Source organism: Magallana gigas, chromosome 6 (genome assembly GCF_963853765.1).
Source record: "Magallana gigas chromosome 6, xbMagGiga1.1, whole genome shotgun sequence".
Classification (NCBI taxonomy): Eukaryota; Metazoa; Mollusca; class Bivalvia; order Ostreida; family Ostreidae; genus Magallana; species Magallana gigas.
This window is the reverse complement of record NC_088858.1, coordinates 52,068,840-52,178,846: the sequence shown is the minus strand read 5'-3', so window position 1 is coordinate 52,178,846 and position 110,007 is coordinate 52,068,840. Positions and strand designations below refer to the sequence as shown.

The window sequence follows — 110,007 nt, the reverse complement described above, 5'->3', positions numbered from 1 at the left end:
GTATAGTAAAAAAGCCGGGGCCGGGAGGGGACGATAAACAGCAATTTGCTTTTTATCTGTATTATAAGCAAACAAAAATTTTTACTTTGACATTTTTAAGACAATCTCGACACATTTTTGATATAGAGTTAGTGAGAGTATTCGAAAAAGAAATTGAATCAAACTTTATATATAAATACGAAATTTAAGAATGTTGCGAATATTAAGAATGGATTAATTTCGTCATTCGCACTATATTTTTGAAGATGCAAAAAGGAAAGGTCTAGTACATGTACTATATATAGTATATATACATTTTTTATCGTTATCCCCCCCCCCCCAAAAAAAAATGGAACGACGGACCACTCTACGAGAAACTTGATATATTTTTGAAAATCACATTTTGGGGATCTAATTACTTTTTGGGGATCGTGGCAAATGTTTGCTTATAGTTCTATATACTAGTACTCTAAAAATGATGAAATATATAATCATTTGTACTTATGTAGGCATATGTGTAGGTTAACCCCCCCCCCCCCCCCCCACACACACACACACACACACTCACATTCAGATACACATGTAGAGTATTCATATTTAAAAAATAATAATCACTTTATGTGTATTTTGTTTTTTTCTTCATTCATTTTTCTTAATCCATTTGTTTTGCTCATTTTTTGGTAAATGAGTACGCTTTGCGGATCGACTGACATATCGGAGTTCGACACGAAAAAATTCAAAGTAAACTGTAAATTTCTGTTTATAAAACCAATCTGAAATAAAAAATCTTTTTTTTTTTTAATTAAACAACCTTTCAGAAAAAAGATTTGATCTTTTTTTTTGAATGATAAGAAGACGTTTTACAATGTGTAAGCTCAATACCATTTAGACCCTGAAAGAAAAATTTCCAATAGATTTTTTTTGTCTATACGGTTGTGGGTATTTATTAATTAAGCTACACGATAATTTATAATGAATCAAGCATTCAATAGCTACTGACTCTACATTTTAATTTACAAAACAGACGACCCCACTTGTCAATCAAGTGCGTAGGTCTTATTATCGCACGCGCACCTGTTGCTCCCTTATTCCGGAATCTATTCAGCCTCCTCTCAATATTTTATGTTTTCCCACTTCCGGATGCTTTTGGTTGGGAGAAAATCAGAATGGCGTTTACGTTTGCTGCATTTTGCTATATACTTGCACTAATTTTGACTGCAGTTTTGATATTCTTTGCAATATTTCACGTAAGATATTTTTTACATCTCATTAAAACTATTCATATCGCATTCATCGAAAGTGTGGCTTCCGAATTTCCTCATCACAGTCAACAACGCCTATTTTTTCATATAGGATATTATATGTTGTAAAAATTACGCAAGGGGCTAAATTTAATGGGAAATGTTACATTTGCTTCCATAAGGAAACCTTTCTGAGCGATAATTTTATCATTTTATTGTTTTATTGAAATAATAGATACTTTAGAAATAATTATTTGGTTGAAATTTATACATGGAATGTTCGAGTCTGCGCTAAATGTTTCCAGTAAAAAATACTGTCTGAAATTGTGAAATAATATGCAAAAATGTTAAAATGATGGGAAACGTTAACTTTATCATGTTTATGATGTATTTCTATATATCTGTAGCTCTACTTTGAAATTCAAAAATTCGATGGTACTACTGATCCCTTTGCTTTACTTGCCTCTGGAATTATTTTGAACATTATCAACAGCCCTGTATTCTAAATTGAGGACTTATAGAATAGAGGGAGTTGAAACCCATTAATAATCTTGAGTCTTCGTATGCATACCTGTGCAAAGTAAACCTACATGTGTATGCTTAAAGTAAAACTACAGTATTGATTTTATGGCCCATATACCAAGAGTCCTTTAGTTGTAAGAAATAACTGAAACACTCATTTATATTTTCAATAAAAAAAATACATAAAGCATACTTTTGAATGAATATAAATGTAAAGTAGAACTCAAACTGATGTTTTTTGTTCTCTCTTATAGATAATAGCTTTCGATGAACTCAAAACAGACTACAAGAATCCAATAGACCAATGTGGAAGCCTCAATCCAGTAAGTTGTTTTAGGGTGTTATTTTTCCTTTTTTTTTTTATTTAAAGTGTGTTATAACACACAACTATAATCCAAACCTTCTAAATATAGCAGTAATCATAATGATTCTTTTGAGCCCTTTTTGATGGTTGCATGGCTCAAAACAGGTTATTGATCTTATCTGTTAGTGGTATGGGCCAGAGATTTTTAACTGCTCAACGCCCCTCAGACTAAGTCATTTTCAGGAACAATTTCAAGCCAAGAATTTATGATAATGTCAATAAATTAATGAGGAATATTCTGCTTAGTTGTTCTTGCACTTAACTATATATATATTTACATTGAAAAAAGCTAGGAAAGTTACATCTAATTCAATCTGTTTGAAAAAACTTTGATTTTAGTAATTCAGGTTTATTTTTATATTACAAATACACGTGTACAATAACATGTATAATATGAACCTGTTAATTTATTACCTCAACTTCTCTATATTTTGCTATATAAGTTTTTAAAATGAATTACGGGAATTGCATTAAATGCAGATTTTCATGATAATACATGTACGGTACATGTATTGATGCATGCCAAATGAATATTAGAAAGTCCTGTGTGATTGATGTGTTTTTGTGTCCATTTGACAGCTGGTTCTGCCGGAATACTTCATCCACATTCTGTTTACATTCCTCTTCATCACGGCCATGGAGTGGTTCACAGTGCTCCTCAATATCCCTCTCATTATTTACCATATACGAAGGTACGTTACCACGTTTTACCCAAACTGCTTTGCATTGGGACAAGTGCAAACTTTTGTATGCATCAAAAAAGTCGTTCTAAGATAAAAGAGTCACATGCATTCTGTTGACTCTGTACTGTACCTTCTAATTGTCTTTGTTGCCACTGTTTTACTTGTACTCATTATGCATGTAATTAGTTAATAACTTAAAATTTAGGAATGTTAATATGTTCTAGATGATAAAAGTTAAATTATATTGAACCTATCATCAGTATTTGCATGCCTGGACATAAAACATTGTAGAATTCTGGGAAAAGTATGTGTAGATACATACATGTATGTTTGGGAAAGGGGCCCAATTTTAATGTTGAATTTGTAACTTTTGTAGGTACATAAATCGCCCGGTCATGAGTGGGCCGGGGCTGTATGACCCCACCACGATAATGAACGCTGACGAACTTAATCGAGCACAGAAGGAGGGATGGATCAAGCTGGCTTTCTATCTTATCTCATTTTTCTACTACTTATACTGGTAAGAACAGTTTTTCAGTGTTAATTTGAAATGTTAAGAGGGTGAAATGAGTTTTAGATTGCTAGAAATTTGAAGGTTAATTAAAAGAAGCAGTACTGCGTTTTACAAAGAACTTACAACAAAGTCGTAAATATTGTCAGTCTCATGGAACGGTCTTTGTGGAACAAAATTTATATCAAACCATTTATTTACACCTATTTTGATTTCCATAATTATATTTTACAACTATTACAATAAAATATAGATTAGTTTGTGATTAATAAACATTCATTAATTTGGTCGTAAGTCGTAAGTTCTTTTGTAAAACGCAGCCAAGGTTCTTAATTCTTGAAAATTAAAACTCTAATAAACGTAATATGTTGAACCACAATGATATACTGTGGAATCATTAGAATTCATGGTGGCTCAATTTTCGTGGTATTCGTTGGTAGCTCTCCCCCACGAATTTACATCTTTGAGGAAAACAAATTTAGAAAGAAATATCTTTCCTACTGAAACTGAAAACCAACTCGTCCACGAATTTACGTCCCCACGAATAAGCAAATACCCCACAATCCAAGAAAATTGGCCCCCTTGAATTTAAATGATTCCACAGTAGTCCTATAATGCATACTTATGTAAACTTGTAAACTTGCATCTATCTACACTGTGTGTCTATTTTTAGTTGATTTACACCCGTGTGTCTCTCTACACTACTTCGTCTATTTTCGATATGATCTATTTTATTGTGTCTATTTTCAGTATGATCTAAACACTTGTGTCTTCTTACACCGTTCATGTGTCTATTTTCAGTATGATCTACACACTTGTGTCTATCTACACTGTTGTGTCTATTTTCAGTATGATCTACATACTTTCGTCTATCTACACTGTCGCATCTATTTTCGATATAATCTACACTATTGTGTCTATTTACAGTATGATCTACACACTTGTGTGTATCTACACTGTTGCGTCTATTTTCAGTATGATCTACATACTTTCGTCTATCTACACTGTTTCGTCTATTTTCAGTATGATCTACATACTTTCGTCTATCTACACTATTGTGTCTATTTACAGTATGATCTACACACTTGTGTCTATCTACACTATTGTGTCTATTTACAGTATGATCTACATACTTTCGTCTATCTACACTATTGTGTCTATTTACAGTATGATCTACACACTTGTGTCTGGATAAAGAACAGCTGTGGATGATGGAGAAGTTCTTGTTGATGCGTGGAGCCATGTGAGACTGAGTGACACCAAACTGTAGAGGAGGCAAAACACAAAGCTTAGCTATTGCCATATTTTTTGTAAATCAAGATATTGTCCTAAGATTTTTATTCTCCAGTGTTTGGTGCAATATATTTTGAGTATTTTTTTGTGTAAATGTGTATTTGTTTTATTCTGTGTATGACATTACATGATGTCCCTGTGAACCTAGTCTTTAGGTACAATAAGCAGGTTTCTAAACCCTATTTTATTGATGTATTATTGTACACTAGACAGTGTCAGATTGAATAACAGCTGAACACAACAAACATTAGCAGTATTTCTCTATTATTTTGATCTTTATTAGTGCAAAATCTTCTGGAAATGGCTGGAATATTAAATCCCACAATAGGTAATCATTCAAAACATCTGGTATCAAACCAGGTTGAATGATCAATTTTTTTGTGATCTTCAGTAGACATAAGGCAGAGAATTAAGAAAATATTATGAAAAAAAACCCTTCCAATTTACCTAAAACACTTGCTGCAAGCCTGTGTTGTTTACTGACAGGTACCGGTAAATCATTAAAAAAAAAATATCAACAATATTTTGATGGGGATTTTTACAATTTTACCAACGATTCAGAATTTTTTTCATGTTATATGCATTTCTGTATGATATTGTACGAGGTAATTCACTTTTTTGGGAGAAATGACTATGTGAAAAAAAGTATGTTGTTAAATTTACTTGGATTCTGTAATATCCGATAATGAGCAGCATAGATCAATAGTCGAGGTCCACAGTCGGTCTTGTTTGAGGAAGGAAGTGGCGACAGCCTTTACCTCAACATTCATCGAGTCCCAGTCCAACTATATTAAGGATTTAAGCCCTGTCTTCAACACAGATACAAAACATCTGGTTATGGAATTCAGGCATCGCTTTGTACCATTCTGGCTTTTTGTCTTGCTTTATTATCAGTACTTAAAGAAATGCTATTTTGTTGTGTATGTGGCATTTGAATAAATTATTGTATATTTTGTTCACTTTGTAGTACAAATTAGTTCATATTGTATATGAACAAGTTTTAAATAAATACATTTTATAATTACTCTATTTCATTTTTTCTTGAACAAAACCTTGTGCAAACTCTTCACTTTAAACAATACTCAACCCAAATGTTCATTATATTTATCGTGGCCGAAATTGCAATAACTTCGTAAAATGCATGGATACCACCAAAAGTATCTTTTATTTTATTTCATTTAAAAAGTTTTAAGGATGAATAACATTTTTTATTATAAAAGAATATTTTAAGGCTGAGGATAGGAGAAGCTTTATAAACTTTTGGTGCTAAGCCAATCCCTGAAACTGACTGGTTAGTTCCTGCAAGGGAAAAGAACCTGGGATGTTGATCATTAAGGACAAAGATCATTAATGATGTGGGTTTTGTGCTTTTGTTGATTTGCGCTTCTTTAGGATCTGCTCCTCTCCAATCCATTTGTGGATTTAGTATGAATTTACTGTCATTTTGTGTGCATGGCCCTAAAGTATACATCACAGTCTACACAAAGTACACGGATAAACAACACAGTCTGTGGATGGAAAATACCACGATGACTACCGGTAGGCATTTTGGTTTAGTTTATTTATTTTTATATGTATATGTAATAGGGTGCATTTTATGATAATTACATTCATGCATATTATTCATATTTCATCATCATCATCATCATCATCATCCTATATTCCATATTTTACATGTACATATTTAGAAACAGACTACTATCCCTATAACTCCCTGTCTTTTATGCATCTGTCAAGTAATCATTACTTAATTACCTTTTCTAGTGGTTTCTAATATTTTATAGCCCTAAGTCATTTCACCTGTATGGTCACTTACATACATGTGGACAGGATCAGGTGGTTTACTTAGCCAATAGTATGTTTTTATGATTTTTTCCCGCTTTAACTGAGTAGCCTTTGTGACAGACCAAGGCTAGGATTCTTATCAGTAAGACCTAATTTCTTTAAGAGACGATTTAACTTATTTATTTATTTCATCAACATATTTGAAGCAGTCATTTATAGTAAGTGTTCTATTTTTTGGTATTCTTGAACTTTAATAAATAATTTAATAGATAATAATGATATTTTCTGTTAATTGGTACATTTGGCTAATTCTACTTTTTGAGGTTATAATACCTTATTTATGAAAGAATGTATTTTATAAATTATCCCAGTAATTCATAGTTTTGATATCTAACCTATAGTATCTCATTTCTAATATATGTGAAAGGTTAGTTATTGTTACCATATTTAATACTTGTAGTTAAAGAGTACCATTGTCAGAGTAATCTGCAGGATTGTGCATGAAACCTTAATTGTTCCATAAACAGGTGATCGTTGCAAAGTTATATTTTTATATTTATTTTATGCATCTTGATAAAATGTAATCTACAAAGGAGTTACATTGAAAGTATATGTTTTTATTTAATTAAATATTGATATTGATAAAGATGTAGAGCATATTTCTATATTTTTGTAAATTGTGTTCAAGGGCAGTAACTCTTCTTGACACTGAATTTATGATGCATTTTAATCAGAGTTATCCTTCTTTACAAATAGTTTGATTAGTGAACTCTGAGCATTAATGTATTTCATGAATATATTTGAATATGATTGTATATTTTTATGCTGAAACTTATTGAAAATATTGATCCTTTTTATGCTGATATCTAGTATGAATTATATTACAGGGTTTAAATCCTTTAATCCTATCCATGTATCCGAATAAATGATCGAAGAACCCTCAAGTGGACTTGTTTAATTCTTGGGACAACCCACTATCACATTTGGCGCCCACGTTGCATTCGGATACCAAGGAGATGGGGACCACACATGAAGCTGACTGATGTCTACAGATTCTTATGGTGGAAAGCCGAGGTCTATACAGATTGAACACTGGACTCGTGTTTTGTGACTCTTGAATCCTGACCTGTTCCAGATTCCAGACTCCGGAGCCATTCAACACCTTGAGTTAACAGACAGCAGACAGTGCAGCCTTTTTGATCATGGTTTAAATCCTTTAATCCTATCCATGTATCCGAATAAATGATCGAAGAACCCTTAAGTGGACTTGTTTAATTCTTGGGACAACCCACTATCACATATACATGTATACCTATAAACAACAAACATTCAATTTTTCATTTTCCAATCTCTCAAACTTACAAGTAGCCTAGGACAGAGTTCTGCATGTTGCCTGAGACAGCTTCCTGCTCTTACAAACTTGTATTCATTTGATTAAATTAGCTTTTGCAATTGGCAAAGTCGAGTCCAGCTCATCAAAAACTCTAGTCATTGAACATCATCCCAGTACACTGACATTCCAAAAGATCCACATAAAGAAGGACTTGCTGTACAGTGTCTAATTTTGTCAATGTTTGAAGGCATTCTGATCATGAACATCACACTGGAGTAATCATTCACATGATTTCTATCAGTCTTCCTCACTTTTTGGCGAGTCTTTACTCCTGTATCCAGAATTCCATTGGTTGCCTTCACCATTATCTGACTCGGGTGTTGATGGTCTTTTCTTTACCTTGAAGAAATCGGTCAGCAGAGATTCATTCTTTCTTTTTGTACCTGAATATAAAAGAGAATTTTATTAAATTTTAGATAGCAGGAGAAGATTAATGTCACTGTTTCCAGGGAGTCAGTTTCCATTGGGGAGAGCTTTAAGTGTACACCAAATATAGCTGATTTATAAAATTTGGAGAAAGCAGGTTGTCTGAATCCTATCCCCACTTATTTTGAGATTAAGATTGGGTGATGAATAAATAACAGGATACTGATTTACATTTTCAAGTACCTGTAGGTCATATTTTGATAGTTTGTTAAAGCTGACATGAATTCATAAATACGCATTACTTCCCTTTTATCTCCGACTACCGCCATATTAGTTGTCGATTTCTATTGTTTTGCTCATCGCTACACACCCCCTATATAAGGCCGAGAGCCCTCGTCATGCTTCACAGCATTCAGGAATTTCATACACCCGAACACGTTACCTTGGACGAAAAGACTTGTAAAAACGCGTTTTGAACAAAAATAATATGACAACCACTTCACTGGCAAGATATGAGCACTATGGTGTGAGAGGACAGACCCTGGAGTGGATCAGTAGCTTCTTATCTGACAGAAGCCAACAAGTGGTTGTTGATGGAGAGATGTCATCAGCTGCTCCTGTAACATCTGGAGTACCCCAGGGCACAGTGCTTGGTCCACTACTGTTCCTGGTATACATCAATGACCTACCATCCCGAGTCAAATCAACAGCAAGGCTCTTTGCTGATGACTGCTTGCTGTACCGCAGGATAGTTAATGAGGAGGACACAATCACTCTTCAAGAAGACTTAAACCAACTACAAGTATGGGAGTCTGAGTGGCTGATGAGCTTCAACACAGAGAAATGTGAAGTAATACGCATCACCAACAAAAGGCGTATAATCGAGGCCAATTATTCCATCCATGGCCAAACTTTGCAGTTCACCACCAAAGCAAAGTACCTGGGTGTTACCATCGACAACAAGCTCAACTGGGGACCACATATTAACAACATAACCAGGAAAGCCAACAACACCACTGCTTTCCTGAGTCGTAACCTATCTGGTTGCCCACGGTCCATCAAGGCAACCAGCTATAAGACCCTAGTGAGACCTCAGGTGGAATATGCCTCTACAGTATGGGATCATACCAACAAGACCCACATCAATAAGATAGAGGCGGTACAACGAAGAGCTGCACGATACATCATGGGCGACTATAGCAGGGAGAGCAGCGTAACATCCATGGTCAATCATCTCCATCTTGATACCCTACAGTCCAGGCGGATAACATCACGAGCCACCATGATGTACAGGATTGTGAATGGATACATCGACATACCATCTAGTCATTTACATCCTGTAAACAGCTGTAATACTAGAGGACATTCTATGAGGTTCCTACAACCATTTTGCCACTTAAAATGTTATCAGGACTCCTTCTTTCCAGCCGGAGTAGTAATCTGGAACTCACTTTCACCAGCCATAGTGACAGCTGATTCACTCGAGGTCTTCAAAGCCCGAATCAGCCCCAGATCCTACCCATTGTAATAATTGAAGATTTTAACCAGATTTTAACGAGGCCTTCCTCAGCATGATTTTAACCTTTTAATCATGTGCGATAATGCCCAACCTTGGTGCCAGGCACATTACTGGAAGAAGAAGAAGAAGAAGATATATCCAATAAACGACGAAACAAGACAGACTGAAATCCAGGCACAGATACTTCAGAAATTCCCCGTAGACCGTTTTCCTGTGTATGTTATAACATCGCACATGCGCAAACCACACACTGTGGCAGATTGAGCAATGTCTTATGTCAATTATCGCATGGATTTTATTAACCGGGAGTTTTTGTAGGAACGGATAGAAACGTTGTTACTTTCTTGGATTTACTATCATTTAGCTACTGTGTTTGATGTAGTGTCGCCAGGGTTTTCAAGAAGATGTAGACGTTATGCACTCTGTATGAACGACACACGTGTTTGATGTGCATGCGAAGTAAGGCAGCACTGTCTGTGCAAAATAATACAGATACCTTGGACATCCTTTCAAAGAATAAATATATCTTGTATTTCATTGATTGTTGTTTTCTTTATTCTTTATTACTACATTTTACTACATGTACAGTGTGTAGTTCATGCATTTAGAAGTCCGTGCAACGTGAATGCCTCAATCGGAAAGCAACCGACCGTAACTTTCTCAACCGGTATATATATACCCCAGTGGCAGTAGAGGAGCGTTCGAAACTAATATGGCGACCAAATGCTTTTATTAATTCATGTCAGCTTTAAAGGCTCGATAATAAGAACAAGATGGGTTGATATCTACAACCAAATCACTGAAATTTTTGTATTTACTACCAGTAATTGCATCTCACAGCTGATCTAACTTTGAATTGATTGATATTTATACATGAACTGGTGTACTGTACATGTAATACTATTAAGTTTATATCTGGAATTCTTACTCATTTTTTTTTTCTCAATACTAAATATACTGTAAACCAACTTTCATTCGTTTGCGAGAAACTTTCGCAAGGTTCACAATATTATGTGAATATATCTCACTGCAAACAAGTTGTTGTAGTATGGTTAGTTGTAATAACAGCATGGGTCTGGATATGGCTTGATCGGGAAAAATATTCATCGCAAACCAGTTTATCCAGAGTAGATCGCAAAATAAAGTCATTGCAAATAAAAGTCAGTTTACAGTTTAGGCACCACTGCCATCAATATTAGAGTGGTTCAGTCATTCTTTCTTTGATATATCTGATGTTTATGTACCTTTCTTGGTTTCTTTCTGGTGCTCCTTTTTCTTCCTGGCCAGCTCTACTTCCGCCCGGTACTCCTGTGTTTTCTCACCGTACAGTCTGGAGAACGCCGCCTGTTCCACTGTCACTGTATAGCAGCTATCTTGTGTTGTACGGTCTGAGGCTGCCAGAAAAATCATTTGTTTAGCTATTCATACTTCCGTGTATGCATAATATATTGACAGTTAACTTGTATGTTTGTTCTTTGTCATAGCTGAGTAAACTTGTATGTTTGTATTTTGTTATAGCTGAGTCAACTGAGTAAACTGGTATGTTTGTTCTTTGTTATAGCTGAGTAAACTTGTATGTTTGTTCTTTGTTATAGCTGAGTAAACTTGTATGTTTGTTCTTTGTTATAGCTGAGTAAACTTGTATGTTTGTTCTTTGTTATAGCTAGGCAAACTTGTATGTTTGTTCTTTGTCATAGCTGAGTAAACTTGTATGTTTGTTCTTTGTCATAGCTGAGTAAACTGAGTAAACTTGTATGTTTGTTATTTGTTTTAGCTACCGGTAGGTAAACTTAATGTTTGTTCTTTGTTATAGCTAAGTAAACTTGTATGTTTGTTCTTTGTTATAGCTAAGTAATTTGTATGTTTGTTCTTTGTTATAGCTGAGTAAACTCATTTGTTTGTCTTTGTTATGGCTAAGTAAACTCGTATGTTTGTTCTTTGTTATAGCTAGGTAAACTTGATGTTTGTTCTTTGTTATAGCTAAGTAAACTTATATGTTTGTTCTTTGTTATAGCTGAGTAAACTTGTATGTTTGTTCTTTGTTATAGCTAGGTAAACTTGATGTTTGTTCTTTGTTATAGCTAAGTAAACTTGTATGTTTGTTCTTTGTTATAGCTAAGTAATTTGTATGTTTGTTCTTTGATATAGCTGAGTAAACTCATTTGTTTGTTCTTAGTTATAGCTGATTTATGCATGTTTTTTATTGTACCATATCAGTCTCGTCTTGTTTGCAGTTCTTCTTGTTCTTTGCTGAAGGAGTTATCAGACCTAATTTTGTGTCACTATTCATATAAAACCAGAAAGTTGATAAAAGATGAGATTAGAGGATATTTAATTCATAGAAGTGCATGTATTACAAATAAGTATGTTACTTTGCTTTGACAACAATATACCAGAATACCCCAGGAATGCCAAAGGCTGTTTCAGGGCATATGATTTATATCATCATTGTGATGTTACCAAGTAATAAATAAGCATTTAGTTTGAAAACCCATTTATTTGTCATTTTTGCATTAAGAAGCCATGCAGAATATACAAATAATTATTTCAACTTTTACCTAGTCACTCTCTATGACTAATATAAACATGTACACTCACCTAACTTGGACCACTGGACTTGAAAACATTTCACAAAATTCTCTTTACACTCCTTTAGTATTCTACAAATAAGGAAACATGCTGTTGTAATGTGAGTACACTCTTACTTTTGTGTTCACGTGCAATTACCCAGGGGTATATTCTTAAGTTGTCATAGGATATTGCAGATACATTAAAATACTGTATGCTTTCTTTAGCTCATTGTAAGCAAGATATGGAATAAAATCCATTATTGTCATTCATTCTAAATAAAAAAAATATAAACAATAGGCAAATGAATAGTGTGTTCTATCATTGGAAATTAATTAAAATAAAAGTTCCAGAGTACATATAATTTGTAATTAAAAGAGTTCTGATAAATATTTTTAGCGAGAAGGCTGAGTGACATAGGCCCAGTGCTTATTATCCAATTTCCGTAGATGAGAGTCATTGGCTCCCCCTGAATTATGGCTGGATGGGACACTTGTATATTGCTGATAAACCGTTAGCATAAGCCAGTACCCAATGCAGCTAGATGACCTTAGACAATGTAGGTGAAGTGTCTCGTCTAAGAACACATCAACTAGTAACTACAGCAGGGGCTCCAACCAGCAACCTTTTGGTTACTGGTCTAATGCCTACGACCACTGAGCCATGTGCTCCACATTTTTGTAGAGTTTGAATCTTTGTCTGGTCCATAATACATATTTTTTATGTACACAAGACAAAGGACTTACTTGATTGGATTGAGGGTTGTGTCCTTACACAGGAGGAAGGACTTACTTGATTGGATTGAGGGTTGTGTCCTTACTCAGATGGAAGGACTGGCCAGACATTTGAAGCTGAACTACAAGTTCTGCCATCTTCAATTTCTCAAAGGAAGCTGATAGAAGTTTTTTTAAACTAGTAATGTTGATGGGCTTCCAATTCAGGTTGGGTTGTACTAAATCATCATTAGCATGAAGGTACTCATCTACCAACTGAAAAACAGCATAGTATAGGTTAGAATTACATGAAATTAGGGCTTTATGATAGATTTGATCATGCTCTGACCGAAATTATCACCTAATAATATTCAAAGAATGATTCCTTATTACTTATATTCAAATAATTTTAAGCCGTTGACTGTACGATTACAGGTACATATTAAAATATAAATAAGCAAATCCCGCTGGCGCTCCAAATATATGTCATTTGAAGTTATGAGTTATATAGTACAAAATTGATACATAGAGTTATCACAGGCAAAGACACTGGAAAATGTAAATATATGTAGTTAAAATGGTGTAGGGCAACAATGGTTTCATGTAAATAAAATGAAACAAGTTAAATAATATTTTAGTCATGGATCAGTTAACAGCAGTTTGACTTCTCTAACTGGGTAATGTAATCCAATGGTTACAGACATAGGAACTGTAGGAACAATCAAATGTTCACTCAGTTACTATTAAATGGGAGAAATGAATACAACGTCATGTACTGGGTTCATATATTTTTTTTATTCATCATAATTATCATACCATTTTATTTGGGAATGCTGAGTTTCGCAATGCTTTCTCATAATATCTCAGCTCTAGAGTATGTTTCTCCTTCTGGTGATGAACACTGCCACAGGTACATGTGACCTTTGAACTTTGATCACATGATTTAACGGAACTGCAATCATGACAACCCTCTTTATCATGAAGAGTTTTAGTTCCTACCAAAAAAAATACATTTACAATGTAACTGTTCTTTTTTCTGCTAGAACTAAATGTTAAATATACCTAATGATAAACAGTTGATTAAGACAACCAAGAATAACACACATAAATCATATAAATTAAGGAAAGATACTCCTCATCATAGATATTTATATATTTCAGCCTGACCACAAAAATAACTCTAACCTTTGTGTTGGCAAAGTTTGCAATGTGCCACCTTTTTTTCCTCAGAATTTGTGAGTTTCTTTAACTCCTGATTTTCTCTCCAACTCATTATTCTACAAAAGATTATTAAAACCATCTTTAAAAAGAATCTCATATGCTCATCAATTACATTAGTTGATATCCACTAATATAAAAAATGTCCAGATTAATTCTTTTGAAATACCCCCTCTACTGTTTAGGTTTCAATACACAATCCAAAATAGAAAGTCTACAGAGATTTTGCATTGCATCATGCAGCCATGAAAAAGCCCGCATGATAATGTTGAAACATTGTGCGAGGTATTCCGAGTGAGTTCAGAATGGTGAAAAGATGTAAACAATTTCCATTATAGATCTCTGTAAGAAATTTGTTTTCGTTGCTGTGAACTTTTATGATTTAAAAATTGATAATGTTTTAAAGAAGATATCTTGGATATTTTCCCTTTTATCATTTTCAACTGTATTTTTTTCCTAGATATGTGTATTTGTATAAAAAACAAAAAAATGTGATGGAAGCAATAACTTGGGACATACATGTACTATAACAGTTTCCCCCTGATAGTGGTACATCATGGCTAGTCATAGAAAGGATTTTCTATACAATGAAACAGAAATATTAAAACTCTGCACTCTCTGAAGACCTGTGTTATGGGGATCAGTGAAGTAATAACTTTCCACAATTTTTCCTTACCTTGTGAATGGGTCCTTGTGATTACTTCTTAGTTCTCTAAAGAGCTCCTGTGCTTTTTCAATCCCAATGTCCCTTATTCCTTCGTCATAATCACAGCCAACTAGCATCGCCATAGCAACTAATGTCTCCCTTGTCATCCCCAATCGTTCTTCTATGACCGACATCTCATAAAGATCAACAGCATAGTCAAACTGAATTTTAAAAAAATGAAAATTCATTTCAGGATTTAGCCATGTTCTCTTCTCCTTCAAGTGTTACTCCTAAAACATATTCAGTAATTATTTCAATAGTCTTTACTGTATGTATCTGGATAAGGACTAAGTTTTCTTTAAGTAAAAATAAGTGAATTTTGCAGTAGTTGTGTCATGAATACTAGTACAATGGAGCTCTAAGTAGACCTTGCCTTGTTCTGTGCTTCTAGATTCCTATAGACTGTTCTAGCTCCATACAACAAAGCATCCGAGTCCGAGGTCAGGACCCCATCCACTAACTGTACAATCAGAAAACAGAAAAAAAATTAAACCTGTTAATAATAACTCAATCAAATTACCAAGCAAGTACATTATAAAACAAAACTAGCTTGTTATTTACAGTCCAAACATTTCTATAAAGTCTGATATACATATATATTGCTTTAACATTTTTTGCATTTTTGCTGCATGTTTTGTTATATTATGCAACTAAAAAGACATTTGTTTTTGATATGGCTGAAAATCTCCATGGGGTTAATGCATTCCATCAAATGTCCATATGGAAGTCTTACATGTCTGATTACTTACCCCATTTTCGTCTAGCCAAGCACAATACGCCTCTGCTTCTCCTGGTGCCTTGATACAAGGCAATCCAAGACATTTCAACACTTCAAAACACTGCAAATTTATAACAATTAATCTGATTAAATACTGTATATATACATTATATATTAAGTACTGAGGAAGCATGTTTTTTTTTATATACCAGGTATATGCCGAAAACAACAAGATATCTACAGACACTAGCTGTATATTTTCAGTTGGTAATAGGAAACACATGATTTAATTTGGCCTTATGTTATGACCACACCTTCGTAAGCTGAATGTCCAATATCTATGTACATGTCAATTTTCTCAGAGCAGAAGACTTTGAAAAGAAAATTTCAGTTGATAACTTTTTAACATTCAATATTGAGTCAGTCTCCAAAAGTTGGGGGACAAAGATACCTTTTCCACAATAGATTTGAACCACGGTCTATCGACACTGTTGGTCACGCCTCCTTCTTTACTGCGCAGTGCCATCGCATCACGCTTACACTCTGGAGCTATCCCATCAGCCACCATTACTAATCGGACTCCCTGCTTCATCAGACGACTGGCTCTTTGATACAGAGTTCTTGACAAAAAGAACAAGTCCTTCATTAACTGACACTACATCCAGCCTTATACTTTTTATATACTATGTCACAAGATGGTGACCTTTAAAAAAATTTATTCACCTTAATAATCACTGAGTTAGAACTCAGAATAATCTCAAATGCACAATAGCCCAACTAATAAGCATTGTTGATAATCGCTGCTGCATATTTTGTTTTTTGCTATACCTTATTTCAGATACAAGAAAGAATTATTGTGGCTTGATTTATATAACTAACTTGAGATACAGACGGGGTTCATTCTGGTTTGTTCTGAACTCAACAATCCATCCACTTAGATCCACTGCCAGAGTTTTACCAGCCAGGGATTTGACAGGTACTGACTTCTTGGCAACAGGGGACAAGACTTTCCACAGATCCTTCACCCCCATTGAACACAGTTTATCCAAAAACCGAACTGGAATAAAAGACAATTTACTGCATACAACACACAAAATCAAAACTAATGTTACTTAAGGTACAAATGAACTGGTGTTACAGTCTGCTAGGATGAATAACTTTATGTTTTAGTACATGTTTTAGTACAGTGTAGAGGGGTATGTTTCAAAAAGGAGGTGATACTTACATGTACCTCGATCCCAATATCAAATCTGATATGTAAGTGCAACTACCATTATGGTCACTATATATAGATATAGGAGATCAAGCAGTTAACAATTCTGTAAAAAAAAAAATTCAAGATCTGTAGAATTGTATACAGCTGGTAAATACATATGTAGCATATGAACACATTAGTATGTGAACATCTCCCTCGATTAGATATACGTATAGTGTATTTGTATATTTGATATATACAATCAAAGACTTGCATACACATCAAAACAAGCAGTCTTGCTGTAACTTGATTATTTGCAAGAGGGATGGTCAGTGACATGTACAAACCTAATCACCATGATCACAGTTAACCAGTTAACTAGACTGATGATCGCTTTATCTTCCATCCACATTGTCTATATATCATATTAACTATCATATGATATCATCGTATCATTTCATATTAAAAACCATCTTACTTACTTGACTGGTAAAACTATTCTTCCGGGAAAATTTTTGTTTATACGCTTCGGAACACTATGCTTTTATTTGAAATGAAAGGAAATCCAAGATGCAATCCGAATAACCATTAAAATGGCGGATAACAGACTAGACACGCAAATCGAAAAGCTAACTCAGGCGATAAAATTAACGCAAAAACTTCGAGCCAGTGTTACAAAAGTGTTCACAGATCTTTCAGATGGTTTTCAGGCACCAAAGGGAGATGAAAAAGCTCTCCTTAACAAGTTACAGAAGTCTCTCACGGCCGTAAATGACAATTTAGGGTTTGTGTTCATATTTCGAATTTTCTCGACAATCTTTCAACTTATGGAATAAATATGATTCAAATCATATTTAGACATTAAACAATTTATTGTTAAGTTTATTGGAAAGGCTTGCCTTATCTTTCAGCGAAGGTTGAAAACCGCAAACAACTTTGAAAATCCGTGTAGCCTGATTTATATATCTGCCTTCAAGGGCCTCTGATTGGAAAGGAAGATTATGAATAGGCCTCCTATATTATACATGCATTACCGTATATTATAATTTCTATTGCAGAGATTTAGAAAAACTGGCCCCCAACATTCACAGCACGACAAACATTCCTCCCCTCCTACTGAATAGCGTGGGGCTTCTAGGACTCGACCCAGCCACAGACAAATCAGGAATCACAACCCAGCTACACCACACCCATAAATGGACCAACAAGGTGATTCTTTTTGTTGCATATAGCAATTGAGGAAGGAGCAAAGAGGAGAATTATAATCATAGTTCAAAAGTTAATATATGTGTTCCTGTCAAAAAAGCATTATTCAACAGAAGCAATAAAATGCACATTTGCTTTCCATCTAAAATATATGTTTTTTATACTGCAAGATAAATTGTAATTTAGAGTGATTTGAGTATTTTCACAGAACTATTTCTGAATTATAGAGCATATCAATCTCTTTGGAGTCAGGCTGTCTGAAGAAAAATATTTACAGTCATTGATGAACACTAGCCTGTATTCACTTAGATGTCATAAAAAACAAGATTTAGCATTTTTAACCGATTTTCCAACGGAAAAATCCGGTTATTAAAATGGTGAAAATGGCGGGCGGGCTGATGGGCGGGCGGCTGCCAAAAGGGTACCCTCATTGTACGGATAACTCCTCCTACAGTTTTCAAGATAGGAAGTTGTTCTTTTGCAGATCAATTGTACATATATCAGAGGTGTTCATATTGCTAGGATTTTGATTTCCGATAATTTATCGAAAAAATACCAGCTTTTGAACTTAGTAATTTTTTGGCAAAATATTGCATATAGGGTACCCTCATTGTACGGATAACTCCTCCTACAGTTTTCAAGATAGGAAGTTGTTCTTTTGCAGATCAATTGTACATATATCAGAGGTGTGCATATTGCTAGGATTTTGATTTCCGATAATTTATCGAAAAAATACCAGCTTTTGAACTTGGTCATTTTTTGGCAAAATATTGCATATAGGATACCCTCATTGTACGGATAACTCCTCCTACAGTTCTCAAGATAGGAAGTTGTTCATTTGCAGATCAATTGTACATATATCAGAGGTGTGCAAGTTGCTAGGATTTTGATTTCCGATAATTTATGAAAAAATTACTAGCTTTTGAACTTAGTCATTTTTTGGCAAAATGTTGCATATACATGTAGGGTACTCCATTTCACTGGATAAGGGTTGACATGGATTATGGATACAGTTTACATAAAAGAAAACCCGGTTTGCTGTCACATTGACAGCTTTTCACTTGTTGTTAATTGACCCTAACCATTGGTTTATCTATTTCCTCTATATTAGGTACATAAGCTTGGTGATTACACAGCCCAGTTTTTAGGCACCAATCAGCTAAAGAGGACCAACCAGGGCCCCGCAGGACAGGCTAAACGCCTGAGGCGGCCGGAACCAACCATCCACAGAATACCAGAAAACATGTGAGTAACGGATACTAATGTCAGGTACCAATACTGGTAATTGCTCCATGTCTCCACTTATTGATAACCAAACTCGAACATACCGGGTCCTCAACATAAGTACATCTTAGTCAAGCTTGTCACAAATGCCATCTGAATGTTTCCAGGGTTTTAGCTTTAATTGAATACATAATTATTGATTTATCCACTACACTGGTAGATTCAGAAGTTTATATTTAATTGTGTTACTTTGTTGTAGAAACATCCAACAGCTGGTAGCGTCAGTAGATAGAGCCTATGCAGACATGTCGGTGTCACTTATAAGGCCGATGGGAAACAGCACAGTTCTACAGGTAAGCTACACAGAATGTGTGTGTGAACAGTCCTGGGCTGTGTTTTACAGAAGAACTTAAGACCAAAGTAAGGTAGCTGAAATACTGTCTGAGGAAAGTATGGGAACACAATGGTTAAGTTACCAAATATATGGGATCAATTCAGGCTCAGTGGTACATTTTCTACCCATTCTGGTAAACCCTTTGGATACAGTAAACTATATAATGTGTAGGTGAGTCACATACACATTATCACCTAGCAGTAGCTACTTTAAAAAGTCAAACAATGGAATCAACTTGATTTGTTGGTCACTTCCCTTTCATTACCGGTAATTGAGTGTATGTGTGTATGAATTTTTTGTAGATAACCTTGGCTAAGACCCTGAAGGCGGTGATTGTGTTGCGGGGACTGCTGATAGAGTATGTGTCAATCAAAGCCTACAGCGAGGACTTCCTGACAGATGATGGGCGGGTGTGTAACTCTTTACCTCTGATCATAAATTAGTGTAGTTTGCCTATTTTTGGTGTCTAAAATACTGTAAATTAATTACTAGTTATGTAAGTGTGCAATAAATGTTTTGCCAGATTGGCTAGCTAGTTAGTTCTTATCAGGCCATTCACAAATTACTGGGCAGTTAATAAAACTGCTTTAAATAATGCAATAACAGTTACTGGAAATCAGAAGATTTGAAAATGCTGGAGGGGGAGTTGCTGATGACCAGTATTTTAAAAAATATTTAATTACCATATATCAGGTTTTTTCCGCGTATACAATTTCCGCTTTGTTCGCGACAATTTCCGAATCGCGGAAAATATATCAACGTAAATTTGATACAAAGTGTTGTTCTTATAATATAGTAGTTGTAGTTTATTGGCGTATACATTACATACATTGCCATAGCATACAATTTAACAGTACTTTACAATATAGTTCTCTCTTTCCTTATGAAGTAAACAGGTATGTGAAAGTACAATGAACTGTGTTCAGTAAGTTTAGAGTAGAAATTGCGGGATCGGAAGCAAGCGCAAGATAATAGGTATGTAAGCCTCATAGTTTATTTAATAATCCATTGACAAGCTAATTAAAACGGTCGCTTTTCTTGCGTAAACCGATGTCTAATTATACCTGAGCTACTTGTATATGTAACGGTACATGATCTATTTATCTATGACTGTTTGCGTCTCTGAAAATAATTATTGGTAATTATTTAACATTAAGAAAATCGTGTGAATGGTTTGTCCGAATTTTTTATTATAATGAGCTGCAATTGAGATACTTTTACCCTCTTACTTCACAGGGTTAAACAATCTTGAATTATATTTTCAGTATGACTTTGAAATTGTGAAAATCGATTCGCGTAAATTTTATATACTTACTGTTCTAGGTTCTGAATCGCGGAAAAAACATGACGTGGAAAAAACTTGATATACGGTATACAGAAAAGTATTCTTTGCATTCCAGGCCTAACTGCCTTATCTTTAATGTTTACATTGATTTAAATTCTTTACCGATACTAAATGTGAAGTGTATTTTAATACTGATGTACTGATCTCTTTCAACCTCTGCAACCAGACATTTGAGATGTAGTTTGTACAATGTACTGATTTTATTTTACAGCCAGACATTTGGTCCAAGTCCAAATACCAAGTATTCAATAAGGTAAGTACACACATATTCTACTATACAATTGTTTATATCAACGTTTCATTTCAGCTAAAACATAAAGTGTAATTTTTTTATCACCAGGTGACAGATTTAGTTACTGCCGGCACCATCCATTTCTACCATCCTCAGCTACCTGATGCTAGTCTAAAATCCTTCCTGGTAAGTTTACAGTTGGATGTTTACTTGCTCACTTATCTCAGTAAATGCTGGGGTTATGTGTTCTATGGGAATATAGTGTAATTTGCTGGGGTTATGTAGTCTATGCCCTACCATGAAATGGCTGGGAATGAAGTGTTACCCCTTTCCACCTCCCTAACTGTCTACATTGAGCTGATTCTTGGTATGTAGCTTTGTATTGATGACTTTCAGCACAGGTATAGAATTTGAATAAGTATTAGACTAAGCAGATCTTTTAAGGGTAAAAAACTTATATTCAACTGGATCGACACTTAGGTTTTCAACTTTGAAATAGAGAATTTTCACAATCTGTATCAACCAGTATTGAAAAATGTTTAAAAAAAATTTGAATAAAGATTGTCCTAAATGGCAGATGTTCTACTCAAAGGTCTAGTTTAAATCAATCATTTAGTGATCAATTGTTTCAAGCTCTGCCTGTCAGCAAAATATAGGTATTAGACTTAGAAATTTAAGAAACTTTACTGTTTTACAAATAATTAAATAATTAAATCAGTATCAGACTTGGAGCTTATCTTCTGTGTTGTGGCTTTATAGATGATTTACAGATCAATATTAAGGTTCTGTAGTGGTCTACTTTTAGCAAAGTTATGGCCCTTGAATTATTTTGAGATCATGATAATTTATGGGCTTTCTTACAATTTGTGCACTTTCTTACATTGTTATCTGGTATCTGGTAATTATGTCATTGACTTTCCTTTGTTACGTTTTCATTGTGGAAAACATAAATACAGTCAAACTTTGTAATCTCAATATATATCCCAGTAATCGATATATCGAGGGTACAATACTTTAAAAATAAGTGGTTGGGATTTACAAATCACTTCGACAAATCCATTGTATTCTATATATATTCAAGATATCGGGGTTCAACATACATTCATTGATATGTTGAATGATATAAAGCAATGAATTAAGATTGTTCCTCATTGGTTCTTCTTCTTTTTCAGATTTGGTTAAACAATTACAAGACTCTGTTCTCTGCCCCTTGTTCTAAGTGTGGCAAGTACCTGCAGGGATTCCTACCCCCTATTTGGAGGGACACTCGCTCCTCCCAGCCTCTACACGATGGCTGTCGGCAGTGACCGGGGAGCGGCACCTGAAGCAGGGTCTAGTGTTATACAGCTTCACCCTCCTCATTTATTCTGAGGTCTCAACAGAAATACAATGATGTGTACAGATCCTGGAATGTGCAGGTGCCACACATTTTGAGCTCAATTCCCAACTGACTGAAATGCGATGGATTTCGAATTGCTGTGTGTAAGACAAGGTTGTGCTAAATACAAGATTGGCTGAAAGACAAATGCTGTGTAAATTACAAGGTAGTGCCAGAGTTATAGACCTTTAGGTGAGAGCCAGACCATGGTGCCAGAGAATATTCAACACTGAATGCTCCTACTCCACACTGACAGGTGTGAGAGAGTAGCTCAGTTCAAGATTTACACGACTTGGTCAATGTTGTTACGTGTGCTTGTTAATGTGCAATATAACGGGAAAATAAAGAATGAAATAAATCTGGAAGGACTTTTTATTTTGTACATTTTTGAGTTATCTCTCTTTGGGTGTACCGTAAAATGAAAGGTCAAGTTTTGGTATATTTAACAGGTCCTGTTCAATAATAAAAGCCTTTAAATAAAGAATTTTAATTAGACTGACATTATATTGATATTGGACTGAAGTACATGTATATTCATGCAAATGTCATCAATGGGTGATATAGTTAATAGTTATGTATTAACTCTCCATTGGTGTCTATTGACCAGTTATGTACATGATGAAATATGTTTTATAGCAAAATTTTAACGGGACAAAGATAAATGGTGACCAATTCCCCCTGATTTGCTTTAGATGAATAAACTAATGAAACAACCAATGAAACTGTGTTAAAATCCGAGTTTAATTGAGTACTGGTGCAATGTTTTACTATTTGAGGAAAGTGATATTTTTTCACATTAGACAAAATTAATTTAGATATTAAAAAAATATAGAAATACGTTCCGTTTGTATTCCATCTTTACAAAATAATAGAAGTATGTCACGTGTACAAATTGTTTTAGAAAATTATGCAATAAATGGTATTCCGTAATATCTGGAAAAAAACTAATCCGCGTCTATAAATATCCCGCTATTTGTTCCGATGTTGGGAACAATCCTTTGACTATTATTTAAAATCCATCTCATGTCATAAAGTGAAATTGTCAGAAATAAGCGCCGAGGTCGTGGTGTTTTTGTTTGAGCTTACTGCAGGTCCGTTCGTGACGGTGAATTAACACGGGAGGGGGTCCGGCACACTAGTATATCTCGCCTTCCTTCTGAAACTTGCCACTTTTTACCTTTAAAAAATAATTACACTATCTCTAGCCGCTCTTCAGTTGTTGCAATTTAAACGCGCATAGATAATTGGAGTTTGAATTTTAAACCTCTGATTAAAAACACGGAACTTGAGAAGGAAAACCATAAATCGACCGAGTTTCAATCACAGAGGGATTGTTTAAGATTAATTTTTTTCTTATCGAGATATTGATCTTCTGTACACACAATAAATAGGGCTATGTTTAACTTTAGAGGGGGTACACCATATTAGTAAGAATCTCTGCTCTTGTGTCCCATGCCGGGAAGAATTTGATGTCTTCTTGTTGCCAGGAAACATAATTGCTTCCAAATTGTTCAAGACCGCGCGAGAAGTGGAAACATTAAAAACTTTTCAATATACCGAGACTAGTGAGTGACACCGGCACCGTTTATCGTTTCTTCGACACAAAGAAAGAGATACACATATGAATACAATTTTTTATTTTTGATATTTGAGTTTATCTCCAAATATATGCGTCCTCACGGTCAAGTGTCTCGTTTTAAAACAAGAGGGCCCGTTACCTGGTTTCACGTAATACCTGCGGGTGGGTCGGCTACCCAGTGCTATTTGTCAAGGTGTAAAACCCAGTAAGCTTTTGTGTCAACAGGGATATGGAGGAATAGAGGGGATCTTTCGCCGGTCGGCTCACAATACGGTAGCCACAACACTCAATTAGTCCGGAGATCTATCTGTCGTCCCGGGAATTAACGGCAAAAGATGTAGGATTTACGGACTGACCAAAACAAATTGTCAGGTAAACTAGAGTCGTTTTTCTTCTCTTATATTACAATTTAAAACAATATCAAAGAAAACGCATAAGTTGGTTTTCAATATTAACCTACATGTAAATGTGACGACATGTCTTACCATGTAGTTCTTTGGAGAGGCTTGTTAATTGATGTTGATTCTCGTGACAGCACATTACGTACAGTCCTCAGCCGAACTAAATACGCCATGATGGCTAGAATAAGACAAAATGAACGGTTTCTAGTCTGGATATACTGGCTAAGGGAGTCTGGTTACACTTAGAAACATATTATATTTAACGTTCGTGCATCAGCTTCCAACATGAAGTCTTTGTTGTCCATCTGTCCACTTGTTCTTTCTCGAACCTGTTATATGCCTGTCTATTGTTATTTGTGAAGTATCCACAGAAATATTGGTTACTTCATTTTCCCTTGTTGATTTCATTTTGCACAGGGTTCACCAATTGTTGTCGACATCTGTTGTGTATGTTACCTTATGGTCTATAAGTTGTCTAAAACAGTCTGTTGTGTACGTTACCTAATAGTCTAGTAGTTGTCTACAACAATCTGTTGTGTATGTTACCTTATGGTCTAGTAGTTGTCTACAACATTCTGTTTTGTACGTCACCTTATGGTTTAGTAGATGTCTACAACAGTCTTTTATGTACGTAACCTAATGGTCTAGTAGTTGTCTACAACAGTCTGTTGTGTACGTTATATTACTTTATGGTTTGTAGTTGTCTACAACAGTCTGCTGTGTACGCTACCTTATGGCTTAATAGTTGTCTACAACCGTCTCTTGTGTACGTTACTTTATGATCTAGTAGTTGTCTACAACAGTCGGTTGTGTACGTTACCTTATAGCTTAATAGTTGTCTACAACCGTCTCTTGTGTACGTTACTTTATGATCTAGTAGTTGTCTACAACAGTCGGTTGTGTACGTTACCTTATGGTCTAGTAGTTGTCTACAACAGTCTGCTGTGTACGCTACCTTATGGTCATATAGTTGTCTACAACCGTCTGTTGTGTACGTTACCTAAAGGTCTAGTAGTTGTCTACAACAGTCTGTTGTGTACGTTACCTAATGGTCTAGTAGTTGTCTACAACAGTCTAATGAGTTGTTTCTTATTATTTATGCTGCTATTACATTCGTTTTTTGTTGCTTTCGTTCTATCTGTATACGTGAAGTTGGTTCCTTGTCCCTTTATTTTTTTATCTAATGTCAGACGCTTTGATCTTCACACTGAGAGTTCAATGTGATATTGTGGTGGTTTATGGTTTTCGTTGACAGAGCGTTAGGTTTCCGTGAAAGTTTAACGTAATTCACCAAAGGTTTTACTATACTCTCTAGTGTGAGTAAGCTACGAGCGTTAGTGTACGCGGAATTTGAAATGAGATACCCTGGTCGAAAACTGTTTACCTAGATGTATGTTAGTACATGTTGATGGAATCATAAGTGTTCGTTAAATTTGAATAAAAGACCATTGGGTTTTTATCTGTAAAGAATGAGTTAAAATCATTTATTAAGTGTCCGTGGGAGTTAAGTTATATACCTCGAAATAAATTGTTTGAGTTGAAAGCACCTGTGATGATGAAGAAGATAAAACCCTCGTGTGTGTGATTTGTTTTCCTATAATGTGGATTGTGACAACTAGTTGAATGTAATACTTAAAGTACAATGACAGTTTATTGTTCCCCTATTTTGAGGGCCCAAAAAGTTGGATGTAATATATCCTGGTGATGTATCATAGTTACCTACATTTGAGTGAATCATAATTACCTACATGTATACATTTGAGTATGTCATAGTTACCTACATTTGAGTGTATCATAATTACCTACATGTATACATTTAAGTATGTCATAGTTACCTACATTTGAGTGTATCATAGTTGCCTACATTTGACTGTATCATAATTACCTACATGTATATATTTGAGTGTATCATAGTTGCCTACATTTGAGTGTATCATAATTACCTACATTTGAGTGTATCATAATTACCCACATGTATATATTTGAGTATATCATAGTTGCCTACATTTGAGTGTATCATAATTACCTATATACATTTGAGTGTATCATAATTACCTACATGTATATATTTGAGTATATCATAGTTGCCTACATTTGAGTGTATCATAGTTACCTACATTTGAGTGTATCATAATTACCTACATGTATATATCTGAGTGTATCATAGTTACCTACATTTGAGTGTATCATAGTTACCTACATTTGAGTGTATCATAATTATCTACATTTGAGTGTATCATAGTTACCTACATTTGAGTGTATCATAATTATCTACATTTGAGTGTATCATAGTTACCTACATTTGAGTGTATCATAATTACCTACATTTGAGTGTATCATAGTTACCCACATCTGTGTGTATCATTGTTACCTTCGTTTATATATTTGAGTGTATCATAGTTACCTATATTTGAGTGTATCATAGTTACCTTTATTTGAGTGTATCATAGTTACCTACATTTGAGTGTATTATAGTTACCTACATTTGAGTGTATCATAGTTACCTATATTTGAGTGTATCATAGTTACCTACATTTGAGTGTATCATAGTTACCTACATTTGAGTGTATTATAGTTACCTACATTTGAGTGTATCATAGTTACCTACATTTGAGTGTATCATAGTTACCTATATTTGAGTGTATCATAGTTACCTACATTTGAGTGTATCATAGTTACCTATATTTGAGTGTATCATAGTTACCTACATTTGAGTGTATTATAGTTACCTACATTTGAGTGTATCATAGTTACCTATATTTGAGTGTATCATAGTTACCTACATTTGAGTGTATTATAGTTACCTACATTTGAGTGCATCATAATTATCTACATTTGAGTGTATCATAGTTACCTACATGTATATTTGAGTTGAGATCTTGTGTCCGTGAGATATGAATATAATTCTCTGGTTGTCTATTGGTACCTTAACTTTAAGTTGGGAGCTAGTTTCTGTGGGATTTGAAGGTAACACTCTGGTGGTTTATTGGTACCTTTACTTTGAGTTGAGAACTTGTGTCCGTGGGACGCTTTTTGCCGTACAGCACCGGGGTGTTCGTCCTGATTTAAAACTTGTAAACTATTACGATTTATCTTTGATTCTTATGACATTCACACTTATCAACAAACACATGTGATTAATTGATGCATTGGTATCGTAAGAATCGATAAATGGTGTCATACACGTATAAATATCAGTGTCGAGCTTCAAAAGATATCCCACAGGACTAAGCAACGTCAATATTTCGTATTTCTTAGGGATTTGCCGGAGATTCAGGGGGTATCCCAATAATCTTAGAGTCGTTAGAGACAAATTTTTATATCGATTCCTAAAAAGCTGTCTTTCTAAGCAATATCAGAGTACACGTTTTACGGTTTTTTTTTACTTCCCATTTGGAGGACACACTGCGATTTGAACATAAATTGAAATGTAGCATTTGAAAAATTCCCAGTACATGAATATAATGTTTGTTACACGAGTGTGTCTTCTGAAATAACTCATAAATAAAATTGCACCTTATCTAACCTTATAGTGTCACTGGCGAGAGTAAACCTTTCCCGTAACTAAGTATTTGTTTAGGTTAATTGCGCAACTTTTCGCTTTTTAATAAACTTTAAAAAACAAACATCATGCTTGATGGTTTGGGACTACATGGTTTTTGTAAAAACAGCATCAAGCTTCAGTAGACTTTTAAACTGGTTTCTGTACATGTTTATTAGTTACGCTTGTTACATAGACATTAAACATGTATCTACAAGAACAAACCCTGATTCTTAACCTTGGTGAAGCAGATATACACTGCGATATCTTCACATCAGAACAACATTTCATCAATTTTAAAATGGCTTTTGAACAACATATTAAATAGCTTCATTAATGACATATCACGTTTTAAATTGCAAATAAATGGCTTTACCGATCATTGCAAGGCAAAGTGCGTATCATTTAATGACGCTTATTAAAATACATGTACATATATCTATTTTCATTTGTGTGTAAGGAGGCTTTGAACACTTAAAAAGCCATCTGATATTGTTATCGAACTAAGGAGTAAAGCCGACATCCAAGGCCTGTAGGATCTGCAGTAAATCAGAAAACCTATTCATTTGCAAGATACCAAAAGTTAACCCCTGATATATGGCCGCTTATATCATACTGGGAGTTGTGACATTGGCATATAGATCAACGGTGAGAAAAGAAGCCCACTTTTTGACAGAACAATCAAATGACCTTCCAACATATCAATAACTGAAGTAGCATATCTACCGTTGTTTGCGTGTGGGGGCTCCTTTAGTCTGATTTACAATGGGTGAAAACATTTATACTACTCCACAGCAAAATACTAAAAACACACAAAGTCCTCCAGAAAAACAGGCAGCGCACCTTTACGGCGTATTCGAATGTTGTCGTTACATTTACGAGTGAATTGAATCGAGTATTTGTTTTGAAAGTAGGAATAATATTGTTTCAATCGGATTGGGTTTTACGTGAGAGTGTCAACTAACGTCAAATCTGAATTGAAGCGGGCTGGGAGAGAGGTCAATATATCAGTTATAGGCTTTCAGCAGACGACCCGCTATTGTAAGAAGATGACCCGCGATGTCCAATCAGAGACCAACTTGTAAATGACGTCATTCTTAAAGTTTGACACATATAAATAAAAGTTCTCATTGTCCTAAATGAAAATTAATTGTGTATTGAAGCTTTCAGTTGGTAAGTGACTCTAAATATTGTTTGATTGGTTTTGACATTCAGCAGAAAATTCATAGATTTTAAGTAGAGTATGTTATTTTATTTTAAAAATCTTGTGGACAATAATTCATTTTTTTTTCAGCATCACTAATTGTGGTTAGGAAAAATGATTTACCTGTGTAATTAAATATAGTGACCTTTTTCCAGTCATTGATATTTGGTTTTCAATTTCATGATTTGAGCACAAATTGTAATGCTATGTGTACAGTCTCCAATTAAAGTAATTTAATCATCCGAACATACAAGAGGTTTTTGCATGGACCTTTTTGGAATAATTTAGGCCGATAATTCACATCCCTCTAAATAGAAAATTATAATTTGGTGTAATTGTTGAGACCCAACACAAACATTGTGAGTATGAAGAGCTATAAATACCAATGAAACGTTGCCAAAGATGGACTTTAATTATATATATTTACATCCACTGAAAAGATTTATAGTTCTATTGAAACTGACAGGGCTCAAATCTACACAATTCAGTTCCAACCTTCAACAACCTTAGAAAAATCACGGACTGCACGAAATAATCATGTTGTTGTCAAACTCAATATGAAAAATTTGCTATTTCTTCTAAATAACGTACTGATGTACATTAACCATGATTTATTTACTTTTTATGATAAATTTGTCAATTTTCTAAAAGATGTATAAATATAAACAATAAAATATTTTCTTTGATGATTCCTGCGGTTTATGAAGGTAACTGTCATTGCAGAAAAAATAACATTACGCGGGATGTGTATTTTTTCTGCAATGTCGCATACCTTCATACCCGCATGAATCACAAAAGATAGTATTTCTATATTGTCTAAAACACTGTTTCACATTGAGATGTCGTACAGGGCACATTTAATTTACCAACACTATAATTTCCACGGCGGGTTATCACTGTGAAGTAACCGGGAATTCCTGGACAGTATTTATTGATATTCCGTACCTGGAAGAGTCCCAGAAACTTAGCGCCATACACATCTACAATAAGTGTTCCATTCCCTGGAACTAATTGCCTCTCTTTACTTTTTTATCTCGACAAGTGGCCCATAAATGGAGACACTGCATATAAGATAGTATCCGGGAACAATGAGTTTCTACGACTCGATTCCGATACTAACAAAGGCCAAGTTGGCACATGTGACTTCTATGCTCGGCCATAGACCCGTTCCTGATATATATATATTGCCTGTAAATAAAGGGTTGGAGTACTTTAAGTGGACTATACTACGTTCTCATTGTTTTGAAAGTAAATAAACCTGATGATGAGTTTCCATTGCCACTTTCTCTCTTGAACATTTTTAAAAAGGTTTACTTTTATGGATAACAAAGCACGTTCTAAAAATAAAAGGGAGCTCTATTTAACCTTTTTAGCTCTCGAGAAAATCTCGATTACGAATAACATAAAGATCGGTCCATTGTCGCTTTTGTTCTCTGAAGCTGTTAGTTTTAGAAAAAATGTTTATTAGTGTATCGAATTTGAAAAGGGTTTTTCCAAAAACAAATAACGTTTTCAACTCTTCTGAATAGCAAATAAACTTCGAACATACCTTTATTAAAAATGCGAAACAACAAAACGGAAATAGAATGCAATCCCCTGTCATTTGATTGCTTCTATTTATGAACACAGCGGGTGTTTTGTGTTTAGTATTTTTGGCGTGGAGGGGAAAAGGTACATGTTTTAATCGTGACAACAAAAATAATAAACTCCAAATTGATTTTTCAGACTGATTTAATTTCCGTTAAATAATCTCAGAAAATTCTATGTCACTTTTAAACCATTGATCCTTGAGCGGGCCGTTGTGTGGGGGTATTGTTTTTGTAGGAGATCGGGTTACCACGGTGAGGTATTGTTCGGGGTCTAATCGCAGGAATAATTCTAGCTAAGTGACAGCTCCACTGTAAATAGAATAACTCTCCAATCTACGACCCTACACTTGTTTGTCACAACTGTCTCTAAATTTAAAATTTTGATTTCGAAGGTTTAAATGTGCAAATGAGAAATTTGATAGCTTCACTACTACATAATATTAATGCAGCGAAATTTTGAGACAAGGTTTTCGATCCTGCCTCTGTGGAAGTTTATCTGCTCTATGGATTAACTGATTCATTTCACGCGTAACTCGGACATGACAGCGTTAGTATCATCAAATTAAGGTAAGGGTTGGACGAGGTTTTTTTTTTGGGGGGGGGTGTGGGTGGTGGATTCAGTTGTATTTTTTTTTTTAAATTTTTAAGTGAATTAAACTTTAAATAGTTTTCGCATTTCTTCTATATTGCTTAGACAGTTTGTTTGTCTTTCTTTTTTTAACCAAGTTATCTTGTTTGATCGCGTTAAAGAGTTTGTTATGGCACCCGCACACTAGATAAGTTTACGGGTTAATTATATTTTTAGGCAAACATTAGTCAAATATAGCTAGAGACAAAACGAAATATCGTTGTTTGCTGTAAAAAGAACTGTGATTGCCTTCCATTCTGGTGGGCCCTCTTGATCAGGCGCCGTTGTTTGCTTTCTTACGTATTACTGGGTACATATGCATGTCGTATCCCTGGGTTCTGAATTCCGAGAGGTCTATTTGAGGACTCTTCTGCGCCGAGTGCATTGGGAATGTGTAGAAATGTCTTTTAAGTCATGAAATCTTCAAACAAGCCGGGACTCTATCATTGACATAGTGCAGGTGACGGGTAATCCCTTAATCTGCTTGAATCAGAAACGCGGATTTAATCAGGTGCAGAATCGCGCCCTGCCCAACCCCAGAAACAAATATCTTATTATTAGCTTTACAATTTAGTATATGTCACCTGGTCGTGTTACCTCAAAAAAAAAGAAAAAAAGAAAAAAGAATTCAATATCAGGTTTCACTAAATTACAATTGATTTTTTTTATCGCGAAATCAATAAAGGGGAGGATTAAATCAAAATGTTGAGACCAGCAATCTAAAGACTGGCCGTAAATCGGTCGCCGTCGTATCAGTTCGATCTAGCGGTCGACTTTCTCCATCATCCAGTGCGCTCATTGGTCGATACGAGCCAGGTCTACGTCAAACCCTGGTGTGATTTAAACATTTTATTTAATTTCTAAAAGTCCTAATTTACATTCTGGTGTTCTAAAAGCTGTAAAATATCACTTCTTTTGTTGCACTGACTTCATCTTCAGTGAGCCAGAAACACGTTTTGTAATCGCCGAGTTCTGGGGTGGGAGCGGCGTGAAGCATCGACTACACCAGACCGTGAAGTAGAGGGACAAAAAAAAGCGAAATCTTTAAATCCTGGTTTTCCATTAAAGGGATTTGTACTGAGGAAATGCAATTTCAATATAAAGGCAATCGCTCGTTAATTGAGTCATATTGACCAATTCTTCGGGAGCCGTTAATGGGGTGAATTGTTCCAAGGTGTGGGATTAGTAGGGACCGCAGAGAGGCGTTCTCTGGGTGTCCTCTATACTGACTTTGCTCACACTATTCAGTCGTCACTTGTGATGGAACCTTTATGTTGTCCAATTTCATGCTTGAAATTATACATTTACAATTAAAAATCGGTAAGTTTTAACCAAAACTTTATTTTTCATTAAGTGAAAAACTAATTAATTGGGACTTCAAGCAATGCTATTTCCTGACTATGAGTAATTAAACAACTATTTAATGAAATTCACCCAATCATAATATTATCTTGATTTCACGCGATCAATTTGGTAATAACGTGTTTTATGTGAAATGCTTGAAGTCCTTAGGTACTTTAGTCTTGTGGTTTATTTTAACATTAAGTAAAACTGAAATTTTCCCTTACCTATTATTAGATGTACACGTCCTTGTTAATGTATGATAACAAATTTTTGAATCGAGAAATTCGTCTCCAAACTTAAGAACTGCATGTCTAACCTGAGTGTCTTATAATTTTTTTGAGTTTCGCAGATTTCTTTCCTTCTCGTGTTTCTATTCAGTTTCACAACCAAATCGGGGGAGACCATTTGGTCGCCGATGTGAATGACGAAGTATATGTAGGATACTGTGTTCTGTGTGGCATCAAGTCCCCAATATTTACTTAAGATGAAATGACATCTATAATGCAGGGAATCATTGCTGAGTTTCTAATTTCCAATGGTTTAAAAATCGAATTCTACAAGAATTAAAAGTACAAGTCAATATATTTCTGTAGACGGTCATATCGATAGGACCTTACATCGATCTCAAAGTTTTAAAATTGCTCTTATCTTTGTTCTTCGATACATTTACATAAATGCTCTTCAGCTTACAGCTCGAAAAAAAAAATATTTCCTCCGAAAACATCCACCCACAACCGACAAAGTTTTTTTTCTCATCTAAAGCTGTTCATTAACGGTGTTTTAATTGATTTCTAAAAGCGTTATTTCTGGGACCAAACAGAGCACAATCGAAGGCTGGCTGGACGCGTTCAGTGTTAAGAGCCGGGTTCTAGATCCATCTCTGATTTGTTATTGGGCTATTGACTGCAATACCTGGACAGGTTTTATGAATGTCTTGAGAAGTTTGCTGGTTAACTTCTCAGATTAATAATCAATTCACACCCTCAAGACCATTTTATTGCAAAACATTGATAAAGAGAGAGAAAGAGGAAGAGAAAAAACAAATTTAAATGTTTGTTGAGTTTCTTCCATGAAAGAACAATAATTTCGTCTCAAGTTGTTGGTTTATATTCAATATTAGAAATATATTTAACTTCATCCACTTTATTGTATTCTAGTATTTTTTTCCTGCTCTTTTCTAGAACCGGAAGCTCAATTTCATTGTAAAGCATGCCGGGAGGAACGCGGAAGATGAGGCGTGACAAGGAGATGGCGGCGGTGACGTACAACATGAAAGAGGACCGCTGTCTGGAGAAGAGCATGCAGACGTTAAACCTGGAGCGTTCGTACTCCTTGAAGCTTCTACAGCTCGACCACAGAATCGTCAAAGTCAACTACAAACGTCTCAAGGACAAAGTTTCTAGAATCCGCTCCTACTTATCTGTGGAGGAGATAAATGAAATGAAGCAACTGGAGGCGGAAGGCAAGATCAAACCTCTGAATACGGTGAATCTCGGTAGTGCAATAAAAATCGCCGGTGCCGCGAAAAGACTCAAAATTCAGGGACCCACCAGGGCCAATACTTCCCTCACTCTGTCCTCTCACAAAGGCAGCGACGAGACCATCAACAGACCATTTACTGCTATCACAAACCTCAGACGCAGTAACTCTGTGACCGGGGCCTTCATTGATGCGCCCGAACCAAATACCGCCAAGAGGAGGAATTCTACTGACATTGGGACGACCACCATTCGACCTCTAAGTGCTTTTGTGGAAAGTTCAACTAATAATAAACTTCCGAAAGCGACCCGTCCGGCCACTTCACAGTTAGTGTTAGGGCAGCACCCGCATACTCCGCGAATAAATCCAAATGCCACTCACTCCCCTTACTCATCTCACACTGCCGTTGAAAAAGAGTTCCCTCAGACATCTCGCACACAGGAGCGGACTTCCGGTCTAACAGACGACATAGATAGCAATCTAGGAGAAGACCTAATGGAGGAGCGACGGCAGGAAATGATTATGGAGGAACAAGAAAGATTCAATGAACTAGAGGAGAGGAAAAAAGACTTCATGAAGAAGCTGGATGATTACTTTAAGGAAAACCCCGTTCCTGATTGGACAAATCCTCCTCCAATCGTCAAACTTCCTCCCCCCACCGAAGAGGAAGCGGATGACGCCGCGAGTACGACCGGAAGTGTAAACAAAGGAATGAAATACAGACTTTTACCTAACAGACTCACCCTGGAAAAGACATTCAAGAGTGAGGAGGAATACAAGGCCAAGATCTGGGAGCTGTGGAAGGACTTGAACAAGTGTCGATACCTGAGGATCCCTGACGAGATGCTGGATCTATCCGGCGTCAACACACTGGCTAAAGACCAGATGAAACTATTCCAAATGTTCAGGCGCCAGGACACGAGAACCAAACTCATAAACACGTGATTTACTGACACGTGACTTTATTCTATCCGAGGAGGTGTGTGTAACTTATGAATATATAGAGGGAGATGTGTGTAACTTATGTATATATAGAGGGAGGTGTGTGTAACTTATATATACAGAGGAAGGTGTCGGGATGTGGGACTTAATGCGATATCGGGGGCAATACTAATGATTTACCAATTAATGGAATATATTTATTGCAATAAATAATGTGGCAATAATGAATGTACATTGACTTTGTAAATACTGATGAATATTAAAGTTATGCATTGCATTTATCAAAATTTGGTTTTTCATCCTGTATGATTTACTGAGTGTCATTTTATTATTATGAATGTACGTATGTTTTCTTCTAATTTTAAACAGGGAATAACTAATTTTTAATTGATTTGTGGGATGATTAAAATACGCGGATGTGAAACTCAATTTATGAGTCAAATCAAAAGTAAAGATGTTTTTAGGATAACAGGTTCGGAATCGGATATAAATCACAAAATGTCAGATCTGTAAGTAAAGGTAATGTTTAGTTATAATGACCCCCAAAGCGTTAAGCGTCATCAAATTACATCTATCAATACCAGTTTTCAAAGTGAGAAACCTCAAATGACGAATGATCGAAGCACGCCTTCAAATGACATCTCACCGTAACCTGCTTTTGAATGGGGAAGAAGCTTTAAATGTCTATGACACAAGCAGCGTTCCAGTAAAGGGAACATGTCTTTCTTCTCATTCTGTCTTGTCATCCACGTTTAAAGTCTCTGAAATTGTTCATTTCTTGTTTTTATAAATTTCTCCCCTTTTCCCTTTCTTCTTTGTATGTCTTTGGTTGTTTAATGGTATCTATTCCTGTCGAACGTCGATAATTAAATTCTGTTTAGAAACAATAAATCCTCAATCATACACACACCATTTAAGTCAAAAGTCAACATAAAGTATCAGTGAATTGTTCCTTATATTGGCCATGTGCTCGAGAAATTCAATTAAATTACCACCCAAAACAATTTGTAATGCCGACCAGTTAATATCAGTGTTTGTCGAACACTCCCGAGGGATCCTGCTTCCACAAGGTGATTACTTTTCCTGCTGTTCCATTGTTTTCACCATAAAATCGGCAAGATTGCTTCATAAATCATCTATGATGTAACAGTTGCAGCAAAACGAAATACCTTTAAATCATCAATGAAATAAAACTACTTCCTGGCATGTTCACCTGCACTCGGAACCCTTTTTAACATTTTTTGGCCTAAAATTCCTAAAAACCAAGCAATTCAATTTATAATACGGACGAAGACTCGCGGACATTCAAATGATCATTATTTTTAAAAAATGGCACAAAAATTATCCCACTTAGACACATCAAGTGGAAATACTCTAATGCTCTAATACTCTAGTATTGAACGAGTTCACCTAAAGTTTTTAAAGCACATTTTATGTTTAAAAAGTAGTACTCCAAACTATATGGTTTACGGAGAAACAGGTCGTTTTCCTTTATCTGTAATTGTATTTAATGGAATGGTATCATAATGGTGTAAATTAATTTCTAGTACTAATACTAGCATTATAAATATATTATACCGGTACTTGTTGAATCAGACTGAAAATACAACCAGTACTAACCCTTGGATTGATTGTATTCGTCATGTTTTTAACTCATGTGGTTTATCAAATGTTTGGCATAGTCAGTTTTTAAATATTGTTAACCAAAAATGGGATGGGTTTCAACGGCAGTTAAACAGATATTACAAGATCAATTTATTCAAAAGTGGCATGCTGATATAAATAATTCATCAAAAGGAGTAATATATAAAAATTTTAAAACAAATTTTGGATATGAAAAATATTTAGATATTTTACCCCTGAAATTCAGAAAAATTCTTGGTAAATTTCGTACTTCAAATCACCATCTACCAGTTGAACTGGGAAGATGGGACGGTATCCCATTAAATGAAAGATTTTGTCCTCTCTGTAATACAAAACGTATAGCCGATGGATTTCATAATATTTTAGAATGTGATGCAATATCACTAAGTCCGGAACAAGTTTATAGACAAAAAATTTTCAGCTAGACCTAATGTGTTAAAATTTTCGTATCTTATGACAACATGTAACATGAAATTGCTGAGAAAATTGTGTATTTTTATAACAAAAATATACGAGGTAGTTTGTCCTCCATGAGTTTCACTTAATGTTATTTTTGTCCTCATGTACCATATGTTTGAAATGGTTTTGAGCGAATAAATGAACTTGAACTTGAACTTGTTTTAGTGAAATTATTAAACTGTTTGGGATAATGTTTAACTGACAATTACATGTATAGTTATTATAAATAAACAATAATCGCTATTGTGCTTTTGACACTTAAAATCATATAGATAAATACCATTTCTTTAGAGGAGAAAGGAACAAGACTGATAGAGTGTAGAGAAAGAAAGAAAAGGGTGCACCTACTAGTATATTGAAAGAAGAAAAGGGTGCAAAATGGAAACCTGGAGCAATACCGATGTAAAAGATCGAGAATGCATTTTGCTTTCTTATCATTAAACCAAAAATAAAGAAGGCAAAAATTCATTATAATAAGTAAAAAATCTAAATTCTTGTCAGTGTGTCAAAAATTAAAATGATGATTGTGTATGGCCGCCATGGGATCCAACCCTTTCTTACATTCTGGATATCTTGCAGGTATTGAATCCACATCAACTTTATATAAATAGTGCCTGTTTGGGAGGGTAACAGTTGAAATTGACACCCCGAGAAAAGCATTGTCAACCGACGCGAAGCGGAGGTTGACAATGCTTTTCTCGGGGTGTCAATTTCAACTGTTATCCTCCCAAACAGGCACTATTTATTTTGTTATACTGAATGTCTTAATTTTTAAGAAAATTTTACTGCTTTTATATAGGAATAACGTTAATGCTACAGCGAACCGTACGCGCATTATTTTTGCGCATGTAACAATTTGTATTGTTATACTTTCATGTTAAATACTGAAATCTGATTGGTTAAGACGCAGTTAATAATATTTACTATTACCCTCAGCGTTAGCAACGCACTTGGCAACGGGTAACATTAAAAAATGTTACATGCGCGAAAATTATGCGCGTACGGTTCGCTGTAGAATTCACGTTATTCCTATATAAAAGCAGTAAAATTTTCTTAAAAATTTTAAAAAAGACATTCAGTAAAACAAAATAAATAGTGCCTGTTTGGGAGGATAACAGTTGAAATTGACACCCCTCGAAAACCATTGTCAACCTCCGCTTCGCGACGGTTGACAATGGTTTTCTCGGGGTGTCAATTTCAACTGTTACCCTCCCAAACAGGCACTATTTATATAATGTAACCCGTTTCTAAGTGCGGTGCTAACGCTGAGGGTAATAGAACGGATTATGAACTGCGTCTTAACCAATCAGATTTCAGTATTTAACATGAAAGTATAACAAAATGTTTTATTGCATTTTGGGGCAACATTTCTAACCAATATTTAATTACATGTAGTTACTTTAATAATCAGTTAATATGTCGTTTGCAATTGAACTATTTGGAAACCTTTATCTCGACATCCATTATTAAGCAGTCAAAAACACACATTCACAAAAAAACCTAACAAATAATAAATGTAGGAAATTAATGTTCTGCATGTACTAGTAATTTCCTAGGAATATCACACAAAATATCAGATGTTACGTATACTAACTGCCTTGTTTAAAGTCCAATCACAAGTACTCAGTCTGGTAACAAAAGCAATCACAGACGTAGAGTTATTTTGTCTTTCTATCATCAAAACGATGGAAGTTTAACCATTTAAAGCTGCTTGGTCCGATTTTTTTGTAATTACAGTATCAAAATGTTTTCCATACAAATCATTTATCTTAGAAAGTTATGGACTTTCTCCTATTTACACCAGCAGAATCAGTCTCCTTTCAAAGTTAGAAATATTCAAAGTAAATAAAAATAATTTCTCTTTGGGCAAACGAAAAAACAAACCAAATTGCATCACGGGAATGTTTAGAAAAGGAAACCGCTTGGTTTCGTCCCCCGAATGATTGGGGTTCTTCAACCCGCATGCTATGCATCGATTGTAAAGAAAGCAGACTTTGGAAATATTAGCGAACAAAACGTACAAATGTTTATTTGTAATTTGTCTGATCATTTCGACCTTTATTTAAAGCGATGTCAAAGTCGTAATACAACCATACCCGTCTCGTCGTCAGGGGTGAAATTTAACATGAGGCGAAATAACGCGGTACCTTTTAATGTCGTTTGTTTTGTTAGCAAATTTTGTACGTATTTTTCTTCATTGAATTTTGGCATAATTGACGGGTAGAACTACTGCAATGTCTATTATTATACATATACTAAGCATAGCCATCGTTTAAAAGCGTGCATAAAATTTGATATAAAATCGGACCAAGCAGCTTTAATGAACGCCGTCGTCAAGTTTTATCTTACTTGTCACAAATTTTGAATCAATTATTCAGCTTCACTCTCAGATATATATTTTCATATATTTCATATATCCTTGTGGTAGTATCTTCTCGGTTTTAATAAAAAAAAATGCAAGCATCATGAAATTAATGGTTGTTACTCGTAGAGTAGTACTCTACATCGCTTTTATATATTAGATACAACATGTATATGTAAAAAGCGTTTTAATAAAACTCGTTTCAAATCCAAGGTTGCAATAATTGGTGTACATGTACACTTTAGCAGTTCGGCAACAGAATAACCAAGTCCTTTAAAAACGTATTAGTTGTGCTTCACTTTGCAGTTCCATGAATTGAATTTCTTCAGTAACTTTTTAGCACATTTTCTTAAAAAAAAACGATATATCTAAAAACCATTGTATTCCTGTAAAAGACAACACGATATTTGAACTTGGTCTAGTTCTAAGTAAGGGAAAGGACGATAACCGCAAATTGTCAAGAATCTATATACATATATAGAATCGAAGGAAGTTTTAAGAATATCAAGGCGATGTTCAATTTACATGACTTAGTATGTTTCTTGCAATCGCAAAACGCCAGTGAATAATGGCACAGTTGAAATTCATTTTGCGAAAGAAATAGAAATAAAAAAATTTCGATCTTCGAATTGTTCCATTGACGTTAAGAATTATTTTTTGTCCAAGAATTGCCCGAGTCGATGTAGATAATTGGACACTTTCTTATCCATAATACTCCGGACCTCGCTCTCCTTTTCCAGCAGATCCTGTCGGATTTCCGCCTGTAGGTTGTTCCCGAGATCGTCGCCTATTCCGTTGGAGAGGAAAGTCGTGTGTTTGCCGTCTTTTCGCCGGCGACTCGTGCCATCTGTCGGCGCGTGCGAGGAAAACATGGCCTTGGATTGACCCTTGGCGGTACTCAGTGACGACTTTGACCTTTGCACCGTGGGTTTCGGTGAGTTCATCATAAGACTTCTCGTTCTAGACACTTTTGCCGTTTGTGAACGTGGGGTGGCATTCGTGAATTTTCCCGCTTCAGTTCGTGGTGAAGCAGACGTGAGTGGTCGGGCCTGTCTTCGCGGTGAATTCAGGCTGTTTTCCCACATCTGATTGGTGGGTGTTGACGACTGAGAGCCGGCTGAGTATTTCTGTCCTGTAGATGTACTGTTGTCATAACAACTAGACATGGACACGTCAGTATGCGACCGTCTCTTGTTAAGCTCCTTCACTTCTTCTGCGGTAAATGTGCGTGTCGCCATCAGCTTCATCTTGCCCTTTGTTGGTTCGACCATATCTAGATCCAACACAGACCCACTGTCCAGGCTAAGAATGGAGGGGGTCGTGCTGTCAATCAAATTATCACGTACAACGTCCATTCTAGATTCCGGGCGAGTGATTGGCCGCACTTTGTCACATGTCTGGGTGTTTGGTCCAGTTGGTTCCAGGGAGGAAACCGCCTGATCATCCTGTTTGGGCTCTCCAAAAGAGTCTTGTCCATTCTCGGTCGGATTTAGATCTTCATTCACTATACTTAGTCTATGATCGTCCAAAAACTTTTTTCGCACATGCGCAGTAGCACTTATTGTCTTCCGTTCTGAAGAGTGTCTTTTAAGAGTGCTCCTTAAGGTAGGGTAGTCCCCTCTCGGGGGGAGCTTTTTGGTCTTCTGTTTATCTGTCTGATTTGAACTCGGAACATGATTTATTTGCACCTTGGACGGAACAACACTTGAGTCTGCGTTCTCTGTAGCACCTTTTGAGCCTTCCATCCCTTCTTTCTCGAATTTCGATAAATCCGACAGACCATTCTTCATGGACTCCCTTCGGGGGAGTTGACGTTTTTCCGAAGATGGCCGCGGTGGTTGCCGAGGGGTATTTGTAGAAGACGACCTCTTCAGGGGCACGGCTGTCCTTGGCCTAACAGGGAGGTCAAGGTTTAATCTTTTGGCCTCTGCTGTTATACGTCCTTGGAGATTTGGAGTCACCGACGGGAATATCCCTTTTAATTTTCCCGCTTCATCAAGTTTTTGAAATTCTGTGATTTCTGTGGGAGTCAAGTTGCTCTTTATTTTAGCGACTTTGTCTTTGAGTTTTTGTTGATACAACTTGACCCCTCTATTGTCAAGGTTAATCAAGGTCAAGGAATAATCCTCCTCGACGTCCAAAAGCTGAAGATTTTTCTTAAGACATCTTTCTTCTTTCAGGTTGAATTTCATTGCAGATACTTCTGCATACGTAGTTTTGCCCTCTCGGTCTGTTTTGATGGAAGGCATATTGAATTGATGGTGGATATTCACAATTGTTTACTGAAAACGAAGGTGAAAAATATCAAATAAGTAATTCAAATACAATTAAATGACAAAATGGAATTTATAATTTTTCCCCCATACATACTTTCTTCGGCTTCAGTATTTGAATATATAAAAAAAAATGTATCATAGAAACAGATTTGGGGGGGGGGGGGGGCTAATATTCTCGGAGGGTGAGTAGGGCAATAGCCAGTTAGTCACTGAATCAGTCGTCTCAGTTGTTTGTAGTCTCTACAAAAGGGGAATTCCAGCGGTTCGCGTCTCGTCTCAACGCAGACCTTGATCCAGTTAAGTCAATCCGTTCTTAATTCCTCTGCATTCACTGGGATTGATCATAACCTTAAGAGGATAATAAGAACCGCCATTTTATCACAATGTGCAGTTACAAGACCTTGCCAAAAGTTTGCAACATGTTTGACTCAGAGGGATACATCTTCATTTATGTTATTGTTTCCGATAGCAATTGATATTCCTAAACTTCTCCTAAGGGGAGAGAGAGAGAGAGAGAGAGAGAGAGAGAGAGAGAGAGAGAGAGAGAGAGAGAGAGAGAGAGAGAGAGAGAGAGAGAGAGAATTTCAGGGTCAAGCAGAAATTGTGGGGGGTGGGGTGGGGGGATGTGAATCAATGAAATGAATTAAGATTAGGAGATTAGGTACCAGTATGTTAAAGACACTTCGGAACTACATGTATATACAAATCAGTATCACTTCCTTCGAAAATAATTTGAACATAAATAATTTCATTATTAGTAACTAGTAGTGCTTATCACATAATTTTGATTCTGAGTGGAGAGAGAGAAGTTAAGGGAAACTGGAGAGAGAGAGAGAGAAGAGAGGGAGAAAAGAGAGAGAGAGAAAATCATAAACGTGATTTAAATGTACACTAAGTGTAATTGGTAATCTTGGCCATAAAAGGATATATCATAAGGATATAGATTGACAGGATTTTTTAAATAAAATTAAGAAAAATTGCTCTAGAATTCTTTTTTCTTCCTATTCATAATACAAAAACTGAATACCTTAGATCAGGCCCGCTTCTCTATGTCCATATGTAGAATGTGGTTCCAAGCACCTCTAACTCCATTTTCACCCTCAGTCTTGGCGATATACATTTCATATGAAGATTAATATCACATTGGTCGCTAGATTAGTGAGGATTAAGAGTTTCGATATGATATGTATATACACAGTCCTGTTGCGCCGGCGGATTAGCGGGCCACTCAATACAAGTCTACTGGTGTGCCATAATCTCGCTTAATGAAGATTTACATTTTTAACGAGTAGTGTTTTCAGTAGAACACGTGTAGATATGTAAGTACGTGAGTTAGTGCCTAATACACAGTCATCGCCCTCGAGATCTGGTAGTTTCATGGGCAGTAGTGAGCCTAACACATGTTTCCCGGGAACGTGGTCCATTTCCTTCAATTGCACCCCTCCCCCTTCACCCCTCCTACTTTATGATACCCCTTTGACAAGATGCTAGTGTCTTGAGAGCCACACGTTTCTCAAACCCACAAGCTGGCCCTGTCTTATAGATGACACATCCAGTTGTGAGGTCAAAGGTCAATCTTCCCCAACACTTAACCAAATGATCTGTGATGGATCACATGGGTATTTTATTTACAAATATTTCTTCTTTGTATCAAAGGGATCCCAAAACAATGGTTCCTTAATGGATACACTACTCTAAAATAGTTTAAGCAAATGGTCTCAGCAAATTTCATGGAACCCTGGGCTGTTGTTGAAATGAATGCCTTTAATCTATATGCCACTACCTGATGTTTGTACGAAAGCATACACAGCTGCACTCAAATACAAGCTTAAATCACTAGACAGGGATCAGTCTGACAGACTGACGGACCTTGACCTTGACCAATGACCCTGATGACCTGCCCTGACATTTGGTGATCCGATTTGACATCTGTGTATGTTCCACAGACACTTGAGTGGTACTGGACAAATTTAAAACTCTAAATAAAGATGTATGTTAAAGGCTTTGGTGTTAATTTAATTTTTTTTATTTTTCTCAACATAATACAAAACAGTACAGCCTACAATTCCCTGACACAAATACTTCATCATACACAAAATGCATAAAACAGCATTTCCTTTAAATTGCACATATGCATAATGTGCATATAAAAGAAAATTGAACAATGATGCTGTTATAAGTGAAAACAGGTAATAAAACATGACTAACTCAATAAATATCCAAATTTGACTCATCACATTCACAAATACATCTTTACAACTCAATCAGTCAGTCATCACTTCGTAATCTGAAGAAACAATTTCAGTTGTTATTCAAAGCAGAGCCCTCAGTAACTCCTTCAGTGCCCTTAAGTAACTGAACCACTTATTTAACCACTAAGTTGTCTAGTCAGTTATAAGGTTATCCAGACAGATATTTAGTTACTTAGTTAACATATCAGTTTTTCAGTTACTTAGTTATCCCATCAGTTTTTCAGTGACTTAGTTATCCCATCAGTTTTTCAGTCACTTAGTTATCCCATCAGTTTTTCAGTCACTTAGTTATCCCATCAGTTATTCAGCTACTTAGTTATCCCATCAGTTATTCTGTTTCAGTTACTTAGTTATACTACAAGTTTTTCAATTACTTAGTTATCCCATCAGTTATTCAGCTACTTAGTTATCACATCATTTAATCAGCTACTTAGTTATCCCATCATTTAATCAGCTACTTAGTCATCCCACCAGTTTTTCAATTACTTAGTTATCCCACCAGTTATTCAGTTACTTAGTTATCCCACATGTTTTTCAGTTAGTTATTCAGTGAATCAGTTATTCAGTTAGTTATTCAGTGAATCAGCTGTGACTCGTCATACACCACTTCCTTCTCCACCACTGGTGTCTTGTCCTTGAACTCTATCCAATTGTCCACCTTCACCCTGTCCAGTGAATCGCCGGGGATCGTCGGCTTCATGTCGTACCCTCGGTCCTCGGGCTGACACAGGAGGAAGGTGATTAAGTGTTCCAGGACATTCAGATCAAAGTTCACTAATTTCTTGTCTTCAACAGCTTCATACAGTGCCATTTCTGGAGTGTACCAGCACAAGTTGTGGATTGGGTTGGCTTCGTTGTTCTTCCATAACTCCAAAGTGTTTAGCTGGTTTGCAAAGAACTGGAATTTTCTTCCGTCCGTTAGAATTCCAAAATTCGTGAAAGGATAGGTAATGTCCACGTAGCTGTTGAATCCTACAAAACAAAAATCAGTGAGTGAAACCATCAAGGGGAATTGATAAGAAACAATATGAAGTAAACATTTGCATTATCTCATGAACTTGAAATGATAAATTCATATTGATGCATTACATCTGTTTCTTGTACTTGTAACAAACAGAAAATTCTTAACATACACACAACTTTACTTATTTACCAGTATTAGAAACACTCACCTTGGTAATGAGCCATGGCCACATTCCAAGCGAAACCTGTGCTCATCCCCCAGCCAATCTTAGCTTGACTGGCGTACTCTTCTCCGTAGTCTTGTTCCATCTTCAGCAATTTGTTCTTGTTAGTATTTTGAATAAACATGTAGCTAAACTGGGCTGGGTCTCCCAAATTGTATCCTGGGTTAAAAAAAATCAAATATGTATCACTGATATTTTTTTCACAAAAACATTTAAAATTGTGAGGCAAGTATGAGATTACCCTGATTATTATCAAATAAAAATATCATACCTGGATTTGTTGTGATGAGTTCATCGCTAAATGAAGCGCCGTAGATCTTGGGGTACAGGAATGGGCTGGGTCCCTTATCCAGCTTTAATGGGTTCCCTAGCTTCTCCACCTTGGCTTTCTCCTCTGCAACCTTCTGTTCCCAAGCAAGCAGTCTATCTTCTTTCAGCTCCTTCTCTTCGAAGTGAGCTTCTTGGACATCCTTACTAAACTACAAATGTTCAATATAAATTCATGAGTTGCTGTTTTTGACCAATTTTATACACCTTGGTGACTTCACTGAAGACTACTTTAATATTTATTCATATTTTTTATTAACTGAAATTCAAATATCAACAATCATAGTATAGTATTGAATTCTGTGTAAAACAAGTGCAGTTTTACAAGATTACACAAAAGATACCCTCAGAGTTTTCCAAACTATTTAAACATGCTAAAACTGGATCAGTGATTCATAGATTTTTAGAGTCTCAAAGTATAGATTAAGAAATTTTAAATTTAGGACATTTGACTTTATTTTGTAGTAAACAATTTATTTAAAAAAATGGAGAAAATATTACATGTATTTCTACTCATACAGTAAATCAGAGTATTATTTAAATTTTGAATTATTCTGATTCATGGAATTTTGGGCTTTTAAGAAAATTGCCGTTATTTAGACTATAAGGACAATTCATGTTAGTTGACTAAGTTAGTTAAAACTAACACATCAAAAATAAAAATTAATGTTACCTGTCTGAGTTAGTCTAACTAAGGGCAATTTTCTTAAAAGCCATAAATTCCAAGAATCAAAATAATTCAAAATAATACTCTGTTGCAGGATTGTGTTTTTGGTAACTGGACCACCTTGAAAGTCAAAACAACCTTTATCATTGTTAATTGTGACTCAAAATATAATTGTTTATGGCTGTCACTTTATACAACTTACTTCAGGGAGTGGACTTTCACTTCTAACCAAGAAGCTAACTTTCCCACTGGCATGCACTCTTGAATTTAATTGCAATTCAAAAGGTGTTCGTTTTCTATGAAGCGTCTTCATTTCATACATGTTATGCATAGGATGGCGCTTTCTTACAACATTTGGCAAGTTCAACCTCTTGATTCCATACTTCTCCCAATGAGCTGATAATTCTACATTTTCTGTGATCTGCATGTCAAAGAGATGAGGGTACTTGTTCCCAAGAGTAGTAGATATAACATATAGAAGACGTTTTAAAATAATATCTGTATGTTTATCTTCTGTCACTCTTTCGTCATTGTAACCCAACAAGGGCTTTGCATGTCTGCGATCAAGCTGTGTCAGTTCTTCGGTGAGCACATCCTGCACAGTTGGTCCGAGGAAGTTTTTCACGTCGACCACTTCGTCGTTTTTAATTTTATCAAAACATGGAATTCCATTTAAATTTTGGACTTCTTTTAACACAGTCTTTGTCATGATTTGTTGGTACTTTAAGTTTCCTGGTGTTCGGTTCAATAAAGGAAAGTTCCAGTATTTGTGACATCTTTTATCTTGACAGAACTCTGTGTCCATGAGATGTATTCTTTCTGCTACAGTCGGTAGGTTCAGGAACCTCTGTCTGCAATCGTACCAATCCCAGGCAACTATAGGCTCCATGTCGCCCCATTTCCCTGGGGGTAACCGTGGTTTGATGGGAGGATAAATTGATTTTCTTTCTTGTGCATCGTCTACTGTGACTGCAGAGACACTACTTTGGAGTCTTCGAAAGCAATTCTGAGACTGTAACCTTGATGGTAGCTTTCTGGTCCACATGGCGGCCATGATGCCTGTTGTACATCGAACCCGATTAAAAATACACGAAATTAACACTTTAATTAACTAGTTAATTCATTAGAGGGATTTCACATTACATATACCGCCTATTTTGTAAATTGGTTTATCTAATGAAGTTTTAAAACATCTTAAGATAATTACATTGGGCTCGTCCTTTTTCTAGTCATTTCGGCACCATGGCTTTTCGACCCTCTAACTTTTTAATAAAAATAGTACTTTCGCTGGCTATTTTTTTTTTTTTGGCAAAGGCATTGATTACAGCATTACAACATCGTCCATTTATTCGCGAATTTTTTTTCTTCTTTTTAGCAATGGAAAATTGAGCTCAACGAACTGTCGTAACTTTTGAATAGTGAAAAAATATTTTAAAATGTATCAAATAAATTATATCAGTCTTTGTGATTCATTTAGCATAAACCATGCCACATTGGAAAGCCCCGTTGACTATGGTGCTTGAAATTGATTCGTATCTTTGACGCAGCTCCATCGAACACGAAGAAAGGACGACATGAGCTGTCAAGTTCCTATATATAGCTCCAGATGCGTTATTGGTGAAATTACCCCCCCCCCCCCCAAGTTGCGATGTGTACCGCGGAGGAGCTACTGATGAAATACCCCCTAATTACCCCCCAAGTTGAGATGTTTACCGCAGAGGAGCTACTGGTGAATTATTCCCCAAGTTGAGATGTTTACCGCGGAGGAGTTACTGATGAATTACCCCCCAAGTTGATATGTTTACTGCGGAGGAGCTACTGATGAAATTACCCCCTAAGTTGAGATGTTTACCGCGGAGGAGCTACTGATGAAATTACCCCCTAATTTGAGATTTTTACCGCGGAGGAGCTACTGATGACATTACCCCCCCTAAGTTGAGATGTTTACCACGGAGGAGCTACTGATGAAATTACCCATTAATTTGAGATTTTTACCGCGGAGGAGCTACTGATGAAATTACCCCCTAATTTGAGATTTTTACGCGGAGGAGCTACTGATGAAATTACCCCCCTAAGTTGAGATGTTTACCGCGGAGGAGTTACTGATGAATTACCCCCCCAAGTTGATATGTTTACTGCGGAGGAGCTACTGATGAAATTACCCCCTAAGTTGAGATGTTTACCGCGGAGGAGCTACTGATGAAATTACCCCCTAATTTGAGATTTTTACCGCGGAGGAGCTACTGATGACATTACCCCCCCTAAGTTGAGATGTTTACCACGGAGGAGCTACTGATGAAATTACCCATTAATTTGAGATTTTTACCGCGGAGGAGCTACTGATGAAATTACCCCCTAATTTGAGATTTTTACGCGGAGGAGCTACTGATGAAATTACCCCCCTAAGTTGAGATGTTTACCGCGGAGGAGTTACTGATGAATTACCCCCCCAAGTTGATATGTTTACTGCGGAGGAGCTACTGATGAAATTACCCCCTAAGTTGAGATGTTTACCGCGGAGGAGCTACTGATGAAATTACCCCCTAATTTGAGATTTTTACCGCGGAGGAGCTACTGATGAAATTACCCCCCTAAGTTGAGATGTTTTCCACGGAGGAGCTACTGATGAAATTACCCCCTAATGTGAGATTTTTACCGCGGAGGAGCTACTGATGAAATTACCCCCTAAGTTGAGATGTTTACCGCGGAGGAGCTACTGATGAAATTACCCCCCCCCTAAGTTGTAATGTTTACCGCGGAAGAGCTACCCCCTAACCAAGTTGCGATGTTTACCGCCGAGGAGGCGCCTGCGTCTCTTATTTAGAAAAGTACAGAAACCGGCAGAATGTGATGTAGTGACACGTGCAATTCCTGTATCATTGTATGCGAGGAAAACATGTCCGAATTTGGTGAAATTTTCTCAAACCCCACGGTTTCTGGATCAGTTTTAATAGATTAAATTTAATTAACTGTCATACCAGTTGCAGCTAGTGGCTTTCCAGACGGAGTGGACTATTTACCACTAAAATATTCCCATTTAATTTTATGTTCATTACTTACGGAAGCGTATTAGGGCCGCAGCAGTATTTTTTATTAATTTGTTATAACAGATTAGCAATTTGTTATAACAAATTAGTAATTTGATATAACAGATTAGTAATTTGTTATAACAAATTATTAATTTGTTATAACAGATTATTAATTTGTTATAACAGATTAGTAATTTGTTATAACAGATTATGAATTTGTTATATCAAATTATTAATTTGTTATAACAGATTAGTAATTTGATATAACAAATTAGTAATTTGTTATAACAGATTATCAATTTGTTATAACAAATTAGTAATTTGATATAACAGATTAGTATTTTGTTATAACAAATTATCAATTTGTTATAACAAATTATTGATTTGTTATAACAGATTAATAATTTGTTATAACAGATTATCAATTTGTTATTACAAATTAATAGTTTGTTATAACAGATTATCAATTTGTTATAACAAATTTGTAATTTGTTATAACAAATTATCAATTTGTTATAACAAATTATCAATTTGTTTTAACAGATTATCAATTTTTTATAACAGATTATCAATTTGTTATAACATATTATTAATTTGTTATAACAAATTATTAATTTGTTATAACAAATTATTAATTTGTTATAACAAATTATTAATTTGTTATAACAAATTATTAATTTGTTATAACAAATTAGTATTTTGTTATAACAAATTAGTAATTTGATGTAACAAATTAGTAATTTGATATAACAAATTAATAATTTGTTATAACAAAATACTAATTTGTTATAACAAATTAATAATTTGTTTTAACAAATTAATAATAGCAGAGAGATATCATAGCATTGCATAGAAATCGCATAGCATTGCATTTTTATACTATTTTTTGGTATGCTATGATATTTTCAATGTTTTGTAATGAGATTCCATTGCTATGCTATATGATATTTGACCATCATTTTATGCATATTTATTACAATCTCATGCTATGCTGTGCTATGAGATTCGAGTAATGTTTCGAGATTCATAAGCAATGATATGAGATTCCTATGGAATTCTGTAAGATTTTTATGCTATGCTATATTAAATTGAAACGAAATGCTTAATGATATGGTAAGCAATGCTATGATCAGTGAGAATCATATGAAATGCTATAGGATTCAAATGCTTTATAATGTATATCGATGCTATGCTATGAAATTTAAATAACATAGCATTAAAATCGTATGACATAACATTAGAATCTTATAGCATATCACTTGATTCTCATTCATCATAGCATAACAAAACCTAGCACAGCATACCATATCATGTAATATCATATATCTTCATAAAGCATTTTATTTAAATTTACTAAAACAAAAGCATATAATGATATGCTATGATATTTCGATACTATTCAATGTTATGGATATAAAAGGTTAAATGATGCTATGCTTTGATGAATGAAAATCAAATTATATGCTATAAGATTCCAATGGTATATAATGTAATTCCAATGCTATGCTATGGAATTAGATAACTGTAGACATATCATTGGATTACATTGCGTAGGATTGGATCTTAAAGCATATCATTTGATTCTCATTCATCATAGCATAACAAAACCTAGCACTGCATACCATATCATGTAATATCATACACGGTGGCGGACCACGTGATACGCGTATGATCAATTCCACGAAAAAATGGCGATTTTGAGTTGCACCTGAGGGAAAATTGGAACGGTAAGTAACACTTTCCTGTATGTTTTTAATCGTTTTACCTTCACCAAAGTGTAATAATTTCAGCAATGGACACTTTGTTATTCTCAGAATATCGTAGTTTTGCGCGTACTGCTAGAACATTCGTGCACAATCTCCGGCTCGATCAACATTTCACGGGATAGTATCCACGATCATAACATGAATGACAATTTATTTCCAATTCAATCAAATTCAAGGTGTTTAATAACGTGAAAAGGACACATACTTTACCCTCTTTGGAGTGGAGATGCTCAATATACTTAGAATTTGAATGCATGATATGAAAAACACGTACAAAGTTAGTTTGTTTAATATGATCTGTAACCACGATACGAAATAGTAAAGATTAGTTCCACGGTCGATTTAAAAAAAATGAACGTTTTTCTTTTTCAGACCCCGAAATGAGAAAGAAGTCAAACCTATCATTTCATATACCTAAAAAGGGCAGTGGCGGACATACGCATGTTAGTTGTGGGAAGCAATTATAGTTTCCAGTATAGATGCAAAAGCATGGCTGTATTCTTTTTGTCATGGAGGTACTTTCAATGTTAGAGCATTTTTGCAGTATGGTTGGGGACATATTTTTCTCTGAGCTGACCATGAATGATATGAGAGGACAGGGAACAGTTTCTTGTCAAGAGTTTGGCCATCGGAAATACAATAGTACAAGTTCAGATACCATTAGATCCAGAAAGGTAAGCTTGAAATATCAATATCGATTATCCTAAGAGTAACATTTTATTTTTCGGTGACACAATACGCACTTGTGTTTTATCTTTTTGAATAATTTATCTAGCATACCTTTCAGGAAATGTTCTTATCGTACTAAGAGGGCTACAGTCTACAATTTCGTTGACGATACTGACTCTGTAGATCAGATGGAAAGCATTCAAGACCCCAGCAGAAACAATTCGCATGAAATGCCAACAGATATTATATTCAGGTAGGTATCTCAGTTATCACAGATTCTAAAAGTCATAGTTTTTTGCGATAATCAATTTGATATTGAGACCATTTTCTTCAAGATTCACCGTATTTTTTAAATGATAAAAACCGTTGTTACTTTATTTCTTTTATAATAACAGTCTAATAGTGTCATATCTTAAATTAAACTTCAGTTTTCTTTTTTTTTTTTTTTTTTTTTTTTATAAATAGTTTCACTTTGATTTCAGAGATCATCATTTTGATACACAACTTTGGAAACGCGTTTGAGGAAAGAGTAAGGTGGGATCAGTTATGAGAACGAAATTCGTTACAGAAGGGATCTCTGGGTGTTCGCTGTGAAAAAGCACGTTGTGATAAACCAAAAATCTTACCGACTGTCAAAATGGGATTATTGTAATTTCATGTTGCATGTATAAAATTGCACAAATTCATCTATTGTAAAATATGAGTCTATAATAAATTTCTACAAACTTTATTGTAGAATACCATTGAAAATTTCAAACAGAACAAAAATCTGTATGTAAATACTGTAGTTTCCTTATTTTACGCGAGTACTTAATTCCGCAATTCTACGGTTTAGCATCAAATCGCGAGTATGTAAAATCGCAAATGCGGAATTTTTTCATATTCCAAGTAGTTTACATTTGTACACAAATTTAAAGAGAGATTTTAAAATCCGCAAGATGTGCTTATCGCGATTTTACGCGGATATTATTTTCTCGCGTTTAAAAATCTAAATGCAAGTTATAACGAAAGTTTACATCTCCATTTATTTTAATGAAGAGCTTATATCCCGATCAATAAAAGAACAAAATGTCAAATTCAGACTGATTTGCACATTCTTTTATGTCGATATAAGTTTGTTTGATGCCTAAACGATCTACCACAAGGGCATCTGTGAATTTTTTCGCCAGTATGGGTTGTCATGTGATCCCTTTGCTCCTGTTTTTTTTTCTTGGCCACAGCCAACAAATTTCACATGTAAACTGGGGGTCTCCATGGCTTTTCATGTGTCGATTCAAATTTGCTTTTATTGCAAACTTTTTCCACAGTAATCACTTGCAAATGTTTTTTCTTCATCATGCACTGCACATCTGTGAAGTTTAAAAGAAAACCAATGAAAATGATCGTTGTTAAGGCAAAATCTTATCTTGCTATAACTAGGATTAACGTACCTATGATTTACGAACAAAACTCTAGCTAACTATAGATTCAATCGTAAACTATAGTTTAAAAGTTTAATAGAAAACACATATTATTATAGAATGAATGATAGACATAAACGTTTAATATTTATCCATAAATTAGTATGAAATGTCCCAAACGACATTCAGTAGGATAGCAACGCCAGCGCTGTGCCCACACCCAACCTCTCTCGCTAGAACTAAATTCTCTCTCTCTCTCTCTCTCTCTCTCTCTCTCTCTCTCATTAATAAGAGAACAAACTGACGACTCTGTAAAAAAAACACACTTACTTCATAATAAAAATTAGATTTACATAGTTGTACACATTATTTCAAAGTTTTAAGTCAAATATCGGCACAAAATATTCTAATCTTGGTCTTTTAAGATTAGCTTTGCTGTAAAACCTCTTGGAGCAACACATGTGTGGTGCCTTCCCTACGTGTCCCTTTTCATGATCATATTTTAAAAGCAGATCTACTCTTGAATTCTTTTCCAAAAAACTTGCAGAGTCTATTATCCATTGTAACCTTCAAAATATATAAACAAACACAATTCTGACATATATTTTAAATCGATCGTGGAACTGATCTTTACCATTTCGTATCGTGGTTACAGATCATATTAAACAAACTAACTTTGTACGTGTTTTTCATATCATGCATTCAAATTCTAAGTATATTGAGCATCTCCACTCCAAAGAGGGTAAAGTATGTGTCCTTTTCACGTTATTAAACACCTTGAATTTGATTGAATTGGAAATAAATTGTCATTCATGTTATGATCGTGGATACTATCCCGTGAAATGTTGATCGAGCCGGAGATTGTGCACGAATGTTCTAGCAGTACGCGCAAAACTACGATATTCTGAGAATAACAAAGTGTCCATTGCTGAAATTATTACACTTTGGTGAAGGTAAAACGATTAAAAACATACAGGAAAGTGTTACTTACCGTTCCAATTTTCCCTCAGGTGCAACTCAAAATCGCCATTTTTTCGTGGAATTGATCATACGCGTATCACGTGCTTCGCCACCGTGTCATATATCGTCAGACAGCATTTTAATTTATCAAAAAATAGTATAAAAATGTAATGCTATGAGATTTCTATGCAATGCTATGATATCTGTATGCTATTATTAATCTGTTAAAACAAATTATTAATTTGTTATATCAAATTACTAATTTGTTATAACAAATTGATAATCTGTTATAACAAATTATTAATCTGTTATAACAAAATACTAATGTGTTATAACAAATTATTAATCTGTTATAACAAATTGATAATTTGTTAAAACAAATTGATAATCTGTTATAACAAATTATTAATCTGTTATAACAAATTACTAATCTGTTATAACAAATTAATAAAAAATACTGCTGCGACCCTAATACGCTTCCGTAATTACTACTACTACTACTACCTGTAGACCTAAAAAAAAAAAAAATGAGAGAAGGTTTATTAATACCGATTTAACCACAAGTGCATTCAACATAGGAGCAATGCATTCATATAGGAGTCGGAATCTAATTCAAAGTTGGGGAGGGGGTCAGCTTTCCAAAATCTTGACGATCATTGGGATAGGGGAGGGGTTCGGTTAACTGTGGTGCATGGTTAAATTTAGTAAAGGCTGATTTAGAACAGAATTGTTAAGGTTAATTTTAGCGGGGTCGAAAGCGCCCGATACCGAAAGGACACAATCTTAGGTCACATGACAAGAAAATGGCCGACAAAGTACCTGTTGTTGGATTTCCACCAGCACAAACAAATGCCAGTTTTGACAGGTAAAGATACATTAAATTTGATGCATAGAAATCTCAGCAGATATATTTATCATTAATGTGCAGACTAATTTTATTTATAGTTGACTTTTTTTAACTCATAGCTATAAAACCTGTTGTTTTATAGTTTAACTATTTTTAAACATAACATGTATCTTTGTATGCCAATATTTCGACGGGTATTCTTTAAAAAGTAATGGAGTTACAAATTTTAAATCAAAAAAGCATTATGGATAATATGCTCTGCAATTTGACTGTTTGGACATGTTGGAGGGTGAAGCAAATAACTAAAATAGCATTTTTACTGTCAATAGATACATACTGGGAACTATAGGCGTATAGCACAGTTAAATCAAACTAGCACAGTTAGAGCCGACTATCTATTTATTAAATATGCTAAAGGTCGTGTGCTCAGTCTACTTTATTGATGCTTTCCATTTAACCGTCATTGCCGTTGTTGCCTTTGTCGCTGATTGCTGAAACACATGTTGCGGGCGAGCGATTGTGGCAACACATTTTTACCATTGCCGATTAGGAAACAATATGGTGTTTAGGTTATCATATTCTACAAAACCAGAATTTCTGTAACTGCAATTTGTCCTATTTCTATAAAATACATCAAAACTGTGCATAGCCAAAAAAAAACTGGACCAAATTTGAAAATAAGTATCATTTTTAAGCTGCAGTCATCCTTGTTTGAGCTTTGTGACTTTGCCACTGGTTCTATAAATGTCACCATTTCCTGATGAAGTTGTTGGTGAGGCAACATTAAAGGAAAAGCATCCTATGATGTCGAAATAGTACACATACATGGCTCTACAACATTGTCAAAGTGGCAGAGCTTCAAAGAACAGTACAAGTTCAAAAGAAGATAAAAACAACCAGGTGCAGAGGAATAACATCTTATTATCTTTGAAACATAATTTTCATGAATTTTCTGAATTTGAGACGCTTAGTCATTATTCTCACATAATTATACCATTTTATCTTTAGCATGTGTAGGGAGAGCTAATTTTGCTCTCTAGAGCCTTTCAGGCTTTGTTCTTGATCAGTCTTAGCTTGCTTTAATACATTTAGCTGCCAGTGGTTAAAGTTTATACATTTCATAAAGTCCATTTACAAGTGAATAAATTTAATGACAAAAAAGTGTGTGTTCCAGAACAAGTGAAATGAACACAAGAGAAGAAATTTGGACCGAGTCAATTCTAGGACCTTTGACCATAGGAATAATAAGAAATTCCTTATAAGTTATGCTGTGTATGCATGTTCTTCTGCTTTTTTTGATAGACTGCAGAATTTAGTGGAAGCTTTTAAGAAAAAGTTTGGTTGTGAACCCGAATTCTTTGGCCGTGCTCCAGGAAGAGTTAATTTGATTGGTAAGGCTCTGTTTGTTTGACATGCTAAGAAAAGAACTAATACTAAGATGTTGGTAAGCTCTGTACTACTTAATACTTACATGCATATATATGCATAACAACCTTTAATTTTATATAGTAATATAAGTTTATTTCAACAGCCATCTAGGGACCTATGATAAACTTTTCTGATATTTCAATGCATATATTCTGAATATCTTGTAAATAATTATTTAAATTGTAATCATATATTTTGTTGGGAGCAAAATTCTTCCGACAACATCTTACCATGGTGAATGTCCTTTTAAGTCCTTCAAGTACTCTAGTGGGAAGAGTCAACAATCCATATGTACTTATTTACGAGCTGGTGTGATGAACTCAAGTCACAAGAGGTCAAATTAAAGGAGCCTAACATTCTTTCTCCTGATGAGAAAAATATATCTATTGAAATAGAAAAACTGTTAATAATGCAAAAAACATTGAGAAAGAATTTTACTTTTATTTAAGATACATGACTATACTGTATAGCTCAAAACATCTATGTACCGGTAAATACACCAGAAATATACGGTTATAATTATGCACATGCCTTTCAGTGCTGTATAATTGTTTTGTTGATGAAATCAGTATTTGAGATCAATGTATCACCTGACTGCTGTCTATTTTTAGGTGAGCACATTGATTACTGTGGCTACTCTGTGTTGCCAATGGCAATAGAACAGGATGTTGTTATTGCCGTAGCACCCACAGAATCTCAAGACATTTTACTGTCCAATGTTAAATCGGATGTGTACAGGTAGATATTGAAAAATGTTTTTCTGCATTGCATTACCTATATAAATGCAAGATAATTCAACATGTAATATATGAACATGCATATAAATTTGGAAAAAATTGTAAGAAAAAATCAAAATGGAATAATTAAAAAATATAAACATAATAAATACCTTGATGAATTAAGATTTTGGGTTCATTTCTCCTGGAAACATCAATCAAAACAACAATTATTAAATCCATTTCTTAAATCAGTACATATTTGACAATCCTATTTGAGGATGTTGATTTGTGTATTTCAGTGATTTTGTATTCAATGCAAACAATGTGGATATAAATAATGACACACCCCAGTGGCAGAACTACTTCCAGTGTGGGTTTCTGGGATTGGTGGAACACCTCAAGATTCAGTCGGCTGCGCGCGGGATGAAATGTATGGTGGACGGGACTGTCCCGGGGAGTTCTGGCCTCTCTAGTTCCAGTGCTCTGGTGTGCTGTGCTGCTCTTGTTACCATGCATGCAAATGGCAAAAGTCTGCCAAAGGTAACCAATATCATAGAGAATCAATGAAAATTAATAGTCAATGAAATCACTGACAGTCTACATATAACGGCTTCTACTGGATAAAATACTGCTGCATAGTCCTGTATGGAAGCACAGAGGTTCTGAACTTCTGGTACTATAGGAATGGTACCAGTACTTCCACTTTTGAGGATTTTTTCATTTAGCAAACCTATCCTAGCTCAGTATTGTTTACAGTTTTCTGTTGTTTACTTTGTGACCCTCTTTTCTTGAAGGATGAGTTGGCGGATATGTGTGCTAGGTGTGAGCGGTACATTGGAACACAGGGGGGTGGAATGGACCAGGCCATCTCTCTGATGGCTAAAAAAGGAACAGTAAGTCACTCAGTTATTCTAGACAATACCACACATTGCATTCATCACTGTAGATTAATTGCAAGGGGTTATATTTGTGTAAATCAGTGTCATTTTCCTTACACTTATGGAATATGTAAAATAGATTAAAGTTTTCTATTTGCAATATATTTTCTTGTGATTGATAAACAAATGGCAGAGTTAAGTACATATTTGTACTTAAGACAAAGAATCTATCATATGTAGGAACTGAAGGAACAGTAAGTATGCTATATACTGATATCTTAATCTCAAACCGAGCCTTCTCTCTACAGGCCAAACTGATTGAGTTCAACCCGCTAAAGGCGACCGATGTTTACCTGCCAGATGGGATTTCGTTTGTGATTTCCAACAGCTGTGTTGAGATGAACAAAGCAGCAACATCAGAGTTCAACACACGAGTGTTGGAGTGTAGAATCGCCACCCAGGTACTCAGGAAGAAAAGTCCCCTGCCATTATTTCCTTGTTTAGTTTCATGATTTACTTGATTATAAAATGACAAGAGCTTGATGAAATCAATCAGGTTATCACCAAATGTTCAGAATTCATGTACAGCTTGAGCCAATGTCTTTAACATTGACAGATACGGTACTTGCCAAGAAGAAAGGTATACCAATAATTTAAACTTTCTGTTTGGTGGATACTGCCAAGAAAGGCCTACTGTAAACTTCTATTTGACAGATACTTGCCAAGAAGAAGGGCCTTGAGTGGGCAAGCTTCCAGCGCCTGGGGGAGGTACAGAAAGCCCTCAACCTCAGCCTGCCCCAGGCAGTGGACCTGGTCAGTCACACCCTTCACAAGGAGCCGTATACGCGGGCCGAAGTCTGTCAGATTCTGGAGATGAAGGAGGAAGACTTTGTAAACAAAGTCCTTAGTGCTAAAACTGCACAGGGTAAGGGGGTTATGTTTCAAATTCCTGATTTAAGTCAAGAAATTAATTAGTTATTAACTTACTTTTGTAGCATTATCAAACATTGAAGACTGTGAGTTCTGTATCACTTGGAGGTTTATGAAAACAGAAGTTGTGTTTTGCAATTACAGTGCAGACTTTCAAGTTATTTCAACGAGCCACCCATGTTTTCTCGGAGGCAGGGAGAGTCTTATCTTTCAAACGTATCTGTGATGAGGCCGATTCTGAAGCTCCGCAAAAACTGGGGACACTGATGAACGAGAGCCATAGGAGCTGTAGGGATATGTATGAGTGCAGCTGCACCGAGCTAGACAACCTTGTCAACATATGTTTGTAAGTACATGTATTGTCCTTACAAATACTTTGTCAAAAATAGTTCTTGTTGATTTAATTTACTTGAAGATTACTCTAAAGTATTAAATGATACCAAGAGGCATAAGTCCATTTTATTATTGACCATTCAGTGTTTGAATAATACAACAAAACAAATTAATAAAAGGAATTACCCAGTATTAAATTTTTGAAAGCAATTTGCCATTAAAATTGTTTGACATGTTCTCTCTGGACATCATATCCACTCAGTGTTGGTTTTCTCTAAAATACAATCATAATCATGTCCTCAAACTCTGACAATTAACGAAAAAGCACCAATTGCCTAAAGAAATATTGTCGTGCGGCCCCCTTGTGTCACTTTCAATGTCAAGTTTTGTTGACTTGCAAAAGCTTTAAAAGTTTTGGCACAAGTCCCTAAGAGTAACATAAGAATGTGTTCAGCCCTGAATGATGCCAACTTCACACTGTGTTTGACAGGGAGTCAGGAGCCCTGGGGTCACGCCTGACTGGTGCGGGGTGGGGAGGATGTGCTGTTTCCATGGTACCAACAAAAGAGGTGATGAACTTTCTGGTCAAGGTCAAAAAGAACTTTTATGAGAAGGAGCCCAGTCGAGCGGGGAAGGTCGGGACGGCCCTGTTTGCTACACAGCCTGGGAGTGGGGCTCTAATTTACATACCCACAACAGCCTCAGGGTGAGGACCTTGCAGGCCGGCGAATAATATGGTGCCATAGAGTGATAGATGGGTATATGTATCTGGTAAAGAGAAACAATGTGCATCCAATGTGATACTAGTGCTTAAAATGATGCTGTATATCTACTGACTGTTTAAACTTAGTTTATAAGTCTGGTATCTGTCTTATAAAAATATTTCTTCTTATAAAATTATCATATTAAATGTTTTAAACATTCCATTTATTCAAAATTGTAGATCATTAATGCACTGTACATATATATCAATATCATATACATCCACTAAATATCGTTACATGTCAATCTGTGTGTCTACTGAATAATTTACTCAGGGGCTGGACCTTCTCACCCTCACTGTGATACTGTAAACACACTGTAATACTGTAAACACACTGATCTCTGATATTGTTTCATTTTTCATAATTATTGATTTAAAAGAGAATGGAATAATTATTTCCATGACATGAATATTAGGAAAAAGATAGAAGAATTTTTATACAGTATTGCAAATATAAAATATCATATTGTTTTAAAATACTTAGTAAACTAATCTTCAAACCTAAGCATCTGTTTTATGTTATTATTACAAAAAACAATTACTTCTGAAAGTCGAGTTCAACTATATTTTAAATTCACGGGGTAGTTGGTTGCAGTTGAGCTAAGTTGACACAATTCTCTGGACTGTATAGGCACTGGTCGCCAAAAATACTTACAATGCAATATGAATACAATGCAACTGAAGAGCTGAATTACTTTTAGTAACCTTGTATTGGTCTTGACAGTTCGTCCGATGCCGGGGAGTAGAGAAAAGAATTGTAAAGATTGAATCAGTTTTCACCAAACTTTTTATTTATTTATTGGTTTGGTTTTTATTTTGTTAAGGGGTTCTTTTTTGTGTTTTTTTTTTGTTCTTGTTTTTGTATTTGTTTTTCGCTGTAAAACAAGGAAATAATGTTACAATGATTAATGATAAAAAATAATCAATACGGGAACAGTTTCAAATAAGTTATTCTACTTCTTAAAAATATCCCCGCGAACCCAATTACAAAATTTACTTCGCAATATATTGACATTTTCCAGTGTTCTTGTCTGTGATAAAAACCAAATTTGTTTCATATAGTCCAATACATTTCATCAATGGCACAAATACCGTATTGCGGGGCGCAGGCGGGGTTAACATAATTATACGAAATGAAAATAAAACGTAGTAAGTTATCATTTAATAATTATACTTGGTAGATGTAAATATTTTTATATATTTACATCTACCAAGTAGTATTCCCTCTGTTAATTTCTTACGGAAACTTATAGTTAATTCATAGCTCTATAAAAACAGCCAGACTGAAATGTACACGCCCCATTTATCGATTGGTCGAAATCTACAGCGGCTGAAACTGACAGGACTGAAATTGACACGCCCTCTTTATCGATTGGTCTATAAAAACAGCCAGACTGAAATGTACACGCCCCATTTATCGATTGGTCGAAATCTACAGCGGCTGAAACTGACAGGACTGAAATTGACACGCCCTCTTTATCGATTGGTCGATACCTACAACGACCCAAGTCACGGACTGCTCGAAATATTCATGGTGATATCAGCCTCAAAGTCTCACAGGAGGCGATTTGGCTGTTTCTCTACTTACTTTTTATAATCAATTTATTAATGAACTAAAATATATTAATATAAACAATAAAATGCTTTCTTTGATAATTCATGCGGGTTATGAAGGTAGCGATCATTGCAGAAAAAAATTACATAACCCGCCAACGGGGGTTACTATTATTTAAGGTCAGACGACACGTTCCTCGAGAATCTTTTTTGTATCTCCTCGTAGTAGAGAGTTCCAATAAAAAATATTAATTTTATAATTATTTTAAAAATGATTAAAATTTAATTAGATGTGGTTATGTGTCTAGATGGCCGAGTGGTTAGAACCGTGGCCGCTCACTGCCAGAAGCGTCTTATTGAGGTCGTGAGTTCAAATCCCCGCTCCGGCCGAGGTAGAATTCCTTTATAGTGAATTTTGCTGTGCTGGATATGTATTTATTTTTATATCAGCAATTCAAGTGTATTTCCAAAAAGATTATATAGGAAATTACATACTCTAGTATTTTGCAGAAATTCCTGGTAAGGTACCCTAATTTTTTGCACGAAAGCTTGTCAAAATAGTAGTAAACCATCAACAAATTCCTGGAAAAAGTTATATAATATTGAGGAACGTGTCGTCTGACCTTAAGAATGTGTCAAAAAATAACAGAATTTTAACCTTGTTCATTTTATGCACCATTAATTGTGTGAAATCAGCTAAACCTTTTTCACGGGTGCACTAAAAAATCGATATTTCTGACATGCGGGCGCATTCGACCATTTACGGTGGTCAGCCATTTTTAGAGAGGTCAAGATGAAGCATTTCACATGTAATACATTTTTGATTAAGGTAATTAATACATTTTTTTTCAGTCCGCAATAGCCTTTATGCACTACTCTTGATGATAACGTCAAATCGCTCATGCCGATACTTTGCCTTATACAGGGTATAGATATCTCCGGTATATCGCTATTTAGAAAATGCTACATTTCTAAAATTGTAATAAATAAATGATATAATAAGTAATATATTAATTAATGATATAAATATTTTAAATATGTAAGGACATAAATCAAACGGCATCCATATATTCTGAAAAGGCCATTGTGATTGTTGTTACATGGACCACAGGGGCATCGTATCCGCTCTACACTCTATGACATATATATAATTATTATATATATATATATATATGTCATAGAGTGTAGAGCGGATACGATGCCCCTGTGCATGGACCCATTTTTTATTCTGGCGATCATTTCATTTCGATGAAATTAAATACAATTTAAATTGTATGCACCATTTTTACTTATTATAACTTGGCCTAGACACAAATGGAGTTTTAACTAAATTGTTTTAATGTGTCTTCATTCCCCTGCCATATCATAGAGCATGTGGGTGACGGAGTTAGGTTCATAAGATAAATAATAAGCACGCGTGATAAACGTCGTATTCAGAGAGCTATTTGAATAAATATAAAAATATTTTTGTTGATAATTTTATAAATTATATTGTTTCAGATTATATTTAGTGATTGCAAATGATAAAAACCACAAAAAATAATTTACAGAGAAACGCGGGAGGTTTTCTGCTTATGGTGACGGAGTTTGGGTATTCGGGGATACGTACGGTTGTTGATTTTGTTTATATACTTGCAGAAAGTGGTTATATAGTTTGATTATTTTGGAATGAATAGACTGAGAATAGGAAAATAGATATTTTAAATTTACATAATGTTCCCTAAAAGCATACTGCTCTGAGAAGTAGTAATTTTCTGGAGGGGGGGGGGGGCTAAACCCCCTCCCACACATACCCCCTTCCGCGCTACGCGCGTCAATGAAGCCTTCGGCTTGCCTATGTATAGGCATTGGGCAATGCTACGCCACTGACTACTATTCTATATGGTTCACTTGGTTGTACATTGATATAACTCTACAGAATTTACAAAAAATATGCTTCTACATTAAAAAAATGACTCATTTGCCTTCAATGTTCTAATGTTTTAACATTGTGGATCTTTAAAATTTTACTATATATAGTAACCCCCGTTATACTTATCTTTGAAGTGTTGAAAAATATATTTTAAATCTAGCAGGCTGTTCTATACAATTCAGACTTATCATAAATTCACAGTAGCATTGCAGATCATTATTTCTGAAAGTAGGTTTTGGAAGCCACACTCCCTCTGCTGCAGAGGAGCTTTGCTAGTGTACAGATTATTTGTACATCTGCTCCATGCGCGGATCTAGAGGGAGCGGGGGGCTAGGGGGGTCTGGGTCTGAACCCCCCCCCCCCTCCTGTAAAATTCAAATTTCTTTAAATTACATTATGAAATTACCAAAAATACGCCTCGGAACCCCCCTCCGGCAAACTCAAATAACCGTTGGACCCCCCCCCCCCCCTTGGAAAAAAAATCTGGATCCGCGCATGTGCTTTACTTAGAAAAATTCGGGTGAGATACAATGAGGCGCCGTTTTAGTATTTGTCATTTAGTGATGTATATAGGTAGTAACACCTTTTCGAACAGAGATATTGCTAAATGACATTATAAATACTAAACGGCAAATCATACTTAAAAACTTTTTGTACATCCCTGACATGAAGATTTATAGTAGAAAGTTTCACTTTCGGTTTATCACCTATTCGAATAGTGAATGCTAAATGACATTAAATACTTAAACGGCACCTCAAACTCAAAACTTTTTTTAACATGCCTGACCACAGGGGCTCGTCACGAAGTTTTTTCAACCTTTTATATATACCACCTCTATACTATAAAATACTGTATTTTATAGTATAGAGGTGGTATATATAAAAGGTTGAAAAAACTTCGTGACGAGCCCCTGTGGCCTGACAGGTATTAAAGAAAGTGAAAGAAGATTTTGTGGAATGTTTCGCTTTCGGTTTAATACCTTATTCCAGCGATGGCAAGTCGTTACATAGGGTACGCATTGATTGTAAATGTGAAATATTTCGAAGATCCGGAGGATAATCGAGAAGACACCGTATCAGACCAAGTGAACGTAAAAGCGGCATTTGAAAAACTGGGTTTCGATACCAAACTGGTAACGGAATCAACGGACACAGAGAGACAAGGCGGAGTATCAGACCCCAATACCACAGACTCGGCCGAGGTTAATGTCACCATAGATTACTTTAAACGGGAGTTTGAGGAAGGTAATGTCAGCAGTGGTTAATTAATCTATTTATTACCTAATCAAAAGGATTTTGTTGCTTTGGCAAGTTTGTTACAGATTAATATTTTCGCGTATAGGCAACGTATTTCGGAAAAACAGGTGCTTCTAATTTATGGTACGCCAAATGCACAAAAATGAGCTAAACATAGTTTCACAGTCGATAAACTAGGTTTATCAGCTGTTAACTATAGTTTACGGATCCTAAACTATAGTTAACGATTCATTAACTATAGTTTACATCATTCTGTGAAACTATATTTCACGAATGTAAACTATCGTTTACGAATGATAATCATAGTTTATCTATCTGTAAAAAACGTTAACAATAGATTTTGCTGATAAATATAGATTCACATTTGTTAATTATAATTTACAATCGTAAACTATAGTTAAGAGTTGTAAATTATAGTTTCAAAAATCGTGAAACTACATTTATCAGACAAATTCACAAAAATGAGCAAAACATAGTTTCACAGTCGATAAACTAGGTTTATCGACTGTAAACTATAGTTAATAGTCGATAAACCTAGTTTATCGACTGTGAAACTATGTTTAGCTCATTTTTATGAATTTGGCGTGCCATACTAATTTCATTTGAATGCATAATGGTATGAAAACTGTCTGTAGTTCACAATTATGAGCATGAAATTCTAAAAATTGAATTATAGTTAAAACAACTTTTTAATGCCTTAAAGCAGTCAGTAGACCAGAAAATTTTCCCTTGGTGCAATTCAGGATCAGTGTGTTCTATTGCCCTCGACCAGAGACACAAATAACATGTTATATGTCTCTGCCTCGACTGTTGGCCTCGGACAATTAGATCTATTCTGGTCCATTGAGTTCTCAGGCATAATATTATACATTAAAAATAGTTGGGTAGAAACGCATCTAAAATTAATTTCATTCATATCTGTATATTAATAAGAGGAATAGGAAGAGTCCTGATTAAATCAATAAATTGGGACAAAGATCGACTGGTTTTTTTTGGCATGACTTTATGTTTTCAAATGAAAAAATGAAAAATTACTAATTTCCAATTATTAATGTTCTAAATTTTAGCTCGAAAACATGTGAAAGAACAAGGTTATAATCATTTTGCTGTGTTTATTTCTACTCATGGAGAGGAAGTTCGAGAGAAGGACCATTACATTCACAAGCTGTGTTTCTACGATGGAGATGAATCCACAGAAGAAATACTGTTCAAACCACTAGATAAGCAGCTTAGAAAAGTGAAGAAACTTGTAATTATTCAGGTATATTAACCAGTAAATTAATTAATTATACTCCCCGCAAACAAAGTTTGGGGGGTATATAGAAATCACCTTGTCCATCCGTCTGTCTGTCTATCTGTCTGTGCAATCGTGTCCGGTCCATATCTTTCTTATGGAGAAACATTGGAAGTTCTTACTTCACACAAAGATTGCTTATGACCTAAGGGTGTGTCATGACCTTGACTCAAGGTCATTCGGGCAAGGTCAAGGTCACTGGCAGGAAAAGTGCAAAATTCGCGTCAGGTCCATATCTTTCTTATGGAGAAACATTGGATGTTCTAACTTCACACAAAGATTGCTTATGACCTAAGGATGTGTCATGACCTTGACTCAAGGTCATTTGAGGCAAGGTCAAGGTCATTGGCAGAAAAAATGCAAAATTCGTGTCCAGTCCATATCTTTCTTATGGAGAAACATTGGAAGTTTTTAGTTTACATAAAGATAGCTTATGACCTAAAGGTGTGTCATGACCTTGACCCAAGGTCATTTGAGCAAGGTCAAGGTCACTGGCAGAAAAAATGAAAAATTCTTGTCTGGTCCATATCTTGCTTATGGAGAAACATTGGAAGTTCTTACTTCACACAAAGATTGCTTATGACCTTAGGGTGTGTCATGACCTTGACCCAAGGTTACTCGGGCAAGGTCAAGGTCACTGGCAGAAAAAGTGCAAAAGTCATGTCCATATCTTTCTTATTGAGAAGCATTGAATGTTCTTACTTCACACAAATATTGCTTATGATCAAAGGGTGTGTCATGATCTTGACCCAAGGTCAAATGAGGAAGTTCAAGGTCATTATTTCAAAAATGCTAAATTCTGTCTGTGTCATGTCTTGTATTAATGGAAATATCAGAAGCTAAAATTTGACACAAAGCTTGCTTGTCTCAGGCCACATAAAATTATTTTTAGATTCTCATCCCCGTCTCTCTGAAAATGGCCTGCCCCGATGAAATTTTTTTTGGGGAATAAAAATGTGTGGAAAAAAAATTTCGGAAAAAATCTGGCTCAGTATACCAATAATTCAAAATGTTTAGATATTAAATGACTGCTTGACATGTGGATTTCCTTTGTTTCGAGTCATGGTTGTTAACGGAAGGATGCAAATGTCCTCATGCATTAACAGTTAACTTAAAAAAAAATGGAATTAAAGGATAGAAATTGATTTGTTAACTCCTATGAACATTTACAGTTTTAAAAAATAGAGCAGTTGTTATTTACAGAAAATGGACAGTGAAATAGATTCATCCAATATTTTCTATAATAGCAAATATACACGCGATATGATTTTTTTCTTAGCGGGGGGTATCAATTGTGAGCTTGCTCACAGTACCTCTAGTTTGCAATTGTTGTATATGTATTTGTATGTTTATTTATCTAGAAAAATTTGATTTCTATGTTTTAATCATACAACGTAACTTGGGGCTGTTTATGCTTTATAAACATTTCTAATAGAGACTGTATAGTGCTTATATACATGTACAGCTACTGAAAGTTTCAATCAATTTGTATGCAAATAAATATACACATTACTTAAACTTTTGAAAACTGTTTAAATGCATTTAAAGGGGTATGGTCACGATTTTGGTAAAAAATTATTTTTCCTATTTTAATGTTTACAATGCTTCAGTAAGGCATTTTTAATAGGCAACCAAAATTTGAGCGTCATTTGTTGAGTTATTAATTAGCGAGTTACAGAGCTTACAATTTTTGGCTATGTAAACAAAGCTTTTGTGTACATTTTGAATGTTGATGGGACAATTTCAGTTTCATTGCTAAAATGAATAGGTAAAATGTTAGGAACTGTTTATTTATGGTTATTATGAATTAGAAGATATACAAATTAGCTTGAAAAAAGATTTTTTACTGCTATATTGAACCTTTGTGAACAAAAACGAAGCATGATCGAGCCTTGTTTACACGACAAAGGATTGTGATCCCTGTATCTTGCTTTATATAACTCTACCACTGACTCTCAAATTTCATTTGATCATTATAGATGCTTTCCTAAAGCATTGTATTAAATAATAAAAACAGAAAAATACAATTTGACCAAAATCGTGACCATGCCCCTTTAAGGTCAGAGGACACATTCCTCAATTTTATATAACTTTTTCCAGGAATTTGTTTATGGTCTACGACTACTTTGACAAGCTTTCTTGCAAAAAATTAAGGTACCTTACCAGTCATTTCTGCAAAATACTAGAGTATGCAATTTCCTATATAATCTTCTTGAAAATACACTTGAATTGCTGATATAAAAATAAATAGATATACAGAAAAGCAAAATTCACTATATTGGAACTCTATCTCGGCCGGGGCAGGGCTTTGAACTTACGACCTCTAGAACCTATACGCTTCTGGCAGTGAACGGCCACGGTTCTAACCACTCGGCCATCTAGACATATAGCCACATACAAGTAAATTTTAATCATTTTAAAAATAATTATAAAATAAATATTTTTTATTGGAACTCTTTATTACGAAGAGATCGATACATAAAAAATGCTCTAGGAACGTGTCGTCTGACCTTAGCAGTGTTCAGATGTTTTATGAATATCATCATGACAATGTCTAATCACACACTTAAATAGATAACATATACAGACTATAAGGGCCAAAAAGTATATGGCAATATTTTTTCACCTACGATGTATATGTATTCATGATACATGTATTTCATTCAAAACCAACAATTTTTTTAAAGATTTGTTAAAAATGTCAGCTCTTAAAAATTGACCAATATTTAAAAGATTTACATGGAGATAAATATATTTAGAATTTCTTGTGCTTGGCTTATTATTAAAATATTTTAAAAACCTCTATCTTACTGTTTTTGATATTGAATGTTACAAGTATATATGTAACAATCCAAAGTCATATTTTGGGATTGCATATTGCAAATGATATGTTGCTGTGCTTTAAAAATTTATCCTAATGTTGTGTTTTAAATACCAAAATTTTCAAGTGCATTGTACAAAAATTATTTCAATGTATATCAAATTATGCAAAGTGAATCTACATAAATAAATCTAAATTTCTTAAAAATCTGATAAAAACCATAAAAACCTTTCAAATATGAGTCTTGCTAATTAAAATGAAATATAAAGGGGAAAAAGGAGAATGAATTGACAGACTTTTTGCACATGGATTAATGACCACTGTCTATTATTTATAGAAATGTACTTTTTATTTTTATTTAATATTTATTTTTCTGATATTATTCCATATAATCATTTAAAACTTGATTACATTGAGAACACAGACTGAATGGAGTTCACACTTTCAAAAAACTTTTGATACATGTATAAGATCCATATAGGTAATAATTAACTGTTTCTTTTTATTATAAGCGAAAACAATAATATATAAATTCTTTTACTGATCAATAAATACGAATACTGCGGTATTTGTTTCAGAGCGAGAGAGAGATGTGAAAACAAACATAATTATGCATTCTTTAGTAGTTCATAGCTGTATGAATGTTGCAGTCACTGCAGAAAAGCAGTGGCAAAGCTTAATAAAAGATAAAATAGCTGTAGGCAGCAACCCCTTTTCCCAGAAGCAGATCATAATTTTTTATTTACATTCGCAATTAAATATCTTTTACTCTGATTCAATGTTGTTTATTTTTACATGTATTGTTAAAATTAGAACTTCTACTCAACATGTTAAAACTGGGGAGTGGATAGATGTCCTGATTTTTATTTGATTGAATCATAAACCAATATGTATTATAACATTAGGCCTGCAGGGGTCGTAATGATGAGCCTGATGGTGAAGATGAGGACCTAGGTGTTCCTATTTGTATTGTTGAGGACCCGGCTGAGGAATATCAATCTAGTGAGGGCAGTTCTCCACCAATGACAGGTCAGGAAGAAATGATTGAGACTTTAATATTTTTTTTTCTCAGGAACCAATTTAATGGTCATGTAAGCATCGACCCTATCAATAAGTATAGGTGGGTGGGTGGCTGTGCTCATTGTGTTTAGGTGTGTGTATCGAGGGAATTTTTCCCGATGGCCACTTTTCAAATAAATATATTTTTCAGAATGACATTTGAAGGAATTGATATTTAAGAATATCTATATTTAATTTATCTTTATTCAAACAGAAGCTGAAACTGTTCATTGTGTTCCACTGTGTATTCCAAATTGCATCACAATGTTTGCGTCCCCTTCTGGTATGTAAAAAATATGTATCAGAATTGATTTAAAATTTGAAAAATATAATTTAATACTTACCTAAACAACCCCACCAACATATTAATTTTTACCAATGTTTTATTAATAACAGGAAAGGCAGCATATCAAGGACATCTGTCCGACCTCTTGTTGAAGACTGTAAAAAACCTAAAATGTGGAGAAGATGTGAAAGTCTTGGAATTGTTGCGGGAAATTAACAGGCAGTTTGCAGAAAGGGATATTGACTGGGGCACTTATGATAACGAAAATGAAATACTAGTATACCTTAGTTATGATGTAAAGAATATAGGAAGCATCGTTCATTGTTTGACAGAACATATTGTGTACAGTATTAACTGAAAGTAGTTTATTGTGCACTCTTAGTCTCAATACATAAACATCCATGATCTGTGCACACTGTGGTGTATGATGCACACTTTGATCACGCAGACTTAAAGTGAAAACAGTATAATGTTGAGGACAACAATGTTAATTACGTCCACAGATGCTGAACAAATTTTGAAAAAAAAAAGATCCCTTCAACCTCCAGCTCACTCAGGTGAGGTATCCCCTACTTCCACTCAATATTTTCACTGTGTACAACAGAGTAATTATACTCCCAAGATTTGCATTCCAAACTAACCAAATATCTTTACACCCATGGACTTATTCTAATTTTAATTAATTAAATAATGTACATTACAGTTTGAATAAAAATGATTAACAGTGATTTAATGTATGTCTATATGTATACCTTTACAGGGTTGTATTTTACTCAGGTGGCTGTCTATTTAGCCGTATATGCTTCATGAATGGGTGAATGCATAACAGGCTCACTGTATAGGTGCAGCATGCACTTGTTCAATTATTAATGTATTGAATGTGCTTCATTTTTAAGTTCACAATTTATTTGATTTTATTTTATATTTTGATAAAAATATCACCTATAGTAACACAGATTGGTTTTGAATATATATGTATTTTGTCGATGTGTCTTAAATTGTTACCCTCTTAGTTTTTATTCAAATTTTCTTCATTGCACAATGTCCATAAAAATATGATACAATTATGTATAGGCCTTTAAATAGTCAGAAAGTAGACACTGAGGCTGACCATTTTTAGGACATTCATCACATGCGCGGATCTAGAAAATTTTTCCCGGGGGGGGGAGGGGTCCGACGGGTATTTGAGTTTGCCGGTTGGGGGGGGGGGGGGGTCCGTGGCATATTTTTGGTAATTTTATAATGTAATTTAAAGAAATTTGAATTTTACAGGGGGGTCCGGACCCCCCTAAACCCCCCCCCCCCCCCCGATCCGTGCATGCATCATGCCATATCGTGATATGTACAATGATCAATTTCAATTTCAATTTCAATTTCTTTATTAACCAATTAAGGGCCCTCAAGGGGCAACATGAAGACTGTACATCCAATGAACATAAAACATTCAATAAACATATACAAGAAGGAAAGAGCTGGATGATATAAAGAGCTAGGACAGACATGAACAATTAAATAGGTATATGATAATATACCATACAGATGATCCATTTAATGGTGATTTATTGAAATTCCTCAGTTTGAGTGTATTATATAACGTTACTGTACTCGGAGACTTAAGTAACATGTTATTTACCGTATGTCTGACAGTCTCTGCTGTACTGAACAAAAAAGAGAAAAAAGAGGACTATAATATACAGTATATATTCTTCCATTTTAAGAATGATAAAGTCCACTTTAAATAAAAATTGAAAAAAAAAAACATTGGCAGACAAAAGAGTTTGTCAGAAGTGGGATTCGAACCCACGCCCACATTCGTGGACCAGAACACTCGCACTCTCGTGGTGAGAATGAAGAGTTATCGCTCTTGAGTCTGGCGCCTTAGACCGCTCGGCCATCCTGACATGTACAGAATATCTTTTAAATGCAGACAAAATTGGTATTTAAATCCCTCTAGCTAACAGCCCACTTTCTGTATATAAAACAGGTGAGGGGGAAGTAGTTCATCGTTCAACAAACGGTAGAAAACTTGCACTCTAAAAATTTATACGAGGATTAAAGAGCTTATGTTTATGAATAAGAATAATTTTCTCTCCCACAAGTCTCTGTGGCGCAATCGGTTAGCGCGTTCGGCTGTTAACCGAAAGGTTGGTGGTTCGAGCCCACCCAGGGACGATTATTTTTGTTTTCTCCTAAGATGAATTATTCCAAGAAAATGTAATGGCAGTACATGTATATCCTTGTTTTTACCCCGAAGAAAGATGTAATAAACGTCAATCCCCTGTCGCGTAGTACAATGTACATATTCGCATATAAATATATGTACAAGTAGGGCAGTTATGGAGCCGACAGACTAGTTTATTTACATTCACAGTATGTTGTATGTGATGCAAAAAAAAAAAAAAACAAGAAAAAAAAGCTTTGGGAACCCTATACATGTCGTAACAGGATGTCAACGATTTTAGCCGAGACAAATATACATGTAGGTGACCCAGATAAGAAAAGTTCAAAATTTAGGATTTTTCTCACTTTAGAAAATTAAATGGATATTCACTGGTCAAGTGCGATACTCTGTGGAATATAGCTAGTACATTTGGTAAGAAAATTAATCTACTTGTAATTTTGTTTGTAATTAATTTTGAAAAAAAATTCACGTACAAAGAGAACTAAAACACGAAAGACTTCGTAAATGACCACACCTTGTATGTATCCATGATTTACTCTACATGTAGGTGACGCTGCATCCTCAATCAAAGTAATTTGAGTACTAGTACTGGACCCCACATGCATTTTTGGTGATAACTTTATCACAATGGAAAACCATGCCCCTTATTTTTTATGTCTATACCCCCCCCCCCCCCCCACACACACACCGATCGACGTCTCTGATTATGATTGTTTAACCACTGCAATTTAGTACAGAACGATTTAGCCCCTGTAGTGGAGTTCCAGTGACTATTGAGACAGTTTTAGCTTTCAAAAAGTCTCGTTTTTTCACCAGATCGAGAAATGTAAAAGATATATATCGTGTGCCCAGTGCTTATTAAAGTACGATCATTTTATATCACAAACAAGTGTATAACGAAGTATGACAATCAACAAGTAATATGTAATCTGTTATTGAGCGTCTTTTGATATATTTCTGTAGAGAATACCCGGCTACGAAAGCTACTAATTGGAATAAAGCATGCCAGGCGGGGGAGCTGTGTTAGCGGCAGTGGCCGGCGGTCTAGGAACGGGGGCCTTTGTTTGGAGGGGACTCTACCCCACCCTAATGGACGACATCAAGACGATCTACACCACCAGAAAACCGCAGGCCGTCACCGCCAGGGATGTGGCGTCTTGGCGCTTTGTAATCGACATGTTCGAGGAGACTTCTCGGCTCCACCCTGAGCGGGTCTTCATCGTGTTTGAGGACAAGAACTATACATACGCCATGGTGGACGCCATGGCCAACAGAGTGGCGAATGTGGTGGCGGCCTGGAACCTTACAGTCGGCGAAACTGTCGCCATCATGGCGTATAACTCTCCCGAATTTCTATGGACGTTTTTGGGTTTGTTGCTTTACGCATTAAAAGACGCAAAAAGAGTACTTCTAAGAAAACAGTAAAATTCTAACTGGTATATTTGAAATCTCTCGTTTCTTATTCTATCAATTGCGCGTGTCTCAGTTATTCTTCACACTCCATGATACCCCCGGTCTTATTCTATCAATTGCACGTGTCTCAGTTATTCTTCACACCCCATGAAATCCTCGGGTCTTATATTCTATCAATTGCACTTGTCTCAGTTATTCGTCACACTCCATGAACAACTCTGGTCTTATCATATTAGTTGTTTAGGAAGCTGTACATTATATTTATAAAGGTGTATAATTTATGATTATCGTGCATATCTGTGCCGTGACTGAGAATAATTACGAAAGATATCAACAAATCAAAACTCTCTCTCTCTCTCTTTCTCTCTCTCTCTTCTAATTTGTTGAAAACGTTATACATCCAACAACTAATGTGGAAGTGTTTTTAAGTAATTTTTTTAATTTAAGTTTTAATTTGTAAATCTAAGAGATTCTTTTATCAAGGATCAGTTTTGATGCAAAAGTTATAATTCCACCCCCTCTTGCGTGCCTTTAAATTCAAATAAAAACAAGTTTTACCTATATACATATATTTTCTGATAAGCGATTCTGTATTTTTTTTTAAAATAAACTCTTTTACCGACGTACATATAAATACATATTCTCTTTTGAGAAGTGGACAGGCATAGCCTACATCCACTTCAAGTTGACAGGCATAGCCTACATCCACTTCAAGTTGACAGGCATAGCCTACATCCACTTCAAGTTGACAGGCATAGACAGGCATAGCCTACATCCACTTCAAGTTGACAGGCATAGCCTACATCCACTTCGTGGATGTAGGCTATGCCTGTCCACTTCTCAAAAGAGAATAATAAATACAGGCAGTGAAGCATGCTATGAGAGTTGCCTCTCTTTTATAGGTGTGCTGAAGCTGGGGTTAGCGGGCACCTTCATCAACTATCACCTGCAGGAGGAGCCATTGATCCACTCGCTCACTGCCAGCCGCTCCAGACACCTCATCGTGGGTAGAGGTACTGTACATACCGAAATAAACTAAAACACCAAGCCCACACCCATAACACGAACCTTAACATTGACACCTCTTCTCAAACTAACATTTTCTTATGACCACTTTAAGATCTTATTTTACAAATTAATTTACGTAAATGAACCCACATCGTAAAATGGTTTTGCCACGTTATAAAAAGAACGTTGACCTCTGACAAGGGAAGTCTATTTTCCTCTGATTATTTCTTTTTTTAAAAGAATATTGTTGAGTTTAATTTTTTAAGTGTAAATTTTGTTAGATAAATTCTAATCACAAAAGAAAATATCTATGTGGCTGTGCAAAGAGACTTTAAGATCGATTTGGATTTGGAAAAGATTTTCACTAAAAGTTTGGCGTTTTTATCTTGTCAAATATACAGCATAAGAAATTTCAATCTTCCTCTTGCTAGGCGCCGAACTTGTGGACACCATTCTGGGTGTTTATGACAAACTCCCAGAAGACTTCACAGTGTTTGTTTCTGGAACGACGAGAAAATCTCTTCCGGATCGAATAATGTCTTTTGACTTTCTGATGACACGGTCACTTCCTGTACCCGTATGTAAAGTAGCACGTGAGAAGGTGACCTTGCTGAGTCCGCTTTGTTACATCTATACATCCGGAACGACAGGTTACTTACATGTGAAGACCTCTAATTAAATTTGTTTACATGAAATGTTAATGTTGCATTATTTATTCTGCTCATTAAGAATTTTAAAACGGGCTTTGCTGATGACTGATTTCATAATGAAGATGGTTCAGTATTTAGTACACAAACTTCTAGAACTGATTCTGTATGTTCATTTTTCATTTCGACTGTTCTTTATCTTCATTATGAGATTTATACTTTGAAGGTTTACCTAAACCAGCAATAATAAGCCAAGGCAAAGGGATCAGACAAACACACGGCTACCGCGCAATCGACTTCAGTCACCAGGATGTGACGTATGTCGTGACGCCATTGTATCACAGCGCCGCCACATGTGTCGGTGTTTTCAACACTATAGGAGAGGGTAGTATCTACGTCATATCTATATATCCTTAAGTTTTGTGTTTGGATTATTGGTTTTTACTGCAAAACATTTTGAAATACCAGTATTATTTGTGTGATTCCTTTTTGAAAAGGTGCTACCATCGTGTTGCGCCGGAAGTTTTCAGCGAGTCACTACTGGGAGGACGTCCGGAAGTACAAAGTGACCGTCATTCAGTACATAGGGGAACTCTGTCGCTACTTACTGCGTGTACCGAAGGTAATTATTATTACAATATTCTGTATAATAGTTACAGTGTGTACATGTAACAGTAATATTACCATTCACTGTACAATAGTAAGAATAGTACATTGTATAACTTTATTACCTATACTCTGTCCCAAGATATTTATGCAGCACATTTGGACGATTTTTAATAAAAATACACACACCTGTGAAAGAAGAAATTGATATTGTTGAAAGGGACAATTTCCAAGATAATTCTATTGACACATTTCCATCTTTCACTCGGAAAAATTCACATAAACAAAAACAGATTCCTTACGGAGATTTATAATGGGGAATGTTTACATCTTTTCTTCATTCGGAATGCACTCGGAAAACATCGCGCAATTTTTCTACGTTATCATCCGGGCTTGCTGCAATAAAAAATCCCCGTAGGCATTATATAAATAGTGCCTGTTTGGGAGGGTAACAGTTGCAATTGACACCCCGAGGAAACCATTGTCAACCGACGCAAAGCGGAGGTTGACAATGGTTTTCGAGGGGTGTCAATTTCAACTGTTATCCTCCCAAACAGGCACTATTTATTTTATTATACTGAATGTCTTAATTTTAGAGACTTTTTTTACTACTTTTATATAGAAATGACGTGAATTCTACGGCGAACCGTACGCGCATGATTTACGCGCATGTAACAATTCGTTGTATTACCCGTTGCTAAGTGTGTTGCTAACGTTGAGGGTAATAGTATATAAATAGTGCCTGTTTGGGAGGGTAACAGTTGAAATTGACACCCCGAGAAAACCATTGTCAACCGACGCGAAGCGGAGGTTGCCAATGGTTTTCGAGGGGTGTCAATTTCAACTGTTATCCTCCTAAACAGGCACTATTTATTTTGTTATACTGAATGTCTTGATTTTTAAGAAAGTTTTACTGCTTTTATATAGGAATAACGTGAATTCTACAGCGAACCGTACGCGCATAATTTTCGCGCATGTAACATTTTTTAATGTTACCCGTTGCTAAGTGGGTTGCTAACGCTGAGGGTAATAGAATGGATTATGAACTGTGTCTTAACCAAACAGATTTCAGTATTTAACATGAAAGTATAACAATAATAAATAGCCTACCTCAGGGTTCAAACGATGTTCATTTAAAAGCATGAAAAAGAACTATATATGATAAGAGTTAAATTTGGCCCCCATAAATCGCCATTTTTTAAGTGTTTCGGGTACAATAAAATGTTAATTAATTTTTTAGAAGAGTTGATATAAAATATATTTTTCATCTATTCATTTGATTTATTTGCACTCACTGGCAGTATATGACGTCAGAAGTGACGCCATTTCTATAATTCAATCAAAATCAGCCAAAAATTGACATTTTCTGATCTATTTACGAATGGGAAATATATAGCGCATGCTTGAACAAGAAATTTTTTTTGTCACTTATTAGTCTTGGCTAGATACATCTCTGATTAAAATATTTTATTTGTTCAAGAATGCGCTCTATGTTTTCGGAAGGAAAAACTGCTTGAAAACAAGCTGTTTTACGCTAAAAATGCAAAAATGGCGGGAAAATGCTGTATTTACAATGTCATATTTCTAAATTGTGGGCACTTGAAATAAAATGAATATTATTTTAAACACATCACATACATATCTGTACTAAGAAAACAAAGAATGATAGTAAAATTATGATGTTCATTTTAGGGGGCCATTTTAGGCCCTTATCGTATATAGTCCTTTCCAAGATTTCTCAGTCGAAACGCCCCAGTTAGCTTATCACGTTTCAATACAATGCTAAAAAATGTTTTGTTATACTTCCATGTTTAATACTGAAATCTGATTGGTTAAGACGCAGTTGATAATCCGTTCTATTACCCTCAGCGTTAGCAACAGACTTGATAATGGGTAATACGACGAATTGTTACATGCGCGTAAATTATGCGCGTACGGTTCGAAGTAGAATTCCCGTCATTTCTACATAAAAGCTACTAAGTTTTTTTTATCAATTAAGACATTCAGTATAATAAAATAAATAGTGCGTGTTTGGAAGGGTAACAATTTGACACCCCTCGAAACCATTGTCAAACTCCGCTTCGCGTCGGTTGACAATAGTTTTCTCGGTGTGTCAATTTCAACTGTTACCCTTCCAAACAGGCACTATTTATATAATATCAAGCAATTCAGTATATCTTGGGACACACTATAACACTATACAATAGTTATTGTAGATGTAACATTATTACCTTTCCTTGTACAATAGTAAGTGTACATGTAATATTATTACCATTCACTGAACAAAAGAGTATGTACATGTCACATTGTTACCATTCTCTGTACAATAGTTAGATTACACATCTGTAACATTATCAATACCATTCACATCTGTAATTACTCGTACTTAAGGTAGCACTTTTTAAGTGCAACCACTATGATTTTTATACTAACTATATGCACCAGTAACAAATGGGACCATTTTTACCACTCCTTGTACTTCTTCTAACAAAGATGACATTCTACTCTTCACTACACTGATGTGTTTTACTACGTGTGATCTATCAAATGTGACATCAATATTATTTTAACTATTCAATGTAAATCTGTTTCTACTTTTACTAAAGGTGCTATATATATGCTACATAACTGAATGGTATTTAAGTATACATATCTTACAGCATGTGCCAAATGTAATAGGATTCCCCATTTTTTAGTCCCCTTCCAGTTTTCACCGGAGGGGACTAAAGCTTTCCTCTGCGTCCGTCAGTCCGTCCGTCCGTCTTTCTGTCCCACTTCAGTTTTCCACACTTTTTTTCTTTATACGTTTGAGGAATAATATGAAATTTGCTGAACAGCTTCACAATGTCAAACTACAGATCAAGTTTACACTTTTGTAGCGTCTGGTTGACATATTTTCGAGAAAATTAATTTCTTATATTCCAATCTTTTAATGTTCGGGTTCGTTATCGGGTTCGGTGTGTATTGTAGTCAGTTTCATAACATTTTTATGAGTGTTGTTTTTAAGAGTTTTATTTTAAATCATTTAAACAATTTACTCCAATTAGTTTGCACTTCAATAAAGACGTGTCAACAACACACTATGCCCCCAGGATAACCTAAGTATCAAAACAATATATTGTTATAAGAAGTGCTAAACATCCCAATCCCCTTCCCTATGCCATGTCCCAATAGAATAGGGGACAGACATGCACCTTTAAGGGCAAAATGAATGCACTGTCCATCCATGATGAAAATCAAAATCACTTCCAATATTATAACCCATTTGAAAATAATTTCTCTCTCTCTCTCTCTCTCTCTCTCTCTCTCTCTCTCTCTCTCTCTCTCTCTCTATCTCTGTTGTACATGTATATTAAGGAAATTGGTTTGGACTGATAGAAAATACAAGATTCGTGTATTTTTTCACTTAATATATCCTAAGTTAAAGATTGTCAAACAATCTTTCAGTCCCAGCTTCCACTGAACCTGTAGAACGTTTATTTAGTATAGTTGGGAAGATTTTCAAACTCATAGGATGCAGTTAAAAGATGAAACCTTTGGAACTTTGATCATAAAGTGCAACAGCAATCTTTTGTCTTAAAGTGTCTTCAGCATAAAGAAATCCGATTGAAATATATTAAGAAATATAACCGGAAAAAACCCTCTGTCTATAAATTAATACAATTAAGTGTCCAAAATTATAAAGATTTGTGTTATCTGGGGAAATATCTCTATTTAGCTTTTTAATAACCACAACATTATTCCATAAATTGTTTTCTATTATGCACGAATTCTGTGTCTCTATATCATATCTGACATTGTATCATGCCAAATGTCTGTAAATATCTTTTTACTTATGTAATAAGTTGTTCATAATGCCACAAGATTATTATATATTGAGCAAATAAAGAATGACTTTTGTATATATAGTCATTCAATTTGAACCTGATCCTGCACATGAACCTGTAGATATGTTATAGATTGTTTTATATTTGAAACATTTAATTGCAAAAACTCTTTATTAGCTTTACTTTTTTAAAACAAAGTAATGGTAATGGTAATGCATTACTTTACTCATGTAATGGTAATGTAATGCATTACTTCAAGAAATTCGAGTAATGGTAATCTAATGCTTAAATTCATGAAGTAATGGTAATGTAATATATATATATATATATATATATATATATATATATATATATATATATATATATATATATATATATATATATATATATATACACACACACACACACACACCCACACTTCCAGCATCCGCTAGATGGCGTCCATTCTATAAGAGCGGCCTTTGGTAACGGACTTCGGAGTGATATATGGGACGAGTTCAAGACGAGATTTAGAATCCCCCAGATCTACGAGTTTTTCGGAGCCACAGAAGGAACAGCGCTCTTAATGAACTGCTGCAACAAAGTCGGCGCCATTGGCCGATGGTCCCCCATCATCGTGAGATTAAACAAAATTGAACATTAAATTTGAGGCATGGAAAAAATATCTGATGACACGAAAACGAAAAATAATTGACATGCATGTATTGTAACCATGGGTTAAAATCTCTTTGCTCTTTGAAATGTTGAAAGCTAATGATTTCAGTATTTTTTCAACAGAGGTGGGTAAATGGGGGAAAGAGTGGATTCCATATTGTGAAGTTTGATCCGGTGACGGAACAACCAATCCGGGACAAAGAAGGAAAATGCATTCCGATACAGCCAGGTTTGATATTAAAGTATTTAAAGACTGTACAATTTACAGTAAAACACGGTTATAACAAAGCGCCAAGGACGGGCGATTTCGCTTCATTAAAAGCGTAATTCGTTATATCCTTCTAGTTAACAACAAGATAGTAAGATAGTCCCGGGGAATGAAAATCCCTTCGCTGTAAGCGGCAATTTATTGTAAGCGTGTTCGCTATAATCGTGTTTTACTGTATTATGTTTCGTCTTTCCATACTACAAAAGGATGAAATCAAGTTACAACGCCTATAAAAGCAAATGCAGCTAAGATACAATACATGTTATTCATTTCTATATACAGGGATCATTTGAGTATTGATTGAATTTTCAAATATTTCGAAAATACCAACAATTTGCCCTTTTTTTGTCTGGAAGGTTTGGAAAAATGGGTTCAAAGTACCCATTTTTTTCTGATGAATATTAAGTACTTATTTGAACAAGGTTGTTTTTGCAGAGAGATTTATTAAACAAAACCATACCCATGAAATGATAAGCTTGTATCCAGTCTTTAGACAGTGTGTTTCTGCAGGTGAAAGCGGTCTGCTTTTGGCCGTGAAACCACCAAACACCGTGACATTCTACTTGGGACCAAAGGCGATGAACGAGAAGAAGCTAATGAAAAATGTCCTTCAACTGGGCGACGAATTTTTCAACTTCGGCGACTTGGTGTATCTTGATCACGACTATTACGTTTATTTCCGGGACAGAATTGGGGACACCTTCAGGTAGGCAGTCAGTACTAGACGATCAATTAGACAATCAATAGATGTAATGATTTCGTATAGATACAAGACCAAATAAGTCATTGTCTTGTTAAAACTGTAATTCAGATGGAAAGGCGAAAATGTATCAACAACAGAGGTAGCCAATGTGATGACGCAACTTAATTTTATTCATGACGTCAATGTTTATGGGGTATCTATATCTGGTAGGTATAAAACTATACTTTTATAGTATGAGAGTATGTCTACCATATTAAGTTTCATTGCTTTCAAAAACAAACAAAATCTGTACAGGGTGCCTTGCAATTTATTAAAAAAATAAATGCAAATACAAATATGAAAGTTATGTACCAAAGTACTTTATTGTTTAAAAGGGAGTGATGGTAGGGCAGGGATGGCCGCCGTACAGTTAGAGGAGGGCTATGAATTGACGAGCAGTATTCTATCAGAGCTGTACAGTCACGTGGTCGGGCATCTGCCGCACTACGCCCGGCCTGTGTTTATCCGAGTGGTCCAGGAGTTCAACACCACCCAGACCATGAAACACCAGAAGTTGAGGCTGGTGGAGGAAGGGTTTGATGTGGAGGCTGTCAGGGACCCGCTCTTTGTTATCAACAACCAATCAAAGACATATGAGGCTCTCACGGCTTCAAATATCGGCACCATACTTACTGCAAGACTCTAGGCCTTAAAAATCACTCATCAAAATTTTATGTCATATAATTCTTAATGTAGGACATTGTACATGTATATAGTTGGCATGTTAATATTGAAAATAACTAAACATTTTACATGTATATAGTTGGCATGTTAATATTGAAAATAACTAAACATTATAAAACATAATTTACCAATACACGTGATCAAAAAGCATTTTTTTACATTCCTCTATCGACTTTCGATTTAAGTAAACCATAGAAATATTTAAGAGTTGTGATTAATAAACAAACGCTTTTTGTAACGAAACATTGTAATCACTTTAATACGACGAAAATAAAATGAACTTAAAAGTTTAATGCTATGAATACAATGGAAATTTTATCCAGACAGTTGTGGTCAAGCTCACGCTCTCTGTCTAACGCCAGTAAAATTGGCGTGTATGTTTTCCTTTATTAATGTTTCACCAGTCCAGTTAGCGTGTAAGAGAAAACAAGCGTACTTATTAATGCAGTTTCGTAAACATGTCACTCATATATATTGTTTGTGTTCACTGACAGGATAAGCGCGTGCGCAGAAACATCTCTGACAATTTCACACGAACGCTTTTGTGTAACAGTGACTTTACGGCATTGTTAAACCTTATGGTGATCATGCGTGACGGAGTTGATCGTTTATATATGATATTATTTTCGTCACAGCTTTAGGCCCGTGTCTTCTTCATTTTCTATGTAAGAAGTGAGGGGGGAATTTCAAACACAACACCATATCTCTCGTGAAGTAAGCATGCGGTACCCTACAACTAGTTGTCCACATTCCTTTGCGTATTAGGGAGTTCTAGACAGAGGGACATTTTATTACCTTTTATAAAATAATTGTGATAATTCCTGTTTTAATCATATGTTAATGAATTCAAGAAGTGTTTGCGCCGGTGTGGTTTTATAAATCGACAAAAGGACAGCATCGGAAAGTAATGGGTGGACAACATCGGAAAGTAATGGGTGGACAGCAGACATTTTTCTGTGGAGTTTTATTCGCTTTGGGATATGTCGGATTAAAATTCGTCCAAAGTGCAGAAGGTAGGTCGTCACACAGCGAGGACATTTCAGAAACATATGTCAGCAAACTATTTTTGTAATTAATACGAAAACTTGTCTATGTCATGTGATTAAACATCAGATTTACTGAAGACAAATTCCTGAAACATGTCAACTTGTTCAAAACCTGCATTCTTTCTATCAAAATTATGGTGCGGAACACGGCTTAATAGCCCTCTCCGCTGTTTTGCCCCTTGGCTATGTTTTTTCTGCCGTTACCAAATAATACAACGTTATTTATAATTTTCTCAAACAAACCGTAACTTTTCTTTTGCCTGTGACACGTCAAATGCACGCGCGCTTTCAATGATCACGTTGTATTGGGCAAGTCTCTGTTAAAATTAATCAACTTCAATCTTGGTCACATGCAGACACAGTTAAACCATATAAAGCAATACACTGTAATGTATCCCATATTTTCTATACCCACCCCTTAACGCCTTTGAATATTCGGCACTTTGACATATACTTAGTAATGGACGTCATGGTTAAAAAGGTTTATGTTTTGGACCCACACAGAATCTTTTTTATATTTGCTACGAGCAAAATCAAATTCTTTGTGGGCCAATTTTATGAAAGAGAATATTGAAGTCTTTGGTCAATTTCATTTTTTGATTTGTATCAATGATAACAGAATTGAATGATTTTGGGTTTTTTTTAATTCACCTTGTTCATTAGCTATATATTCATTTGTTGTTATGTCCATTAAGAAGAATAGTGAAAACTAAGCAATCAATTAAACAAATGTTCTAGGAGTTGACACATGAATTAATAATTAGATAATTAGGAGGCAAATCCATAAATCAAGATTGACAAGCATGTAAGTAGACAATCAATCACCAGAAATGTTCCTATATCTGTAGGCTTTTCCAAAACATGCAGTCAAATCGACCGGTTTGGCCTTTTGAATTACGTAATAATTCATAAGTTTAACAATAGTAAAACAGTAACTGTTTAAAATGCACATAATTAATTATTATTCTGATAAAATATACATGATAAGAAGATGTAGCTGTTGAGATCTTCATAGTAGTAAATAAGCAGGTGCACGATTATATATGTATGGCCCTCTGGGTCCACATAAACGAGACCTATAAAACATGCACTGTTGCTCGCACGCCGGTATCAAGTTATCAAACGCTCCTCGTCGGGTCATTTTTTGCAATGTTGCCGTGCCACACGACCCTTGATTATTCGTGTTATTTTAGTGACGAAATTCATAAATTACTTGAATAAACGGATTTCTTAGAAGTTAATTAAAAAAGGCTTTGCGTTGCATCATTAGGGTGTAGTTATTTAACAGTATGCATGATAATTGCACGCGCTAAATGACTGTAACCCAAAAATAAGATTCATTAAACCTGATGCCGACTGACGTCATATTTCTTGAGGACAATCGATGCGGACGATTACAATTAAATTATTTCAACCAACACCGTTAAAGTAAAGTAAAACAATCACACAGATATGGCGCAGTGTCTGCCTTGGGTGTTTAGAACCGTAAATGGTGTCTATCTTGTCTCATGCAGTTAGGCTGTTGGAAAAGAAAAAAATACCCCTTCCTCTCTGTCTTAACCCCCCATCCCCGCCTTATGTCTGTCTGTCTGTCTGTGTGTGTGTGTGTGTGTGTGTGTGTCTCTCTCTCTCTCTCTCTCTCTCTCTCTCTCTCTCTCTCTCTCTCAGAGTGGACGTTGTATTTGGTGATTGACATTTCAGTTTTCTCTATGTTAGAACTATTTGCAATAACTGACAGACTTATAGGGTTGGCCAGCCAAGGTTGATCAAAGTCCGTCGCCCGTGTAAAGATAGAATGCCGTGGTCATTGGCGAAATGTTACTTTATATAACCCTCTATTAAAAAAGAGGCATGATCGAGTTCAGTGTTCTAAATATCCATTTGAAGGAGTAGAATGTATTGTCCTGTCTGATACAATTTATTTTAACAAATAAATATATATACAACATGACTAGTGAAATAGTCATGTTGTTTATACAATTTGTTAAAATCAGAAAGGATATTATTCTTAAAAATAACATCGACAAAAATTACAGTCATGTATTTCTTTTTTCAGTTTTTTATTTTTACTTATTTACTAAATTAATTACTTAACAAAACATTAAATGATGTAAATATCTCATTCTCATTCTTTATTTCTTTAAGTTTTGCAGCTCATCGGATTATACAAATTAAACATAGTAAAGTATAGAGTAAAGAAGTGGGATACCCTATTACATTGTACATACATAAATATGAAAAACATAAGTGAAGACAAAAAATATCACACTTTTACATAATACCTGTAACTAATTATAAAGCAAGCTCTCTCTCTCTCTCTCTCTCTCTCTCTCTCTCTGTTGACGTTGTTTTTAGATGATTGACAGTTCCTTTTCCTATATGTTATTCGCAATAACCAACAGACGACATTCTTGTTTTCATATACCACTGGTCAGCCAAGGTTGAGCCAAATGTACGTGGCCCAAACAAACAGCACTGCAATCAGAAATTATATAAAGTCATTGGGCAAAATGTTATTTCATAAAGTACAGTCAAATGATTTTTAAAATGATCTTCAGTGTTTAAAAAAAAGTCGTAAAAAGTATTTTTAGAAAAGTAAATGAAAATTGCAATTTGACTGTAAAATTGCTACAGATTCACCAGTAACGTTTGTACAGAAACTGTTCGTCTAGAAATGATGACATTTACGTGATTATATATATTTTATTAAAAGAAGAAAAAGAAGAGAGATCACCATACATTTAAACTCTACATGTATATACATGTATGTCACTGTCAACTGAACGATTACTTTGGCACAAAAATATAAGTTTAAGTGATGCAGTGGCGTCGGAAGCAAACTAAAAGGGGGGGGGAGGGGGGGGGGCTAGACTTATGAGGAATTCTTGACAAGCAAAAAACGGGGGGGGGGGGGGGGTCGTTATGGTTATGTATAATTTTGCAAAAAAAAGTGGGGGGGGGGGCTTAGCCCACGGTTACGACGCCTTTGTGATGTTAATTAAAGCTAATCAAAGTAACAAAGGACGATGTGGTTACTTGAGGACACACCTTGTTGTTCGGCGACCAATTGGTTCCAAGAAATTCAACATCTACTCCGCAATTCTTGTCTTCTTAAGATTTTTGTGTTTTCACCATGACCCCGGGTTCCAGAAGTAGGGTTGTTTTGTTTGAATTTCATGTAAAATAAGGTATTTTTTGAATAATTATTCAGGTAACAAATCTTTTAAACTTTACCAAATATTATTTGTAATGATATAATCTATAGACGTCAGCGTCTACGTTGCCATGGTGATTATTGGGTAACCACAAATATTAACTCTTCCCATTTCACGGATTTGATACCTATTTCATGCCATAATGGCACGAAGACGGATGCATAAAGGTCCATGTACAAGGATGTGATCCATTAAAATCGCCCTGTATTTAGTTAATTTTTGGGTTTTTATGCTACCTACGTAAGCATGAGTGCCCTCTGATACAGGTTTACGTAAACATGAAGGTGATAGATAGGTTTCTATCGCTGTCTCGCATTGCCTCATCCCGATAAAAAAAGACCCCGTGTCCCGACTTTCAAATCCATCTTCTTTGCAGGGACACCTAACGCTATACCAACTTCTGTATCATTTATATAGTTTGAATTTATAGAAATCTGCATAACAGACCTTTATATATGTGTTACTCCGTACAATTAAACTGTGAACATGTTAAACAACCTTGTGGTTTGTCTTAAAGCAAAGCGAAACGAATGATTAGCATATATTTTGCAATAAGGTTTTGTTCTGTGCGCGTTATAAATTATCAAACGTTCTCTCATTGTAATATCTAAAGTAGCACCTTTATTATTCTTGTATATGCAAATGCCACTCTTCTGATATCTGCATGTGGACAGCGTGCATCAAAGTATGTGTAGATGTATTTGTTATACATGTAAACATGTATCGTTTACAAAACTAATACTGTGGTTTCATTTATATTCGTGGATATCAATTTTCGTAGATTCAATGAAATTCAAAGTTCCAAGGAAACGTAAATTTCTTGTCAATGATCGTATCACAATTTTAGTAGAAATTGCACTTCAATGCATTAGAATTTGTGTATCAACTTAGAAATGAAATCCACGAAAATTGGTATTTACGAACATTAATGAAACCACAGTAAACGAGCCGCTCTTGATATCTGTAATCAGGATGTTCAGATGTCGATATCTGTATACAGGTGTTCTAACTCCCAATCTTATAAAATCATATTCTTATGAAAGCGCTCAATTATACTTGTATATCGTATCATGTAAGAGCGCTTTTAGAAGTCTAATTTTAATTAGATTGTACCATAGCTCCCTATATCTGTATACAGGACTTCTAGAATCTGATATCTGTGTACTGGACTTCTGGATGCATATATTATCTGTTTACAGGACTAAAAATTCCTGATATATGTTTTCATGACTTCTAGATTTTCATGACTTCCAAATACTGATATCTGTTTTAGGACTTTTAGATCCTGATATCTGTTTTTAGGACTTCTAGATACTTATTTCTATTTAAAGGACTTCAAGCAGCTAATATCTGTATGCAGGTCGTCTAGGTTTTGAAATATCTATTATGTCGATCTTAATTGCTCCTGATATCGATTACTGGAAGTCTAGTATATGATATCTATTATATAGATAGTGCCTGTTTGGAAGGGTAACAGTTGAAATTGACACCCCTCGAAAACTATTGTCAACCGACGCGAAGCGTATCGTCCAAAACATACCGGTATTTCCTCCAAAACGTTTGAACCAACATACCAATACATTATTCTGTCAAATTAAACCACTGATTAAGATACGATAGCATGTTTACTGAAAATATACCTCCCACAACCCCCACCCCTAACAAACATTAAAACAAACAAAAATACCCCAATATAAAATACTTATAAACGACTGTCAATGTATAATTGTATATGGATATTTTCTTCTTTCTTTTCAGATAAGATATATGTACGTTTAGTGGGAGGAGATCAGAATGGCTCCACCGGCCGCGTGGAAGTCGCTCGGAACCGCTCGGGTCCCTGGGGTAGTGTCTGTGATGATCTGTGGACGGAGCGGGAGGCCCAGGTCGTCTGTAGGAACCTGAATTATCAGTGGGGCACGGTAAGGGTTAGGAATTATCAGTGGGGCAGGTTAGGGATTTAGAATAATCAGTGGGGCACGGTAAGGGCTAGGAATTATCAGTGGGGCAGGTTAGGGTTTAGTGTTTCTCAGTCGTCCTTGCAGATGGACGACCTTCAGATTGTGTCACGTGGAAGTTTCTGAATGTAGAGACTTGTATCTGAGGGTAATATTTTATCACAGAAACTATGTGTTTCCTCAATAACAATTGAAGGAAATATTTTTTTTTTTATGTTCCTAGATATCCAAACATTGCCTTTGTCAGCCTTAACGCTGTATGATTTCTATTTTGTCAGACTGAAGATTCATTCTGTATTAGGGTCAATTTTTTTATTAGATCTGTCATAAACTTAAATGAAGATCAATTGAGCAATTAATCAAGATTGAAAAAAAAACCCGCTGGGAGTACATTAATTCATTAAAAAATCCCAACTTTCTAGCTGCCGCCAGCATCAAATTTATAAATATTACATGTATACAAAAGATTTTTATTCGCATAATTTGCTGCGCGAGTTAAAAATATCTTGCGAGGAGAGAGAGAGAGAGAGAGAGAGAGAGAGAGAGAGAGAGAGAGAGAGAGAGAGAGAGAGAGAGAGAGAGAGAGAGAGAGAGATTGTTAGCATTTAGTTATTATGTAAAATTATTATATTTTATTTGAAATATTTATCTTAAATCTTTGAATTGTTTCTTAGGTAAATTATTAATTAAGCTAATTTTTCAATTTTATCAATTTCAAACTCCATTTAGATTAAACCAATATCCCCGACAAACTTGAAAATTAATCTATTACACGTTTCATTGAGATAATTGTCATCGCTTCAAGGTATTATCATCACGTTAAAACGGCTGATGATTGGAGCTAATTATTACAATATATGAATCTCCTTTAAAAAGGAGAGATTTTTGTAAATACATGTATATAGAATATAAAGGGTACATACATGTAATCAAATTTTAAAGCTCAAGTATTGGAAGATTTCCTTCACAGAATAATAGTTTATGGCAAACAATCATGTCGAATATCAATCCTGTGTTGAATGATTAATTGTTTACCGAGCCTCCTTAAGGATTTATTCTTCAACTTTCCCTGGAACATATGAAAAAAGACGTTAAAGGTAGAATCAACATATTCGAAAATGATATGATGTATCTTCTTTCCGCTGTACAAACTCACAGAAAGGTAAACCCTTGAGCAAGACATATATGATTTGTAATTTCAGACGATCACTAATTTGCCTCAATATGGCGGCATTGACCCCGATGAATTTTCTCTGGAACTTCTTTACTTGGTAAAAAAGATCGTATCGTACAGGAATTACATATAAACAAATAACAAACGGCTTGTTTATCCATTAACAAACCAGCAACACACACTATAGCGTAAGATCGAGAGGATCAGGGGCTCCTATACTCAGTTTGACCATTATAACATTACTACACAGAATCCATATCTCTGAACTGTTTTACAGTGTCGCCAGTTTAAGGTGTACCCGGCTATTACAATGTATCTACTAAGGCGTATATATGTGTTACAGTATCTTCAGTACTTGTTGCCTCTTTAACGTGCTCAAAGAGAATGACGATCTCAAAAACATGCTTATTGTTTACTATTTAAAAACTGTATCCATACTACAAATTAACCTATAAATTTACTATTACTCTGATAAAATATTTTAGATTATATCATAATTGATTATGGTTTGAATAAAAGAAGTAATGCATCGTTCACTGTGAAAAATGTCCAAAGGCCGTCCAGGAAAACTATGGTTACAACAGTTTCTTCTTGTAATAATAAATGTAGTGCTGTATGATTGAATGTTTACAGTAATACATATAAATCCATTATTTTCAATCTGCTTTTCCAGGCTCACTCAAACTCACCGTTCGGAGAAGGCTCGGGCTCGATATTCTTAGACAACGTCCAGTGTACGGGGACCGAGAGCTCGCTCAGTGAGTGTCAGCACAATGGATGGGGGGTCCACAACTGTCGGCACTACGAGGATGCGGGGGTGTCCTGTTATAACAACTCAGGTGAGTGCAGCTTAATCAAGGTAGTGGGTGGGACTATTCATTTATAACAACTCAGGTGAGTGGGGTTGTTTGGTAAATATTGCCACTCAGGTGAGTACTACTTCTTTGGACGGGGTTGTCGACCTGTTATAACGACTCAACACGAGTACCGCCACCTCCAGATGGGGTCGAAGGGTTTGCACTATATGAAGATGGCGGACAGTCCTATCATAATAGCTGATTAGCACCATTCCATAGATCTCAGGTTATTTGATGGGTGCTTTGTTGAACTCACTTTTCCCAGAAACAATTGATAGCTTTTATATTTGAGATGACGTTCATTGACATAAATAAATTACATCTACCAAGCATAATTTCCTCTATTTCTTACGGAAACTTATAGTTAATTCATAGCTCTATAGAAACAGCCAGACTGAAATCTACACGCCCTATTTATCGATTGGTCGAAATCTACAGCGGCTGAAACTGACAGGACTGAAATTGACACGCTCTGTTTATCGATTTGTCTAAACCTACAGCGACCTAAGTAAAATCCCGGACTGCACGAAATAATCAGTACTTCTTCGATTTTTATTGCCTTACAGTCCGATTAAAATCTAGAGGAGTAACAAATTTGGGAACCGTGGAAATTCGGACGGACGCTGGATGGGTCCAGGTGTGTGACGATGATTGGGACAGGGAGGACGCTCTGGTGGTGTGCCGGGAACAGAACTTTAACAACGGAATCGCCCTCACCGGCTCCAAGCTCGGAAAAATCTCCACACACGATTCAATGCCCAACGTCGCCTTCAGGTTAGTCTATCTGTGGTAATGTTCTTTCCTCATCCCCTATTGAGTAAGGTTTTACATGTTATAAGTTATATTACTCTTTACCTTGTTTTTAATCATCCAAGTTACACTTCATTATAGTCCATGTATCATGCTTTAATTATTGTCCTAATTACAGTCGATTTCACTGTAACGGGAACGAGCGGTCACTTTTACAATGCCCCCACCAGAACCTGACAGAACGATGTAGCAACATGAAGCGGGCGTCAGCAATCTGCTTTAATGGTCCTATGAACAAAAGTAAGATCATCGTGTATTCTTTAATTTGAACCAGAAACCCTTTAACATTTCTATATAAAAGAATTATTCTTGCTTTTGAAAGTTGATTTCACGGTATTTTTTGTACAGATTTTGACATCCGATTTGTCAAGACTACCAATAGCTCGGCTAACACAGTGTGGGGTGAAATCAGCGTGCGCAGGAATGGCGTGTGGGGTCAGGTGTGCGGGTCAAGCACGGACTGGAACGATGTCGCCGCCAACGTGGCTTGCCGCCAAATGGGCTTCACTGGCGGGGTGGCTTACGGTACCGTCAACGAAACCCTTCGGCCCATCTGGATCACAAAGCTCAACTGTACCGGAAACGAGACGTCACTGGACCAGTGTGTCAAGGACAAGGACTCCTGGGGTCATCCAGTGCACTCCTGTAGACCCGCTTATGCCCTATGCTACAGACACAGTAAGGCATTTCTGACATTACCTGAAACAAATAATAAATAATCTATACTTATTTCAATATGTACGCAAAGTTAACAATGTATGTTTAAAACTAAATATGGGTGTTTTCTCTCCTGCTATGTTAAGGTATTACTGCCGATCTGGTGGACGGGGGGTCGTACTATGGGCGTGTCCAGATTACCTATGACGGCGCCACGGGCACCGTGTGTGATGACTCCTGGTCCTCTAGCGACGCCAGGGTTCTCTGTAAGTCTAAGGGGTACGCAGATGGCGAGCCGATCTCCAACTCTTACTACGGTAAGGGCAGCGGCCATATCATGATGAACGGACTGAGCTGTTACGGCTACGAGTCGTCCATCTTCCAGTGTAGGAACGACGGCTGGATGACGTACAAGGGCTCCGAATGTAGCAACCATACGAAGGACGCCTCCGTTATCTGTTACAAGGATGGTAAGTACGCTATACAAAGAAACTTACCGAATCGTTGGTGAAATCGACTTCATTGAATTAGGGTTTATTAGTTATCCAAGATTTGGATAACGTAGTTATATTATATAGTAGTACGCTGTAGTATATAGACTGACAGAAAAACTAGCACGCTGTTCTTTTATTCTGTATAGTTCGACTATCAAGGGGAGATCACTCGCACGGCGTGGTACAGATTATGGACCAGTACTGGTCAGTCCTGTGTGGGGAAGGATTCACGGACACAGATGCCAAGGTCATTTGCCGAGAGTTGGGATTCCAGTACGGACGAAACCTCCCGAAGGGGACCTTTGGGACGTTTTACGGCAGATACTCCAGACCTAACATCACGTGTCACGGGAACGAGAGCACTATTTTGGATTGTAAATATGACGAGCTGAGGAGCTGTCAGAGAGAGAACTACCTCGGCTATGCCGCCGTGTCCTGTTACAACGGAACCCTCAACAAAAGTAAGACCGGAAGTTTAACTGGACATTTTTATGGCAATTTTTCATAATCTTCTGTTGCGCATTTTCGACCTAAAAATTGCTTGACGATTTTTTACCTTTGCAGCCTTGAAGCTGCGTCTGGAGAACGGCGCGTTCGGGTACGAGAACCAAACTGGGCGGGTGGCGGTGATGAAGTACGGTATCTGGGGACGAATCTGTCCCAGCGCCTGGGACGACAAGGACGCCGACGTGGTGTGTCGTCAGCTCCACTACACAGGTAAGGGGAAGGGCCGGTACATGGTGTCAATTAGCAAAACAGGTAAAGGGGAGGAAAGGAAAATGCACAACTCCGGAATCATATCCCATGTTATGAAAATTATGGAGTTTCATGTCTCGGTTGTTTTGCGGGAAGCTACAAAGATACAATATATTATACATTTCATTTGTGCATCTTGTATGTTGATTTTTTAGGCGGGGTGGCGTACCAGGAGACGTCCTCTGGCAGCGGTCCTTACTTCCTGGGGGAGGTGAACTGTAAGGGGTCGGAGAGCCACCTGTTTAACTGTTCTATAGGCGTGGAGGAGTGTGACTCCCAGTACTCCCTGGGGTCGGCCGGGGTCCTCTGCTACCGTCAGCAAAGTAGGTCAATTTTGATTCCTGTGTCCTTTTAATCGGATCTTTGTTTCTATGGTTTTTTTACTTTATCAATAAATATAATATATTTGTATTTCATGAAGTTTGTTAAATTGAATTTGTCAGCTTTGTTTTGTTGCATCACTTCATTTAAAATGATATTAACATTAAATTTTAACCTTGGAAAATTTTAGAATTGAATAAAATGTAATAGATGAATCATGAATATATTATCTTATTTTGTACGTATCAATTGAAACGTTCTGCTAATTCTGCTCATAAATATTAATGAAGAAGTTTGTTTGCTTTGTTTTGGTCCAATAAATGTCTGTAGAAAAATGAACAGAAATCAACCAGGGCGGGTCTAATTGTCCTCTCCTTACTAAGGAATGTCACCACTGGTCAAGGTGGTTGGTTTGTGTGGCTAATGGAAATTCAAATTCTATGATTTGCATAGAGGATGTATCGTTTTCTAAGAAACACGCCTAAAATTCTTATACTGGTCCCGGATTTTGAATACATTACTTTAAAAAAAATTTTTTTAAGGATCTGTTCTATATTTGCGTTTTGCAATGAATGCAATATGCAAATAAAGGAATGTTACAGAAAAATGTTCGGATATTATAACGCATCCGACTCGAAACAAAGATGGCAATTAAGGGTCATAATTCATGATAATATTATAAGACTTGTTTGTTTCAAAAGAAATCTGACGTCATTTTGATTAGCATATAAAACCGCATTATGGTACTTAAAAAATATTCATTCACACTTTTACATTTAATTGGGGAATCAAATCATTCAGCAGGGAAGATACTGCTAGGTTTGTTTTGTTTGTTTTGATTTGTTTGGGGGGTTTTGCGCTATCATTCCAAAAAAGACAATCTGATTTTTTGATTTTATTTTCTGCCATTTCTTAAGTTTGACTGGACACCGTAAATTTAGTACAAAAAAGCGAGTTGTTAATAACCCCCCACCCCGGTCATTGTGCAAGCAATAGTGACTTATGCTTGCATGCCTACTCTACTAATCAAGACATATAGAAGCAGAACAAACAAAATTTTCATATACATGTATATTTCAACTCTCTGTATAATATAATTATGAAAATATGTCATCGCTTGGTGTAACTTGACTCCTGTCTCTGTCTAGAACCACAGCTTCGTCTGGTGGGAGGGACCCACAACACCGGCCGTCTGGAGATTATCATGGACGACGAGGTGGGCACCATCTGTGACCAGGGCTGGTCCCGATACGACGCCACCGTGGCCTGTCGACAGCTGGGCTTCACCGGCGGGGAGTTCAGGAGGTACGTACCCCGGGGTGGGGACCGGGGGATGCGGGGTCTCTTAAAATACAGCAACAAGAGAGGCAGCGAATTCTGTTCACCCATAACGAAGTTGCCATTAAGCAAATGGAATGTTCTTTTTGGTCTTAGAACATTTCAGGAGACTGCATGACGAAAATTTCATTTCATAATGGTTACTCCGCCTATTCATTATAAAATGGACAGATTTCAAAAGATGTCTTTCTGACGTAATTTGCATTCCTTAATCTTATTATTGCTCATGATTGTTTACTTTCAAACCAATTTCAGATTCTTATCAGACCTATTGCCTGCAGCACGTGAATTAGATGCTTAAATGAATTGTTTTTTGACATTTCAAAAAGAAACAAAATAACTGTAAAAATCCATATATATCTGTAACATAGACCACATGAAGCGAATTCAGATTTGTGAGGAGTTTGGGGTCGTCGGGTTAATTGCTACTCTGTTTGTATTTTGTTGAGCTTCAGAGGTAAATGACTGAATTAGTTATGCTAATTAGACAGGTTTTACGCATCAATGAAATGATGACGTGTCACTTTGTATTTTGTTGAGCTTCAGAGGTAAATGACTGAATTAGTTATGCTAATTAGACAGGTTTTACGCATCAATGAAATGATGACGTGTCACTTTGTACTTTTATATGTCAATATACATCAATTTACGACTCACAACTTTATCATAAGTAAATCATTTAACAGAATCAGTAGCTTATTGCGTGGGCATATCATATATTTAGACCGTTTCAAGAGTTATTAGTAAATCAAGTTTCATTAATTCGTAACATGTCTACCGTCTTTAAAGGAGGTAAACAAGTCATCTGTAATTAAACCGACAAATGACGCAGCATACGAAGAAAAGGAAAATCTCATTTTTGAAGATCATATTTTGTAGTCAAGGATGAAAAAAAGTGATCATACCTTCACAAGCTTGAACGTATTCTCTTTATTGCAAAAACCACAAAAAATAAACAGGAGACTGCAAAACTCCTATTAATGAAAAGTGTGCAATGACATCTTTAAAACGGCATTCCCTGATGCGTCTTACATGCAACTATGCCCCAATAATTTAATTTCTGGTCAAATACATACTTAATACAGTGATTTTAGAAATAAAGATTGCTGTGTGTCAAATACAGTTGAACATCAATATCTCGAACACAGATCTCTCGAATGCAATGGATATTTCGAAGTGATTTAAGCCCCAACCACTTATTTTTTTAAAGTATTTTACCCTCGATTTCTCGAATACTCAGATATCTCGAAGTTCTTAATCAGTCTCATCTATTTCCAGATAACGAAGTTTGACTGTATTTTAAAACGGGAGAGGAGAACAGGCCCTTATTGCCCTTTTATATCATTTTTTAAGTTTATTGTGTTCCTATGGTGACTGATATTTGTGGTCTTTATTCAGGGGTTTACCGGGGCCTAACGTGACCAAGTTCTTGTCCAGTATGAACTGTTTCGGCTCCGAGTCCAGTATCTTCATGTGTAGGAACCCTGGATGGAAACAGAACATTCCCTCCGACTGCTACGAGCCGAACAGGAACGCCGGGGTCTTCTGTTACAACAACGGTATGTATCTAACTTACATACGAGTATACATTGTAGGTGCCTGTATGAATACAAAATGGTAGATACCACCAGATAACGGCGTGTAGATTCATACAGTTCTTTAGGCATCATACAACCTATTCTTGTGTCATAATTTTCCAACTAATTTCAGAAAGAATATAGTTAAATAAGTAAAGTTATGATACTACATGTAAACCATGAACTGGTGAGAGATTCCAACTGGGAACCAGTCATCATATTTTATTCTATTTTTACATACACATGTACATGGTAAAAGTCTCCTGTTTTTAGTGCGGATCAGCAGCGGACAGACTGAAGACAACGCTACTACCGGTCAGGTCGAGATGTACAAGGATGGAAACTGGGTCACGGTTTGCGCGGACGGCTTCGATGAAAATGACGCGCAGGTCGTATGTAGGGAACTTGGCTTCGGCAACAGCAAAACACTGGTCCCCGGAGCGTTTGGGTCTAAGTACTACACTAACTCCATTCTGAACCTGAACTGTACCGGGACCGAGGCAACGGTCAAGGAGTGTAAATTTGAAGAGGGCACATGTGCACAACGGTCCTATAATTACGCCAGCGTCATTTGCTCAAAATACTCGATGGCAAGAGAAAGTAAGAAATAGGGAAATTATTTTTTCAAGATCTATCAAAATTATTAGTTCCATTAGAAATATTAAAAGAAATTTTCCTCATGGTATTCAAACGAATTTTTATAACTCAATTGTTTTATTAAAAAATGCAAGCAAAGGAAAACTGTGCTCATTAAATAGTGGTTACAATTTAATATGATGGAATGGATTGATCCTGTATCACTGTTTACTCCTTTTTCTACAGAGGTGGACCTTCTCCCCCGCTCAGAGTTCCCAGACACACTGCTGGTGGAAAAGTTCGGGATCCAGGGCACCATTTGTGCGGAGAATTGGGACGATAATGCTGCAGGCGTGGCATGTCGCCAACTTGGCTATACTGGCGGCGTGCCGTTTGGACCCAGGTACTACAGTTCCCGTACCCCCATCTGGTTGTCCAGTGTCAACTGTACCGGCAAAGAAAGAAACATCAACGACTGCACGAAAGCTGTGGCCCCTGTAAGCCAGACGTGTTTATCGAGCCGACTGGCCGCCAGGGTTTTCTGCTATAACGGAAATGGTAGGTGGCGCAAAGTCATTATGTAAATGATGCCTATGAAATGGTTTCTTGTTTGTAGAGGAAAGTTTTAAAATGAAACAAAACGTTCTGTTTTAGGCTTCAACATCCGATTGGCGGGTACCGACAACACCTACAGTGGTCGTGTGGAAATCTCGTACAATGGCGTCTGGGGAACAATCTGTGACTCCTACTGGAACAACAACGACGCCAGGGTGGTCTGTCGCCAGCTGGGCTTTGTTGACGGTGTTGCTCAACCCCGCGGGAAATATGGCGGGGGAGAAGGACCTTCCTGGCTGTACTATGTACGGTGTGACGGCAACGAGAAGTCCATCTGGGAGTGCAGCAACAGCGGCTGGAATGTGACGCACACATCGTGTAGGACGCACGAATATGACGCTGGTGTCTACTGTACTGGGCAAGGTAATGATTCTAAAAAAAATAAAAAAATTCAACCAGGAATGTTTTTGTCTTTTTGAATGATAACGAGTTTCCCATTGCAGTGCGACTTGAGCCTAATATTACTTTTGGTGCCGTGGAGCTGTGGCAGGATACCCAGTATGCCCTGGTGTGTGCGGACGGATTTGATGACAGTGACGCTAAAGTCGTCTGCCATTCCCTGGGATACAGGAACGGCATCAGTATCTGCTGCTCCGTGTTTGGCGATATGCCAGATTACCAGATATCTATAAATAACGTTCAATGCACTGGTCACGAGTCCTCCATTCTTCAGTGTGAATACACCAACAATGCTGACGGTTGTCTCAGCAAACGCTACGCCTCTGTCGCCTGCTCAAACGCTGCATCTAGCGGAGGTGAGATGATAAGTCAATCAATGAATTTTTTTAATTATTCTTAATTTAAGTATGCTAGAATATGACCTGCAGGAATGAAAACGTATTCTATGAGTTTTATTTTTGTCAAAATTTTAGCTTACGAACTCCGTCTGTCAGAGGACAACAAGGGCGTGGTACAGGTTCGCCACCTGAACGTTTGGGGCTCTATATGTTCAGATGGCTTTGACAACAAAGATGCCAAGGTTGTTTGCCGTGAATTAGGTTACCAAGACGGTTTCTCTTACTATGAGCACGATTTCACCCGCCGCCGCTTAAGTCTGCCATGGTTATCCAATCTAAACTGTACCGGCAACGAGGGCTACATAGCTCGCTGTGGAAATATCCGATGGGGAAATGTAGGCAATTGCTCACAGGACACAAAAGCTGCTGTTTATTGCTTAGAAAACGCCAGTGAGTAATGGATGTATTATAATGTATTTTCAACAATCAATGAAATTTAAAAAAAATTATCATGAGATTCAATTTTCACCCTTTAATAATGTGTCTTGTTTTTAACGAATAAGCCCTTTGTTCCAGATATTCCCATTCGACTCATTAATGGTTCGAACAACTCCTCCGGCCGAGTGGAACTCTCCATCAACAACCAGTGGGGCACCATCTGTGGTTCCGGTTTCTGGGATGACGAGGACGCCACAGTTTTGTGTCGCATGCTCAATCACACAAGCGGCCGCGCACTGGGCTACGGTCAATTCGGCGCGGGCGACGGGCCAATCTGGATCGCCTACTTACGTTGTCAAGGAGACGAAGAATCCATCTTTAACTGCCCGATGTCTTTCAACGAGCAGAGGTCAACCTTGAGTGGAATGTTTATACCAAGGGGAGGCAATCGTCACATGTGCTTCTCTCACAACTCGGACGCTGCTGTACAATGCTACGACTCAGGTACATGGACATCTCTGTCTGCTAAAACATACCTTCAGTTCGTTGTGTGTTCTTGTGATGAGACGGTTATTGACTTCAATATATACATTCTTTTTTTCTTCATTTCAGTACGACTTGTGGATTCAAAAGACGTGTTTTACGGTCGCCTAGAGATGTACATCAACAAGACATTTACCAGCGTATGTGACGAGGGCTTCACGGACCGCTCCGCGAAAGTGGCCTGCAACATCCTGGGATTCCCTTACGGCAAGAAACAGTGCTGCTCGGCACTGGGTCCTCATCCAACCAGTCAAATCACCGTCACTAACGTGCAATGTCGGGGTTCGGAGAGAAGTTTGGACCAATGCCCACACCAGACAACGACTAAAGTCCCTTGTAGGAGTGGAAAATACGCGTCTGTGTATTGTTCAAAGAACCAGATCGTTTCAAAAGGTAGCATGTTTTGATTGGTAAATGACATTCTTTACCATTATAATTTTGTTCGAGTCAAGTACCGTTTTATCTAAGCGTATATGTTAAATCTTGATTGATTTTGAGATTTTTATGAAGTCTACAATTTAATTACAGAATTACAAGTAAAGATTCGAGAAGAGGAGAAGTATTACGGATCCGTGGAAGCTAATGAGTATGGGTTCTGGAGCCCTGTGTGTAACGTGGACTGGGACGACCATGACGCAAATGTCACGTGTCGACAGATGAACTTTTATGGGGGCGTGGCATTTAGGGGTAGGTAACTCCACGTACCTTTGTTATACTTTTTGAATAGAATTGTTGAATAAATGCAATCAATTACACAAGACAAAAGATATTTCATTCAATGTATCATTGGTACTGAAATTTCTTCTGAAATATAATTTATTTTCTGTATATTTAGGATCGTCAAGACTGACAACTCCAATATCCGTGGGACGTTTCAACTGCAGTGGCACTGAACAAACACTGAAAGATTGTCCACACAAGAAATTTGAGGAAGATCTGGGTTGTTCCGAGAAAATTGAGGGTCGTTTTACCAGGACGTCGGCCGGCGTGCTGTGTTACCAGGATCCCAGTCAGTTCTTGTCCTTGTCGTCAATGTCTTCATTAAAAGTGATCCATTTCTATCGGACATTCTGACATTTGTTATTTTGGCCCTACTTCAATGACGTTATTTTATGATTTTACAGATGGCGTGAAGTTCCGGATTGCTGGAGACGGAAAAAGCGGAGTGGTAGAGGTTCTGTTTAACGGGAAGTGGGGGCGGGTCTGTAACCGTCGGTGGGACGACCGTGACGCACGCGTGTTCTGCCGGTCTCTTGGGCGGGGCTTCATTGACGGGGAGGTGGGACCCGACCCGACGACCAGCGGCACTGAGTATGTGTGGATCGACTACTTGGACTGTGAGGGGGACGAGCAGGGACTGTTACAATGTAGTCTACACTGGGACCCCGACTACTCACAGTGTAAGGACGCCAGCGTCATCTGCATGGACAATGGTGAGATAACTGACCTCGTACATTGAAACCGAAATGGTTATATATTGTACAGTAAGCCTGTTGTAGTGAAGGTTTAGGAATGTTAATATGTTACTAAGAGTGGTGTTTTTTTCCTGCAGTGCGCCTGGACAAAGGAGACAAGCGGAGTCACGGGGTGGTGCAGGTCTATATGGAGGACCACTGGGGCACTGTATGTGGACACCTCTGGTCGGAAGCCGACATCAGTAAGTCTTAAACAGTACTCTAGTTCAGAACACATAGACACTATTTTGAAGTTCATAACACATAGACACTATTTTGAACTAATCTTAGATGAAGCAGAACATCTTGCTTACCGTGAATAGCTTTTATGAACTGAAAATGAATCTTGAACAAGACTTTATTCAGGATATTGTAAAGAAATTTTAACTGTGTGAACTAGGGGTGACGTGCAGACAGCTTGGGTATGAACATGGATTGTCCGTCTGTTGTGGTGCCTATGGTTACAGCTACGACACGGGAATCATCGACAAGGTCAATTGTTCCGGAAACGAGAAGAGCCTCCTTAACTGCACTGCGGCGCCGCCAGTGGCTGCATGTCACCAAGACTACGCCGCTGTGGCGTGTTACAATGGACAGCTTCCGTCAAAGACTGGTAAATAGCAGCGAAGAATATTCAACTCACGGTTTATACCGGTATCAAAATCAAATATAGCTTAAAATTGGACCAAGAACATTAATAAAAACTTCTTTTTGATAGAATATACACTTGGCATTGCCGGTTCCAGTAATAATTCCGGGTCGTTAGAATTGACGTATATGAACATTTCCGGTCGGATATGCGCAGATGATTGGGATGAGAAAGACGCAACAGTGGCATGCAGACAGATGGGCTATGTCAAAGGTAAAACCACAATTAGTGTCATGGTTACTGTATTCGTATTAACATTTGAGAACTTCATTTTAATTTCTCTTCACATTATAATTCATTTTTTTATCCAAAAGGTTTGCCATACAAGCATAAAATCCTCTTTGCTAAGGGTACACCTATCTGGGCTACAAAAGTGAATTGTACCGGAAGTGAGTACAAGCTATCCCAGTGTCCCAACTTCACGCTTGGTCACGTCGACGACTGCATCGAGAGATATGACGCTGGAGTTGTTTGTTATTCCACTGTTGGTAAGCAGACTGCAGTTACTTGAATTTTATTTTGATCTATTGTTGTACGAGTTAGATTTGAGTTAATTGAACTTTACCTGTAGGCGTTAACTTCCGGTTGACGGGTGGAACGTCTTACTATGGCCGCGTGGAGATGGCGGTAGACGGTTTGTGGGGAACCATCTGTAAGCGGTTCTGGGACGACCCCGAGGCCAGCGCCTTCTGTCGCTCCTTGGGCTTCAACACGGGCTTCCCCTACCACAAAAACGCGGACCTGCGCGCGGACGACCACGTGCCGATCTATGAACCCAACATGCACTGTAAAGGGAAGGAAAACTCTCTGCTGGACTGTCCACACGAGGGGTGGAAGCGGAACTTCTCCAAGACCTGCGAATTACATGACATGGACGCCACCGTACACTGCTACAACACAAGTAGGTTATTTACATTATTATTATTTTAAAGGGACTTGGACACGATTTGAGCTCAAAATTTTCAAAATGTATTTTTTCAATTTTTATGTCTAGAATTGTTAATATGGATGTTTTCAATGCTTTGACAAAATTTAAAAGTCAAGTATCGAGTTACAAGCGAGTTACAGAGGTTAGAATTCTTTGTTTTGTAAACAAAGCTCGAGTCCCGTTAATGTTCACATATTCGTTGTATTGGTATAAGTAACTGTTTCAATTTAATATTGCTGTTTGTTGTAATGAAATTATTTATGAACCCACTGAATCAGTCTATCTTGTTTCCACAAGTTATTTTGATAGAGAAATGGCAATTTCTTTACTTTACAGTATTTGTAAACAAACTTATAAGACTCGAGCTTTGTTTACATAACAACAACTTCTTTCCTCTGTATCTTGCTCGTAACATGACTTCTAACATTCAAATTTTGGTGAGTCATTCAAAATACAAAAGTAAACTATTTTATACATAGAAATCAAAAATCAAATTTTCATTTGAAATCGTGTCCAGGTCCCTTTAAATATTGTAATGTGCAGATAAAGTTACTTTTTAATGTACATATATTTGAAAAACTCATTAAACATTATTTTTGTAAGTATCGTATCTTTTCTTGATTTACAGTAAAATTGGACACGGGGATTGGTGTCGAAACAAAGCACGGTCCTGTGATGTTTTACTACAACGACACCTGGAGTCTGATCTGTGACCGAGACTTTGACGATATGTCCGCTCGAGTCGTCTGCCGGGAACTCGGTTTCGTGGAGGGCAAGGCCATTTGTTGCTCGGCCTACGGTAAAACGTTTGACTCGATTCTAAAGGGAAAGTCGCTGAAGTGTTCGGGCTCGGAGAGCTCCATTAGTGAGTGTCTGAAGGACTCCCAGTGTGATCAGTACGACACCTACGCCTCAGTCATGTGCTTCACCCCCGAGGATCTCAGGAACGAGACCATGATGTCAGGCAGTAAGGACTTTAGTTTTTCCTATACACTAGATAACATTTACAAATGAGTTTCTATTCCAAAATACAACACTTTATTAGTATCTTAGTCTTGATCAGAATATAAAGAATTAACGACGTAAATATGTTGCAAGGTATAAATTAAGAAAGCATTCTTTTTCAACTGTTTGATGAGGTTTATCTAACAATGTTTATTTTAGAGCTGACCTTTGGCTTCGTGAGTCCCGATAACCCTGACGACGCCCCCTCCAGCCTGTCTAGCATGGGCGGGGTAGTGGCGGTGTCGCAGTTCAACGTCACCGGAAGAATCTCTAGCCGCCATTGGGACGATAAAGAGGCCGCCATCTTCTGTCGGTCGTTGGGCGCGCGATATGGCCTCGCTTACCAGACCTCCTCAAATCCTATCCGGTCAGACCCAGTCTTTTTGGTCAGTGATTTCAACTGCACGGGCAGCGAGGCGTCGCTACAGGAATGCAAGTTCCATGACCGTCTGACGTTAGGGAACAGCACCATGGCTAACGCTGCCGCCGCCCTCTGCTACAACGAGTCAGGTACTCAATGGCGCATTCATAGACCGTGCGTCTTATTACAATTTTATTTACGTTTCAAATAATAAATTACCATCATCCTTAAAATACCCAGAACATTTCTTTTAAATTAAAACGTATCGTAGCTCAAATTATTGACATTATGAATTTAGCTTCAAAGATCAACATAAATGCAGCCCCTTTTCCAAAAACGAATCGCATCAATTACTATCATAATCAATATCACGATGAATCCATGTTTTTCTACAACTCTTGAATCTTGATGTTCCTCCAGGAATCAATTACACTCTGGCTAATGGCGGTAAGAATTACGGGCGGGTAGAGCTGGCCTTCAACAATCAGTGGGGCACGATCTGTGACCTCTCCTGGGACGACAAGGATGCCGGGGTCTTCTGTAGAATGATGAACTTCTCGGACGGATACGCCATTTCCGGGGCCCAGTACGGGGAGGGCAAGGGGCCGGTGTGGCTCAGTCATCTTGTCTGTAATGGCGACGAGAAGTCGATCCACTCATGCGCACACAGAGGTTTCAGTGAGGAAGTCGTGACCACGGGCTGGAAGAAGTGTACTTCTCACAAGGACGATGCTGGGGTCTTCTGCGTGAACAAATGTAGGTTGATGAATTTCTCAGAGGTTTTCATGATGCAGTGAATTTTATGCTTTAAGAAATTTATTATTACCTATGTCCTGTTTTTTATAGTGAGATTAAATCTTGGATACAACGCCTCGATGGGAGCGGTAGAGATCTACCATGATGATCAGTGGATGGCGGTTTGTGACGACGGATTCAATGGACTGGCCGCGCGTGTCGTCTGCCAGACGCTGGGGTACAAGGAGGGGGTGGTGGTGCTGGGCTCCGCCTTCGGGGAGACGACTGGACCAATCAGAGTGCGGCGCATTGATTGTGGCGGCAACGAAAAGGATTTGTTCAACTGCAACTTTGAATTCACGGACAAACCCGTGTGCAAGAAATACATCTCGGTTTATTGTAGTAACGTCCAAATCTACAATACAGGTAAAAGTTCAAATCCATAGTTTAAAAACTACCTCATCTTAAAATTTTTAATTGTAACAGATTATATCACATTCACGTATTGTAATTCGACGTTTTCGGCAATGATATCGATATCCAAATTTATAGTATAGACAAATTTTCCATGGCCTGTTTAAATCTATTATTTTAATTCTGAAACTGTGTTCGCCATGTAAGCTGTGTTCACTGTAACTCCTTATAACGCAGGCTTCAATCTGACGTTGGATCGGGATGACGTACACTCGGACACCCACGGCGAAGTCATGATCAACATGAACGGGATCTGGGGCAGCATCTGCATGAACGGCTGGAGCAGGAAGGAGGCCACCGTGGTTTGTAAGGGACTGGGCTTCAGGGGAGGGGTACCCTACCAGGTGCCCTCTAACAGTAACTACAAGCGCCCAATTCTGATGAGTGACGTGCAGTGTACTGGCACGGAGACCAGTCTGGCTCAGTGTAAATACACGGAGTGGTACCAAGGCTCCAAGTGTCTGTACAAAGACAACCGAGCCGGCGTCCTCTGCTACACACAGCCAAGTAAGTCAGACTGACGCAGGAGATCGATTAAGGTGGTATGGGATCCCTGTTGGTGTTAATGCTGGTAAAAAAACATTATAATCAAAACACTTTCACTGGTTTAGGATATTCAAGTTTTACAATATTTGACCAAAAAGAAAAGATTTTAAAAAAATTTGGAACGGTATTCCCGTATATAAAGACTTTAAAAAGACCCACCGGTTTCGAACTAATACTCCTGGATTCGCAGTTATCTCTCTATCATATTGCACTATGATGTTAGGTAACAGTTTTGAAAAAGAAAAAATCCATAAAGTTATAATTGAGTGTAGGAAGTACGTCACAATGTAGAAGTTTCCTTTACCACCTTAATTGCTTTTTTACGTTCATAAGGGGGCTCGGATTTGTTTTCCTTTCATTGAGTTAAACGTTTACCTCAAAACTTCTTTTTCACAGATGGTCTTCAATACAGACTAAGGAACTCATCTCACGCCGATAGAGGGCGCGTCGAGATTGTGTATGATGGGAAAACTGGAGGCATATGTAACTTCCTATGGGACTCCCGAGATGCCTCTGTCTTTTGTAGAGATTTAGGTGAGTTTCTTTACTTACTTTTCTTTCCTCTAAACACCTCGATAAAAGAACTACATGGTTAGGTTTGATCAGTATTAATTCTGAGTTTACTCATCTATAGGCTACGCCGACGGAATCGAGATCGAGGGTGGACAGTTCGGTAACCCTGACGACATGCTGTGGTTTACACGTGTGGGTTGTCTAGGGGAGGAGGACGAGCTGATGAAATGTGATCACTCGGGCTTCAACAGCTCGGGGAAGGTGGAGTCTACGTACGAACGACTCTGTAGACGACGCACGAGGGACGCGGCCGCCTGGTGTTTCCGGGAGAAAGTCGGTCAGTAGAACAGATGTTTTATCTGATTAGAAGTATTATACAATAAACGAATTGAAAGGTTAAACATTTCATGGTTAAGGGAGCTCGATGGTCGTGGCCATTTTAAGACTGTATTGACCTCCTTTGCAAGGAGAACTCTGTAAAAAAGTTAAATATGTAGATATTTTTCTTCAATAAGTAATCGTCTATAGCTAAACAAATCATATGTTGAAATTTTATGCAGATCTAATTTTGAATTTGTTGATCATCCGGACTCCTTAAAATGAAACTAAGGTTTATAGCACTGAATGTATTTACAGAAATAACCAACGTGAGACTGGCAGGCTCCGTGTCCGGGGCGACAAACATGGGCCGCGTGGAGGTGTTTGTGACGGGGCCCAATGAGTGGGGCACAGTCTGTGACGATTACTGGGACGACCGTGACGCCACTGTCGTCTGCCGAAGTCTGGGCTACGAAACAGGAGTGATGAAGAAACACGGGGTGTTCGGGCGCGGATCTGGCCCCATCTGGCTGGACAACGTGGATTGTGCAGGGACAGAGAATGGAATCAAGGAGTGTCGACACAACGGCATCAACATACAGAACTGTAACCATGGCGAGGATGCAGGCGTCGTCTGCTCAGGTGAGCTTACTTCTTAAGAGTCTCAGCTGCCACCAAAATATTCTGATAGACTATGAAACAGTGTAACAAAAAAATTGATAAACAAATCAAATTAAATAGCTACTTTGTTATTGGCTAGCTTATCTTTTCTATGCAAATTTCTATATAAGTGGAGAAGACCAAATTGCACATATATCTTGGCAAGCCTCAGGAGGAATAATTTAATGAAGGACAGAAAATAAAATCACGCAACCTCACTAAATTACGGAAGTGCATTAGCGACTTTCTACAATATCTATATATAAATTTTTTTTAGGTTTACGGAAGTCGGTCGAGTCCTCGCAGGCGGCGGGCGGCGACGAGAACTCGGTGGTGATTGCGGTGACCGTTCCCATCATCCTCCTGCTTTTCTCCATCTTGGTCATTCTCGGCGGTTGTTATTGGTATCAAAGACTTAAACAAGATGACGGCATGAAATCTGTGCTCGTGGAAAGTGAAATGACGGATACTAACGAGACTACATTGTCGTCAACTTCCGCTTCCGAGTCAACGGCCCGTGTCACGTTGTCAAAACTAAGAGCGACTTTCTCCAAATCAAAGGAAAATAAAGGTTTAGGAAATCCAAATTATAATGGGTTTGAGGCGCACAACCCAGGAGAGTCGACGTCCTAAGTACCCGGATGTAGTTGTTTAGTTATCAACAGTAGTGTGGATGAAAATTTTGTATGAAAGGACATTTCTGACACAAATTGATTTTATTTGTGACAAGTTTAACAGATACGGTTTGGTTGTAAAGATGTGTACATTCTTATCATTGCTTCAGTGCTAAATTTTAAACATTTCTCGCTTGTCTGGATGTGAAATATATATTTTTCTATATTTATATCATTAAAGTAATTTGTGATACAGTTCCATGTTATATTTGTTTATGAGGTTAATATAGCAGCTATTACTAAGTATTTGTTTTGCAAAGGAATAAAATGACAATTTGTCATTTGCTAAAATGCGTCGCGTGATTGCTAAAAATTAAAAGGCAACACTGAGAACGCAGCATCATTTTTATGCACTTCTTTTTATATATATTTATAAACAAAATGGTTGGTCCTCGACAAAACAAAACCCTTGTTAGGATTGTGACTGTCTACAGAAATTTGTAGGGTCGTTTATGTCATAGAAGGTTATGCGAAGCATCGCCTTCTATGGACATTTAACAAGCCGACTCTGGACTTTGGAAACAAACCCAAATATATATACATGTATTGCTGTTCCATATCATATACAATGTAAAGTGATTTACATGTTTCTTGCACCGGTATATCTCAGAGAGAGATCTGGTGACTTAAGAAATAATGAAATTAATATTCCAATTTTACGGGGATATTCAATGAACGAGAGCATTTATTTGCCTGTACGTCCATCGTTGATCGATTTATTTTGCTTTTTGATCCATTCGTTCTTAAGGTCTTTTTTAATATAATTTCTTGTTTGATATTGTTTGCTCTCACCTGAGGCCACCATGGGAGAAGGGGTACATGTCCCTTGCAAAGTCTGTCTCAATGTGAGGTTCTTGTCATGTAAAATCCTTCAAGATATCGTACAGAATAAAGAAATGTTCAAGACAGCTGCTGCTAGGTTGCAAGTAAAACAGAATGATTTTGAATTCCTAGTACCGGAAGAATGTATTGTCCAAACTTAATCTTCCCCGGATTATTTGATCACAATGATAATAAAAAAAATCTATGTATAACACCCTCAACACATAAAATGTGACACGTGTTTATTACATTGATTTATTTCTCAGATGTTTACTTTTTTACGTGCTTTATTGACAACTTAACATTTACAATCGTCGGCATAGTCATAATAACAATGATTACCTTCGTATTGGTGTAATATGAACAGTTCAGTGTATTTAAAGGGATGGAATGACTTATGTAAAGTGATATAGCAGGTTTTAAAGAGTTGTGACAAAAAGCCTTTTCTTCCTTTTCTGTGCTATGTGCAGCAATGAAGTAATGAATTCAAGACAACGACGCGACATGATCTAACACAGCCGAACGAATCGTACAATTACAGAAAATAGTTCAGCTTCTGTGTACCATATCCTTACACCTAGGACTGTGGACAATTTAATGAATAAGCAAGGAGAGTTGGTTTGCAACAAATGGCGGTGTCATTCTAGGTTTTGGATTGGTGATCATTGTTTTAGAATTGGTTGTGTCCCGGAAGTTCTTTGCACAGATTTGTGACCGCTATGCCACGTCTCCATAGGAGGAGCAGTATACAAAGGTTGAACACACCGGGAGAACTGGGGCGGAACTCGCTGGGTAGTTCAAGAAACAGTGAACTTTCGAGCCAAACGTCACTTCCGGATGATGTCAGTTTCCTTTTCCCTGCCCTTGTCATTGGGTTAGTTGTATTCGTCATCATAGCTGCTCTGTTATATTCACTGTTCTGGCGAAAGTCAAAAATTTAAAAAAATCAGTGACAGACCACAAGATTATTTTCAATCAGGACTCGGTATTATGACCTTGATTTAATTGTTTGAGACTTCCTATTCCTGGCATAAACAGAAATTCGATAGTCTTAATTTGTGATTAAGTATAATGTGGGAAGTTCATACGTTTCTCTCGTGTTAGACTGATACTGTTCATGTGTTGTTTTTCCTTAGCACAAGTAAGTTGTGAATAGATAGACGATGGATATAGTGAAAAATTTATGTACTTTTTAATCAGGTGCTTAACTTTTCATTAAATTAATGAGGCAAGGGGGGGGGGGCTGGTGAAAAGAGATTATATGACAAATATTTGTATTATCTCCAAGCACGTTTAAATTTACATAGTTTAGAAGTGTATTCCAATTTAAAAAATAAGCAAACATTACTAATTAAAAATCAAGTTTTTGTTATCAATTAATAAACG

General features: G+C 36.4%; 10 protein-coding genes, 1 long non-coding RNA gene and 2 other non-coding genes across 21 annotated transcripts; 9 read left to right on the top strand and 4 right to left on the bottom strand.

Moving 5' to 3' along the window:
* Window positions 1-1,074: 1,074 nt before the first annotated feature.
* Window positions 1,075-5,617, top strand: LOC105333505 (protein cornichon homolog 1). The gene is made up of 5 exons (XM_011436515.4): window positions 1,075-1,226; window positions 1,997-2,065; window positions 2,686-2,798; window positions 3,166-3,309; window positions 4,468-5,617. Exons 1-5 carry the CDS (start codon window positions 1,146-1,148, stop codon window positions 4,493-4,495), a joined length of 435 nt encoding a protein of 144 aa, XP_011434817.1. The 5' UTR covers window positions 1,075-1,145; the 3' UTR covers window positions 4,496-5,617.
* Window positions 5,618-7,679: 2,062 nt separating this feature from the next.
* On the bottom strand, window positions 7,680-17,374 carry LOC105333504 (flap endonuclease GEN homolog 1). Of its 4 annotated transcripts, none has more exons than XM_066089096.1 (13): window positions 17,257-17,374; window positions 16,805-16,898; window positions 16,459-16,636; window positions 16,031-16,199; window positions 15,611-15,700; window positions 15,235-15,321; window positions 14,832-15,022; window positions 14,123-14,214; window positions 13,754-13,932; window positions 13,017-13,213; window positions 12,255-12,316; window positions 10,901-11,050; window positions 7,680-8,154 (listed from the first exon to the last, which is right to left on the bottom strand). In XM_066089096.1, the coding sequence occupies exons 3-13, from the start codon at window positions 16,608-16,610 to the stop codon at window positions 8,009-8,011; spliced, it is 1,515 nt and encodes a 504-aa protein (XP_065945168.1). In that variant the 5' UTR covers window positions 16,611-16,636; window positions 16,805-16,898; window positions 17,257-17,374; the 3' UTR covers window positions 7,680-8,008. The 4 variants fall into 4 exon arrangements, with proteins under 4 accessions (XP_065945168.1, XP_065945169.1, XP_065945171.1 ...); XM_066089097.1 differs by lacking the exon at window positions 17,257-17,374 and adding an exon at window positions 17,122-17,247; XM_066089099.1 differs by lacking the exon at window positions 16,805-16,898 and having other exon boundaries at window positions 17,257-17,367.
* LOC105327639 (mediator of RNA polymerase II transcription subunit 27-A) lies at window positions 17,368-22,889 on the top strand. Its single transcript, XM_011428229.4, has 8 exons — window positions 17,368-17,558; window positions 17,833-17,983; window positions 19,092-19,225; window positions 19,464-19,557; window positions 19,901-20,008; window positions 21,155-21,196; window positions 21,284-21,361; window positions 22,348-22,889. The coding sequence occupies exons 1-8, from the start codon at window positions 17,368-17,370 to the stop codon at window positions 22,480-22,482; spliced, it is 933 nt and encodes a 310-aa protein (XP_011426531.1). The 3' UTR covers window positions 22,483-22,889.
* A 1,224-nt stretch (window positions 22,890-24,113) lies between these two features.
* On the top strand, window positions 24,114-35,537 carry LOC105327638 (hypothetical protein). Of its 4 annotated transcripts, none has more exons than XM_011428224.4 (2): window positions 24,114-24,504; window positions 34,021-35,537. In XM_011428224.4, exon 2 carries the CDS (start codon window positions 34,049-34,051, stop codon window positions 35,261-35,263), a length of 1,215 nt encoding a protein of 404 aa, XP_011426526.2. In that variant the 5' UTR covers window positions 24,114-24,504; window positions 34,021-34,048; the 3' UTR covers window positions 35,264-35,537. The 4 variants fall into 4 exon arrangements, with proteins under 4 accessions (XP_011426526.2, XP_065945173.1, XP_011426529.2 ...); XM_066089101.1 differs by lacking the exon at window positions 24,114-24,504 and adding an exon at window positions 29,111-29,247; XM_011428227.4 differs by lacking the exon at window positions 24,114-24,504 and adding an exon at window positions 31,197-31,434.
* A 4,541-nt stretch (window positions 35,538-40,078) lies between these two features.
* On the bottom strand, window positions 40,079-43,281 carry LOC105327637 (hypothetical protein). Its single transcript, XM_011428223.4, has 2 exons — window positions 43,029-43,281; window positions 40,079-42,007 (listed from the first exon to the last, which is right to left on the bottom strand). The coding sequence occupies exon 2, from the start codon at window positions 41,972-41,974 to the stop codon at window positions 40,376-40,378; it is 1,599 nt and encodes a 532-aa protein (XP_011426525.1). The 5' UTR covers window positions 41,975-42,007; window positions 43,029-43,281; the 3' UTR covers window positions 40,079-40,375.
* Window positions 43,282-44,675: 1,394 nt separating this feature from the next.
* LOC105327635 (28S ribosomal protein S30, mitochondrial) lies at window positions 44,676-47,568 on the bottom strand. The gene is made up of 4 exons (XM_020066989.3): window positions 46,637-47,568; window positions 45,712-45,919; window positions 45,426-45,599; window positions 44,676-45,225 (listed from the first exon to the last, which is right to left on the bottom strand). The coding sequence occupies exons 1-4, from the start codon at window positions 47,486-47,488 to the stop codon at window positions 44,828-44,830; spliced, it is 1,632 nt and encodes a 543-aa protein (XP_019922548.3). The 5' UTR covers window positions 47,489-47,568; the 3' UTR covers window positions 44,676-44,827.
* Window positions 47,569-51,100: 3,532 nt separating this feature from the next.
* LOC109619408 (uncharacterized) lies at window positions 51,101-52,643 on the top strand. The gene is made up of 4 exons (XR_010714999.1): window positions 51,101-51,190; window positions 51,602-51,903; window positions 52,017-52,151; window positions 52,381-52,643. It is a non-coding gene; the product is annotated as an uncharacterized lncRNA (long non-coding RNA).
* A 2,322-nt stretch (window positions 52,644-54,965) lies between these two features.
* LOC105327634 (N-acetylgalactosamine kinase) lies at window positions 54,966-60,656 on the top strand. The gene is made up of 9 exons (XM_011428221.4): window positions 54,966-55,123; window positions 56,408-56,496; window positions 57,145-57,271; window positions 57,552-57,792; window positions 58,047-58,145; window positions 58,439-58,591; window positions 58,845-59,055; window positions 59,205-59,406; window positions 59,884-60,656. The coding sequence occupies exons 1-9, from the start codon at window positions 55,062-55,064 to the stop codon at window positions 60,101-60,103; spliced, it is 1,404 nt and encodes a 467-aa protein (XP_011426523.3). The 5' UTR covers window positions 54,966-55,061; the 3' UTR covers window positions 60,104-60,656.
* Window positions 60,657-64,511: 3,855 nt separating this feature from the next.
* LOC105327633 (uncharacterized) lies at window positions 64,512-71,326 on the top strand. Its single transcript, XM_011428220.4, has 5 exons — window positions 64,512-64,867; window positions 65,947-66,140; window positions 69,900-70,023; window positions 70,268-70,336; window positions 70,450-71,326. The coding sequence occupies exons 1-5, from the start codon at window positions 64,615-64,617 to the stop codon at window positions 70,695-70,697; spliced, it is 888 nt and encodes a 295-aa protein (XP_011426522.3). The 5' UTR covers window positions 64,512-64,614; the 3' UTR covers window positions 70,698-71,326.
* Window positions 71,327-72,107: 781 nt separating this feature from the next.
* Window positions 72,108-82,518, top strand: LOC105327657 (long-chain fatty acid transport protein 2). Of its 3 annotated transcripts, none has more exons than XM_066086701.1 (11): window positions 72,108-72,242; window positions 73,485-73,890; window positions 74,837-74,947; window positions 75,374-75,592; window positions 75,816-75,974; window positions 76,087-76,211; window positions 80,447-80,638; window positions 80,800-80,905; window positions 81,455-81,650; window positions 81,756-81,853; window positions 82,022-82,518. In XM_066086701.1, the coding sequence occupies exons 2-11, from the start codon at window positions 73,524-73,526 to the stop codon at window positions 82,330-82,332; spliced, it is 1,884 nt and encodes a 627-aa protein (XP_065942773.1). In that variant the 5' UTR covers window positions 72,108-72,242; window positions 73,485-73,523; the 3' UTR covers window positions 82,333-82,518. The 3 variants fall into 3 exon arrangements, with proteins under 3 accessions (XP_065942773.1, XP_034323105.2, XP_034323107.2); XM_034467214.2 differs by lacking the exon at window positions 72,108-72,242 and adding an exon at window positions 72,787-72,932; XM_034467216.2 differs by lacking the exons at window positions 72,108-72,242; window positions 75,374-75,592 and adding an exon at window positions 72,787-72,932.
* Trnal-caa (transfer RNA leucine (anticodon CAA)) lies at window positions 72,119-72,240 on the bottom strand. Its single transcript has 2 exons — window positions 72,203-72,240; window positions 72,119-72,164 (listed from the first exon to the last, which is right to left on the bottom strand). It is a non-coding gene; the product is annotated as a tRNA-Leu (tRNA).
* On the top strand, window positions 72,438-72,511 carry Trnan-guu (transfer RNA asparagine (anticodon GUU)). The gene has a single exon. It is a non-coding gene; the product is annotated as a tRNA-Asn (tRNA).
* Window positions 82,519-82,895: 377 nt separating the features above from the next.
* On the top strand, window positions 82,896-107,994 carry LOC105327632 (deleted in malignant brain tumors 1 protein). Its single transcript, XM_011428219.4, has 36 exons — window positions 82,896-83,383; window positions 88,390-88,553; window positions 90,437-90,602; window positions 91,187-91,394; window positions 91,549-91,670; window positions 91,779-92,108; window positions 92,234-92,557; window positions 92,728-93,042; window positions 93,146-93,298; window positions 93,493-93,660; window positions 94,807-94,963; window positions 96,395-96,555; window positions 96,847-97,173; window positions 97,396-97,707; window positions 97,804-98,127; window positions 98,208-98,519; window positions 98,637-98,951; window positions 99,078-99,443; window positions 99,552-99,875; window positions 100,011-100,169; window positions 100,318-100,491; window positions 100,607-100,915; window positions 101,035-101,139; window positions 101,337-101,549; window positions 101,655-101,798; window positions 101,900-102,073; window positions 102,157-102,486; window positions 103,142-103,480; window positions 103,678-104,028; window positions 104,300-104,635; window positions 104,726-105,040; window positions 105,266-105,595; window positions 106,031-106,168; window positions 106,269-106,484; window positions 106,784-107,107; window positions 107,403-107,994. The coding sequence occupies exons 1-36, from the start codon at window positions 83,278-83,280 to the stop codon at window positions 107,756-107,758; spliced, it is 8,967 nt and encodes a 2,988-aa protein (XP_011426521.3). The 5' UTR covers window positions 82,896-83,277; the 3' UTR covers window positions 107,759-107,994.
* Window positions 107,995-110,007: the final 2,013 nt, after the last annotated feature.

What these genes read in the sequence shown, in the direction of transcription:
- LOC105327633 (XM_011428220.4), top strand. Translation starts at nt 64,615, where the DNA reads ATGGCAAGTCGTTACATAGGGTACGCATTGATTGTAAATGTGAAATAT. An exon ending in CAGTTCTCCACCAATGACAG is followed by an intron (nt 70,024 to 70,267) that starts GTCAGGAAGAAA and finishes TTATTCAAACAG; the next exon opens with AAGCTGAAACTGTTCATTGT. An exon ending in AATGTTTGCGTCCCCTTCTG is followed by an intron (nt 70,337 to 70,449) that starts GTATGTAAAAAA and finishes TATTAATAACAG; the next exon opens with GAAAGGCAGCATATCAAGGA.
- LOC105327638 (XM_011428224.4), top strand. Translation starts at nt 34,049, where the DNA reads ATGCCGGGAGGAACGCGGAAGATGAGGCGTGACAAGGAGATGGCGGCG.
- LOC105333505 (XM_011436515.4), top strand. Translation starts at nt 1,146, where the DNA reads ATGGCGTTTACGTTTGCTGCATTTTGCTATATACTTGCACTAATTTTG. An exon ending in AATGTGGAAGCCTCAATCCA is followed by an intron (nt 2,066 to 2,685) that starts GTAAGTTGTTTT and finishes TCCATTTGACAG; the next exon opens with CTGGTTCTGCCGGAATACTT. An exon ending in ATTATTTACCATATACGAAG is followed by an intron (nt 2,799 to 3,165) that starts GTACGTTACCAC and finishes TAACTTTTGTAG; the next exon opens with GTACATAAATCGCCCGGTCA.
- LOC105327637 (XM_011428223.4), bottom strand. Translation starts at nt 41,974, where the DNA reads ATGCCTTCCATCAAAACAGACCGAGAGGGCAAAACTACGTATGCAGAA.
- LOC105327657 (XM_066086701.1), top strand. Translation starts at nt 73,524, where the DNA reads ATGCCAGGCGGGGGAGCTGTGTTAGCGGCAGTGGCCGGCGGTCTAGGA. An exon ending in ACTTACTGCGTGTACCGAAG is followed by an intron (nt 76,212 to 80,446) that starts GTAATTATTATT and finishes CCACACTTCCAG; the next exon opens with CATCCGCTAGATGGCGTCCA. An exon ending in AGAATTGGGGACACCTTCAG is followed by an intron (nt 81,651 to 81,755) that starts GTAGGCAGTCAG and finishes ACTGTAATTCAG; the next exon opens with ATGGAAAGGCGAAAATGTAT.
- LOC105327632 (XM_011428219.4), top strand. Translation starts at nt 83,278, where the DNA reads ATGGGTGGACAACATCGGAAAGTAATGGGTGGACAGCAGACATTTTTC. An exon ending in TAATGGTCCTATGAACAAAA is followed by an intron (nt 91,671 to 91,778) that starts GTAAGATCATCG and finishes TTTTTTGTACAG; the next exon opens with ATTTTGACATCCGATTTGTC. An exon ending in TGCAGGCGTCGTCTGCTCAG is followed by an intron (nt 107,108 to 107,402) that starts GTGAGCTTACTT and finishes AATTTTTTTTAG; the next exon opens with GTTTACGGAAGTCGGTCGAG.
- LOC105327639 (XM_011428229.4), top strand. Translation starts at nt 17,368, where the DNA reads ATGGCGGATAACAGACTAGACACGCAAATCGAAAAGCTAACTCAGGCG. An exon ending in TCCTGACAGATGATGGGCGG is followed by an intron (nt 20,009 to 21,154) that starts GTGTGTAACTCT and finishes TTTATTTTACAG; the next exon opens with CCAGACATTTGGTCCAAGTC. An exon ending in AATACCAAGTATTCAATAAG is followed by an intron (nt 21,197 to 21,283) that starts GTAAGTACACAC and finishes TTTTATCACCAG; the next exon opens with GTGACAGATTTAGTTACTGC.
- LOC105327635 (XM_020066989.3), bottom strand. Translation starts at nt 47,488, where the DNA reads ATGGCCGCCATGTGGACCAGAAAGCTACCATCAAGGTTACAGTCTCAG. An exon ending in ACTCATCACAACAAATCCAG is followed by an intron (nt 45,600 to 45,711) that starts GTATGATATTTT and finishes TTTTTAACCCAG; the next exon opens with GATACAATTTGGGAGACCCA. An exon ending in GGCCATGGCTCATTACCAAG is followed by an intron (nt 45,226 to 45,425) that starts GTGAGTGTTTCT and finishes TTTGTTTTGTAG; the next exon opens with GATTCAACAGCTACGTGGAC.
- LOC105333504 (XM_066089096.1), bottom strand. Translation starts at nt 16,610, where the DNA reads ATGGGGGTGAAGGATCTGTGGAAAGTCTTGTCCCCTGTTGCCAAGAAG. An exon ending in TCAAATCTATTGTGGAAAAG is followed by an intron (nt 15,701 to 16,030) that starts GTATCTTTGTCC and finishes ATAAATTTGCAG; the next exon opens with TGTTTTGAAGTGTTGAAATG. An exon ending in CACAAGGACCCATTCACAAG is followed by an intron (nt 14,215 to 14,831) that starts GTAAGGAAAAAT and finishes AATCTTTTGTAG; the next exon opens with AATAATGAGTTGGAGAGAAA.
- LOC105327634 (XM_011428221.4), top strand. Translation starts at nt 55,062, where the DNA reads ATGGCCGACAAAGTACCTGTTGTTGGATTTCCACCAGCACAAACAAAT. An exon ending in AGGAAGAGTTAATTTGATTG is followed by an intron (nt 56,497 to 57,144) that starts GTAAGGCTCTGT and finishes GTCTATTTTTAG; the next exon opens with GTGAGCACATTGATTACTGT. An exon ending in GTTAAATCGGATGTGTACAG is followed by an intron (nt 57,272 to 57,551) that starts GTAGATATTGAA and finishes TGTGTATTTCAG; the next exon opens with TGATTTTGTATTCAATGCAA.